Source organism: Hippichthys cyanospilos, chromosome 12 (genome assembly GCF_059441005.1).
Source record: "Hippichthys cyanospilos isolate Australia breed blue-spotted pipefish chromosome 12, RoL_Hcya_1.0, whole genome shotgun sequence".
Lineage (NCBI taxonomy): Eukaryota > Metazoa > Chordata > Actinopteri > Syngnathiformes > Syngnathidae > Hippichthys > Hippichthys cyanospilos.
The window spans coordinates 14087515-14218581 of NC_142380.1; the positions used below are offsets into that span (position 1 = coordinate 14087515).

General features: G+C 39.8%; 2 protein-coding genes across 2 annotated transcripts; one reads left to right on the forward strand and one right to left on the reverse strand.

Annotated features, from left to right (window-relative positions):
- The first annotated feature begins 368 nt into the window (after positions 1-368).
- LOC148415003 (ephrin type-B receptor 3-like) lies at positions 369-70037 on the forward strand. The gene is made up of 15 exons (XM_088428847.1): positions 369-906; positions 14881-14945; positions 19293-19965; positions 27732-27887; positions 32237-32572; positions 34397-34521; positions 36610-36766; positions 36933-37041; positions 38655-38707; positions 41022-41144; positions 43305-43552; positions 50395-50610; positions 55226-55375; positions 59442-59635; positions 67975-70037. Exons 1-15 carry the CDS (start codon positions 849-851, stop codon positions 68084-68086), a joined length of 2775 nt encoding a protein of 924 aa, XP_088284973.1. The 5' UTR covers positions 369-848; the 3' UTR covers positions 68087-70037.
- Positions 70038-111304: 41267 nt separating this feature from the next.
- On the reverse strand, positions 111305-127226 carry LOC148415004 (major facilitator superfamily domain-containing protein 8-like). Its single transcript, XM_088429929.1, has 11 exons — positions 127149-127226; positions 126683-126868; positions 124827-124889; positions 124609-124728; positions 122269-122348; positions 121126-121417; positions 117899-117972; positions 116492-116705; positions 113571-113693; positions 113261-113391; positions 111305-112002 (listed from the first exon to the last, which is right to left on the reverse strand). The coding sequence occupies exons 1-11, from the start codon at positions 127222-127224 to the stop codon at positions 111922-111924; spliced, it is 1440 nt and encodes a 479-aa protein (XP_088286055.1). The 5' UTR covers positions 127225-127226; the 3' UTR covers positions 111305-111921.
- Positions 127227-131067: the final 3841 nt, after the last annotated feature.

Consider the following 131067-nt stretch of genomic DNA (forward strand, 5'->3'; position numbering starts at 1 on the left):
TCAAATAATTGAATATAGTTAGGTGACACTTGTATAAAGAAAATATGCATATTACCAAATACTTTCACTTTTGTTTTATATTTTCGTCAACCTATTTCACATGATTTTTTTTTGTAAATCCATTTATTATTGCAAAGAATGCAGGGTGGATAGAACTTGGTGACATCAATGACAAATGTGTTTTTTATTTCCTATTCTTTAACATTGTTTAAATGCCTATGATTTTATTATGAAAGTCTTCACCGGATGCAGCTGGTCCATGAGCAGCGTTTGAACCACTGCCCCCCCCCCCCACCCCCCCACCCCCGAGCCCCCTCAGTCTGTCTGTCCCAGTGTTGCCATTCCGACGCACAGCCCCCGACGGAGGCGCAACAGCTAAGTGGAGTTGTCCAAGTGCACTTCCACAGAATCTCCAGTCCAGTTCCCACGTCTTCGGATGCGGGTTCCTCCCACCTCCCAACCCGATTCTACGCGCGCGAGGTGGGAGGACGGCAACCCCAGAGAGAGAGAGGGGAGAGAGAGAGCGAGAGAGAGAGATGCGCCTGTGGTCAGATGCTGGTGAAGTCAAACCACGGGAATGAGACGGCGCGCAATCACCGGAATAACGGGACGTGACTGAGTACCAGGGGCGGGGGTGTTTCAAAGCCACAACAGCAAAAGACACTTGGATGATGCCGGAATGGGGCGGCAGGAGCCCTCCGTGGTGTGAGTGAGGAACACAAAGCTCCGCAGCGGTGATCACTGTGTGAGCCCACCATCCATCCATCCTTCCACCCATCCATCCAGCCCGCCAGCCAAAAGCCCTCCCGAGGGTCTCTATTCATGTTACAAAAGCCTGGCTCCTGACAATGGATTACTTGCTGTGGGTGTGCAGCCTCCTCGTGCCAATGGTGTTGGCTGTTGAAGGTATGCTTGATTTTATTCTGCTGCTTTTTTGCCACTTTTGTCTCCCGCGCGAGAACAATAGCTATATTGGGTTCTATGACATCCCGAGAGATGAAAAGTAGATTGCGCGTTTCACTGCAGTCGCCCTCCGGCTGCAAAAATCAAAGGCAGTTAATATGGGATTCTATGGGTTTGCTACAGTAGGTGAGATGATGCCCATGCATTGCGGCTCAAGGGCTGCCCTGTTGCTATTGTCCCTGTTGTTGTCACACCCACTAGCACAGCGGTTCACAAACCGGGCTCTGGGGATACCCGAGGGTTGACCGACTGGAAGTTGGGGGTCCACAAAAATGATTTGATATACATATACAAGTGCATGATATCAACAGACTGTGAGGGGACCAGCTATGCCAATTACGGTACTTCTCCGAACCAATAGAAAGCTTTGATTTGATTGAAAAAAAAATATGCACATAAAACTGACATCCTTGCATGCATAATAGTTAATTTGCTGGTTTCGTACCCCACACTTGAAGGAAGATCATCTTGCCTTGCTTCCTATACGGTCGACCCCCCCCCTTCCCACACACACGCAACACACATTTGTGAATCTTCTGATTCGCATATGATTTTCCCCTCAATGTTTTTACCCTCTCCACAAATTCAAGACATATTGGATTATTGTCCTTTTTTCTCAAGAATGTGTGTGTGTGTGGGGTGGGTTATTTTATTATTATTTTTTTTTAATCCTCTTGATGCATTTCAATGACGTCTATTATAGCCTATGTGAATTTTGGCCATTTGCAGGCCTGCCTAGAACCTTTGAAAAGCTGTGGCATCTTGCTGATAAAAGGCAGAATATTGTGGGGGTAATGGTTCAATTTTGAAAAACTGACTTGAAAAAAATGGCTTTGGTCTTTTGAAAAGTTTTTACTCTTGAATAAATGCAAATTTAGTTCCAAAAACATGACTTTTAACCAGAAGCTCTTCTTTAAAAATTCAAGTCACTTCACGCCTCATTCCTCTTTTAGACTTTTTTGACACTTTCACTGTTTTTGTTCCTTTTAAAATTCAAAATTATTTTTCTTGAAAAAGCAAACTTTATTCTTTCTGCATCTTATTCTCAAAAAGTTTAAAATTCTTCTCAAATTATGACTTTTTTCATTAAAAATATACATTTAGTATCCTAACATCACAACTTTGGCATTATGGTACTGTTATCACTGAGTGAAAAACATTTCCAAAAATTGGTCTTAAAAATAAGGAAAAAAAAGCAAGCGCGAATCCATGCCATCCATGTCCGCAAAAATGAAGCGTGCTTTGGAGGATTAAACTACTGACCAGTCTGGATCAATGGATATCACCCCCCAATTCCTCCCTCACTATAACCGCCTCAAAGCCGGAGGGACATGCATGCGAAACATGATAGGTGACAATAGTGAATTAAAGGTCAGCGGTTTAACAAGTACGCCGCAGCCCCTTGAGCCATCTTCAGCACCCGGGTAGTGTTGCTGTGCTCCAGGGAGAGTCAAGTCCGCCCTCGCCGTTGCCGCCCGAGCTCCTCCTCTTCTGGGCTTGGGCTCCTGGCCGCTCTGCCTCCGCTGGAGCGCGGCCAGCGTGATTCCTCATCAATTCTGGTGTCAGCGAGTAAATCAATGCAGCGGGCACGCCGGCCTTCTCAAGTCCCAGTGGGCTTTTGTACCAAGATGATCGGCCCATTTTCTCCCAAGCCGACTGCGGATTTTTACTCAAGGCTCAGGGGTTAACTAGTGTTTGTCCTCTGAGTTTAAACATGGAGGGCAGCTCATCAGAGGGGGTTTAAGAGAGAGCAAGGCCTTTTTCTGCGATGCTGATATTTAGTTGGGCCTCGGTAGAATTTAATGTCGGCCCTTCAAAAATAAATGAGAGGGGTAACAAACGAAAATGAAGGAGTAGTCAAAACTTTGATACTTTTTAAATGTATATAATCTTCTTTATAATGTTCTTCCACTCATTGCAATGATAATCTAATAACCTTTGATGGGCAGTCAAAACAGCTCAACACCAATATAATAAATGAATAGCTCTTCTTTTGCGGTGATATCAATAAACAAAGTGTAAAATGGCCCAGGTAGGGAAGACACATTTACCTAACAGTAGCTTGAAGGGATGGAATGACAACTGTTTTTTTTTTTTTTACTTGTTGGGTCAGAAGTGCATTGACATACATAGGAGAATGTACTTCCTGTCAAACTACTGCATTAAAGTAGAACAGCCAAACGTTGTGTCTAGGCCAACCAATACTTCAAAATAAATTGTACCATAACAACTAAGACCGGATCGGCCTTGGTAGCTTTTATTTTGAAGTTCTTCTGGAAGCATGATTGCTGACAACAGTGTTTTTTTTTTTCTTTTTTTTTTCATCTGACATTCTTTTTTCGGCTTACTTTTTTTCCCCCCATGTACTGCGATATCATCGCGGCTGACCGAGCGACCATGGAGGTACTTGTTGGTCGACCGTTCAATCGCAGTTGACCATAACGGACATACTGTATCTATTTAGATAATGACAGACAGTAAGACACACAACTATTTTAATGACTACAGCCTATCGCCACCAGAATTGTTCATACTAATACTAATTCGGAATAAAGCCTACTAAATAATAGCTGGACATGAACGCCCTCGTTAGAATTTCATTTCTGCAGTTACAGTACATTGACAGCACGATACCATAAAGCAAAGTATATCATTGTGGCGGCTGATTTGACTTTGACAAAAAGTCTGACCTCAGTTTCATGAACTGGACATGGGAGGAACCTAAGGTCTAGTCACTAATGTGATGTATTAAAATGATATTTATTACACCAAAAATGGCTTGCATTAAAAACTAATTCATCTGTTTCACATATTGGTTAAAAATGTATAAAATGACATATTTGACACTTTGTAATTTGGTATCGATTGATACCAAGTAAATACTGATACGAGTGTCACCAATTCTGATACCAACTACTTTTATTCTCTTAAAATATTGTTTTTTTTTCAAATAATTTGTCCTATTGGCAACCTTTTTTTCGTTTCTTAATCATGCCATTTATTAAAGGTCTACAATTAACTTGAATAAGAATAAATACATACATACATACATACATTCATACATACATACATACATACATACATACATACATACATACATACATACATACATACATACATACATACATACATACATACATACATACATACATACACACACACATACATTTGGGGAGGCAGGCATGAATATTGGAATCAAAGCAGGACTTTTTAGGTAGACCTCAAAATGCAATTAAAAACATGTAAAAATTAGATGTAAAAAAATCCATAGTCTGACACATTTGTGTCTCCTGCCAATCCATTCTTTTTTTTTTTTAAATCAACCCTAGCCTAATCAAATGTTATACCAGGCAAAAGCACGACTTCTGGTGGGTGATAGCGTCCAACATAGCGGCCGCTACAAAGTGATGAATTACTTAGTTTCCTCGTTATTCCATGACGGCAGTGTAAACCAGAATACGATGTGTAATCTTGCTATGAAAGAATTCTGAGAGTTCCACTTCAACTGTGCCCACAAAATACTAATTTGTGGCCATGAAATGCTTAGCTGTGGCCAGCAAGTAGCTATCATTACATTGTGTATACTAACGCGCTTGTTGCTCCGACGGTAATAGTTACAATGTGTGCACAGCGTTCTAATTTGTGACAGGTAAGAAGCTGTATCAGTCCTCTGGACAGTTGGGTGAACAAATGGAATGCCAGGGGTTTTCAAATGTTTTGGAGTCAGCCATACTGAAATTTACAAAATTAAAATTGCAAAATGCATGCATCCTCATAACACACAGTTTCCCCCAAGCAGGTTGCCACCAAACATTTAATGGCTAAATAATCAAGATCTTTGATGATGATGTGGATTATGTGGGTCTAGTTGAGGAATTTCAAACTTATTACATTTAAAACAATATATTAAAATTGATTGCTTTATTCAAGAGTCGTGAATACATTTACAATTTCACTTATTCGCATTTTTTAGAGTCCAAGCGTTCAATCCCAGATAATTAACTTTCGATTTAATGCTTAAGTATTTAGAAATCAATGTCTTTGATGTACTTAAGTATCGATTTAATACCTAAATATCTGGTATTTCATGTCCAAATTTTACATTTTGTTTGTGCGTTATATCCGTTTTTGCATCATAAATGAGTATTTTATGTATATATTATGTCTACATTGTGGCCGGGATTTTTTTTAGGTCTCATTTTTGTGGTGCTTAGAGTTTAGCACTTTCTTGATATTTTTTTTCTAAACTTGGCAAGCTTCAACTTGATGATGCTCGTGTGACCACATCTCTGCAGTTCGCACCAACAGACTGCAATAAAATTTGGCATTTTTATGTTGCATTCCTCTCATTTTGCACTAAGCGTTTACTGTATAGTTGTTTAAAAACTCATCAAGTGAAAAGACGGCCGCTTCTGAGTTTTTCCGCAAAATAATCATTACCCATTAAGGATGTAATTTCTCCGGACGCAAGATGATTCGCAGCGATATCCTCGGTAATAATTTGCTGACCTGCAAATGAATGCACAATCAGCTGCGTAGAGAAATGAAATCAGGTCGACTTTAGTGGTGGAATAGCTCCTCATCAAGTGTCAAACCGGTCCCATCGGAGGGAATCTCATGTAGAGATGAAGCGGAGCTGTGCAGAAACTCAGGCGTCAGATCTCCGCAGTAGACTGATTTAAAAAAAAATATGTGCAGTATACCTTTTTAATGGCTGTATAGCTGATCATCCTCTTATCACTGATGCTAATATTTGCTGGTTAATATTTCATATGTTTGCTTGTTGGCAAGCGAGCCGGCGTTGTAAGATGAGGCCTCGCTTTCATGATGCTCTCGCTTTTTCTCAAAGTGAATAAAACATGTGTGAGCTCCCAAAGAACTCATGTATGTGTGGCATTTTGGCGCTAGCGATCATAGCTAAAAAAAAAAAAAGAAAAGGACAGTAAATGCCACTGGTGGAGATGCTCTCAAGTTCTCACTGCAGTATTGTTTTTTTTTTTTCCCTACCCCAGAGCTACTCCACTGCTGCTGTAGTTTTATGGGCTGGGTCTGGTGGGTGTGTGTTTGTGTGTGTGTGTGTCGGGGGAGGGGGGGGGGTGGCATGAGTAATAGTGGCGGTTATCTCAAAGGTGTAGTAAATTTAACAAGGGAGTTTGGAGGCTTTCTGGAACAAACGGGATCTTTTACGATCTGAAGCAGTTTCTGGAACAAATGAAGGAAATGTGTAAGGAGTGAATATAGGAGTAAACCTCTGTGGTAGACATGAAAACAAACACTGTTTTTTGCACCAACATTTTTATATAATGCTGGTGACTGACTGCATGTCTAAAAAAATCTGCACTAGAGACTTTCTTGCAGTTTTTTTAGGCTCACACTAATGCTTTCAACATTTAATGTTGGGGCATTTTCTGCTTTTTAATTACATTTGAATATAAAAATGAATATGTTGCCAACAAACTTAATGTAATATAAGAAAAAAAATATTAATCAAAATTAATTCAGAATAAACGTTATCTCACGACATTTACTACAAAAACTAAAGCTCTTTTGACTTTTGACACTTTTTAAACAGGTATTTGAACTTTAAATATGAGGAACACAACACTGAAATTAGAATAATATTTAGACGCGCATATTAGAGTATTTTTTTATATTCTTGCCAGCAGTCAAACAACTACCATCTGTACAAAATGCCATAGGAATGTCCATTTAAAGAAAAGTCATAAAGTGATGGCAAAAATGAACATTTTCTCAAAGTAATGTAATAAAAAACCATAATCTTTGAGACTAGATAGATTTATCATATCAGGGATTTAAATTGACCAAAGAGAAGTTTTTGTAAGTTTGTTTTATTTGCACACCGAGTCATGCGTGACACTGCATACACAACACAAACCAACTGAACTTTTTCAGTTAATCATTTTACCCCATAAGTTGTGTCAGTCAATTTTTCACCCAACTTTTTGACCCAGCTGTTTATGAGTGCCATTATTTTTTTAACTAACATTTTCTATACTCCAAAACACATTGCGTCAAAAATAACCTATAATGGGTCAAAGAAAACCTAACCGTTAGGTCAGTCCATTTTTGAACCAAATCTAGGTATTTTTGAAACATCTGTCTTTGAAGTGTATTCATTTATTGGCAATTATTTTGTGGGCCCCAAGTTAAAGCGATCTCAGTGTGAGACCTTCGGCTCCAGCTACCTCTGAGCGCCAGGGCCCTGAGAGGGTGAAATGAATCGGACTCCTGAGGGGCCAAGCGTGATCCGCGGCTCAGCCAGCTGTGTGCGCTGCCCAAGGCCCAAGAGTAGTCAAACAAACACAGCTGTGATTGGGTGCTCCCCCCAATCCTTTCTCTCTGACTAATGATAAAAACAAAGGTGTTCATTCTCATGTGCGCTTGAACTGAGGGGCTGCCATTGACACACACAAAAAACTTGACCGCACTGCAAAAACTGAGTTTGCAAAACATGATAAAATTAATGAAATTTGGCATATATTATAATCTGGGAGCAGTAATCTCACCAAAACAATAAGAATTCATCAAAAAGGAGTTTTTGAATCTTCCAGTTAAAGTTTACCTTCAAACTAAACATGAAACAAAGAGAATGACACCTTTTGTATTTAAAACAAGTTTATTTAAAACATTGTGGCTGTGTTCACATTGTTTACGCAAAATGTATATGAACACTCAACAGTGATGCAACACACATAGACTGATAACATAAAAAGGCTAACTAGCATATGGGCTTTATCATCTGTGAAGAATTCAGAATTTTAGTGTGGTTTACTTGGGAATGAGGAATGCCCTTTTCCGTAAGTCCCTCATATTACTAAAACTCCACCTGATGGAGTAGCACGTCCGTTGAATTGAATCAAAAACTGACAAAAATGCTTTATTGCTGGTGGCTCGGTGGAACAGTGGTTAGCATGTCCGCCTCGAAGTATGCGTTCAAATCCACCTCGTTCTGGCCTTCCTGTGTGAAGTTTGCATTTTCTCCCCAGGCCCCCGGGCACTCAGGCTTCCTCCCACACTCCTGGCAGTTGTATTGGACATACTAAATTGTCCTTAAGTGTGATTGGGTGTGTGAGTGATTGTTCGTTTCTGTGTGCCCTGTGATTGGCTGGCAACCAATCCAGGGAGTCCCCCGCCGACTGCCCAAAGTCAGCCAGAATACAAGCCTGCGACCCTTGTGACGATAAGCGGCTCAAAAAATGGGTGGTTTGTTTCTTTACCCTTTATTTAACTTATTCATAGTACAATATTTCTGTGTTATTGTTCTAATTTAAAAACACATTTGATCTTGGTTTGATTAGATTTTTTTTTGAGTGAGCTCAAAACATGTCTCTTTTTGTATTTGCTCCCTTAGCTGACCGATTCAACTATTCAACTTGAGGAAGATTCTTGATATTTAAATGCATGCCCTTTCCAGAATTCCTGTTGTGAACCATGAAAAAATAATGGAGTTTACGGAAAATAGTCCCAGCAATATAAATCATCTATTAAGGTTTGCTGAAAAATGTATGTGGCAACCAAATCAAAGGGAATAGAAGTACAGTACTTGGGAAGAGCTTAGATACGCTTGGGAAAATCTTCATAGAGCCATGTGTCCTCATGATATTTTCACAGAAGCCTGTAATGTCTAAGTGTTAAATCACCTTCAAAGTAGATATTTCCTCTAAGTATTAATCACAAACTTGCTCATTATTTAAAAAACAAAACATGTCTTTTGATTTTAACTGAAAAATCTATTCAATGTTTTGGTGCTGAGGCCAAAGCAATAACATTTTATATATATTTTTAAATTGCTTTGGCACCATCTAGTTTGATTTTGGTACCAAGAAAGCGAGTTCAAATAGTTGAAAAGTCCTTCTGAGCTGCCATCTTTGGGTGTCTATTGGCCATCACAAAACATATTGGTTCACCAATTATTACTCCAGTATTTTTAAAAGAAACCTAACACCTTTAATGTCTGTTGCTTTATATATTTTCTAATGCCATCTCGAAAATCTGCTTCAAGCAGTCTCACTTACTGGTAGGTATTTCAGAGCATCTTTGGACTGACCTTTCAAGACCCACGAAATATTGTGTTTCCTGACTATAGAAGCACGGAAGGTTTTACGACCATTAGAAGTCAGCTGAAGAATGCTGATTAGCTTAACCAAATGTGCTGGTTTCTGATCAAAAAGCAGAGAAAACAGGTAGAACACTGACAGTAATATATTTCGCTTTTCTGAAGCTTAATCTATAAAACAAAAACAAAGCTGAAAAGGGTTTAAAATTTAAAAATGTATTTTCTAACAAACATAAGACGACACTGTCGCTATCTCATCTTTTTAAAATGGATTATCCTATCGATCGTGACAGCCAGTAATCCTCTTGCCCCTCCCACCCCTTGAAAAAAAAACAAACATTTATACAATGTTATTATGTTTTAATGATCTATTAAAGTTGAACTACTCATTATTTAGTATCTTCTTTCAAACTGTGCCGACGCTAACCTGTTAGCATTCACAAATATCATTAGCGATGACCATTTAAGGGCAACAAACACTATCATCGTATGTATATATATATATATATATATACATATATATATACATATATATATATATATATATATATATATATATATATATATATATATATATATATATATATATATATATATATATATATATATATATATATATATATATATATATGTGTGTGTGTGTCCTTAAAATTAGTCATAGACAATGCTTCAACAATATTCCGTGAGTAATCTTTCTTGACAAGCAGACTGGGTGTGTTTTGTGCTTGATTGCCCCCTACTGGTTAAAATGTTAACACCTTAACCAATCCATTATACAGTAAATTGTTTTTCATGACAGGTTATATTCTGAGATAACACAGCCCTCATGCTTGTTAGGAGGCTCACAGCTTTCTTCGCTTTATTTAGGGTACCTTCATGTATTAATCTTGTCTTTGATGAAAGCCCACCAATAGACAGTAAGTGCTTTTAAGCATGTAAATAATATCAAAACATTAAGGGTATTAATAATATTTGACACCTAAGTGGTGCACCAATACAAGAAATGAAGCTGTTATGTCAAGACGGTTTTTACATACGTATAAGCGCTGCAACATTGTCAGTGTACAGTTTCACTTTGAAAATATTGACCATTACACTATTTAAGTTTTTTGGAAATCTTCAATTTTTTGGGAAGAGTGTTTTGCCTTTGGCGTCATTGCAACACTGTCTGCAAGAATGGTCCATATAAAAAATGGTGGTGCAACAGTGGTTCAGGCGGAGCTTCATGACTTTTGTTTGCAGACTTCATGATCATGGCACATATTCAAAATGAGGTGCCTACATGTTTACGACTTCCAATGTTTTTAGGATTTTGCCTCATCATTATCATCTTACAGTATATGCAGTTTAATACCTGGATCGTTATCTTATCTTATCTTCTACTCAAAAACTGTGCTGTTTGAAATCAAAAGAGATGCATATTCATGTGCAGGAAAACGTCAAACATAAAATTCGCAGAGAAGCGTGATGAATCCTTCCTTCACATTAAAAAACATGCTTTACGAATATACTACACTGTATGCCGGTGGCGATAAACGATCGGATTATTAACACCCATGGCCGGAAAAAAATGGAGGTAGAATTCTGAACGAAGAGACGGTCCACTTTCGAGGTTTTGCTGCAAGGTGATCCCCAAAACGCCTTATTACCGTGCATTACGTATGAGAAAAGGCTCAGTAGAGTCTATAAATTAAGCTGTTAGATCAAGATCATCTTGGATGTTCCTGCACGTCTCAGTGGTAATTGATTCAAGCGGAGTTAAGTAAGAGAACCAAGAATTCGTGGTGGATCCGCATTCATTCTTTGCAAATTGTGCTGGATTTATTCACTACTTGAGCTTCTCTTGGTTTTTTAACATTGTATCTGTGTAGCTGGAACACCAGTTGTCAGGCCTCATCTCCATTTACACACACACACATGCACACAAATGCACAAAAAAGAAAAACTCATTTGCATTGCAACAAGGTCTTACAACTGCTTTTTTCCTGCTCCTCGTTTGCTCCCAGCATCCAACTGTAGTATATGCTAAAATGAGAAGACAAGCGTGTCTCGTTTTTAACACAGTTTGTCTTTTCAAGGAATGAATACACTGTGGACAGTCGTGCCGTGAATAGCAAAACAAGGAAGTAATTGTAACTACCTACTGTATAGTCATGGTTCAAGCTGTAACAAGACCACAGTCTATTTTCCAAAACAGTTTGATATTCTTTCAAACACATTTTACAAAATGTCCGTTTGAATTGTGATTTAACGTTTTATAGCTGCAATAATGATTCCCATGGCTACGATTTTGTCCTCTAATTACCTGTTTTTCAACAGAAATGGTGGTTTTCTTCGGGTTTGTATGTTTTGCCAACCATAACAACTTTGGTTTTGATGCAGTATAATAACATTTTTATCCGCGCTATGAGGTTGCTTTAAAGAAAAATAATCTGAAATAGGGGAGAAATTAAGTTTCGAGTAATAGTGGTTAAAACCTCCAATCAATAATCTTGTGGTGTAAAAAAATATTTGCACACAAATCGATTACTGAATTATTTGACAACTGTTTTAACCCTGGATCCATTGTTAAACTTCAAATATCCAAATCTTCAACAGCAATCCTTCAAATCTGATTTTACTGAATCAGTTTCAAAAATCTAAAAAATTCAAACACATCTTGTGTGATATTAATTGTCCGATACTTGTTTTATAATGTAAAACTAATGTAAAAATATCAAATCAACAAAAAATTTATTTTTTATTGTTGTTATTTAGTATTAACAATTGTTTGATAGTGGCAGCTCTAGAATAGTTCATGAAAGTTGAAAACAGATGCACTGGCATCTTACTTTCTGAATCGTCTATCATTCCTCGAACCTCGATTCCCAGGATGTTTTTGTGGGAGGCTGAGCAGCCAACTGATGATATATACTATACAGAATGCCAAATATGGAACGAATCCTATATTCATCTGAAAGAGGGAACCTAAAGAGGGAACCTATGCTCATATTGTCTCAACATTGTATTAGGCAAAGTGCTATGCACAACAATAGACTGTCCCCTATATGTCAAACTGGGAATTTATATTATATATATTCATCTGAAAGAGGGAACCCATGCTCGCATTGTTTCTCTATGTTGTTGATCGTGATCGATTACCGGCCGGTCTGGAGTGTTTCTCTTTGAATATGTGAATTCACAGAGCGCAAAGAGCAAACATGCATTCCGGAGAAGAGAGGCCATTGTGGGTGTATTAATGAAGGCTCAGCCCAGACTGTAAACAGTGCACACGCTTTAACTCAGCAGCTACAGATGGGCCGACCATTTCTTCAGGCAAGCTAGGACGCGCAGTGTGCTTTCGCGGCATTGCCTTCGTTCTTTGAAGCACAACAGTATGGTACCAGATCAGGAAGACTTTGGCTCGTCTTTTGAGCTCCACACAGGGCGCGTGTGCGTTCTTGTGTTTGCCTGCACCATCTCACTCTCCTTGGGCAGCCCTGTCAACAACTTGTGAGCAAATGGCGCACAGCAGGCGCCGTGCCATTGAGTCTCTGGGAAGAAAGTGTAATTGTTTCAGTAATTATGCGCTAACAACAACATCTCTTTGGGAGGCCTCTCAGCCATAGTGGCAATTGGGAGAGGTGGAACACGCCCGCTGGAGCGGGTGAGGACTGATTGACACCCAGACAACAGTGCCTATTGATCTGCTGTTTATTCCCTCTGTCTACATTCCACTCTCACCTCTATGCAAAGTTGTAAAAAGTGTTATCCGCTGATAACCCTGTTTGACAAATCTCAGTTGAGAGGACCACCATTGTCTACTTGTATATGAGCCTTAAGAATTGGTGTGGTGTCGTGAGGGTGGCTTTGTTCTTATGGTACAAAAGTTTCAAACAAAATACTTCAAATGTCTTTGTGCCAGGCAGTCTTTGAGTAATTCACTTGCTTCAAGAATTGTTTCCCTTTTTAGTAAAAAGAATACATATATGTGTGGACTAGATGAAGTCATTTCCGAAGAAATTATGTGGAAAGCGTAGGAAATGTTGTAGAATGCTTGTAGAAATATTTTGAATTATATAGAATGATATGTAAATTGTCTGTAAGTGTGTTTGTGTGATTGGCTATTTTTTTTCCACCGCTATTGGCTGGTAAATAGTTCAGGGTTTACACCGCCAACTGCCCGGACAGGTGGGATAGGCTACAGGACGCCCATGACCCTCGTGAGGATAAACCATTACAATCATGGATGAATATAATGCAATGTGGAACTATATTAAAAGAAAATGAAAAACAAAATGGAATTATGGAAAATCTTGATTATTTTTGCTGTTATAGAAAAGTTGGGGAAAACTATTTTAGTAGGAATAAACCAAACAGTTTAAAGATGAAACTTGGAATCAGACTGAAAATGTAGAAGTTAGAGGAAAAATAAATGTAGAGTTTATAAATACATTAGTCAAAATGAGCTAAACAGTTTGAATTTTACCTGACACTTGAGTAAATGTGATGTCATTTTCAGTTGATAGCATGTCACAAAATGGTCACCTAAAGAGATGGGTGAAAATGGGTAGATTTTACTGCTTGGTTTGAATTCCACAAATGCAATATACAGTAATTCTTCAAAATATAAGACACTGTTTTTTTCCCACAAAATGAAGGCCAAAAGTATGGTTGCATCCTATAAATGGTAACTTAAAGATTTTTTTTTTTGACACCATTTGAGGAAGATTGATCTGTTGGCAACAGAAGTCCAGTTTTGATGCACAGATGCACATTTTTACATCAGCAGTATTCTTACCTAGAATAATTAGCGTAACAGGTTAAGCTAGAGGGCGGAAGTCAGTTGGCCGTTTGCAGCCAGTGCCTATTGCAGCTTCCAGCAGCTAGTGTTAGCTGAGGTTGTTACGACATTATTACAGACTACGTTAGACTAAACCAACATCCAAGTCCAACCTTGTTCACACACAGGAATATTAATAAAACGGAGAGGATCATACAAAGGTTATGATGTCCACAGCTCATTCAATTAAGAGTGGGAACTGGAGCTGTGTGCACCGGACAACATGGAAATGTATTCCATTTGACTCGTTTATTAATTGTGGTCTTAAGCATATACATACAATAATAAATCTTGATGGAACACAGCTTGTGCGCAACTATTCAACGTACCACTTGTGTAGCGTTCACTGACTGCTAAAAATGTGGGAAATCTAAAACACAATCAACCCGCAACAAATATATAACTTATGGATATGAAGACAAGAAAATATGAAGAATTTACAAGGATGAGATTTCTTCTATTTTGCTATAGTTTTTACATTGTTGCCAAATTGTCGGTGCATTCTTGAAAATATCAGAAGTTTACGCAAAAATTAAGGGTGTGTCCTATACACAGGTGCGTCCTATATTTGCAGAATTGTGAAACATGGTGAAACATAAATCTTAGTTTTTGAATTACCAAACAACTATTATACTATACCTATTAATATTTTTTTTAAAAAAAGGAAAATCTGTTTATGAAATTAATGGTTGAAGCGGTTTGAAGCAAAATGTCCAACCAGCAGAAATGCCGTTGATTTAGTCTCAACTTACGTGATTTAAAGAAGAACATGACAGCCTAAGTCTAGCTGAGCAACTACAAAAATCCCTCTGCAAAACTGCTGCTTACTTTGACACTATAATCCAAAAAGGAGGAATGTAAAAAAATCTTTCATCACATCAAACTGAGGTCCTCAATCTTTTGTTTAATTACATGACACAGACTTCAATGCAAATTGAGAGTGAATTCAATTTTGTACTTTATTCAACAATTTTTTGTGATGTGCGCATGAGCTAATTGTCTTTTCCTGACTTTGCAGAAACCCTTATGGACAGTCGGTGGGCTACAACAGAGCTGGCCTGGACTACGTTCCCAGAGAGTGGGGTGAGCATATGTTTGCCTTTTTTGTGGCCCCACCCACTCCGTTTAGTCCTACTTTAACAACATTTGTTCCATTTGCTCGTTAATAGAGCCCCAAGTGTCTTGAGCAGCACACCTCCTACTGTTTTATTGCTTTGTTTTTGCAGCGTGTGTTTGTTTTTCTGGGATACTAAAAACGCAAATCAGAAACACGCTGCGTGACAATGTGAAGGAAGCGACTACAGAGTTTTAGTATTAAAAAAAAAAACGAAAGCTTGATGAACCACACGCAATCTGGCCATCATGTTCTCTAAACAAACCAATGTGCATCATGCATATAAACCAGAGCAAATCCCCACTGTGTGGAAGGACTGCTAGGAAGAGTTGAACAAATAAAAAATGTTTCCAAAAACTCTCCTCATAATCTTAATGCAAATCAAACAAAGTTGTAATGAGCAATGTTGGCTATTTTCAATAAGAAAAATAAAAATCAAACATTATAACAGCAACTCTGATTTTCCTGTAAAAATCTGGTGTATGGTTGTGAAAATAAAGTCAGGTTGTTGGAAAATAAAAATGGCAGAACCTTTACGTAAAATCCCTTGTTCTTAGAGAATGGAATCCGGACATATTTGACTGGGATAACGAGCTGGAATAAAGATGTATTTTGTTGAGACTTAAATGTTGCAATCTTACAAAATTTAAGTCTTAATATCTTCAAATGTCTAACCTTTACAAAACTAGCAACGTTAAGTCATGATCTTTTAAGTCAAAGTTTAAAGAGGAAGATTAGAAAATGGAAAATGTCATCAATCAAAACATTAGGACTATCCCGCAAAATACTACATACAAAAGTAATATTCTACTATAGCAAAAAGCCATTGCAGTCATAAAATAAATTGAAAAAACTCAGTCGAAAAAAAAAAAAGCAAAAAAGTATTACAGTGGCATAAGGTACTTTTCAAGTGGCACCTCTGTTTTAGCACAGCTCTTCTGGTTATTTTCCAGTCTAATGATCCAAACGCCTTTTCACACTGCACTTAGCAATGCGCAGCACACCGTTAACAAACCCAATGATTGACCGGGAGGCTGACACGGTGACGTCAGAAGGCACATTCTAGAACAGTGTCGCTGGGTTGTGATTTGAGAGTGCAGTTTTGGCCCACTTGTACAATAAATGACATGGGGAAATTGGAAGTCACCAGGTGTCCCAACAATAGAGACGTATATGTAACTTCTCATCCAAATCAGTAAGAAAAGTCTCCTTGCTGCTTTGCTAGCACTTCCAAATATGGGCAAGCTTTCACTGAGTCACTGTAATTCAATCCACTGGGCAACACTCATTGGCAACATCTCACCTTATCGTTAGTCTCTACTCACCGTGCATACCACCTCCCACAGTCTCTATTCCAGTAGGTTTTTGAAACTTCTTGTTCCCTAAATCTGCATATCAGTCGTTTTGGGTGATCTTTCGTCCTTCAAACGACTGGACGTTTGTATAACAATTTAATACAACAAATAAAACAAGGACAATGCAAGGACAATGCAAGGACAAACCTGCATACAAAATTCAAACAAAAAGTACAAACTCAGAATATAAGTCTCGGGAGGAAAAAGAATGTGACTTATGAAGAGTACGGGATGGGGACTCCGACAGCAACAACAAACAACAACAACAATGAATAAGAATTGAAAAGAAACAAGAAAATAAATACATTCAAACTGACGACAAAACGGTGGTGCTGGTTGGCTGACACAAGCAAACTGGCTGACGAGGACAGTCGGACACAATTAAAGTAACAAGATACACGGGACAAGAAAAACATGAACTAAGAACAAAACAAATTTGAACCCAGAACATGAAAGAAAAAACAAAACCAACACAAACCCGAGATATGAAAAAAAGAAACCAACACTGTCGCCACCCAAACAATATGATGTGATGGACTGGCGACCAATCCCAGGCGTGCCACACTTCAAAATGTTCAATGATAGACCGAGCTTACCCGTGAGCATAAGCTGTCTGGGAAATGTTTTATTGCCAGTCATTTTGCAGGTATGCGTTTTTTAAAATACTACAATACAAGAATTTATCGCCAATTATTGTGTGGTTCCCCAAGCTATAACCAGGAACTCAAATTTGAATGCCACTGCTCCAAACAAGCCAAAGTGCAAACATACAGATAAACCAAAGCAAATCCCCACAGCGTTTGAGAACTGCTAGAAACATGGAGTGCCTGATAATTGAAATTGGAGAGCGCATTAGAGTTCAAAATGAAGGTGTTCTGTTGATATGCCCTGTATGAGTGCTGGGAAAATGAAGCAACATGAATTTGACCCAAGGGCTAACAGTCTGACGGACCTCCCCCCACTCCTGGCCAGTGTCATTTGTCTTCGCTACGTGAGCGCAAAGTCAGTCAATGGAAATGCTGGGTTTCCATGGAAACGATCCTGGGCAGCACAGGCTCCCTCCTTTTTGCTAAAAAAGGGCAGAGTTTGAGCATACTGGTAGCCATGAAGTCAGCCTCCCACCCCCGTCCACTTAGCCGCCAAGACCATACGTTCAGGGACCTGCAATTATCATATTTGTCAGGTAGTGCATCAACGTGTTGCTGGTGATTTATGATGCCTAAAGCCGACTCCTGGGCTCATCACGTGGGAATAAATTGCACAGTAGCTCAAAGACGTGAGATGACTTATGCAGTATTTTCTTGCTGTGGAAATAATCAACTTCTGCACGCTCATTTGTTATGGAAACGAAGCATTTGGTCCAACAGGGAATTGGGGTGTTAAAAAAAAGAAAAAAAGAAAAACAGATTGACTGCCACAAGGTGGTTGCTTAATGGACTATACATTTATTGACTAACTGGGCCATTAATCAGACTCTACTGTTAGTTACCATATATTAATATGCAGAAGACCAACATATGTATGAAGCCATTCATCTTCCAATTCCAATGATATTGACAGTCCCAATCATAAAGTATTAAACACACATAAATACTTCACCTTGTAACGCCGATTCATAAATAATAAGCAGATGATTGATGCGAATGTCTGTAAAATCAGCACAGGGCAGTGCAGAAAAAATGTTCTGGGTGAGGCCATAGATCACAGGAGGGCTGCATTAGCCCATCAAATTTATATCAAATACGTATATAATGTATATAACGTATAACGTATATAACTATAACTATATATATATATATATATATAATCAGCTCAATGCTAACAAACATTAGGAAACTCCATGGACAAGCAAACAAACTGTATCCGTGTTGGTATAGCCCTTTCAGTAACAAATATGTGAACACATACGATGTAGCGGCACATCTAAACAGACATCATAACAATACTCTGCCAAGTATGACAAATATTACCGCAGCTTGCTGTGGACCTGTCGGTGTCTCCATGGCTGTCCATGTCTATATTATACTGCCCCAGGTGGCCATGGTGCAAACAGCATTGTGTTAAAAACTAATTCTACTAATTGTGTCTAATTCTTAACATTTCTTTTGATTAGGACATTATGATATGCTTTTATGAAATACAATGTTATAGAGGGATATTTTAATTTTAGAAACACATTACATTTAATGTTTAATTTATTACATTTAAATAATGGCCTTTGCATTCAGTTCAAATGAGACAGGTTTTGAGATCAAAACATTTGAGTCATGGAACAAATTAAATTCACATCTCTAGGCCCCACAATAATATATATGACACAAACTAAAAGGTACTCTCTAGTTTATTATTATTTGCTCTTTTTAAACATATGTACAAAGCATTACTGTTTATTTTTTTGGAGGGAAAGAATTAACCAATGTTCTTACTTGTAAATACTGTGTAACACACAAATATTCCAACAAATCCTACATCACATTTGCGTTATTAATACCAAACAACCTCGTTTTTACCAATGATCAGTCCCAGACGTATTTGTTGAATAGCCAACATGCGTGGTAATGTGTTTTAATGAGAAAATGTGTTTTCTATGAATAGTCTGCATGTAATGAATAGAATTTGCAGACTGATTCTTGCAACTCACATCTTTTTCCGCTGCAAATTATTCCTCACAGTCCGTACCCGACACAATGTGGGACGTGCCTTTTAATATCAGATGTCATTTCTCACTTTTGAATGCGCTCATGCTTCACCGCTTTGTATTAGGCAGCTCTATGTTTAATACAACACTGTATTAATTAAAACATAACAGATAAGCGCCTATCTGCTGTGGCTCGGTTGTTGCCAAACGAGAAATGCGCCCATTGTCCAATTAAAAAGAAAAGTCTATTAAGCGTTCGCCGTGTCATCATCAGACGTCTCCCTGCCTTCCTTTGTCACACTGTGTGTTTTTTAATCCCGCAGTGGGAGGAAGTGAGCGGCTATGATGACTCCATGAGCCCCATCAGAACCTACCAGGTGTGTAATGTCCGACAGCCCAACCAGAACAATTGGCTCAGGACGGACTATATCCCCCGGAGGGGTGTGCTTCGTGTCTACGTGGAGCTCAAATTCTCCGTGCGCGATTGTGCCAGCATTCCCAACATCCCTGGCTCCTGTAAAGAGACCTTTAATCTGTTTTACTATGAATCGGACGGGGACACGGCCACGGACACCAGCCCCCTGTGGAGGGAGAACCCTTATGTGAAAGTGGATACCATTGCCCCCGATGAGAGTTTCTCTCTTCTGGAAGCTGGCAGGATCAACACCAAAGTGCGCAGCTTTGGCCCCCTGTCCAAGTCTGGCTTTTTCTTGGCCTTCCAGGACCTCGGAGCTTGCATGTCACTGATCTCGGTCCGGGTCTTCTTCAAAAAGTGCTCCACCACCATTGCTAATTTCGCCGTCTTCCCTGAGACCGCGACAGGGGCGGAAGCCACTTCTTTAGTCATCGCTCCGGGGGCTTGTGTGACAAACGCCATGGAGATGTCTGTGCCGCTGAAGCTCTACTGCAACGGTGATGGAGAATGGATGGTTCCAGTGGGTGCGTGCACCTGCGTTGCTGGTTATGAACCTTCGGCAGATCGCACCCAATGCCAAGGTAATTAGATTTAACACCTAAATATGTTGGATCAGTTTAACGTGACAGCAATAAAAACACATTAAACAATCTCATTACGTTAACAAGAAAACAGCCCTGAATGCTTCATTTGCTTTATCTATCTATCTATCTATCTATCTATCTATCTATCTATCTATCTATCTATCTATCTATCTATCTATCTATCTATCTATCTATCTATCTATCTATCTATCTATCTATCTATCTATCTATCTATCTATCTATCTATCTATTTGTTTGTCTGTCTGTCTGTCTGTCAGTTGCTGTAACTTGTCTTCCTACCTACCTACCGTCTCATGAATGTTGAATGTTTACATATTTACAGCAGAAAATCTCAATAAGTAAGCAGGTCTGTACATTCTACTCCTATCTGTCACGATATGTTACGTAGATAGATTTCCATGAAAAAGTAAGTGATTGACAGATGCCTTTCCTTACCGATCACAAAAAAAAAAAAAAAAATCAACCATCCGCTCGTGCTTTGCAGCCAACTAGAAACCAGTGAGTAGAGCAGCATCTTTCAGCCTTTTACTTAAGGGTGTAGTTAAGTAGACCAATCCGTCAGAATTCAGGTTGTCAAGACGCTGGTTTTCTGTGTTTGATTAATTAGGAAAAAGCCTTTATTATGTCAGAATCATGGACATACTAAATTGTCCTTGGATGTGATTGGGTGCTTGAATAGTTGTTGGTTGGTTGTCTCTGTGTGCCCTGCTATTGTCAAGCAACCAGTTCAAGGAGTTCCCCGCTTATTGCCTGAAGTCAGCTGGGAAAGCCCTTGTGAGCCTTGTGAGGATGAGCTGCTACAGTATTTTAAATGAATGGATGTAAATGGACAGAAGAGTGAGAGGTTGACTTTGACATTATGATGCGCAAAATATTTTTGATTTTCTTAAGAGTCGACAACATGAAGAAAGCCACACTACGGCAAGACATGGGGCCGCAAGTGGATATACTATGTCGGATTTCTCTCTGTGTTGCACAATACTGTCAACAGCATGAAGACTTGCTTAGTGTACATAGTAAAAATAGGTAGAAAATCCATTCCTCGTCATTTTTTGAGTCCTTTTTTGCTGGGAAGTACGGCTGGGAAGTCCTCACCACGAGACATGATCTTTCAAGTGGGACTTTTCAGTGTGGTGTGCTGGACGGTACAGCTGATGCCACAGGGTTTAGCTAGATTGGTGGATTCATTATATATAAAAATATGATATGATATTCTGTGGATTTTATACTATATGGATGTATAATATTTTTTATATGGAAATTATACATATATATGATGTTTTTGGACTATTAGAATAACGGTTAGTTACTAGCTCTAAAATTGAAAAATGTGCGGCTGTTTCATGTAATTGGGATCATAATCACTATGGGACAATGTCACTCATGAATGATCGGTATCAGAAACAACAGTATAAAACCTCAAACCTCAACACCCTTAGTACACTTTATCAAAATGGATAATTTCCCACCATGGCACAGTGGTTGGGAATTGGGCTAAACCAGTTGAGGATTTCAATTGCTTCGAGACACGATTAACCAAAAATTAATTACACAAAATCCAATGGCTCCTTGGTGACCAACTAATTGATGATTATGCACCTTGCTGGTATCCGATGTGACATTTCAACCATTATTGAACCAAAGCTGCTTAATATTTCCGCTGCAAGTCACCCAAGTTTTTGCCCTCTCGGCATGTATTGTGTGGCTCCTGAATGGAGGTGAAGGAGGGTGGAGGAGAGTATGAATTAATGAGGTGTTGCCGAAAGGAGCGGCATACAAATACAGTAAGAGCAGCACAGGAAGGAGGAAAAAGAAAGATAGTGGCGCAGAAAGGGGAGCCAATAGAGGCAAAATACAGATAGCAGCAGAGAAAAGACTTCCGAAGTCCACAGACAAGAGGGAGAGATATTAGCAGACGAGGGAATGCGTGAATTGCTAAACATGGGATGGGAGCAGCAGCCAAGAGTGAACAAATGAAAAAAAAAAGAGGGAGGTGGGGGGTATAAATGCTTTGGGATAGACAAGCATTACCGTCTGTCTCACCTGAGCTGAGGAATGGTGTCGAACACGCGGCGGAGATATTTGTCGTGGCCATTTGGCGGCTCAAGGTTAAAAGCTCGCCGCCACTGCCTGATAAAAAGCTCTCCAGGGTCTCAGCCAGCGGTTGCGAGGAGGAAGTGTAATTTCCTCCGCTGCCTCCTGTTAGTTCATCTACAGGCGGCCACACTCATTAACACCATTCAGAGCAATGTGAACCAACATGGCCACACTAGCATTAATCATTCAGACATCTTTAGTTGTTGCCTCATCGCGGGAGATGTTCTCAAGACAAAAAGCTATAGGAAAGGGGTTTGCAAACTTTTCAGTTTACTGAAAGTTTTCCATGGATCCACTCATGATCCTTGCCACTGAACGTTGGCTTGTATCAAGAAAAAAATTGGATAAGATCACTTTATTGAAGGTATCACAGTATTTTGCTTTAATACGTGTTGGTCGCTCAGACATGAACCATAAATGGATATGAGAAATAATAAGCAGGATTTCCATGTGCCAGTTTAAATAAGAAAGGTAATAACAAAGTTGCCCATTTTCAAAACTTGCCCATTCACGATAATACATTTCTTATGTTTACAGAAGAAAAAGCTATAGTTTGAGAGTAAAATCATTAATCTAAAAAAAAAAAAAATCTGTTTAAATGAAGCATAAAACACTTTTATCCTAAAAAGCAACTACAGTTATCCCTCGCTATTTCTTGCCTCTCCTATTAACCTCAGTGCATTGCGGATATTTTTTAATTAAAAACCCTAACTCCTGCCCTCATTAGTCTATCACCTGTCTTGTGAGAGTACCCGTCTCCTTCATGAAATGCTTACATGCTGTTAGGTGGATATAAAAGAAGAGAAAGAAAGAGCAGTGGTGCATCACTGCATTGTAAATTTCTTACCTAGATTTCTTTTGTAATAAATTGGAATTTCAAGTGAACTCTGATTGTTATCATATTTGGTCAGCTATCGTCTTCACTCTAATTTGTGTGAAAACAGAGAAAATTACAACTAGGAGGCCAGCATGGCTAAACAGTGGAGCTCTTCTCTCAACCTTAAGGTTCTGGTGTCGATCCCCAACCCTGGTGAAGTGTCCTCGAGAAGACACTGAAACTGTCTTTTTTAATAAAAATATACCTCTTTGAAAACATAAAACTCGTCACTGATGTCAAAACATTACAGCAGTGCTTTAGCTGTGTCTTTATAACAATCTGTCACCATCCTTGTTGGCCATCTGCTTTTCTACAAGCAGGCTGTAGGCGGTCTCAAGGTGTATAAAGTTGTAATCAGATTCCCAAAGGGCAGGAGAGAAGAAGAGGAATCCATGAGGGCCAGATTTTTATTACCATTTGTTGCACAGTCTACTTTTTGTGTGAAGCCTCTCCTGGATGAAAGTGAGAAACATGATTGCAATCTCCAGTGATCAGTATGAGGGTGCTGAGATGCTGAAAATGAAATGTCGATTCATCTTGGTTCGATTTGAGTTTTTGCACAGTTCTCCACAAAACGGTTGGAGGGACGGATAATCGAGTGGAGGAAACGTAAGTGCTTCAAAAAATGTTGAGTCATCGTAGCTCTGGAGAGGTTAATGGATTGTAGCGGTATATTGGGGTGGTTCAACAACTTCTCTAAAGAAGCCCCGGAAAATGAAAACAAACAACGAGAACAATAAATCAGATCACATCGCATGGAACCTAAAAGCAGAAATTCTGCACTGTCATCTTATTGACTTTTTTTTTTTTTTCATTGAGCCATTTTCCAGCTTCAACGACAGGCTGTTGGCTGCAAGGATTATTCTAAAAGCCCTATTGTTGAGAATTAGCCTCCAACTTGAGTTCAAACTGAAAAAGGCACTTGAGTCGACCAGTTAATCATTCACTCTCTCACTGGTTGGTTTTATGAGCCCTCATGCTGACAGGACAGATGTTTGCCAGAGATCCCACTTTTACACCACTGCTTTGGAATGTGGCAAATGGGGCTGCTTGATGCTGATCCTGCCAAATCTTTGGCTACTAATCCCCTTTATCTGAATTTTTCTGTAGTCTCTGTTTAAGATGGATTACATTTCAATATTACTGTACTTCTCAGTGTACAAGTCAACCTCGTGTATAAGTTGACCCTCCACAATTTTTTTTTTTTTACTTCAGTTTGGGTGAATTGTACAAAAATGTGAGTAGAAGGCTATCCCTGACTTTAGTGGTTACACATACCATGGCTGTCCTATTAAAACGCATGGTGTGTGTTATTAAAATGATGAATTACGGTACTTTTAGATGCATTTCTTCATGGTATATCAAATAACATACTGTTCCAGGAAGGAGGGGGGATGGGGTGAGTGAAAACTATACAAGTGCAAGGCAATGTGCATGCGCGTAGATGTGAATGGCGAAACTAATGTTGCAACAATAAAATGATCTGAAATTTCACTGCTTTATTTTTTGACACAGTTTAATGTGAATTCATATAAAAGCCCTCAAAAGTCATCATCACTAGCTGACGTGCAAAATAGCACTTCACCTTTAAAATTCCAGACATCCTCTCCTTTCTGCCCATCATATCCTCGTTACTCTTCCATGGATCGTGATCTTCGGACCCGTGAAATTTGTTTGAAATGGAGGTCTTCTGAGATAACTTGCTGGTCATCTTACTTGGTATGTTCTTTACCCAAGTGACGACTGTTGTGAGATCAGAGCGTGAAGGTTGCCCTTCTCCGTTTCTTCCCCCTCCTGCCGACATCCATGCCGGCTTGTACAAGCATACGTCAAAGGGTTGAAGGAGACAAGTCAAGCCATCTTTTCCTTTTCATAATCCGTCAAAGTCCACCGGAAAAATGATCCACACAGCCTAGTTGTTGACAACAAAGAGGCAATAGGCAGTGCTTGACAAAAGTGCATTTGAAAGTGCAAACATGCTGAAACGAATGCAACCTATATCAAGTTAGAGGTATATATAATAATTTTAAGCCTTGTAAATGACATGATATTTCTTATTTCACATTTAAATTTATATATCAAGTTAGAGATATATATAATAATTTTAAGCCTTGTAAATGACATGATATTTCTTATTTCACATTTAAATTTATATTATTCAAACACAGAAAAAATGGTCTGTTTTGAATTATGCGGGGAAAATTCGACTCCCCCAATATGGGGGTTGAAAATGAGAGGTAAAAAACTCCACTTGTACACGGAGGGATACGGAAGCTACATTTAAGATAATATATAAACTAAAAGATTATTTTTCACATAATGTCATATGCACTTCTAGAAGGCAAAAGCCTGCGATAACAACCTGCACATGCCTCCAAACCTCTACACTACTATCTTGCAGTCCACAGTCAATATTTATCAAACAACATGACAATAACATTAAAACATTAAATAATGTATTGAGTATTCACTGCAGATGCTTAATATTTATGGACAAAATTCATCCTCCTTTGCTCCTTCGTGTTACTGCAGATAGAATAGTTGTGTTGGATAACCAGATGTAGCTAGTTGCTGCCATTCTGGAGTCTGTGGGGGATAGGGCCAGGCCCACAGCAAAAATCCTCATAAAAGACACATCCACTTCAATGCATTGCTAAAAAAAAAAAAAAAAAAAAAGAAATAAGATGAATTAAAAAAAATTGCTGATGATGTTACCCCCCAAATATAAAACACATCAAAAACTAGATTCTGAAAACAACACTCATAAACTAGACCTGAATAATGCAGTACACTCAGAAAGCAAACTCGGCATCTAGACCTGGAAAGAAGATTCAGATTCCAGATGTTGAAAACTAGACTCAGAAAGAAAGTAGGAAGACATCCTGACATGACAGTTTAGTAGTTTGACGTTCTAATCATGTGTCATGAGAACCTAGCGCAAACCCCTTTCTAGTTCAGGGAGCACAAGCAAGAATATCTATTCCACAGTAGGATGGACCAGTAAAGTCACTAGATATACCTTAAAATGACTAATTTCAATTATATGTGATGTGATTTTTGTTATATGTGTGCTGGGTCGGTCCTATCCCCCATGAACAGCGGCAGTCAAAAATGAAGTAAAATGAACTAAAAAATAAATAAATACATTCAATGGGAAACAAATATCCAGTGCCATAAAAAGTACCAATCAAAAACTGCGGTGAAAAATGTGACAAACACATGACCCTATAAAAACTGCATAGGAACATATATTACAACATAAAAAAAAAACTAAATTGAAGGCAAAAGATTTAAATGATCATTTTGTCATATTGCGTTTTAACTTACGATTTTCCTTTGGTTGCAAACTCATCATTGCAGGTCACTTAGTTTTGTCAACAAACAATGTAGGTTTCGAAACAACTCTTATCAGCTAATTTGTGTCTTGCTGACATTCCTGATTTATAGGCTAATTATACGGAAGCTCTGTATGCATTTGGAGGCTTGATGGTATCCTGAGGGCTGCGGCCTGATGGATAGGTTTGGGGTGTATCCGTCCCCTCGAAGGCATTTGCCATCTCTGTTTGTCTGAAAACGGCAATGCTGTCAATGGTCCATCGCCATCTTTATCTTTGGTTTCCTCCCCTTCTCCATTAAACTTCACTGTCATCCAGCCTTTGAGAGATTAATGTCACCTGGAACAGAGAGAAAAGGCGAAACCGGATGCAAATACAAAGATAACGTTTGCTTTAAATGTTGCCCATTCCTCACTCGTGTATTGATGTCTCCATAAATACTTCATCAGTGCACTCTTTTCTTCTTCAACTGGAGTGATGACTGCTTGTCCTTTACCGTGACAGCTTTTTTTTTTTTAATCTCCGATGACCTTTTTTTTATTTATTTTAGTTTTTTGATGGTGTTAAAAGTATTCTGTGATTGAAAAATGAAAAAGTGCATTAAAAAGCTCAACACATACTTCTCTACTTAGGTTAAAATAATTAATTTTCAGTTTCTCGCACAGTCTATATTATGCAAAGCATATTTTGATGATTAAATTACTAACTATAGTACAATGAAAAAAAACAGTCTTTGCACATAAATTATTTTCCTCTTTTATTTACTTTTACTACTGGGAAGAAGATAAATCTCACTTTGTTGTTCAACAGCTATTAAGCGTTTGTAAATTTGCCATGGATGTGCAATATCTTGCTCTAAATGCTGCTTTGTTGTCATTCCGCCATGTTGCTGCTATCAGTGTATTTTTCTATGCACAGCTTTTTACCATGTGTCACGATATGTTGCGGTCAAAACACATTAGCAAATTTTGAAAAAGCACTCTAAGTGTAAGCGATCTGGAAAATATACAAAATACAGCGGCACAGTGGAGGGTTGTTTAACATGTCTTCCTCACAGTTCAGAGATTGCGGGTTTTCTTCCGTCCCGGCCTTTCTGCGTAGTTTGTATGTTCACCCCGTGCCTGCATTGCCTACATCGGTTTCCTTGCACATTCTAAAAGCATGCAGGATGAGAACAGTATATTGGAGACTCCAAATTGTCCTTTGGTGTATTTGTGCATATGAATTGCTGTTCGTCTTTATGCACACCGCAATTGGCTTGCAACCAATTCAGGGTGTACCCCCGCCTACTACCCTAAGACAGCTAGGATAGGCTCCAGCTTGCTGTCAGGATTATGCAGATAATGGATGGATGGATGAATACAAAAGTGCATTAACAATGTATTTGTATTTGGTTACTTCCCTACACTGATTCCTTTTCTCCTCCCATCCAGCTTGCATCCCTGGGACTTTCAAATCCACATTCGGCGACGGTTCATGTATTGCCTGCCCATCTAACAGTCGCACTGGTGCCCGAGGAGCTGGTGTTTGTCCCTGCCAAAGTGGGTTCTACCGCGCTGATAGCGACCCACCTGACACTTCCTGCACTAGTAAGTCATCCTAAAATTGACACTGTAATTTTGCTTGAAATTCCGCCACTCAGCAACTCCAGAAGACAGATTGCGTAACATAATCTCTCTCATTTCTGGCTTGTCCGACAGAAAGTGTAATTAAAAGCAAACAAAATAAAGGCATGAAACGTTTAGGAGATGAATCACAATCCGGTCATTTGTTGAGTCATGTTCCAGTTGATTTGCGCTTAATTTGAAAATAAATCTGTACTGTTCCTATCACGGTACCAAAAAAAAAATTCTAATTAGAAACCATGCTAAATTCTCACATAGGCCTACCCCATGAAGGGCCTCCAAGTACCCCACAGGGGTACTCATACCCCTTTTTGAGAAACACTGTTAGAGAGGTTGAACGACAAAAGATTTTTTTTCTCATTCACTTTTTGGTCAAAGTTGAATCAAGTTGAATCTGTTATCATCAGTCACATCAGTGATATACTGCATTTTCTGCACAGTGCATTGGAACCGAATCTTTTTGACGCCACAGATTCATTTAATATAAGCACATATTTTGACAGCCATGAACATAGATAATGTATGAAAAAAACAGTTCCCCGTTAAACTGAATGTAATTGTTTTTATTACTGGATGCCCAGTGCCAAGTTAAGTAAAAAAAAAAAAAAAAAATGGTTTTCCTTGTTTCTACCTCACTTAGCTTTCCACTGTATTTGATGGAAAAACGTTCTTATTTTGTAAGTGAGCATGCGCTTGTCTAATTTTTTGGTAAAATATTCTACACACTGATAAATATTCTATGCTGTTCTCTGACATGTGTCACAAAAGTGACACAATATTGCTGGATGCATTTTGCTTGCTTGCTGCATATCACAAGGTTGCGTTTGGCACATTATTCGATATAATGTAGCATTTTGTGGCACGACTGTTGTTCCCCGCCGCAAGTCCCATAGTCCCTCTTCGCTTGTATAAATAATTTAAGACTAGCTGCAATGATAATAGCTGAAACTAGCAAGGCTAACTGCTATTCTTATCCACAACAAGCACATTTTTCTACTCTCAGACCCATGCAGATATGTTTAGACTCTGTTGCCTTGTTGGCCGGACATCTTGTTTCTCCTCAAACTACGACTGCAGATGGGTTTACTGAAAGACCTCTCTAAATGAGCAAATTAAAAATAACATTTTTTTTTTTTAATAATTCTGGATGACTATGGTTTTAATCAAAGTAATCAACCCAACAATAAAAAATGTCCAAATTCTATGTACAGGTTAAGAAGGTTTGGTCTACTCAAAAAGAAATCATATGCAGCTACCACTACATATGGTTTTAAATTAGTTTTCATGTAAAGTTAAAATTCATTGCTTGCTCAAAAAAATAGCTCCTGAGCCCGTGTACAACTTGTTTAAATCCCGCGATTATGTAGTTGGTAGTTATTGTGAATGTCTTAATGTAAACCACTAATCCAACGTTCTGGTATTTGTGCAATACCTTCATTTAATTTTCAAATAATCCATTCTTAAAATGACAAAATAATCACATTCATTCGATTCATTGCTTAGTCCAGATGGCCTCCAAAATCATGTTTACAGATTAATTGACGTCAAGGAGTAGGATGATCGATTCGTTGACTAATCTCTTTAACGTCTCGGTTCTGCAAAACTGACTGCAAAAGGCTCTCGTTGAAGGGTCTGTGTGAATCCGTATTACTCCTGCATAAAAAGAAAACCTAACATACAGTACACGATTGTCATCAGACACTATGTGACAAATGTGTGCTATGACAGTAGCAAATTGTAAACTTGTTGATACTAATGTCTTGTGATATCGAGTTCATATCAGTTGTGGATGGACAAAGCTCTTTGCCCAGCGATGGCGCTGATAGAGAGTGACATGAGCTGCCTCAACTGTGTAAAATCACTCCCAGGGGGCCTTTCCACACGTTAAATGACACACACGGCCCCGCAACTGTCCTCCCCAGATCCCTGTCGCGGGAACACTCTGCACTCTGACGCTGACCAACACACACACACACGCACACACGCGCAGGCAGGAACTCAGCACCAGCTCCAACTTAACATACATACAAACACACAGGCCTGACACTTCTATCCCTGTGGCCTGGCAGAGCTTGTGTGCCAAGGCAGCCTGTCCTTTGTGTGGTGTCGCACAAGCGAGGTTGAGCCAGTCGGCAGCTTGGGCTCAGCGTGTGTTCTACTCGGGCGTCCAATTAGAAGAGGCTCCACTCTGAACTGTCTCTTTCTAATTAGAAAGGACAGGGCGAGGGAAATGTGGCTGAGGGTGAAGTTAGTGGATGGACAGTTAGGCGAGGATCCTCTTCTCCTTTCCCTCAACTTCTTTGGGTCCTACGGTCACTCTCAATTTAGCCTTAGGACATTAGATGCAACAGAGTTCAGTTATATTTTAGTACAATTGTGTCCTGAGCTGAAAACTTTAAACGACTGTGTAACATTTGTAGGGAGCCTTTGGGTATTATGCCATATTTTCTGTACTTAACGACTACTTCATTTTGTTTGAATGGCAAGCTTTATTTGATGCCTTGGATTTTTTTTTTCTTTACTTTTTGACTTCAGCTTGTGCGGTAAGACGTGACCTCAACAATGTCACCGGGGTTAATCAAAGGAACTTTTAACTCATTTATGCCTTGACTAAAACATACTCAAGGAAGAAAAAAACCCCATTGAATTTCCTGGTTATCTGGAACATAAATAAGAAAAGAAATTTATTTCAAAATGGTAGTATTTATAAACCTAATAACACAAATATTTAATGCTTAATTTTATTTGAATTTTTTTTCTTCAACAAAAAAAATCCAACCTTTGAAAAACTAACTGGGAAAATCTTAAAGATGACTGGTTGTTTTAGAAAATAAAATTCATCTTGTTGGGAGGCATGCTTAAAAAATGCATGATCCTCCTCAACAATTCTTTGTTGTTTTTAATATACTGTATGTAAACCAAGTATAAGAGAACGTTTAATGGGTTGAATTTCACTTCCAAGCAAACGTCTAAAATGTAAACGCTTCTAAGGCAGGGGTGTCAAACTCATTTTAGCTCATCGGTCGCTTGGAGGAAAATCCATTAGCAAGCAGGCAGTACAGGTTAATCTTAAAAACAGTGTCAATTACATTTAAATTTTGGTTATGCACGCAGGCCTAGTCCCAATTCCTCGTGAATAGTGGGATTCAACCGTGAATATATTGTTGAAAAGTAGTCAAAAAAACAGATAAAGAAAAGTAACTTCCTTTCCGGTCCCCTTTGTATACCAATATAATAACTATCCTCAAATTGCATGAAATGAATGGACATTTTCTATGATCTATTTTTTCCATTTGTTCATAAAATACTTATTATCTATTGAATACATGATAAGATCAACTAAAAATGCAGTCAATACAATGAAACGCAAATATCCAGAGGAAGGAAAATGCCCCAATCAAAATCTGTGGTGATACAACTTCTTTGCTAAGAGTGCAGGGAAGTGTGAAGAATTGAACAAAATAAAATGGTGCTGTAGCGTCTCATTTTGGATACCGAATGGCACCTATGAAATGATTTACATGACAGAAAAAGTTGGAAACCCATAAAGAAGTCGTGATGTCACGTTGATTATGGAAGCACTGTGTGCTAATTGCAGAACTGTAAATAATACTGGTAAAAAAAGAAATAAGACAGATCGGGACTACGCACCTCTCAAAAGTTTTATTCTTTTTCATTTATTTTAAAAAAAAAGAAGCGTTCGGACAGAACCGCTACTGGGTGAATCCTTTAACAAAACGTAACAAAAAAGCATTACGATATTATGGACAGTGGACTAACGGTTACGGTTTTGCGGGGTGGATTAAACCTCCTGGCTAGTCGGATTTGGCCCACGGTCCCTAAGTTTGACACACCTGTTCTATGAATGTTGGTGTATGAAATTTGAGTGCATGAATAATGTAGCCATTGTAAAGCGTCACTGAGTGTCCTGAAGAGCGCAGTATAAAAGTGATGCAGTATTCGTATTAAGTTTAGATACTAAATGCATATGGTGGCCCATAAAAGGTTCAATGGTGTCAGGTATTTCCTGAATGTGTTTTAAAATTTGTTTGAATGGTATTGGCTGTTTCTGAACACAGCCTCAGAGACGTTATATTGTGCAACTACACACTCTAAAAACAGGTCACTAAAAAATAACCCAATTTTGGGTTGATAAATCGATTTTTTTTAGACTTTTTGCCCAAAGCAACCCCTCAAAATTGGGCACAAATCACACAACTTTCCACCCTCGTATATACGGTATGCACACACTGCAAAATATGTGTCATGTCATCATTAGGGGACGATTAACCCCTGTTTTGAACCCCTTGCAGCTATCCCATCAGCGCCTCGCAATGTAATCTCCAGTGTGAATGAGACCTCACTGTCCCTGGAATGGGAAGAACCCCGAGACACCGGTGGTAGAAGTGACCTGGTGTATAACGTGGTGTGTAAGAAATGCCTGCGAGACCGCAGCCCGTGCACGCGCTGCGACGACAACGTGGACATCTCCCCTCGAAGGCTGGGGCTGAGGCAGAGGAAGGTGGTTGTGAGGAATCTGCAGGCTCACACCCGCTACAGCTTCGAGGTGCAGGCGGTCAACGGTGTCTCTGGGAAAAACCCCGCCTCCCCGCGTTATTCGACAGTCAACATCACCACCAACCAGGCCGGTTAGTAGACCTGTCAATGATGCTACACGTGTCCACAAACCAAGTTAATTCATAGGGCTCTGCCAATCAATATCACTTAAAAGCACAATGAAAGACACGGTTTATTGGATCCTGCGCCCGGTCAATGTCGATGAGTGTCCTAATGATCTCTTCGCAGAGGTACGGTGACTTCAGGCACATGACATGAATTGAGCCAGGTGGCAATTGTTTGATTTCCTTGATTTTGCCATGGTTGCTTGGGATTTGCTTGAAACTTGAAAAGTTTGGACATGAGACTTACCTACCTTTGACTTGCATAAAAACATGATTTCTGTCCTTCAAAATATTGGCCATCTTAAAAAAATGCACTTCTTTTAATTCCATTTAAAATGCCCCATCTTGAATTACCAAACATTGTATCATTGGTATTATACCTCATATAGCTGTCAAATAAATCCCGCTCAAGCTTTAATTTAATACAGTAATGAATTCTTAATTTACTATGCAGTTATTGATTAATATGCTAGAACATGTTGCCAGTGGACAAAAAAGCCTTTAGTGATTCACAAAATCAAATGACTACAGTTACATCATCTTTACAACTTCTGTTTCTAAGGTCTAGAAGCCATGAGTGATACAATAAACAAAACAACGAGCTGACGATGCAATTTAATAGATAGGCATGAATCTGCAGACTCTGGATTCATTGCACAAAAAAGAAAAAAAAAAAAAGGAAGGGACGGAGTAGGGAGGGAAAGGAGGCTGAGGTGGAGCAGTGCGGAGGAGCTACCGGAGAGCTCGTGACTGAGTAGATGTGAGTGGCTACAGGCTATATTTGATTTTTGTGATTGTTTTCTCAAAATGTTTCAGATGCAGTGAAAACATGTATGCAAGTCAATGTGTGAAAAGTGTTCTGCATGTTCACATTTATTCTAAAGAGATTAAGATGTTATTGAATGTTTTTTTTTTTAACTTTTCCATACTGCTTACACTATTTTATGTAAAAATGTCATCACCTAAATACTTAGAATATGGCATCATAAATTGTGATGTGCCAAAATCTACAACATTTATGTTTTAAAATGAAGAATCATAAAAGCAACAGGTCTGTTTAGTGAACGGTTGGTGAATGAACAGCTCGCTTGAAAGAGTCAAAAGTCCAATCACCACCCTGGATCAGAGAAAAAGAATGGACACATTAGATTGAATGTATTAAACTGATCATATTTGGAAATATGATAAATACAGTGACTAAATGTAATTTAATCCCTTCAGTGTTTTTTTTTTTTTTTTTTTAGTATTTGCCTCAGCAAAGCAAATGCTGTAGAACACAACAAAAATGTGTCCAGGGACAATACATTTATTAAATGTAAAGAAAACCATCTCTCTTTTATTCACCAATGTCACCTTCATACATCTTGCCCATGCAAAAATTTTAGCACCTTTTACACACTGTAATCACTTAAATCAACCCACACTTAATCCACTTTACTGCGGTTAATGGAACGCAGACAATGGCTGCGAGATGAGTCACCTACCCATACAGTGAATGTGAAACACGGAGAATTTCTTCAACCATTACGGATGGACAGTTCAGCCTATTAAATGTATAGTTTGATTCAATTTGTATGATCTTACCGGAAGGTTTGGTATGAAGACAGGTGACCATTAGTGAAATGTTAGTCCTTGGGTGGCAGACAGATAAGGAAGTGTCTTTTCATCTTAGGTGAAACTGAACTGCACTGAACAAACACAACAAATATCACAGAGTAGATGTTTGTGCCATGCATCAAAATAATGACGCTCCCCCCTTAAACAATGTAATTTGGCCGCATTTCTCTTCAGCACCTTCCGCAGTACCAACAGTCCATCTGATGCGTTCCACCGCAGACACCCTGAGTCTATCATGGCTGCCCCCCGAGAAACCTAATGGGGTCATTCTGGACTACGAGATTAAATACCACGAAAGGGTGAGTTGGAGTCTTCATCTTTTCCAGATGCTGGGAAGTACAATATTAAAGTGGTGCGTGTGAGGGAGTCATTTCTATTGATGGAGGGCCTCAGTAGCTCCTGCAATTTTTAATCATTGGTATTGATCAAATTCCCGGCAAGGGCCTGTAAGGTTTAATGCTTTCATTTTATGACCTCCAACGGTCAAACGACCTTCGTATTGCAGAAAATTCTTAGCAGGATTTTACACTTGCATGACATGTCTGTTTAAAGATTGAATACTTTTATTTTCACATTATAACACTACAAGTGGCCACTGCACATTTTCCAGTCCTATGCTAAATCACAATATTCCACAATAGCCTTAGCTATGAGATGGCCATTTTTCATTTTGTGATTTTCTTAACCTTTGTGCACTTCTTGATTTTGTGGTCATTTTCTTCCACATGATTCTCACATTATTTTAGACAATGAGGGCACACCCCTGGTAGTGGGATACCTAAGTGGTCGTGCGATATTGAGATGTTCTCACCTTCTGGGTGAAATTTCAGCTCCCTATTGTCTGCTTTCAGTGCGTCACCTTTGATGTGAAATTCCTTTAATGTGAAGATCAAAGGTTGGACAAAATAACCACAGGGGTTAAGCCATCTTGTCATTTGGATGACTTATTTATGTCAAATCATAACTTTTCAAAAACAATGTTCAGGAAAAGCTGTTGTATGTTTAAACATTAACCCTTTGATGATGGCCTTTGAGAAACATACTTGTAATTCATTGTGACTCCAAATTGCCCTTCGGTGCGATTTTGATTATGAATGGTTATTTGTGCGCCTTGTGTTTGGCTGGCAACCAGTCCGGGGTGTCCCTCGCCTGCGACCCGAGTAAGCGGCTATAGAAGATGAATGGATGTGACTTCTTGCTAAATAAAGATAAAATAACAATAGAGTATAGTGGGAACTAAGGTTGGACAGAATCAATTAATTTGGCATGAACATATTTACAGAAAGGGAAACGTAACACTATAGGGTACAATTGTTCACGACATGTTGATGTAATATTACAAATGGCCAACGTGTGACATAGAAGGGACAGACAAAATATATCTACCAAAAAAGTTAATGCAGGTCCTGTCTGTAAGCTCACGTGCTCATAAATACAGTAACGACACTGAAAGTGGTAAAAAAAAAAAAAAAATGGATTCACCTAGCCACATAAAGTCCAGGATTTTTTTTTTTTTGTAAATCAAGCTTTGATGGACAGCTTCAGACAGCTTCAGATCATCCTAGGCTAGAAATAGCTGAACCAATAAGAGGACGTTGGGATTTGCGAAGGTGAGAAAAGGTGCACCTAAAATTTGAAAGACAGACAGTTTTACTGCTGTTTGTGTGTGTATGTGTGTGTGTGTGTGGGGGGGGGGGGGGGGGGGGGTGCACTGGAGATTTTGAAGGTGGAGGGAAAATAATCTGTGCATGGAAAAACTGAAGCTGAAAACACATACACCAAAAAGAAAAAAACAAACCCATTAACAACTAAAAGTCTGCTGCCAAGACACATGCCATGAAATGAGGACAAAAGACAGTTGGAAAAGAATTATTACCATTTGATGTAAGTTCTAAATGTAGGTCTGTGTTTCTGACAGTGATTGGGCCTGGACAGAAGACCTTGAAGGCCCTGCTGAAACACCATTACATTTTCCAAATAGGAATAGGTGTCAAGGAAGTATGATGAAGTTAAATTTTGACCACAGACAAGCTTTATTTGACTTGATATAGGAAGAGAATCACTTTGGATATTCTGCTGTCAACGCTGTGTGGACACCCCCTCCTGTCGCCTTAAGCGAGGGAACTGTGTTTACTAAAATTACATTTTGACATGAGCCGCAATGTAAATAAAAAAGTAAATCAACAAAATAAAGTAAATAAAAAGTAATAAACATGTTTGAAAAAAGAAACAAAAATAAAGTAGTCTTTATGTCTTTCGACATAGTCTTTACTTGACTTCATCAATTCATTTGCACAGTCCTGTTTATAGACCACACTGGTAACAAGTACGTCCTTATTTGTTACGATGCATGGCGATCTGTAATCATGAAACGTCATGTCTTCCAGGGCCAAGCTATGTCACACACTGTAACATCCCAGCACAGCTCAGCTAAGGTGGAGGGGTTGAGGGCCGCCACGCCCTACGTGGTGCAGGTCAGAGCTCGCACTGTCGCAGGATATGGTCGCTACAGCAACCCCATGGACATCAGCACCAGCCTGCATAGTAAGACCTTTGTTTATCTCTGCGCCGATCTGTTGCTATGGTTTACGGTTTTATAGCTTCACGGTTTTAATGGCTTCTGCTATCCAGGTGGTACACAACGCTGTCTGATCCCTCCAGCCATGCTTTGCCCGCTACTCATTTATGCTTTTAATGTGATTCGGTCCAGGTGATCCTCAGAAGTCTGTGCAGGACCAGCTGCCTCTCATCATAGGTTCCGCCTCTGCAGGGTTGGTGGTCATTGTTGCCATGGTGGTAATCGCTGTTGTCTGCCTCAAGTAAGTGACAATGTAGACTACGTTTTTCATTTAACTAATTGCAGTTTGAACAAAGAGGCTAATTAAAGGTTCCCATGCTTTCAGCGGTGAAAATAATATTTACACTCTGTACTTAAGATACATGTGTGGAAAAAAAAAAGCCTTTGGCAAAGTAGAAGTCCTGATTCAACTTCTGTATTTAAAAGGATAGGATGGCTACGACTGCTATATGAGTGACTGTAACATTAAAAAGGCTCTATTTTCGTGGGAAAGACGTGATAATTTAACATACATACAAGTGCATACTGGTGGATCAGCAAAAGGGAAGGCTGCGCTGCCATGGCAGTAGTGATAGCTGATAGTGATAGCCAATCAATGCTGCTGCTTTCATTTTCATTTTTTGCGGCACGATACTTGTGCTCTAGAGTCTCAAAACGGCCTCGACTTATTGGTGTCTTGAAGTGGAAAACACCCTGACCAACCCTCATCGTTACTATGTTGGGAAATATTAAAACGATCATTTTTACCGTCAATTATATGGAAGACGAGTTTGAATTCATTTATTTTAAATGACAAAAACCGGTCTCAATCTTACATATTGTCACTTTAAGAACTTACTTATGGCAGCTCCACCTTGACAGTATCAAAACAATGTGTTCCCATAGCTTTATTAGCGTTGAAAATAATGAATAACAAAAATGTGAAATGAACTAACTATAACCATAACAGTACCTGTGTGTTTTCTTTCAGATTGATGTATAAACTACCATATTTTCCGCACTATCAGGTGCACATAAAAGCCTTAATTTTTTTAAAAAAGCTGATCGTGCGCCTTATACATGGATCAATATTGAGATTGGGATTCGTAGAAGGGGAATGAACTGATAAAGTAAGCTTTACGTGTTTCTTTTGTGTGTTTACAGTTGAACAAGGTTAGTCATATTGACATTGAGTTATTATGCTATTGAGAGTTTAGAGTTATTATTTGAGTTATTATTGTTATTTCTTTGAGTATTACTATATTGTGATTGAAAAAGTTTTAAAATATGTCATTAATTGAGGGTGTGCCTTATAATTCGGTGCGCCTCAAAAATGGAAAAAGTTTTAGAATATGTCATTAATTGACATTAACCTTATAATCCGGTGCGTCTTATAGTGCGGAAAATACGGTAGATTGCTTTTATGAACATCAGATAGAGGTATTCTTAGGCTGGCAACAAGTCAAAACACAGTTATCACAAATGGATTTTGGAGCCAATAATATTGTCTTAAATAATGTCATAAATGGGCATTATCATGCTGTCTCTGTTTATTCCATTTTATACCAAACCGACATCTCAATCAATTGAAATCTCAACCAATTGTAGATAATTGTTTTCAAATGTAGGGACCAAGAGTAGAACGTGGTCAGAAGGTTTTTTTGTTTTTTAAGTATGTGACAAATCTTCTAGTCTACTACAAAGTTTACATCCATCCAGTAAATGCCTTTATTGACTGAGTGTACGCTTATCCTCCAAAATGGAGCCAGTCTTGAAGCAAATAATAGAGTTGTTGGGTGGATTTATCTGATAGCAATAAAATGCATACCTGGAAAAAGTCAAGCATAATCAATGTTAATGTGACTTTGTTTACAGGAAGCAGCGCAGTGGCTCTGAACTGGAGTACACAGAAAAACTGCAGCAATACAGTAAGTTGATGTGTTCTGCAGCTTTTGATTTATTGGTCATGCCTGTACTGTTAACCACTTGATTCAATAAAGTCACCTGGCCCAGGCAGGAAACAAGTTTTGCCTATGCACAATCCCCTCTATTCAGTCTCAACAATGTTTTGCTGTGCGTTGTTTTTCTTCCGATGTTAACTGAATTTAAATATGCTATTAAGGTGCCCTTTAAACATTTACCAGAAGACAGCAATTTAATTTGGACTCTGGCATGACAGCAGTACAACTTTCATTTTCATTATTGGAGATGGGCTGATGTCTTTAGTAGGTGATATTCATCTGTACAACTCAGGGGTGCTTTCATCCTCAAATCAGCCCTGGTTTGCATCATGGTCATGTGTAAAATGAATAACAATAATGTTAAGTTTTAAAACTAGAGAATGCAATTTTTGAAAGTGAATGTGACTGCTGAAGAGCTGACGCTAAAGTAAAATGCTCTAGATTTAATCAAAATGTGGAATGAAAGACTTTTAGGTATTACATTGGTTTGAATTGATTGATAAAACATGAAAGGAAGATTTAAAAATACAGAAAAATGAGGACATTTTTGCAACGTTAAAAGTAGTTAGGGTTAGGGTCACAATTGAACTCAAGATATTTCAATTGTAATAGTTTGAATCTTATAACAAATCAGAAAAATGTAGAAGAATGCCTTTAATCTGGAAAATGTCTTCATTTATTTCAATGGGATTTTTTTTTCAAGCTAAAGGTGAAATTGGTTTGAATCGGTTGAAAACCGTTGATGAGGAGGTAGCGCTGCAAAATGTCTTTAGGAATATTTGGAACATGAAAGTTAGTTTCCATTCTCGCCAATGAGCTTGAATTGAAGGTTTGAGTCTGAATAGTTTGAATCTGTTGAACAGTTATTCTGGAAAGCTAACATGAATTTGGAAATCACCTCCATACATTGCAATTGCTTTTTTTTGGCATTGTTAGAAAACTAGGAAGGAAGAGGTCCTGTATGAGATGAACATTTTCACTATGGAATGGTGTAAAGTGCTTGACAATTGCAGAAGGACAAAAACTTGAGGAGAAGACAATTATTGATACAATGGAAACTGTCACTGTCAGAGGTCTAATCATTCTTATAATGATCCTTTTGTGATGAATGTCCTGGTAAAGAAATGCCTTGCCTCATTCATCATAGAACATCCGCTGTTGCTAGATAAGTAAAATACGGAAGAGAAACAAAAAGTCCAACTTATAATGAACATATTGTGACATAAATATCTCACTCACAGAGTCATCCAAAACTGAGCATTGTTATCTTTGAAAAGGCACATTTTTTTTGTATCGGATCTCATTTGTATTGTTTGCTGTTTGTATATGTGTCAAATGTGATGCTCATCACATCCTGAATTGTGGAGATACAGCATTAAACGACTTTTCCCTATCTCACTTTTCCTGATTTTTCTGGCATGAGTCACCCATTCCCCACTATAAAAGCCTGAGCATCTTTTCTTTGCATCAGGGGTAATATGGCATTTGCCTACACCACAGAAAATGCAACTTCTCTGAATCATAAACTGCCATGGCCGATATAGAGCGAAGAATTATGAAAACCTCTGACATGTGCACGGGGCTTGGCGTGAGTGTGGTCATTTTAGAACGCCTCGTTGTCACAGCGTGGAAAACCCCTGTGACAACCTGGTAGGATTTGTTCCAGCCACCAGGCCCTTCAAGGGGATATATTTTTGCTCTTCAATAGATATGTAAAGGCATTAGAAAGATATTAGGCATAATAGCTTCCATCTTTCTATTCTAATTCTAATTCTGTTTGGTTGACAGCTGAGTGTTAGACAATAACAGCTTGATTTTTCATGTTGGTGAAGCCTCATTTTACCAGATTTTTGTTATTAATCATTCAAATATGGTTTATTCTTATTAGAGCTATACAATACATATCGACTTCAGTATTGATACCATGCCTGTATATATATATATATATATATATATATATATATATATATATATATATATATATATATATATATATATATATATATATATATATATATATATATATATATATATATATATATATATCTTATTAGAGCTATACAATACATATCGACTTCAGTATTGATACCATGCCTGTATATATATATATATATATATATATATATATATATATATATATATATATATATATATATATATATATATATATATATATATGTGTGTGTGTGTGTGTGTGTGTGTGTGTGTATGGAAATGATCGTGATGTTTAAAATTGAGCTGCTGATTAAATCTTATGTTTTTTCCTACATCTCCATCTCAGTTTCACCAGGTGTAAAAGTATACATTGACCCTTTCACCTATGAAGACCCCAACGACGCCATCCACGAGTTTGCCAAAGAAATCGACATCTCCTGCATAAAGATTGAAGAAGTCATCGGCGCAGGTGAATAGCTCTGCTGCTTTTGTCCGAAAGGGACGGCCAAATGTGTCGCATTCATTAATGATTCATCTGAACAGGAGTGTGCCATCAAGTCCTCGAGTTTGTTCAGTGTGATGGCCTTTAAGGCAAAAAAAGGCCTTTAGATTCTGAGTGTGCATGCGTGAGATATGTGGGTGGGAAGGGACGGATTCAGGTGAATATCTTCTTTCCCTTTCAATCTGTTTTTGTTCCTCTCCGGCAGCATGTTTTATCCTTATTTCACCTCTGAATGACTATGATGGACTATTATCTCTTCCGTTTCTTCTCCTTCTCTATGCTTTTTGTAAATGTTTGGACTCAGGCCCCACATGCAGAGCACCCAAGTTCCTCACCCGTCCACACTGTCCCTACACTACTCCCAGACTGCACACTCGATCACGACCAGCCATCCCTTCGCACCCTGACATCTTTACCCTTTGATCACTTGCCTGAGTAGAATCTCAGGTTTCGCAGTGGCGGTCAATGCAATTGTTGCTTAAGTCTTCAGTGGTCTGACCGACTTAATCCACTTTTTAATACCATCACTATCAAGTCACAACAGAGCAATATAACAGCACAGAACGTTGCCAAGTAAGTCCTCTGAGGCAGTTCAGAAACAGTTTTTTGTCCAATAACTGACAAATCTTGGGGAAAAAATTGTAAATAAAGTAGATTATACATTATACCAGACGTTATCTATGAAATCATTCACTGCCAGCCTATTTCAAAATAGTTCCCCATATTGCCAGCCAGCTTCTTTACACCTTTTTGACTGTTCTTACAAAAGCAAAAAAAATGACCTAATGAAAGACAGACACGCTTCACCAGAAAAACAAAGGTTCCCTTGCTTTTTTTCCCTTTGAAATCCCATTTCTGAGCAAAAGTGGAGTTTTTAGTGAGAGGAAACATCAAGCAAAGCAGTGACTTTGACACTAATATATTTTGTTTTTGTCAGCTCAAAAAGAAAACAACAAACAAGCAAAGAAAACTGAGAAAAGGCTTTTGATGGCAAAATAATCATTTATAGATATGTGAGAGGTTGTCTAACCGCATGGCAGGAGTTGAACGTACGTGTGGTCGACTAAAAATAGGTCGAGTGAAAATAACTGCCCTGAAGCTCCGCCGGAACCATGCTTGCGCCAATGTTTTTTACGCAAAGCTTTCTTGCGGTTGCATGCCGTGTTGCAATGGCTGACCCCCTTAAAAATAAAGAACATCACAAGTTTGCGATCATTTCCAATTTAAAAAAAAAGACAAATATCAAATTCAGGTATTGCAAAATGGATGTATACCATAGCATTATTTCAACTGTTGCCGCACTTAAACACTGACATGTAAAGACTGTCTTGACATCACGCATTCGTTTGCTGTTTTGAGGCACAACCTCGTGGCTGAATGGCTGATATTATGTGTGTGCTTAAAACACAACAATTTCATTAAAGATAGTATTAACAAATGGAGCTTCCTAAAAGAAAGGAAACAGAGTTGTGGGTCTGTGAAGGGGGTTTTCAGGAATTTTTAATGAAATAATCAAGAAGATGATCTGCTTTAAAACGGTTGAATGCTAACAAGCCTGCTTTCATCCGTTTGGCATTTCTCTCCCTCATAATCGGCATGACAGATTCCCTGCCTAATCTTTATTTTCATTTTAAACGCTTCGCTAATTTGAAATCCAAAGCAATGCGACGCCATCTACAGGGATCTGTTCTTAATTACAGTGCTTTACAAATCTGATTTTCATAGTCAAACTGGGTCTGTCTTCCGAGTCTGCACATTGAAAATGATTTCGATGATTATGTTTGTCTGAGGAAGTAAACAGTTGGATTCCATTTGACAAACAAATGCCTACGGCAGTGAATCAGATTTTACGCAAGCTACACACTTGTTTTGCTCGTTGACTGCACAAAACTGTGACCAACAAAAGAACAGTTTTCCATACAGACTGGCCCACCACTGCTATTTTTTGACCCCCACATTTAGCTTAGCTCACTGAAATTAGTCCAAAGTCCCTGTCTCCCCTCACACTGGCTCCAGCGTGTCCTCCTTTTCTTTCCTCAACTCACTTGACCCTTTTCCTCACCTCCTTCACCCCCTCGCTCCGTCCCCCACACCCCTTTTTTGGCCACACCCCTTGCATCACTCCAGGTGAGTTCGGAGAGGTGTGTCGAGGGCGGCTTAAGCAAGCCGGCCGCAGGGAGATGGTGGTGGCCATCAAGACACTGAAAGCGGGCTACACGGAGCGTCAGAGGCGGGACTTCCTGGCCGAGGCCTCCATCATGGGCCAGTTCGACCATCCCAACGTCATCCGCCTGGAGGGCGTGCTGACACGGAGCTGTCCCGTCCTTATCATCACAGAATTCATGGAGAATGGCGCGCTTGATTCTTTTCTGCGGGTAAGTCTGCCATGAAGTGCTCAAACTGAAAGATCATCTTCTTTGTAACAAGCGGAGCTGATTAATGGGGTGTCCTGTAGGCCAAAAATTGCCTCAGTTGCAGGAAATTAAATACAGAAAAACGCTTTTGATTGAGTTATATTTTAGTGAGTGTGAATTTATGAAGTTTATGTTTACGTTTTTACGTGAAAGGTTTGATATGGTGAATGTTTTTTTTTTTGAGTGAGTCAGCCATGTTTTGGTGGTATGAGATTTTTGAGGGTGTTTTACACTTTTTTGTGCATACATTTTTGGGGGGGCGTGAGCTTAAGTGATTTCCTGTGTGACTTTTTCAGGTGCATTTTGTATCTGTAATTCTTTTGCGTTTTAGAGAGGCGCTTGGTCAATGAGAGAATTTTGGGTGTGTTTGAGGCTTTTTTGGGGTGTTTTGGTGGGTTTAAGAAGTCATTTTTTACTATGAGTAGTTTTACTTAATGTGAGACTTTTGGTGAGTGTGACATGTTTTATTTATTTGAGAGTTGTTTGTATGAAAGGCGCATGCGATTTTAAGGGTGTGTGAGCATTTGTGTTTTCTTGTGAGTGCGAGATTATTTTTGGGTGAGATTTTTTTGGATGAATGCCAAATCATTTTTTCATTTTAGCGCTTTTGTGGTATGTTTTTATATTGTGTGTGAGAGTTTTTTCACGTGAGTTTTTCATGAACGTGAAAACTGGTATGCATGAAAGATTTTTTTGTGAGTTTTTTTATTTTGTGAGAGGGTACTGAAGTTTTTTTTTGGTGCAATTAAAACATTATTTATGGGGCGGCATGGCTTAGTGGTAGAGTGGTCGTCTCCCAGCCGAAAGGCCGTGGGTTCGATCCCCCGACCATCAAGACCATGTCTAAGTGTCCTTGAGCAAGACACTGAACCCCCAGTTGCTCCTGATGCTGCGTCATCAGTAGGTAAATGACTAGTTAGTGTAAAGCGCTTTGAGTACCTAAGGTAGAAAAGCGCTATATAAGTGAAAGTCCATTTACCATTATTTAGGAGTGAAATAAATACTTTTTATATGCCACTGATAGGTGCTTTGGTGTGTGTGAGAGTTTTGGGAGTGTGATTGTGAGAGTTTTCTCTGTGAAGGTTTTTATTTCAAATGTGTGAGAATGTTCTCTGTGAGTGGGAGGTGAGGTTTTCTTGGTATGATCGAATGATTTACGGGGTTTGGACTTTCTTTGGTGTGAGAGAGTGTTTTCTCTGTGCACATGAGAGCCTTTTACCTTTTGAACAACATCCATCCACCCATCCATCCATTGTCTATAGCCACTTATCCTCACTAGAGTCGCTGGCATGCTGGTGCCTATCCCAGCTGTCTTCGGGCAGTAGGCAGAGAAGAGCGCGAACTGACCACTAGCCAATTGCAGGGCACACAGAGAACAACCATGCATGCACCTCAGGACAGTGCACCTGTCATGCATGTTTATGGAATGCAGGAGGAAGAACCCACATGGGCATGGGGAGAACATGCAAACCAGACAGGAAGGGCAGAGCGAGCTGGTATTGAACTCAGAGCTCTGAACTGTGAGGCAGATGTGATAACCACTCTTCCACCATTCCTCTTTTGAACAACAGTCACTCAAAACATGCCAAAATGGCACACACACACTGACAGACTCTCACGACACCCTCGGGTTATGGCAATGTTTTACGCTCCATAAAACAGCCCGAGGCGTTGACTTGCTGAGTGATAGAGATTAAATGTGCAATCTAACGTTTGTAGACAGACACAGTGTCTCCGTTTGACGCTCCTAACTGATGCTGACACTCTTTTTTCAACTTGCAAACTCCAGGTGGAAAACTGTTGCCTCTGAGCACACGCTTCAATGTATTCCCGGAGTCTTTGCGCAACTACAGAACACATTAGTGATCAGAGTTTTTCGCTTTGCGCCACCCCCGCCCACGCAAACTGCCGAACAAAGGCAAGATGAGAAATGAGGCGTCGTACAATACATTTACAACTGTGCGGGGGCTATTATGTGTCATTTACATCTCATAAAAACAGGCATGGTTACACTGAGAGAAGGTTAGGCTAAAATGGAGTTCTTAATGTGTTTGGTGAATCAGTTCTCAGACCTTCAATTACCTCCACTAACTGTGTAGTGCTGAGATAATTATGTGGATTATTTTAAACATGAAAACTTTTCTCTCATTCCACATTCCTTCACTGAATCTACCCCGCAACAACTCATTTTCCCAGAATGCATTACTTTCAGCACACAAAAACGTATTCATGTATCGAGTGAAGATATTGAACACAAAGGTCTGTCAGCTTTCCAACTCCAATTTTAAGATCATCTTTTCATCATCATCTTTGTGATATTAATTATGGAATTTTTACAGTGAGATTCCCACATTTTCAAACACAATGTCCCGAGTAAGGATACATATGACACATTTGCTTCCTCCTTTCATAATGAAAAATAGTGAGGAAATTCAGGATGTTTTTAAATTCTGTTTTAGAATTCGCTGGCTCAAACAAGTCTGTAATGCAATACGCCTTCACAATCCGCAGTTCCCCCTTTGCTTTTGGAGCTGCTTATTTCAATATGTATTTGTTGCTGTTTTTGATCCATTTTTATAATTGAATTTCATAATTTATGGCGGCTTTTTCCACAAACGAGAGAACGAATTCTTTGCACTTATGTTTACTGTGGTCTTGGACTTTTCATCAATACATGTTTCCACCAACAGTTCTCCCCATAGAACTTAAATTCAACATTGACATTAGCTAATTGGTATGGGATGAGATACAAATCCCACGAGATGGGATATCACAAGATAGAGTCCACAAGAACGAGGTATGATGAGATTTTTGCAATTTTTTTAAATAAAAAAAAATATATTGCTAGTATAAACTTTCTCATTTCAAAATGATACATTTTTATTGAGCAGGCTGCAATAAACTAAAGTTTTTCCGTATGCTGCTGCAATAACAAATTATTCAGCTGAGCTCTCTCAGAATAGTTGAACCAAATAAAATACTTTCTCTTCACATAATGCTTCAAGAAAAGTTGCAGCTGAAGTCTTTCCTGGTTGAACATGTAACGAAAATAATCATGTTTAAAGTCCCAAATATTAAAGAAAAAATATGAATGCAAATAGTGACATGCTCACTGCCAACTGATATCGAAGGGATGCAAAGGTAAACTTTTGAAATCGCAGCAAGCAAAGAAATAAGTCGCAATGGCAAAGTTGCTTGCATCTTTCATGGCATCAAAGACTTACGCTTTGGTTTTCTTGAGAATTTGAACTACTGTGCGATTAAAGTGATGTCATGACGGGATCTCATACTGCAGTCATGGGTGTCAATTAGCCGCTGAAATCCACTGCCTTCCCCCATCAAAAATGTCTTCAAAGCGAGCACCATGTACATACCATCTTGTGTTGTTTTGGTAGCTCTCACACTTGGTGGGTCCAGTGGTGATGCAAAAGCATTTCTCATTGTAGCTTGCTTGTAGAAGGTGTTTTTGAAGATGTGGCTAGCTTCAGGGTTTGGTGGTAATCTGCCAATCCCTTTGCATACAGTACGTGTTAGATGTGGTGCATGGCATATTCCTTTTTTTGCAAACTGTCTTTGTCAGTCAATGTGTTACCATCCTTTTCCTCGATTGCACAACCAAAATGTTGCCACAAAGATGATTTAAAAGTAATTGGACCATCATGTATTTCTCCTGTGTACTCCATTGAGCGTGTTCTTCTTTTCACTTAATGGCAGATTGCAACCAATAGTTAGATGCATTCAGCCACCTACTGTATGAGTGTAGCACTCAAGCTGGAACGGATTAGGCTATTTTACATGTAAAAGCGCCTCTATTTACGTTACAAAATTATTGCTGAAAAAAATTAATTTTGTAAGTAGTCATACCACTGTAGTACTAGTAGTAGTAGTAGTAATAATAGTAGTAGTAATAATAATAATAATAATAGACAAATGAAACATAGACATCCTAATTATAAATTGGCAATGAAAGCAAACAAAAACGCAACATTCAGCCAATACCAAATAGAAAGGAATAGATATGAGCAACACTCATCTTTCATCCTTGCAACCAATTAAAATGTGTTTTTTATATTTCGTCTTGAATTGGTTTGGTATTAACTCTCCCTTTTATTTAAAAGAAAAACTGGTTTATGGTAGTCAGTTGGTCTTTTTCATTACCTACAGGATACTGTATGTTGATACTGTGCGTCCAATATTGAATAATACGGTATAAGTTGTTTCATCTCTGCAGGAGCAGATTAACTTCATGTTATGACTTTTAAAATCCTGTTTTGGTCTTACTGAACGAGCCACCAGATATTTATTACAGCCACATGCACATCCATCAATTGGCTAGCTGTATAATTAATCAGGCGCTGCACATTAAACGGCATGTAAACATGCGCTTTTAAATGTTCCTGTGGCCATTACTCATTAAAATCACTGATAGAAAGAGTCCAATTATTGTTTTTTAGCATCTGGACAAAATGGCATGTTTGTGTTGCTTCTGTTTGAAATGTGTTCATGTTCAGAAAATGTTTCTGGAGCAGTCAATACAATTAGCAAAGCATGCCTTCGTTTGATAGAAATCATGTTGTTTATAGAAAAATGGATGTCGACTCAGAGTTTGCTCCTCCCTGTGGTTATTGTTCTGAGTGACATGTCCTACCATTAAAAAAAAAAAAAAAAAAAAAAAAACCCTCTGGTTACACTGCCACACTAATTGTGGCTCAAAAGGACTCAGATTTTGAAAGCCACATTTATAAGTGGTATAAGTGGAAACAAAAGCAGAAATTATGTTGATGTTTTATGATTAACATTCAAAAACAGCTGTGTTGCATTCGACTTTAATGAAGACACTACAAATCTAAATGTGCTGTTTCGGCCTTAAAGGAATGCTATTTTTAAACTCAATTCAGTATTGACATACCTCGGGTGTAATTTCGGTTTCATTCATAGACCAAATAGAGTGCTGAGCCCTTGCAAATTTTGAGTTTGTCTCAGTTTGGTTTGAAAAGTTATACTGTATATAAATAGAACAGAAAACAAAGTTGATTTTGTATCAGGCTTTGCCATTTGAAATCTGGGCATTCCTTAGCAACATTCAAGGTGAAATATTTGCATTATAGGGTGGAAGGCAAGATGGAGCCTATCCCAGCTGATTGGGTGGCAGGCAAGCGAACAAGGGACGCTCAGCTGGTCGTAACCCAATTACAGAATACATATAGCCAAAAACATTAACGTTAACATTCACACAAATGGGCAGTTCAAAGGTTTTAAAAAAATCTCCCAGAGTTAGGGGAGATTTTTTAGTGCTCCACAAGTGGACAAATAGACAACATGCAAATTCCACTCTGGAAGATCCAGATTAAAATGTAGAGGCTCAGAACTGTGAGGCAGATAGATATACGAAGCACTAACCCGTGCTGTTGGGATGAAATATTCCTAAGAAATTCATGATGACAACAGTTCTAAAATACTATTTTATAGTTCAGTCCGGTTTTTCATGTGTGGTGCGGTGATATAGTTCCAAACCTCCCATCGTAAAGGTGAAAATGTGTGGTATAGAAAGAACAGTGTTAAAACAAAAACAGTTTAAATGTAATTTGGCTTCTCCCACATGCTGTAAGCACATTTAACCCTTTCACTCCCATTGGGACGATGCGTCTGACAGCTTTTCAAAAAAAAATTGCAGTGGATGTAGGAATGGTAACAATTAGATGAAATGGCATCCCAGCAGTTCATTACACACCCATCTACAGATTCTTGTGGAATTTAGCAACTTTTCCATATACAACAAGCCTGTGCTGGGTCGAGTGTCAACAAGATAGCTTACGTTGTATAACCTCGTGAATTAACCATCTAGTACTCTGTATATATGTATGCTACTAAACATTACACTGTTTAGTATGTATTGTAGGTGTTTGGTGATTCTTTTCACTTTTCTAGCACGTTTTTGGTATCCTGGTAGGGAGAATACAGTCCCAGTGGTATTTCTTGGTGGAAATGGAAGTGGGAATTTTTAAACAGACTTTCCAAGTACCTAGACTTTTAAAAGAATAATATATGCATTACATTTTTTTTTTTTTTTGGGGGGGGGGGGGGGGGGTAGTGTAAGGGTTAAAATGCGCTTCAAATGATTAAATCAACATTAAGGTGTTACTTAGCACCTCTTCAAACATTCCAATTCTACATTTCTCCGAATAAGAGACCCAGAGTGCAAGCTTCAGGCTCTCTGTCACTTCCCATTGACATTTTATTGTAACACCCGCCTGTAAAACAAGAGTATTGAACAACTAATTGAACACCAGAATGTTCAGCCAAACTATACAATTTTTAACAATAGTCTGCTTTCTTAATGCTAACGATATGAGAAAGGCCATAGATGGGATAAGTGGAATTAGCATGGATGTTACAATAATTATAATAATGACGACTATGACTACACTTAGTTTGGGTACTTTCATTGGAACTCAGTGCAAACATGTTGCAACTTAAAATCCCTTGCCGCTGCAGACACTGTATGGTTTAACAAGAGAATGTTGTCATTAATTCAGCCTCCATTTTGTATTATTATTGTGAAGAGCCTGATTCGACATCTAATTGGACAGAATGCACATAAAAGGTCAGCTGTCAGTGACTGTCACGAAGCATTATGACAGCTGTCGTGTCTATGTGGCGTCAGTGACTGACCGGTCGTCTCAAATGTATTCCTCGACCATATTCAGCTATTTTCTTTTTATCGCAGCGTAGCCTAGCATCCCTTTTTTTATTTGTTGTGCTTTCCTCTCCTCTAATCAAGCACCATCCTCTTGTGCCCTCAGCTGAACGACGGCCGCTTCACGGTGACTCAACTGGTGGGGATGCTACGCGGCATCGCTGCAGGAATGAAGTACCTGTCGGACATGAACTACGTCCACAGGGACCTTGCCGCCCGCAATATCCTGGTCAACAGCAACTTGGTGTGCAAGGTCTCAGACTTCGGTCTGTCACGCTTTTTGGATGACACTTCGGCTGACCCCACTTATACAAGCTCACTGGTGAGTCGTTTGTGGCTTACGATTTACTGAGGTTTTGTCAGGAGAAAATTTCCCGATGGTAATGGAATTAGATATGTATTGTTTGGTGAGAAACAAAAAAGTCAAGGTCACTTCAAATATTTTAAAAGCCCATTCAATCAAGACTATTATATTATTCTGAAAGTGTTTAATTAAGATAGTGGTCTGAGACAAGGTGGAAAATAAGCTTCAGAAAATGATGGCCAATGCATTTTAAAGAGAGATGCAAAAAGAGAAATGTAAAATGTGAAATGTAAAGTTAGTTTACCAGTAATACACTAAGACTGATGTTTTAAAGGAATGCATTTTTCAGCTACTTAATATTTCTTGAATGTCAGTAAAATGAGTTTTATATTATTACATTTCAGCAAACTTTAATACAGAAATTGGACCTGGGAGGCTTTGTGAAAACATATAAACTGTCACGGGGGAGTACGGCGGTTGAGGAGGCCGGCATGGTTGCAGAGGAGGAGGACCCAAAAGCAGGGGAGCGTCGGGACAGGGGGTTGATTAAATCCATTTATTTATAAACGAACGGGAACAAAAGCGAGAAAAACAGGACGGCAAAAAACTCGAACTAAGGGCGCAGGCAGGCTGGCAAAACAGAAAGCAAAACACTATGGACAGGCTGGCAGGAAAACACGGAGCTGAGGGACTCGGGGCAAGACGGGACTACGAGACAATACGATAGAGACAATATGACATGACGTGACAGAGACAATGATCCGACACGGGCTGTAACAGACCCTAGGCTTAAATACATTCACAAACTAATCAAACTAACACATGGCAGCTGGGCAGGGACAACAGGCAAAGGGAGCAGATTGGAGGACACGAGGCGCAGGTAACAGACAGGTGGACTAAATCAAAACTAACGCAGGCAGACGCGACAGGGGCAGAAACCGGAACTATAAACGTAAACAGAAACAGAACCCCTCAAAATAAACCCACAACCCAACAAACCATGACAGAACCCCCCTCTCAAGGGACGGATCCCAGACGTCCCAAAACAAACCGACAAGCAAACAAAACCGAGGCAGGGTGGGCGGAAGGGGGACCGGAGGAGGGCACAGGAGAAAAACAAAAACAGTCCAAAGGCACCCCTGGTGCCAAACGGGATGCACCCGAGGGGGAAAGTCCAGAGGACGACCCGGTCGCCAGAGCGAGTCAGGCGGGCGACCCGGTCGCCAGACGAAAGGTGCCCTGCGGGGCGAATCAGGTGGGCGGCCCGGACGCCAGACAAGAGGCGCCCGGCGAGGCGAATCAGGCGGGCGGCCAGGACGCCAGAGCAGATGTGCCCGGCGGGCCGAGTCAGGTGGGCGGCCCGGACGCCAGACAAGAGGCGCCCGGCGAGACGAATCAGGCGGGCGGCCAGGACGCCAGAGCAGATGTGCCCGGCGGGCCGAGTCAGGCGGGCGACCTGGGCGCCCGATGGCGAACAGCAAGCCACCCCAGGTAGGCTTGTATCCCGGTTGCCCCTGAAGATCGGCAGGCGGGGCGTCAGGCGAGAGCGGAGACGTCAGCAGGGCGGCGTCAGGCGAGAGCGGAGACGTCGGCTGGACGCCGTCAGGCGAGAGCGGAGGCGTCGGCTGGACGCAGTCAGGCCAGAGCGGAGGCGTCGGCTGGACGCAGTCAGGCCAGAGCGGAGGCGTCGGCTGGACGCAGTCAGGCCAGAGCGGAGGCGTCGGCTGGACGCAGTCAGGCCAGAGCGGAGGCGTCGGCTGGACGCAGTCAGGCCAGAGCGGAGGCGTCGGCTGGACGCAGTCAGGCCCGAGCGGAGGCGTCGGCTGGACGCCGTCAGGCCGGTGCGGAGGCGTCGGCTGGACGCCGTCAGGCCGGTGCGGAGGCGTCGGCTGGACGCCGTCAGGCCGGTGCGGAGGCGTCGGCTGGACGCCGTCAGGCAGGTGCGGAGGCGTCGGCTGGACGCCGTCAGGGAACAGCCACTGGGTGCAGACCACAGACACGAGTGAGAGCACAAGACTGACCTGGGACAGGGGCGACCACGGGGAACCGTCTGGCATCTCTGTCGTCTGCGGCAATGGTGGCATGGCTGACAGCTCAGGCGACTGCGGCTGCCGCGCCGAGGCTGGCGGCTCAGGAGGCTGTGGCAGCGGCGCAGAGGCTGGCGGCTCAGGAGGCTGAGGCGCCGTGGCTGGTGGCTCAACAGGCTGAGGCTGCGGCGCCGTGGCTGGTGGCTCAGGAGGCTGAGGCAGCGGCGCAGAGGCTGGCGGCTCAGGAGGCTGAGGCGCCGTGGCTCGTGGCTCAACAGGCTGAGGCTGCGGCACCGTGGCTGGCAGCACTGGGAACGGCAGGCTGGACAGAGACGGCCACTGGGGGCCAATCAGAAACGGCGGGGATGCCAGGAGACTGACTTGGGATGACTGAGGCAGACGGGCGACTGGCTTTGGAGTCAGACGGGCGACTGGCTTTGGAGGCAGACGGGCGACTGGCTTGGGAGGCAGACGGGCGACTGGCTTGGGAGGCAGACGGGCGACTGGCTTGGGAGGCAGACGGGCGACTGGCTTGGGAGGCAGACGGGCGACTGGCTTGGGAGGCAGACGGGCAGGGTTCACAGAGCCTGGGGTCCGGCTCGCAGGGTGCACAGAGGCCTGGGTCCGGCTCGCAGGGTGCACAGAGGCCGGGGTCCGGCTCGCAGGGTGCACAGAGGCCGGGGTCCGGCTCGCAGGGTGCACAGAGGCCGGGGTCCGGCTCGCAGGGTGCACAGAGGCCGGGGTCCGGCTCGCAGGGTGCACAGAGGCCGGGGTCCGGCTCGCAGGGTGCACAGAGGCCGGGGTCCGGCTCGCAGGGGTCACAGAGGCCGGGGTCCGGCTCGCAGGGGTCACAGAGGCCGGGGTCCGGCTCGCAGGGGTCACAGAGGCCGGGGTCCGGCTCGCAGGGGTCACAGAGGCCGGGGTCTGGCTCGCAGGGGTCACAGAGGCCGGGGTCCGGCTCGCAGGGGTCACAGAGGCCGGGGTCCGGCTCGCAGGGGTCACAGAGGCCGGGGTCCGGCTCGCAGGGGTCACAGAGGCCGGGGTCCGGCTCGCAGGGGTCACAGAGGCCGGGGTCCGGCTCGCAGGGGTCACAGAGGCCGGGGTCCGGCTCGCAGGGGTCACAGAGGCCGGGGTCCGGCTCGCAGGGGTCACAGAGGCCGGGGTCCGGCTCGCAGGGGTCACAGAGGCCGGGGTCCGGCTCGCAGGGGTCACAGAGGCCGGGGTCCGGCTCGCAGGGGTCACAGAGGCCGGGGTCCGGCTCGCAGGGGTCACAGAGGCCGGGGTCCGGCTCGCAGGGGTCACAGAGGCCGGGGTCCGGCTCGCAGGGGTCACAGAGGCCGGGGTCCGGCTCGCAGGGGTCACAGAGGCCGGGGTCCGGCTCGCAGGGGTCACAGAGGCCGGGGACCGGCTCGCAGGGGTCACAGAGGCCGGGGACCGGCTCGCAGGGGTCACAGAGGCCGGGCGCCGGCTCGCAGGGGTCACAGAGGCCGGGCGCCGGCTCGCAGGGGTCACAGAGGCCGGGCGCCGGCTCGCAGGGTTCACAGAGGCCGGGGACCGGCTCGCAGGGTTCGCAGAGGCCGGGGACCGGCTCGCAGGGTTCGCAGAGACCGGGGACCGGCTCGCAGGGTTCGCAGAGGCCGGGCGCCGGCTCGCTGGGACAGGGGCGGTCTGCCGCCTTGGCGCTGGGACAGGGGCGGGTAGCCGCCTTGGCGCAGGGACAGGTAGCCGCCTTGGCGCAGGGACAGGTAGCCGCCTTGGCGCAGGGACAGGTACGGGTAGCCGCCTTGGCGCTGGGACAGGTACGGGGGTGCACGGCGGGTGTGAACGCCGGCGTGGTTGCGGAGGAGGAGGACCCAAAAGCAGGGGAGCGTCGGGACAGGGGGTTGATTAAATCCATTTATTTATAAACGAACGGGAACAAAAGCGAGAAAAACAGGACGGCAAAAAACTCGAACTAAGGGCGCAGGCAGGCTGGCAAAACAGAAAGCAAAACACTATGGACAGGCTGGCAGGAAAACACGGAGCTGAGGGACTCGGGGCAAGACGGGACTACGAGACAATACGATAGAGACAATATGACATGACGTGACAGAGACAATGATCCGACACGGGCTGTAACAGACCCTAGGCTTAAATACATTCACAAACTAATCAAACTAACACATGGCAGCTGGGCAGGGACAACAGGCAAAGGGAGCAGATTGGAGGACACGAGGCGCAGGTAACAGACAGGTGGACTAAATCAAAACTAACGCAGGCAGACGCGACAGGGGCAGAAACCGGAACTATAAACGTAAACAGAAACAGAACCCCTCAAAATAAACCCACAACCCAACAAACCATGACAATAAACATCTTGCCTAAATGGTTTCAAAATGTGTTCTTAAAATATAGATCTTAATGTCAATGAAATAAAATCTTCAATAGGCTCATTTACCTTGCTCGTGTAGAGATTTTTGTTCATAGTGTATGTGCTAATATTTGCATTATTGTGCCATTATTGTGTTTCTTTATGTATGCTGACTGGCTGCTGCTACATCCTTATTAGTATTTGTAGGGTTGTGACCTTTCACCCTCTTTGTTTGTTTTTGTGCGTGTGTGAGCAGGGAGGAAAAATTCCCATCCGGTGGACGGCGCCAGAGGCCATCGCCTTCAGGAAGTTCACCTCTGCGAGTGACGTGTGGAGTTATGGCATCGTTATGTGGGAGGTGGTGTCATATGGAGAAAGGCCATACTGGGACATGAGCAACCAAGACGTGAGTCGAAACCCGTGTCGTACCGACAAACATGCTGCAAGCTTTTATGCTGAGCTACATTGCGGTCTGAGTTAAATGGGCAGCATCTTTCTGTCTCAGAGTTGGCAAAAAGTAATAATCCCATTTCGTACTTTATGAGAAATACAAATTTGGTGGTGGTCATGGTTGCCCTGAAGTGCAAATGACAACAACTCTTATATTGTGTTTTTGTATGCGTTTCATCTTTGGTAATATTTTTGTTCGTTTTCAATTATCAATATTTTTGTTTGCTTAGTTTTTTTGTTTTTGTGATGTGCACTTCATTAGTTATTGGTGGCATAGGGTGGTAAAATTTGTGAGTGAGCCATTTTGCAGGATTTTCTCCATGCTAAATGTCATTTGTACTTTTTTTTTTGTCTCTGTTTGCAAGTACATATTTCGAGTCGGCATGAAATATCTGCATTATAACGAAGCAAATCTGCGAAGAAGATACCAAGTGATTCAAACAGTAGAAGTTTACTGTGAAACTAAACATAAAACACACACATAGGCAATGTGCATTGGATGAAACCATGGAATCATGATGCACGCGCTTTTTAATAATTTACATTGTCCATAATAATAATATTACAGTATTTTTTTTTTTAAATAAAACACTTGAGAGTACTATTTCTATTGTTGAAAAAAAAATGGTCACAACACATTTTATTGGTGTTTGGAGGTGCTGAAATGTATGTATTTTTTAAATTGGCATTCACTTCAGTTGATTTGTCATACAAATGTTTTGATTTACCCAAAAAATTAAACTCACCGCTGATTTGTGTGGAAAAGATTTTGTTCCAATAAAGTGTCAAATGCAATACACACAGATTTCACAACCCAAGCAGTAAAACTCACATCAAAGTGAGTCCCTCCATGACACTTACTGAAGCTGCATTGAGATTCTCAGTGGAATGTCTGCTTGCCTCTGCGATTCAAAGTCACACTTGTAATGCCGTTAAGAACTGAGCAAAAAAAAAGGAGAAAATTCCCACCAACAAAAGTTGCGTGTGGTGATGAAAGTGTCAAAGTCAAGGGCCTCTACCATATATAACATTACATATTTAAACAACAAACATGTTCAACTTAGCCTTATGTTTTTTTCTAACAAATGTCTGCTAGCTCAATGCTAATATTATGTGGAATTTCATAGAATGGCTAACGGTTATTAGGATAGCCATTTGTCTATTATTGAAATTTAGGTGCTGATACTTTTTTTTCTAATGCAAGTCTGCTAGTTCAATGCTAACATACAGTATGATGTGAGACTTAATAGATGAGCTAACAGAAAGTGGCATCAATCAATCATTTTACAATCAAATAACAATAGCAACAAGAACAACATCAATCAATCAACCAGTCAAACAATTTAAATTCAAATAACCCATCAAGAATTATTCATGTTTAGTGTAAGACTTTTTTTTACGTCTTCTGCGGGCATTCTGGTCTCCTCCCACATTCCAAAAACATTCATGGCAGGTGTATTGGACACTCCAAATTGTCCTTTGGTGTGATTGTCAGTGTTTGTCTCTGTGTGCCCTGTGATTGGCTGGCAGCCAGTCCAGGGTGTACCTGATCTACTGCCCAAAGACAGTTGGGATAGGCACCAGCAAGCCAGTGACCCTAGTGAGGATGAGCGGATATAGAAAATGGGCGGATGGATAAATGTTTTCAAATGAGAGTCTGCTAGCTTAATGCTAACAAATAGAATAATCTAAAACGGGCTAACAGAAATACAATGAATCAAGCAATCATTTAATCGGATAATAAACTATTACTGACGTTTAGTTATTGACTTAAGCCTCTTTTTCTTGCTCTTAATTGTAGCGCATCTTTTCCTGTGCGTCTTCTCTTTTCTGTTGTGGCACAACATGGTAAAACACAATCACTTAAAAAGACGCGATAAGTGGCGTAACAACAAAGAACATTTGTAAAAAAATAAAACGTGCATGAATAGTGTGCCAAAGAAAGAGTAGATAGACTTAAAAAAATCTACAAACATAGAATTGGGGATGCAAAGCACGCAAGGCTTTACATTTCTGGTATCGGCTGTCTGACTAGGCTGCACTCTTTATCTCCTCACTGCAGCAGTGTGTCTGTGTTCTGCTTTATTTCTTCCCATTTACAACTTTCGTCTGCTCGCCCTCCAACCTTCCCAGTTATGCAGAAAGCAAAGCTCCCCCATGACACAAACACACACACACACACACACACATACACACATGTGAGCTGTTGTTAGCCCCAGGCTATCTGCAACACACAGACGTCGCAACTCCGGCAGTGAGCTCACAGAAAAGTGCGTCCCTCCATCACACTCGCTGAAGCTGCATTGAGATTCTCAGTGGAATATCTGCTCGCCGCCGCGATTCAAAGTCAGACTTGTAATTCCGATAAGAACGGAGCGGAGAAAAAAAAAAGAGACCCGATGAAAATTGCCACCAACAAAAGCTGCGTGCGGTAATGAAAGTATCAAAGTCAAGGGCCTCCATTGTTCCCACTCGCCTTTGTGCCACAGTCTTTGCTCAATAAGCAACAGTCAACAAAACAGAAGATGTGGAGAGAGGTTCTCATCTGCACCAAGCCCAATATAAAAATGAAAATCCACGCACAAAGAGAGGAGGAGGGCGGCGGAAAAAGACAATGCTTTTACTCCCCGTTGGCAATTTTTTATTGTTGTGGAGTTTCAAATCCGTATGGAGAGAAATATGTTGAACCTTGTGCAAATGCAGAGAGTGAACATGTGCAGTCTCCACTTATTGTCTCAGCTCTCCATCATTGGAGAATACGGTTTGCGTCATATCTGAAAGATCCTGAACTGAAGCTGGCAATATGCGATAGCGAGCTTTATTGTTGCACATAAAAATAAGCATCTATAGATTATTTTCACACTACACTAACAAAGAATCAATCACCGAGCCTTAGTGAGTGAACGTGAAGAATCCTAATAGGCAAAAGAAATAAAGTTTCAACCAGATCCTGAATTTCTTCTGGGTCCCAGGGAATAAAATGTAATAAGATTCTTTACAAGCACAGCAAATTACAACCTTATCTGACAAGATTGGTAAGCTTCTGAACATGTTCAATTGGATTTCTCTGTTAAATTTGAATCGCTCCCAAATGTCTGGAGGAAACTGAGTTTGACTTTGCACTCTGCATACACATGGAAGAAAAAGAAAAATTAGTATTGTTTTATCAGAGACTGACACCAAATTACTAATTTGATAGTCATATAATTATAAACCACAGGGGGGTGTTTTTAATTAAAAAAATAATACTTTATTGACACCCATTCCAGTTCCAGTAATGTTCACTAGGTTTGTGATTTTTCACAAGTAAAGCAAAACTCACCCAGACAAACAGCTCATACCTATAAAATACAGCTAGGAATGGCAACCAAAACACTAGAGAAGTCCACGTTCTTCTATCAGTGCTGTTGGGAGGGGCCTACATGTCTAGTTTATTTATTTTGTTTATAAAACATGCAGTTCCTAACCAGATGAAAGACCAAAAGTTCTATTTTAAATTTAAACAAAACGTTTTGTCAGTAAAGGCACAAAACTGTTCCAAACAACATTAAGTGCAGGAAATTGTTTTGTGCATTTTCTTCACAAATAAGGTTGTCATATCTTTAATATTGGCAAACTACTATGCTTCTTCTGCATATCATTCCAAAGCAACAACAATAAGAAAAGATTCAAGCGTTTATTGTCATATGCATAGTAATACCACACAATGAAATTCTTATTGTGTTCACATCCTTGAGCAGACTACATTCCATAATCGAGCAAATAATAAGGTAGGCAATAAAACAAACAAACAAACATATATATATATATATATATATATATATATATATATATATATATATATATATATATATATATATATATATATATATATATATATATACACACACACACACACACACACACACACAAAACCTTTGTATTTATGCATGCACGTTTGCATTTGTGTTGAAATGTTGCAAACATCAGTTCTTGAAATTACTCCAACGTGATCAACGTACTTTTCCGAATCCATACTTCAGGTGATGACTGCGGTTGAGCAGGACTACCGACTTCCCCCACCCATGGATTGCCCCATGGTGCTGCACCAGCTCATGCTGGAGTGCTGGATGAAGGAACGCAACCTGAGGCCCAAATTCTCGCGCATCGTCAACACGTTGGACAAACTGCTACGCAATGCCGGCAGCCTCAAGGTGGTGACAAGCACGTACTCAGGGTAAGTGCACAAGAGCTCTTGTTTTTTTTTCACAAATCCATAATGAGTCCCCACATGTTGTATAATTTTTCTATTCGAAATGATCGACCAATCTTTTCTGATGCTATGAAGAGATTTGACTGTTCCACCAGCTGTGTTTATACACTTTTTTTTTCACTGATCTGTCTACAAATGAACAAATCATTATGCGGCCTCATTGGGTCTTCAACTGCAGGCAGACCTCAAGAGACAAACATTATAGATTTATTGACGTACAAGTTGTGTAAGTTGATGTTTTCAAATAGAGACAAATTACACATTTAGGCTTGTTTGATAGATACACTCAGTGTTTCCCAACTTTTACTGAACCAAGACACAAATGACTGTTGTCTTCATTTTTTTTTTTTTTTTTTTACATATATGTGCACACAATTTGACCTCTGCATTTGACCCATTAATAAAACACAATAGTGTACACTTGTGCAGCTGTTGACTTAAGCTCCCAGGGGTTGATTTCCAAACGGGTCTTTATGGTGCTAGGCGACAATCAAAACCACTTGGTTATTGCTGCCCATCAGAGAAATCTCACAGCACACCACTAAACAAAAATGTTGTGAAAGATTTAGATTAAAATGAAAAAAAATGTAGTACTCTTCTTTCAATTTACTCACAAATGAATGTATTCAGTGTCGCAATAAGTGGAGTGTGTCATGAAAGTTCACAAGTTGTGCCACAGGGAAGTTATCCAATTTCTTTTCTTTTTTTTTTTTTTACAAACCCCTGACGCACTTGACAATAAGCTGATTGAAGTACGCAAACTTTAGACCTGGTGAAATTAGATGCAACATGTAATTAGTGGATCTGATCGACAGAATCTCTGCAGACGTGTGTGGTAGATGGTGCTGGGTTATTGCAGCTTGAATATGTATCGCTATATATTCCGATACAGCAAAGGCGTATTGGAATATATTGGACAATTTAATTTTTTTTACTGTATTCACAATGACTGAAGAAACCCTAGAAAATGACCTGAAAGGACCGTACTCCAGATGTGCTTGCTCCCATGTCCCGAGGGGGAGATAATATTTGCTTAGTCCTTGAATGGACAGCTGTTTCAACGCGTCACTTAGAGACTAGAAAACAAGCCCAAAACTATACAAGCTATCTTTACGATGAATTAATTAACATAGCACGATTCAACTACTGTAACTGAGTATTATTTCTTTAATTATGAAAATTTAGGAAGCGCCTCATAAAGAGCAAGAATGGCATAGGAACATGTAACGCCTTACTTTGCGTTGCACTGTCAATAAGCTCGAGTCATATCTGGTCTCACATCAGCTTTTAAGCTACAGCATCTGTGTTCACAAATGACAAGCGAGCGCGGGGCAACAGATGTCCTTGCTAGCGATCCTCAGCCACATCAAAAGCGAGAATGCTAACATAAAATATGACAGCAATGTACAAAAAATTCCCTGACACAACCATACCATCATATCTGTTGTGCACAAGGTGCCAAAAATAAAGTCAGAAGAATGCAAGTATATATATATATATATATATATATATATATATATATATATATATATATATATATATATATATATATATATATATATAGTACTTATTGTGCACTCATAAGCATACTGTAACCTGTTACACAACCTTTTTGCATGTAGCATGACATCGCCATGCAAGCACACAGCACGCAGCACGCACACCAGCTCACGTCACAAATATATTATTCATCCTAATAAGAGAAGTGGCGCTGGCGAAATTAATCGCATACCTGTTAGATGCGTGCCTCTGGAGTTAGCTTTTAACCCTTTTGTTTGATCTCGATGGACGCTTAAAGCACATTGCTGTCATCATAATTTTTGTTTCTGGCGTTTCAAAAATGTTGACAAGTGGAAAGGCGCCTCTCACTTTTCTAATTTGCACCTGCCCTTCAGCCATCACAATTCATCTCAAGTTTGATAAATAACATTTCGCATGCTAAATTCAGCTTGCATATCCTCTTCTTAAAATATGTAAAATGAACTACTCTGCATTTTGCCAGTTGTGATTCTGGATGCACTCGGTTAGTAGATCAACTTCCATGTTTGCATGAACAATCAAATGCGCGTGTTTTTGCCAGCCAAACATGAAGTAAATCAGGCCTTGCATGAGTAAATTTGTGTATAAAATTGAGACGAGCTCGTCATTACTTCAGTATATACATAGGCTATTCTTCTTCTAATGTCTTTTTTTCCCGACATTGTTGTACTAAAGGGAAGGGATTCTGTGAGCACACATCTTTGAGCCAGCTGCCTGCTGTGCGCCAACTCAGTGGGGGTGACTGCAGAGTGAAGGCAGCCTTTTTTTTGCTCGTAGATGAGTGCGAAATCTGACTGTGTGTATTTGTCATGTGACTGCCCACCCAAGTCAAAGATTCCCGTTTTATAGTCTGATGACAAGCAATTTCATACTTTGGCCGTGTTTATGTAGCAGTTGTCTTGTAATCGTCTTTAGTAATAATGAACGGTGGTGGCAAAAGTACTTTTTTCTTAGATGTACGGATACTTGGGTTTAAATCAAAAAAAAGAAAATGTCTAGAAAAAGCAGATGTACTGAAACTATTTTAAAAACTTCAAATTTGTAAATTTTACTATGATACAAACAGAAAAAATATATATACCTGAGTTGGTACATAAAAACATCGACGTGTACAAAATTGTTTCCTTATTTTTATTCATGTTTAGTGTAAAACTGAGTTAAAAAAAAATAGCTATTGATGACACCAAAAGTAAACCTTCCTAATGTTTTTTCACACGACTAAAATGTAAATCCTCTGTGAAAGGCGTTGAGACATTGCAAACGCATAAAGGTTCGCAAAATTAATAGGTTTTGAGCACACACGTGTCCTGTTTATATGATGTGATTGATAAGAGTAGAAAATCAACCTTCTTTTCCCCATTTACCACCTTTTCATTATGCCTTAGTGTTACACATGTTAACTACTTCCATCTTACAACATCTACACCTAAAGTCCCATTTTAAAAAAATAGTTTACATTTAAAATTTGGGGCAATAATACTAATGACATCAAGATGAATGCACTAATATCATGGCAGTCCAAAACAGCTATAATCCAAACAAGATTTTTTTTAAATCTTTCTGGGGCAAACCATCCATCCATCCATGCATTAGCTGCTGCTTTGTCCGGGGTCGGATCACACGGGCAGCAACTTGATCAGGGAAGCCCAGACTTCTTTCTACGCAACTACTTCATCAGGCTCCTCCGGGAGGATCCCCAGGCGTACGCTGGCCATTTGAGAGATAGTTTCTCCAGAGTGTCCTCCTCCCGGTGGGACATGCCCGAACACCTCCGGGAAGCATCGTAACCAGATGGCCGAGCCACCTCAACTGGCTCCTCTCAACGGGAAAGAGCGGCGGCTCGACACTGAGTTTCACCCGGATGACCGAGCCTCTCACCCTGTCTCTAAGGGAGAGCCCAGGCACCCTGCAGAGTAAACTCATATCGGCCGCTTGTATTCAGGATCTCGTTATTTTAGACTTATCGGTCCTGCCCTACTGCTTGTGTTCAAGCTCACAAATCTTTGCCAAATGTTTGCTAAACATTTGCCAACAGTTTCGATGTTTGGTCTATTCGCAAGGGGTAGGAATATATTCAAAAGCAGTAAAGGCAAACGTCTGGTCCAAGTTTGGTTCTTTGCAACCTTGAACGAACACCGACGAGGTCAAACGAGCCGCTACCTTCGCTGACAAACATTTGTCGATAAATGTTTACCCCTCAGTGGAATAGGAGCTTTGCGCATTTGTGACTTGCACACATAGGACTTACCCCCTTTAAAATATACTCACACTTCACAGATTGCTCACAAATCAACATTGAAGCTAGTGGCGTGCGTCTCTCCAATAAGAGATGATTAGATACATATTTCCATACACAGGCTGCAGTACAATGCAAGGATTGTTATTCGATCCCATATAAAGTCAGCTTAATCTGGAGGGGTATATACTTATATCAGTGGCTTATTTGTTATTATTTTTACATACATTTAAACAAACTTGTCAGTCCTGTAAATGCGGAATTTTCTTCAAAGCTATATCCTGCAACTAAAAGACAATTCCAGACAAGCATATTTTGATAAATTTTTAAAGTGGAGTGTTTCAAATTGGTTTGATTTGACGCACTCACTCACTTTTTGTAAAAGATCTTAAAGATCTTCGGCCCCAACTTCCCACCATTGATAATAAATGTGTCATGCCCCCCCACCCCGCCACACAAAACAAAAGGATGATGCAATATGTGCTCTTTCACCCCATGTGAAATTGTTCCCTCTATCGTGTGTGACAGCTGGGAGGCAGAGGTTGAAGCCTACTTCAGGTAGAGCGATGTCTCTGCCCCCGGGTTTGTTGGAATAAGATGTCTTGGTAAAGACAAATACTGCAACCTTACAGAAGCAAATGAGATTCCTTCTTGTTGGGTCTCAGCTTGTTTTGAGACGCCCTTGCTTTTTCAGAGGTAGGAGGCTTTTGTTTGCCAGACAGCTGTGCGCCTCTGCCACTGATACTTGTCTGTGAAGCTAACTTATTCATAGGCGCTGGTGCGCCCGGTGATCATTCGTTCTTCCAGCGTTGAGCGCAGCGAATGCGACTGAACTGTGTTTCTACAGAAACTGTTGGGCTGGCTCCAGCCGTCTGGGTACTCTCTGCTGGTGCAGATGTGGAATCCTCGCCTCTCCCGATCGCGTTCCCCCTTCTATAATGCGGTTCATCACCATTGCATATTGCGTTGCAGACTGATTTGTGGAACATTATCTGTTTGTCAACATATCCCTGTATACCTTATAGTACCACTGTAAATTTACATTGTCTTTGAAAAAAATGTTCATTTGTTAAAATGTGTTCAAAGGGTGCATTTCATCTATTTCATTATTTAAAATGATATTACTAATGTATAAATCAATGAATGGTTTATAACTGATGTATAAATCAATGAATGGTTTATACATTAAGAAATGTCAATTCAATATGAAGCCACGATGAAGTACCATCAACAGTTATGCTGCAATTGATCATCATAACAGATGATCAATTAACTGTTTTGAGACAGTTTTAAAAAGTTTTCATTTCATCAGTAATTATTATCTGGTTTCTTTAGTACCCCATGCAAGCAGCATCACAGGTGTGAAATCAGAGCAAAACATTTGCTTTGACTTTTTACCAACAATTTGTCCCTTTTTTTTCTGAAGATTTTAAGTCGAGAGTGTCCCCCTCCCTCTGTCCGAAGATGGTTTCGATACCCACCAGTAAGCCAGTTAGCGTAGTGAGGATAAGAGGACAAGGGATGGATGAGCAAAAAGAAATTGGATGAACTTTTAAATCCTATTGTTCAATATATCGACAAACCAATCAAGAAATCAAAGATTATTTAAATAAACGTCAAATAAACGACAGCCATAAAGTGAAGCACGCTGTATATGAAATACGCCATATAAAGAAAAGCTGCCTTGCCGTGCCCTCCAGCTTTTGTGTGAAACATATTACAGTGTAAAAAAATCAAGCGCATGTCATATGTCTCTGTAATGCCGTCCCTCTTCAGATGGGCACAAAAGGTAAAAATGACACATCACGAATCCAGGTTGTGCGCCAGCTCCTTGGCTCGCAGCTTCACTGGAGCACCGGAGTCCCCGAGCGCAAGCGATATGCCAAGATTTGGGCTCAGTGAAGCTAATTGTGTGTGGAAGTGTAATGGCTGACCTCTGTTTAATTCCCCCAATACTTGGTGAGGTGCTGGAATGTCGGTGATAGGACAGACAGCAGCCAGGGCTGCTGATGTGGAAAAGCAGGCGGTGATGAAGTGTGAGTAATAAGGGAGATTGAGGAGAAGCTAAAAGAGAGGAATGTGTTTAATTAGCTTGCTAATGAGCTTTTTAATGCATCTGGGAGAGTGCGCGCCCAGTGCCGTCTTGGGGCAACAGGAGAGAAGTGTGTGTGAGACGAGCGTGTACGCATGTTATGCTACGTGTCACTGTGTGCTGATGACATGCCAATGATTAATTTATGGCCTCATCTGTATGCAACAGCGAGAGATAGCGCAAAGAAGATGAGGAGAAGGCATTGTGTTGTCGGAGCTGTGATTGTAACGATGGTCGGCAAGATAGCGTCCTGAGGGAGAGGATATGGAAAGCGAAGCTATCTGGAAGGCGTCTCCGAGCCCAGTGTTCTCAAACGGTGGTCCCCAGCTGTAGCTGTACCGGAGCGCGCCGCAAAATAAATTTGCAATAATTTATGTTGTATTTGTTTTTAAAAAGTCCATATTTTCATCTGTTGGGCAAAACAGATGCAAGCAACAAAAGCATCCCCTGACAAAAATACTGTGAGAATGTTGTTGAAGAAAATGACCCCCAAACTGTCAAAATACAGTACAAGGGTTAATATTGCTACCCTGCTGCTTTACACACCAACATTATCACACCAGCTCAAAAAGATGTTCAATCACTAATCTAATACATTTTAAAAATGCACATTGTCAGAATAATGTTGAAAATGACCCAAAAACTGTCAAAATACAGTACAAGGGTTAATATTGCTACCCTGCACTATTACACAACAACATTATCACACCAGCTCAAAATCATGTTCAATCACTAATGTAATACTTTTAAAACATGCACATTTATTACACTGTCATTCATTTCATTTTTAAGATATATCACCAGCACAATTCAAACTCTAATATTTCATATCCAAGGCTGCACTAATGCTCCCTGACCAGATAAAAAGTCTTTAATATTTCACAAATACAAATGACCGATAAGAAACCATAAAATGTCATAGATGTGCGGGTGATGCAAAAAATTAAACATCAAGCAGTGTAATCGGTGAAATTTTGTATGCTAATACATTCTTGGCTGACTACCAAGGAGGACAAAGCATTAGAGCAATCTTTTTTTTCTTTTTTTTTAACAACTTACTGTATTTTCCGCACTATAAGGCGCACCAGGCCTTCAATTTTCTCAAAAGCTGACAGTGCGAGTTTTAATTTTTGCGGAGCGAAAAATAAAGAAAAAACCTAATCACCATGTAAGTACTTTAATTTTTACCTTGCATTTCAGTTATAAATCTATTTGCTACAATTACAATTTTGAAATGTCTATATGCTACAAATGTGAAGCTAATTATATGTGGACAAGGCGCAAAAAACGCAGGTTTTTGTATAAGAAAACATGATTTTTCAGAATAAATCCTGAACAAAAGCTGTTTTTAATTCAAAAAAACAATATATTTGAAGGTTTTTGTTTGCAATTTGATTTAAAAAAAAAAGCGTTATATTTAACTGAATCATTAATTGTCTTTTAAACTCTTAATTTGCCTTGGCATTGATCTAATCAGTCTTTTAATGTAATCAAGAAGTATTTTTCCCCCGTTCTTCAATACTTTCCACAAATCATCTTGATTCTTAATTTCTGACTGTCTATTAATAAAGGTTAAATAACTTATCTGATTATTTTGTTGGCATTCCTTTTAGCGCAGCTTCATCTAGTGAATACATCACACAAACCCAGCCATTAGTGTAGCTTCTATGATATGTGCCTCACAATGCAGTGCGCATTGCAATGCAACCGGTCTTTAATCCGGTGTGCCTTATAGTGCGGAAAATACGGCAAATTCTCTACTCATTGTCTATATAAAGCAACCAAACTTTCAATCTTGAGGCAGCATAATACTGCACAGCTCCCGCAGAGTAAAGGAAGACATCTAACAGACTTAAAACACTTGTTCAATTTAACACCTGTATTATTTAATAATAGGGGTCAGTTACCATCCAAGTTAAAATTCTTTTTTAATTGTTTTAATCTACCTTTGTTCAAGGTAGACTTATATGCATTCTTTGTAAGAAGACCACAGAAGCATCTCAGGTTTACCCTATCGCATAAATGCAAAGCACCCAGCTGAGACTGCCACCACAGCTAATGATAGCAACAAAGAAACCAAACAAGGGAGCCATAGCAAAGCTCTTTGACAAACTAAACTCAAGCAGTCTGCGGGACAAGGTTCAAATACAGCAAAAGTTAAAGTGACAGGCGGAATGATGAATAACTCTTCCTCAACCACCACACATCATTTTGGATATACTTTTAAGGTGCAGTGAGATATTTCTCATCTAAAATATGTGCCTCGGCTCAACTTTCACGAATTGTATCATACCCCGGTGAGCAGGTGCTGAAAATTAGAATGACGTGGGTCAAATAATTTGGGACATTCACAGACGAAAAGCCTACTGAACTCTACCACATGGTGGAAATGTGGCATTTGAGTCACTGCTTACTTTGTGTGACTTTTACCCACAGGGACCTGCTGAGGCTCGGAGGAACGCTGCCGGGACACAACAGGAAAAGTCCGGACAGCAGTGAGGAAATCGTGCGGCAACAAATGAGCCAAACGCTCCCCATCAGAGTGTGAGCTGCTGCGCAAGCAACCTCCCGGAGACAAAATGCTCAAAATAAACTACCTAGAAAACTCTGATCTGAAGAGCTTCGTGTAAAATAAAGAAGATAAAAAGAGGGAATCTCCCGCAGCACGGGAAGGACCTCTCAGATGACTTTGTGCGAGAGCTCGGAGACTTTGTGTCAAAAGAGAACGTTCCGTTGCGATCTTTGTGTGTATGCGTGCGTGTGTGTTCTTCATTTGTGCTTTTGTGACTGTTGACATGAAGCCAAACATCTTATGGGCCCTCTCAGGTTGTGTTTGCATGTCTGCATGTGTTTTCTGATGGTTGAGAGCCAGTAGGGCTTTTACCTTCGAGAGGGAAGCGCACACAAACTAGAACGAGGGTCTCCGAGGATCCGACAGTGCCAAGATTTAAAGACAGCAGTAGTAGATGTCTTTTTTTTTTTCTTCCCAATATCAATTGGCAGTTGAAAATAAACCATGAAACTCATTATTTTGTGACAAAACTGGCCATCGCTGGAGAGGAAAACGCACAGTTTGTAGTTTCAGTATGAAATATGACTTTTGTGACGCCAGTCCAGGAACTTTTCTTTTTGTGTCATACAGTAGAATCCATAATACAATAGAAAGTAAGTATACAGTTTAACCCATTTTACTTGAATATGATAGCTTACAAGCTAGCATATCTTCATGAACTATCATTCCAAAACATCAGGGTAACAGGCAAATATTGAAAGAAAGCTCTGCCCGGTTGCATTATTTCAGTTTCATTCTTTTTATTTCATCTCAGGCTAAATTATAGTGATGAAAAAAGAGTATTTTTGAGTTGGATCAAAAAACAAAATAATGAGCGAGTAGTTTTTGTTCAATTGCCAGATGAAAACAAAATGAATGAATGGTAGGTTGTTGTTTTTTGAACCTAACCTATCCTATTCTCTCTCTTCCTGTTATATTTTTTCTTTTTTTTGAGGGGGAACACTTTACAGGTAAATCCAATTCCTCCTTTACTCTGTCTTCCACACATGTACTGGGAGAATTCCATGTTCTAATTATGTACAAAGCATCCAAGTCTTCACGTGGTCTCTCCTCGCGTAGGAAGACTGCAAATGACACTGTGCTGGACACGTCCGTCACGTGCATGCCAAAGTGGAATCTTCCACGTTATATGTTGCTTTGGTGGCATTTGCTATGGACTTTAATGTCCGTGTTTTCTTATTTGAAACATATACGCATTGTTTTGAATGCTAATTTAAGACTGATGATGTGTATTTGTGCTTTTTTTACTGGGGGCTCAACGTTTTTTATCACAATGCTTGTGTGCCTGTGTTTCTTTCTTCCAGTTGACCAGAATGAATGAGTAAACCCTTGAAGGGACAAATTGGAGACATTTCTTGCTATTCATCTTTCTATTTTTGTTTTGTTGCATTTTAATGAACGACGCCTGTGAATTGTAGACCTTACTTTGGCAATGATGTCACAGTTTGCGATAAAAAGGTCACAAAAACAGATGAGAGCGTTATGACCTTAATATTGAACTGACCTACAAACATGGATTGAAAGTCGACTGCTTATTGGTCCATCCCTCCTGAACATTGCCCAGTGCAGTCTCCATTTAAATAAATGACTGCCTGTATATACATACGGTAACTCTTTAGATCAATCAGCATTTTACTGCTTTCTGACCTGACTTTGGCCTCTGTGTGACCTTTGTTTACATGCTTGTTTGTTTGTTGTTGAGAAGCAAACAATGGCAAAAATTGAAGTGTAATGGTCATTACATATCTGAAACTATATGTCACAATGAAAGAAAACATGCGTCTGTTAGGCAGACTTTTTCCTGTGCAATTCAAAGTGTAGTAGATACTGTATATCAAAAAAAAAAAAGCCAGAAAATTAGAAGAAAATCTGCATTTCTCCTTCAATATTTTTACGATAATCATATGCAAATAAATTATTAAACAGGTCTCTGGTATTCTCTTTGATTTCCCAGCATGTTCACCAGACTGGTGTTCCAGGTCTTATCCGGACAAGGGATGAAAAGAAGGAATAGCAAATATGTTTTACCTCCACAGAATATTACAGCAGCTTGGTATGGACTCATTAGGTTTTTAGGATGATTTAAAATGAAAGGTGCAATCTGTGCCGCTCGCCAATTAATGACATCACGTGACTGAACTGCAAGTTTTGTTTTTTTTTTATTTCCTTATTTTGTTTTAGGATTCGGTGCCGAAGAAGCTTTCAGGAGACAAAGTTAATATGGCTGTCGTTGTTGTTCTACTTTAATTTGTCAGCCAGGACACAAAGCTCAGAGCAGGTGAGCCAAGCTGTCACCTCTGGTTATTATCGACTGGGAAGAGGCTCATCTGTCAGTGTGTATGTGTGTATTTAGTGGAGATGTGCACTGGGGGTGAAAGGGTGGGTCGTGCCTAATTATCTTCACTCACTGCTCATGCAACAGCCTCCTTTTAATCAGCCCGCAAATAGGGGACAGTCATGTTTGCCTCCTGTTGGCTCGATAATCGTACTGCTCTCACAAGACGCGTGCACTACGCAACAATCAAGATGGCTCACTATATTTGTTCATATGGTTGTTGTTGTTGTTGTTGTATGGGGGAGTAAAACACCTATTGCTTGGATTTTTTTTGTTTTTGTTTGTTTAGTTATGTAGCCCATAATCACAGAAGCGTCTCAAAGCAGTTCACAAGCGTTAGAGTCACAGAGAACCTCACAATTCCACAATGGCATCACCTGAACCAAGCTCTCAAAACAGCAAGGAAAAAATCAAATCCCCATCTGGGGAAAATTAAGAAACCCTGAGAAGAGGCCGCAGATGGGAGGAGAGTCCCTTCCATGCACAACAAATTGCAGTCGATGCCAAGTGCTAAGATAACACACAGTGCTGCAATGGACAATGCAGACTAAAACGATACAAGCAGTACTACACATTTTTCTAAAAGCCTATTGCGAGTGTTTTTTTTTATGTATGCCTTATTTTTTTGGGCTTGGTTTTAATGTCTTACTTTATATGAAAGAAACGATTTACTATAAATGGCACAATTGCTTGGAATGGGATTGAACACACAACCTCTGTATTAGTATGTAACCACTAGTACTGAACCACCATATAAGCGCATTTGTATATATACTGTATACATAAAAAAAAAAAAAAAATATATATATATATATATATATATATATATATATATATATATATATATATATATATGATAGTCACTTTACTGTGCACTCTTATTGTATTAGACAATGTAATTAAGAAAATGCTTGATGAAACCTAAAACATGTATACAGTATTAAGAAATTGTTTAAATAAAACCATTATACAAGAGTTTTTTTTTTTCAGGAAAATACCATGTGTAGTGAGGTTTAAAAAAAACAACAACAACTATCATTACTGTATAATGTAGGGAATTAACAAAAGCTGTATTGATGTGTATTGAAAAAAAATGACTATGTATGTAGAGTAAGGTGTATTATGACCACTTGTGGTAGGTTTTTTTTCAAACCTATTAATAGTAAGTAATTAAAAGAAGCAATGCATATTTAGGCGTTCATGATCTTGTATAGTATTGCCTTTTCAAACACTGTAAGGCATAAAAAAAAAACCAACCACAATTAGCAAAAAGTTTAGAAAAAAAATCATGACAATACTTCATTAGTCTTGGATGTGATTTTTGCCTTTGTTTTCATATATGTTTAAAGAATTAAAAAAAACACAATTAACATCCATCCATTTTTTTGGGACACTTATCCTCACAAGGGTCGTGGGTTTGCTGGTGCCTATCCCAGCTGGCTTTGGGCAGTAGGCAGGGGACACCCTGAACTTGTTGCCAGCCAATTGCTAACACAGAGAGGAACAGCTATTCATTTACTTAATCACACCAAAGGACAATTTAGAATGTCCAATACACTTGCCATGCATGTGTTTGGAGTGCGGGAGGAAGCCAGAGTGCCCGGAGAGAACCCACACGGACTCGGGGAGAACATGCAAACTCCACACAGGAAGGGCGGAGCCAGCTGGATTTGATCTTGTGTCCCTGAACTGTGAGACAGACATGTTAACCACTGCGCCACCTGCAAAATTAACATGAAAAAGAAAAACACAATTCCACTGGATTTTGAACCTTCTCACATTCATCTACAGAAGACACATTTGTGCTTGTGACAACATCACTCTAAAATGTTCAAATTAAATGAAACTGTTGCAGTACAATGCAGATGTTCGACAGCACTAATAATCAACAATTTTTCAAAGACTTACGAGGTTAATACCTTTGGCTTTTACATTTACAAGAGGTGCTCAAAGTGGCGGCCATTAGATTCCAGACATTTATTTGGACAGTGAGCTACGGGTAACGTCGACTAAAGTGTTCAATGTGAGCGCTGCGCATGAATTTTCAATTTGATGACCCCGATAGGTACCCTACAGAAGGCGCATTGCAAGACGCCGTCAACAACGGTGGCCCTTAGATCAGAAATATCAAAGCGTTTGACTGACAAGCCCAGTCTAAAACAATGGTGTGTTTGCTCGGTATTTCCCATTCGGTCTGAGATCTGTCACCAGCATTAAACATTAAAGTTATGTGTCCTGTCTACCATTAAACATTTGAAGTGTCTGGCTCACTGCTCGCCAGAGAAAACATTCCCTCCGTCTCAGCAGAAATGTCTTTGTAATATTTCTCGCCGCCACATCCGAGAGATGATGCAAAACGGCTGCAAAAAGGAAACGTCTCATTAAGGTTGTGCCGATCGCACAGATTTTAATGAGCGCGCCGGGAGGACGGAAAACTTGAGAGGATGACGGGATGGAGGCGCGGCCGACACTTTCAGAGTTGAGTGACCCGCCACTTTGTAGTTCATTGCCAAAAGCCTATGTCACCGCCGAGACCCCAGAGATTAAAGTTGGATTAACAGCAGCAGCTCAGTCGCCGACAAACCAAAGCCCAGACAAAATAGGAAGGCGGGCTGCGAATGCATGTCGGGATGTACACAATACACACATTTGTGTTGCCCGCACTAACTCACACAAATCTGTTGGTAGCGATTTGTCAGATTTAGCTTGAGCTACTTGTGTACGAGCTCCCTGAAAGCAGCAGTCAGTTCTCATCCCAGCTCAAAACACTCGTTGGCTCCCCTGTCCAAAGCAAGTTTAATGCCTCCAATTACAAGGGGTCTGCAAGCAGGCAGATTTGGAGCAAGGAGGGGCTTGGCAGGAGTGTTTGTAATGCATCAGGGTCTTTTAACCAAGTAGTGATTTGCCGCTGCCTGCGCTAAAGCCGCCTCTGCCATCTCATCAATGGAAAAGTACCCTCTTTTAGGATGAAGCGCGTGCAACGCTATGCCAAAAAGTGTGAGGAGAGACATAAATATCAAGCTTTGAACCATCCGGTGCACTGGCTCTTTTTGTGGAGGAATTTCTGCATCTCCAAATGGCAAGAACAAATGTAAATCAAACCCTTTTCAGCAACAATTTATATGTAAAACTGCTGGGAAGGTGGCAAATAGAGCAAATAGGGCATACGGAGAAAAAAAAGCCACTGAATGATGAGACTGAACATGTGAGGGTGATGAAAATATATGAAAGCCTTTTTTTTTTATCAGAATCTTTCATGCTTTGACCTTGAATGCGGTGCAGTTTCCATTGGTTTCTTTTGAGTATTGACTACAGTCTCCAATTGATTCCTATTCTACTTTAGTCTCGGTTGGTTTTTGTTCGCCCTGGGTTTATGAGATTGAGTTTTCAAGACCTTGTCTCGTTTGAATTTTGTCTCAGTTTTTGTACATCCTTCATATATATATATATATATATATATATGGTACCTTTTCACCAAGGTGCCATATGTAAAAAAAATCAATGATTGCACTGCTGTAAAAACAAAAAAATTCTGTTCTATGTATTGCGATTTTTTTTTCAGCAATCGGAGCAGAGCTACCAATTTCATGGTATACCAGTTAACCAATGACAATAAAGGTATTCTATTCAACCATATTCTATTCTATTTAGAAGCCAACACATCCACTGGTTAACAGAGTGACCAGAATGAACAAAAATACACAAGGAGATTATATTGCATGCTGAGTCTGAGCTAAGCATCATGCACTCTCCTGCCATTTCCGGTCAAACGAATCAAAGCAGGTGAGTTTTGCTGCTTAATTCACATTCCACAAATGCAACATTATTCAGAATACAGTACAGTACTGTGTTTTGACTGGTGAAAGCCCATAGAACACATTGTTGTAAATTGTTGTAAAGTTTTAAAATTCACTTTGCCTTTTAATGCATTCTAAAGCATGAAATTGATATATACATAAGAATGAATATACACAAGAATGAAATCTTGTGCAGAGTATGGTGACTCTACATTGTGGATTTTCAGCTACAGCAGGTGGATTTGGAAAGTAATTACTCCAGCAATGAACAGGGTCATGCAATGGTGTTCTTGATTCAGATCAGCAGGGATGGGTATTGATTAAATTCCGTCATCCTACGTGCCCCCTGATCTGCTTCTGAAAATCTTGTTATTCTTATTGGGTGACAGAATAAGTTTGTTTGCTGCAACACTTGAATATCTTCAGCTTTAGATATGACACATCCATGATGCACTCATATTATGTGATGTATCCTTTGGGGGAAATACAAGAACTCTGTAACTTTTTGGTCCAAAGAAAATAAATTATTTGGGTTTTTACGGTAAACCCAACTGATGAAACAATTTTCAGTTCTGCGAGAGGGAAGCCAAAGGAGTCCTTCAAACTTTCATGATTCTCTTTTAATCATTCTCGTGTTCACATTTTTTCACTGAATATGGAACTTTCCCAGGAAACGACTCTTTTGCAGCTAACATTTTGCAGTATAATAGAACTACAATAAATTAACATTTTACTTGCCGATTGTTGATTTTGTTTTTTATTATTTGATAAATCTGATTAAAGAATAATTCTTAAATTTCAAAATGCATCATGATTCACCCATTGGTTTTATCCATTTTGTTTTTTAAATAAACAAATGTGTTGATTGGTGTTTTTCAATGGAAAACCTATTTTATAAAAGTCTTTTTTGAATTAAACACAAGAGGATTACAGAAAACAGAAAGCATTTACTGTTCTGAGTCAGACAATTTTGACAATTTCAAGACAAATAAGGTCCATAAATTATTTATCAATTAATCAAAATAAACGATTATCAAACCAACAATTGGTTAATAGTCGAGCAGTCATTACCACAATTTGTTTCACACCTAAAATATTTACACCGCTCCTTGATGGAAATTAATTCGGACATATAACAAACAGACTGTGAACATATTTGAGCAGTTTTTGTCAATACTTTCTGCCTGAGTATTGAAACTCACTTTTTACAAACTGCCACTCCCAGGGAGCGTCTGGGGAGTCTAGCCAGAGGCATCACCAAAAGACCATTAGCGTCACTTCTTTTTGATTCCCATCCTTACTCAATGCACACTAAGAAAAATCTGTTAACTTCCTACTAAAATCTAATTTTATGAACAATTTTGCCTTTTCACCCACGTTAATTGACTACATTTGCCATTTTTTCATACCATTTTATGATAATCTTGCTTAAAATAATCCACAACTATGCAGCTTTGGTCTCCCAAGTATTTGATCCCACCCAACCCCCCATCTCCTCACAGACCGGTTCCCTTTTTAATTAAAACGTCTCAGAAAGGAAAACACGCTCTTTTACCTACATGTCTCCCAATTTGTTCTTGCTGGCTTTTTTCCCCACGAGAGCCTTTAGTGTCTCAGTGGCTGCCGATTAGCGTGACAGCGCGCTTTGTGCTCGCTCGCTTCCCAGTCTGCCATTTATATGCTGCTGCTGCTGATGAGGCTGATGATGCTTCGCAGCTTTGTTTCATGAATTTCAAACGCGTCTGAGGCGATGGCCATCGATTTAAAGGTGTCACTAACACGGTGGGTATGAAGGGCACCGTGCGCCCACATTAGTAGAAGAACTGCAGCCATCCCTCATTCTGCTGCCAGGGCTGCTGAGCTCACGGCCAAACACGCACATACACGAACGTCAGCACACATGCGCGGACAAAACCATAAACAGTCAGGCAGGCCTTCAAAAGCTGTCATGGGAAATAGATGCAAGGATGGAGGATTGCATATGAAACACCCTTTGTTTAACTGTGTAATGAGATGCTTAAGCTACTGTTTTTCACATTTTGCTTGGAGTGTTTTTTTTTCTTTTTTTTTTTTTTTGCTTTATATCTGTTACATCAGGGGTGTTATGGAAGACGTCAGGAATGTATTTCATTGCTCTTCTGGCCCATCCCTTTTAGCTACTTCCCAGTAAATATGTCCGATATTTACTCTTTGTTTGGCGATATCAATTAGATATCAATTAGAAAAAAAAAAAAAACGTTATTATTTTTTATATCATCTTTATTGGCTGCCAAAGAAAGGTTATCATTGGTTATTTTAACCCCCTCCCCACCCTGGGAAAAGTAGCTCTCGGAGCAAAAAGATTTGGGCAACCCTGCGTTACACAATTTGGTAAGGTAGGGGACACATGGTGTTATTTCACACAGGCTTGATGCTAAGTCTCCAAGTGTAGTCTGACCAGTGTTCAATGTTCAATGTTTCTCTACAACACATCTGAACCAAATGATGAGCTCATTAGCGAGCTCTGCAAAAAATTGAAAATCATTTGATTCAGGTGTGTTTTAGAGAGAAACGTGAAAACATGCAGACACTCGAGGGCTGGAGTTTGACATCTATGGTCTAAATCCGAGGTTTCCAACCACCGTCTCATGGCCCGGTGCCAGTGGATCAATTGTTACCAGGCTGCACCCGAAATGATTATTTACTTTTTATTTATTATCTGAGTCTGAAAGATATTTTATTTTGAACAATCTTTTATTTTGAAAATTGACCAGATTTTCCCAAATTTTATCCACAGATTATAGCCAAAAGAGCAAGGGGTCTTTGGCAAATTTCTTTGGGAAGGGGAAAAGTTTACACCCCCTCTTCCCCCCAGTCGCGATAAAAATGTCACGCGCTGACCGGTCCGTGGTGATACAAAGGTTGGGGACCAATGGTCTAATCAACCGTCAGTCAATCAATATGGTGCTATCTCGCATTCAAGACAGTTAATAACTATATTCCTGAAATTGTTGAAGGTTTCCTCTCTCTAGTGCCAAAATCAAAAAACACTGACAAACAAAAGAAACAAAAAAAAAATCTGAAAGGCATCTGAGACACATGACAGCCTGAGTGAATTTGAAAGGAGCAGTGCAATAGGCTCCTGAAGAAAAGACAAGGATCGTTTGCATGCATTTGAAAAGCTTGGTTAAGAAAGAAAAAGAAGATTATGCATTAGTATGTTTGCTGATGAGATTGAAGGGTTTAGACCTCCTTCATCCTAGTTTGAATCACAAATCCCTACTAGGGAGGGCGAGAGGCTGTAGACGGGGGTGGAAGGGTGAAGGGAGGGGCGGGCAGGAAGACGGAGACTTTAGGCTCTTCAGTAAACACGGTGGGTGCGGGTGTGCGATGCCACGGTTTTCGGAACAGATGTCCCAGATCAGAAAAGAAAAAAGACGAAGACCAAAGAGACTGGCGCATCCCAGCTTAACTCCCCGTCCTTGTAAATTGTGCAAAGTACCAGCGAGAGGCATTGAGGCAGATCTCGCTGCCCAGACTGCCACTCAAACTTTTAAGGGGGACTCTTTTGTTGCGGCCCGTGGGGCGTGTTTACGACAAGGCCTTCTGGCTTTCGGGGGCTCGGCTCGGCATGCTGCGGGGCTTTTTACAGTTGAAAATGATTAAGAGCGACAAGGAACAATAACACTTTCTCGCCGCACGGACCGACCAGCCCGTACGCCGCAGTGTCTCGTGGCGAGGTCATCGGAAACAAAAGCAATCTGTGTCACCGCCGCTTCATAATTAAATACCGACTGCTTGACTGAGATGCTGCTTTTGTCTGCAAAAAAAAGAAAACAAACACACCCAGGCAGACAGATTGGTATCGCCTGAAAGTACCTGTGTATTGGAAATAAATGGCCTGCCAAGCGTTTGATGGCTTTCTAGAAATCTCGAATGCTTGTAATGCCTCAGCTGCTTCCAAGTAATCATCCCCATGGTAACACCTGACACCGGCTATTCATCATGCAGACCATATAAACTCCAGCATATTCACAACAGCAAGTCACATACTCAACCTTTTGGCCTGCCGTTGACAAACACGCAACACGTCTGGGTATGGTGATGCATCTAAAACCCTTAGTTGTTGTGTGCTGTGTCATCATGCAGGTTCCTCTGCAATTATTGGTGGTCCTTATCGTTAATTGTTCAACGGAGAAGGAGTCTGTTAAGGAATGGCTAATGAGTGTATATTGCTCTTATCAGTTGACCGGGGGCACTGTACATAAGGAGAACTACAGATACTTTGGTATACGTTGGAGTACCTATTCCACTTCTTTCCTTAGTAAGAGTTGGAAAGCACACAGATGGATCTTTATCGGACTTCTGCTGAGCTTGCTAATGAGCTGATCATTTGAATCAGGAGTGTTGGCGGACGAAAACATTGAAAACATGCAGGGAAGGACCGTGTTTGGACACCCTTGATGTAGTGTTTTCTTGCTACATTGCGGTTTGGTTATTGCAACTTTGCAGATTTTCTATTGCAGGTTTATTGCCATTTTTCTCAGAAATGTTTCTTCTTTTAATGTCAGCCCAGTCAAAAATAAAAATGTTACTTTAAATCATATTATTTGAGCGAAAGGTAAATCTAATCTCCCATGGAAGACACCTTTTACTTTGTCAAATATGAAGGGCTTCCATGTTTTCGTGTAAGATGAGTTACAGAACTAGGGAGCAAATCCTCTCTAGAGCCGTTTTGGACAGAAATGTATGATACTATAAAGCGGCAGTATCTACTCATATTTTATAGATCAGTGCTGTTGGGCGGAATTCCTCCTACCTAAAAAATACAACCCTTCAGGACATTTAAAATAGAAAAAAAGAAACAAAACACCACCACCTTCTTGCTTGAATTTTTAACCATCACTTCGTCTAGATGGTTAAAGGTGAAGGCATGTGCTGGGAAAAAGAAGAACACAGCAACTCGGCAATGGTTTGCAGATTGGAGACAATGGCTCAGAAGGGAGCTATGACCACTCCCGCAGTGCTGCTGACCTCCCTGTTGCACATCTACCAGCCGGCATTCATCTGGAAATTACCAACACTGAATCCAACCCGCCTCTGCGCGGGATTTACGGTACTGACAACAATAAAGCCCTACTTATATTAAATGCTAAGTTTGTCATCACAGCATGCACATTACAAAGTAAAATGTTGAAGGTACAGATACCTGTTTCCAAATTAAACATCAGAAAAAGATACCCAAGTACTGATATTTAGTACCTGGTTACTTCTCACCACTGTCAGTGGACGGATGAGTCTTATTCAGCCTCATTTAGTATGAACACTACAATAATGTGTCATAAACCGATGTGCGCATATAGAGCACCAGCACACTTTTGTTCCCTGTTATTTATTTCTACTCACTAAGTCTCCAACTTATGTCAGCGATATTGATGCTTCTCCCAGAGGGCCACAGGGCATAGGGAGGAAAGAATGGAAGAAGGAAATAGTCGTAGAATGGGTTCATACATCTTTTTTCATCATTTTTTCAACAGCCCTATGAGATGTTTTGTCAACCTTCTGAAAGCATAGATGAGTTTTAAAAGGCTGACTGGTACAGCATTGGCTGGATGTGATTCACATCCATTTTTTAGCCTCATATAATTGAGCCCTGACAGTAAGCCTCTCTTGCAAAGTTAGCCAGGATAGGGTCCACCAGTTGACCATGTTAACTGGCACATGATGATGGGAGTAAGATTTTTACCCAAATAACAATCAACTTCCATCACCATTCTGAGACAATATAAACTTTGAATAGCCAATTCTTTCATTAAGCCTTTACATATTATACTATTTTTTCATCTATGAAGAGCAGGTCAACTATGTTAACTGCCTATTCATGTTCCTGGTAGTAAAAACAGACTCTTATAAATTAAAGTGATTAAAACTGATACTGAAAAACGTTTTTTTTTACCCGCAATATACAGCACATAACCCATAACATTAACCAATTGAATTAATGGCGCTCAAACTAAAGTGAAGCCTGTAGCTGACCAAACACGATAACAAGCAGTTTACACTTGAAATTGTAATTTACTACAAAAGGTAACAGGATCCCAAAGCTTTCTTTCCTCCTCGCCGCTCTCTTTCAGCCGCAATTGCATGTGAACTTCAGTGAGGGTGGAAGACAGAGTACTGTTCTCAACTGACTGGCAAGGCAATCCGTCAATCAGCTTACGGGTGTTCCTACAAGACACCCACACTCCGAGAAGACACATGATTGGTTCCTCGGTGCGGCCATCAAAATCTCTCATTGCTCACTCGCGATACCACTCCCTCTCTCGCTCAAATTGGGTGCTCAGTTTTGTGCCCTCAGCTTGGCACACACGTTACGAATGTGCCACAAAGTCAGCCAACCAGAGCTAGAAAAAGTACACTGATTGACAGTTTAGTCCCCAATTAGATTGCTTGTTACCTCCACCTGGAAGAAGAAAACGAGATTGAGGCACACGGACTTGGGCGGAGAAGGTGTCTGCCCTTCACTGTTTTTTTTTTTTGCGTCGTACGAGCAGACTTGACATTCCAGAACGGGATGCGTGGTGACATCATTGACAGCACGCCTCCAATGTAGTACAGATGCGGATGGCAAAAAAAAATTAAAAATACAGAACCGCCTAATAATATCGATATTGTGACGTTTTAAATTGTAAAATTTGAATCCCGATTCTTATGTGAATCCATTTTTTGGCACACCCTAATATATGGTCATGATGTGTTGAAGTAGAATCCAGAATCAACTTCCGTCACATAGTTAATTCCTATTATTTGTTAACAAAAAGAAAGCAGGACTTGCGTGCAAACAAACAGACTCATCAGTCGTGTTTAGGAGAGTACTTATTATAATCTGACAAGATTTCACAGAAGGCATTCAATATACTGAGCAAAATAAATAGCTTTATGACAAATTGTAACCTACATTCCAAAATGGTGAAACTGGGTTATAAGGTGCATTACATGAAGAAACATGTACAGTAAATGAGACAAACATTATTCATCTTCCATTTATCATTCTTACATGAGGCCCACCTGAATACAGGGCACTTTGTGGAATTTTGAGAAAATCATAGGATTTTAAATGCACTTTATAGTCTGAAAAATATTATCTTTGTTTTTTGTTTTTAACTCATTTTTGCTAGATTGAGAAATTGAGTTGCAAAATGTTCTAACACATTAGCAAGATGAGCAAATTGACATTTCTAAAAGAAGACTTCTTTCAAACCTATTATTCAGTTATCGTCTATTGCAGTTTTTGAGCAATATGAACAACATCCTTATTGCTACTTTATTGTAAAATGTTTTGGGGATCTTGTTTTCTGCCTTCCTTGTGTTCTTCTTGTTCTTGTTTCTGTCAGTCCAGTTATAGGAAGATCAGCGCCATTAAACCTCGCTACGAACCCTGCAGCCAATGACCAAACACTGTTTACACTCCCGCTCCTCCATTCTTCAGTGTAGCTTTAAGTGGCTTTAACGTTCAGTCAGAGTGATTTGGACATTTGCACTCACCCGTCCCGCTTCGGTAAGTTCTTGAGTTTGAAGGAGATTATGTCACCATGATGATTTTAGCACAACTGTCTTATAAAAGCAGCATTTTTAAGTAATCTAGCACAAAAGAGCTGCTTCACCGCGCCGGAATTTTACATTTCATTGTTTGGCTCCAAGCTTCAAAGAAAGCTGAGCTTCAGCGCAGCGTATTGTAGATAATGAGGCCGTATCTGGAGGAGAGCAGCCCAGACGGAGCGTGAATCCGCAGAGGAGAGTGGACGCCTCACTCGGTCGAACAGTAGCATGAAGCTTTGTGAGCTTCGGCGCCAATTCTTCCAGGTTGTCCCCCATCTGAAAGAAGATGAAAAGGGAGGGATTAGCGCAACACAACAGAGGTAAGAGTGTAGAGGAGTCTTCGCTAAACTCCAGAGCGCTTTTGATACCGTTCATCCCCAGCCTGCCAAGCTGTCGCCATGGCAACAGCGGCGAGTGCAGTGTGCAGCCGTGATAAGAGTGCGACAGGGGATGAAGGAGTTGACAGATCATTTTGGAGAAGGCTGACCCTTCTGCGGGAGGACCGTGGTAGTGTCTGGGAAATTAATGCCGTACGCAGATGGTGCGTCGAGATTGACAGTGTTTGACCGGATTCTCTCTGTGGGAGCAATTTAACACATATCAAACTACAAAGTGTTAACTTCAGACACTAGCCCAGAGTATTTCACACTGTAAATGTCCGTGACTGTAGCTCTCTTCTTCCCCAAGTCTTTAAGGGCTTTATCAGCTGGGCGAAGCTTCACTTGCGCAAAACTTTATAGTTGCACTTTAGCGAGCTTTCCTTCATTTGTTGATGTGCCAGGCACCATGTAGGGAAAACATTTCGTTAAAGACCAGTGGTTCTCTGTGCCAAATTATAGCTTTGGAGCTAAATTCCATGCACAATCCCTGCAGCAGGTGATATTAATTTGCTCACTTTTGTATTCTTTGAAGGGTAAAATGGTTACAAAGAAATAGGAGCACAGCAGTAAATGGGACCCACATAAATAGCATTACTCATGCATTGAGTACCATTTAATTCACAGTTTTTTCAGTATTTAAAAATTACAAGAATTTACATCGATGGAATTGTTTGGTAAACAAAATATGTTAATTAAAACAGTAGGAATCTTTTGCACACTGTATATAAACACGTAAAGTGCATTAGTTTTCATAACATACTGTATATAGATCGCATTTTTGCATCAGTTTTTTTATGTACAAATGTACAATCGCTAGAACTGTACTAGCAATTGGGCACAATGGACACACTCCAAAAGAAAAACTGCCACTGTGTTGGGAGTTTGAGACTCTACGTACAAAAAAGGTGTTTTATAAGTCTGTGTCACTTTACATTACCGTAAGGCATCAAATCTCAATGAAAATTTGCTGAAAGATATACGCCGAAAATTTTCACCAATGTTCTATGGGAGCCATTGGTATGCATACAAACTGAATTCCATTTGATATCATATGAAAAATCTCTCAGAAATATGCATTGAACACATCCATGACACTATCAAGCACTGAGACTTTCTTAAATAGCAATAAAATCAGTACAAGCCACTGTCGTTTTCGAGGTTACGCATAAAGAAAAAAAAATCACTGATGGTGATATAACAACAATCTGATAAGACCACCACTGCAGGAAATGTGAAAATGTCACCAAGCAAAATGAATTTCACCCTTGTTACCGGTGTCACCCTTGCCAGTTCCTAGAATTTTAAAAAAGTGGCATAGACTTACAACCTCTACATTAATGTGCATAGATTTTTTTTCTCAAAAGTTCATAAGATCTGAGTCTTAGTAGCATGACATAGACTTATGGAACACCCTGCACTATATTCAATCAATCAATCAATCAAATTTTATTTATATAGCCCTAAATCACCGAAGTCTCAAAGGGCTTCACAGAATGAAAAGAGGTCGTACAGAGACATCTTTTCAGTATAGGGTACACAACAGCATCCCCTGTCAAAGCTCCCAGAAGGGGAAGGAAAAACTCAAAAACCCCAAATTAGGGGAAAATCAGAAACCTCCAGAAGGGACCACAGGTGGGAGGAGCCCCCTTCCAGGCCCACAGGTTGAAGTGGATGCTGCATGTACCAGACACAGAAACAACATAAATTACAGAAAACATAATGTGCTATATAGTGCAGTGATGTCTTGACAGCAGGCAAGGCCATTGGGCAGGAACCATCCCACATTCCAGCCAGGTGGACTGCAGACGGCCGAACTCCTAACCCATGATGGTCGACCAACGCAGGACCCAATGGAGGCGGTCAAGTCAACCCTCACCATCTAGCTAGCCCCCTCCCCCAGCCGGAAGAGGGGGGCAGGAAAATAGAAAAAGGAAGAAGGCTACAGACAGGCTAAATTAACTAAATGCTTTTGAATATAAATGTGTTTTTAGTCGGGATTTAAAGATTTCTACTGAGGTGGCTGCGCGAACTTCCATAGGTAGGGCATTCCATAGTACTGGCGCGCGAATGGAAAATGCCCTTGATCCCGCAGACTTCTTTTTAGCCCGTGGGGTCGATAGCAAACCGGCATTTTGCGATCGAAGTTGTCGGGGCGGAACATAAGGTGATACTAAGTCGACGAGATAGGAAGGAGCTAAACCGTGTAGAATTTTATAAGTAATTAACAGCACCTTAAAATCACATCTCACGTGTATTGGAAGCCAATGCAGGTCAGCTAGAATCGGAGTAATATGATCAAACTTTCTCGTCCTTGTCAATAGTCTCGCTGCTGCATTCTGTACACACTGCAGGCTTTTAATGTAGGACATGGGAAGTCCAGAAAACAAAATGTTGCAATAGTCTAGGCGCGACGTAACAAATGCATGAATTAATGTTTCTGCATCGCTAAGAGAAAGAATAGGGCGAATTTTAGCTATATTGCGGAGGTGAAAAAACGCCGTTCTTGTCATGTTATTAATATGTGTTCGAAAGGAGAGAGTGGAGTCAAATATCACGCCGAGATTTTTTGCAGAACTACTTTGGGAAATAATACAGTTTTCTAGGTTCAGCGTGGTATTCTTAAGCAAGTGCTGATGATGAGCAGGGCCAATAACTAACATCTCAGTTTTATTAGGGTTGAGAAGCAGAAAATTGGAAGACATCCATTGTTTAATCTCGGCAAGGCAAGCCTCCAGTTTACTGCACTTGCACGGATCCGTTATTTCTAGGGGCATATAGAGTTGGGTATCATCAGCATAGCAATGAAAACTAATAGCATGTTTGCGTATAATATCGCCGAGAGGAATCATGTAGATGTTGAACAGTAAGGGACCAAGTACTGACCCCTGCGGGACACCACATGAGACGGAGAAAGACTCAGAGATCGCATCACCATAAGAAACACTATGCGTCCTTCCCAGGATGTAAGATCTGAACCAAGAAAGTGCTGATCCCGAGATACCAACACATGATCGAAGACGTTCTATAAGAATATGATGATCAAAAGTGTCAAATGCGGCACTAAGATCAAGGAGTAATAGTACTGATGAGACGTTGGAATCCAAGGCTAATAGAAGATCATTCGTCACTTTTACTAGGGCTGTCTCAATTGAGTGGTTGGCCCTAAAACCTGACTGAAGGAGTTCAAATCTATTGTTGTCTATCATAAAATCGCTAAGCTGTCGTGCTACAACTTTCTCAAGAATTTTGACGATAAACGGAAGGTGTGACACTGGCCTATAGTTAGCGAGATCTTCAGGATCTAGGTGAGGTTTCTTAAGTAATGGTTGAATGACAGCCATCTTAAAAGTCTCAGGTACAATGCCAGAGGAGAGTGACAGGTTGATAATATTCAACTATGTTTTATTTTTTACTGAATAATTACAAGGATATGAGTATAGCAAGTAACGTGACATAGACTCATGGAACACCCTGTCATATGCATCATCGATCACCCTTATTGGACTTAGCCTGACCATTTTGGTGACAGAGACAGGAATAGCGGTCAGTCCCTGCAAGTCTCCTTGCTCTAAAATGCACTTTTTTTGCAAAAGGTCTTCTGTTTGTTTGTTTTTTGTTGGTTTGGGGTTTTTTTTGTGTTTTTGTCATTTGTAATGTTGTTACAGTAAAACTTTGAACTACAACAAAATCAATTGCTGATAGTAAGCCACTGGTGAAAACTCAAGCTAATTGAACCAGAAACTGTACTGGTCCATTCACACTTGAGAAACACATCAACACTTGTTTTGGTCTGCAAGCAGGATTTTTTTTTTTTTTAACCCCCATCTTAGCATGCCTAATTTTACTTCTTTTGCCTCCGAACACACAGAGAGAAGAAGAGGAAGCGCAATGTACAGAAGGAGGGCCTGTGGGCTGCCTCGGGGGCAGCAAAGCCACAGAAAGCGTATGATTCGACAAACAACATTGGTTTTTGCACCACTGATTCAGGCAGAATGTGTGCTTAATTAGTAAAAATGGACACTAATTGAGCCCCAGCTGTATGATGGTGGGTAAAAAAAAAAAAAGAAAGAAAGAAAGTGGAAGCGGACCAACCCAAAAGCTCCAAGTCTCTTTGATCTTGGTCTCCTCCCCCTAAGCTTCGTCTGCTGGCTCGGTAAGTGTCGTGGCTTGTTAGCACGCGGGGAATTTTGTAAGGATAATGAAAAGTCAGGAGAGGATGTGAGATCCACCATGAAGAAAGGCAACCGCTACAGGGCTCATTCTGGGCTGGACATAACAAGAAAAGTCTTGTGAATTTCCTCCCTTTTACATGCCTCGTAATACAAGATCATGTTTTTAATGTTGTGTTAAAGTACAGCACAGCATAGTAAACCACTGGAAATGCCCCCAACTCACTTACCCTTTCATTTTTCTAACATAAATAAGATTGCTGGATTGAACTGCCGGCCAAATCCTTATGAGAAAAGAAAAAAAAAAATCCACAGTTAGAGCTGGAAAAAAGGCCCAATTTGTTAAAACATTTTTTGCACATCTTTGTTCTTATGCAGAAAATTGCAAGAGCATCTGATCAATGGACTTAATTGGATGACTTTATGAGATGCGCGTTTGCATCATTGCTATCATTTCCCTGCTATCACCCAGTCAAGTTTTTTTTTTGTCTATATTGCCAGATTTTTAATGACAATGTTCAGGTTAAAAGAGAATGGATTGCCTTTTTTATGCTGATTACTTCCACTTCACTTTACTACACCACTGATGGTCTATTTTTTTTTTTTTTTTATATTTACAGCTGCGCCTAGTGCTATGAGTATTCAAAACACTTGTACCTTAAATCATTTTTACCCACTGAAATATACAGTGCTGCCGTCAATCTCTTGCACCCTCACCTCAGTAAAATCAAATTCTGTTGGGTTTTTATAAAAGGAAAAATAGCACTATCATAAAAGCATTGAGTCGTACTATAAATACAGTGAAACGATTGAATGCTATGCTATTGTAATGTCCATTCCGGTGTGCCCACCTTGGCCACCAGAAAAAATAATGCAGTCATGCAAATTAACTTTTTGTATACCGGTTAAGATTACAATAAAAAATGTGACACACGGATTCGCAAAAAGCATGATGTTGAATGATGTGCACAAAAAAAAAGTCAAGCCACACAATGTTTACAGAAATGCACTTGGTCTCGCATGGAGGGGCTGTGCCCATCTTTTCAGAGGGTATTAAGTGTCGTTTTCACAATTGTGATACTCAATTTTGGTCCGTAGTCGCAAGGAAAATATTCAAAGCCACACATTTTTGATTCATACAGTAGTGACAATAAAAATGTTTCCTGACCAAACAGTTTAGAGTCTTGCTCACGAGAAAAAATTCACACTCACACAATTTGGACTCATTCTCACAAGCTATAACCATGACGGATACGAATGGTTAAACACGCATATGTCTTTTTGACAGTGATCTTACTCTATACTCAAGCTCCTCATTTCATGGAGGTCTACTAAGCTGACATCGCGTCATTGCTATGCGAAATAATAAGTGAGCCATCTGTGTGGATGAAATATTGCCATCATCGCAAATGTCAACTTTCTGCTTCATGTTTCAAATGTGATTAAATTAAAGTCAACAATCCAACACTAAACAAATTTGCAGATTCTGAGACGATTGTCAAGAATACTCGTCCAAGCGCGGAGACTTTTGATAATGTTCAGTCGGATGTGTGCGGATGAGCGCTCATACCGCGGAAGCATCTCACACATATCCAATTTATATGTACATACAAAGGAGGAACAGGTTGTGTTTGAAAACGAAAGGAATTGTAGTTAACATAATGAAAAAAATCTGACGTGTTGAAAATGGATTAAAAAAAAAAACAAACTCGGACAACCAAGATGTAACAAATATGTTAGCACTGGATGATTGTTTTAAATAGGCTACATCCGGTGCAATTATCTTTGTTTTGTGTTTAGCTTGATCATTTTAAAGCCTTAAACAAACTGTTGCTTTTTGTGAACCAAGTTGAATTGAATTCACCATACTTGTATGTCAAGTCAAAAGTCAAAGGAAATAGTCGGCCAAATGGCAGCTTGTATTTTGAAAATCTTGGATTGGGTCACATCTCAAAGCACCTCTATTAAAATCAGTCATAAGTTCTGCTGTTTTCTTAGTGAAATATTCCATGTGGGCAAACATTTGGCAAGTTGTTCATCAGTTAAAAAAATATGCATGATCCAAACAAATGCCACAAGCGGAGCAGCAGCAGACGCTCTATGTCTGTCAGAGCCCACTGCCCCAGCTAGAAAACCTCGAGTACCCACTGAAGAAAAAGGTGAGCACCTGTGTGGATGGATGGTTGGGTTTAAAATGTTTAAAAAACAATCAGCTGGCTGGAAATATAATGTTTGTAGAATTTTACATAAGTGGCTAGAGTATTTTTTTTTAATTAAAAATTAAAAGACGCTTGAAATATCCGTGGGAGTGAAAGGTTTGTAAGATTTCTTTTTAAGGGGCCAAAATTCCCTGGATAACACAATTTGGAGTACTTCAGATTCAATATTTATTTAATAATAAGACAAAAAAGAAAAAGTTAAAACATTTCAAGAAGAGGAGATACTCACCAAGGATCAGAATCATTTCTCCAACCACGACCTACCCGAGGGCAGAAAATTGTTGACCATGCATCCAGGGCCATCTTTGCCCTGTTACAACAAATTTGAAATCTAATAAATTCACAAATTAACATTCTATGGCAACTAAAATTCAAGTTAAGGTGTTGAGCATATTTGATTGAGATTGCAACTGACAGGAAAAAAAAAAGCCTAGCAAAAAAATGTGCTAGAGACGTTGTAACCAAGAGAAATGCATTGATATGAGAAGAATAGACTGTTGGGAATAAATTAATACAATTTCATGGAACAACCATTTGAATTTAGGTTATAAATATAGGTCAGTGCTTAAAAGTGTGGAGGCATTTGTGTCTAATGGCAAAGCTGAGTGCAGAAAGACTCCTTTTCACGCAAGGACTAACTCAATGAAAACTGCTGCAATGGTTGGAGATTTCCAATTGAGGCTTGAAGCTGTGAGTGCTTAAAGTTTGACCTTATTTTTTTGCATGTAAATGAGTATGCAAAACAGCTCATGGACACAGGTCAACACATTCATAAAATGCCCTTTGATAACCATTTCAACATGATGCATCTCATACTCATGCACCGCATGAACATGCTCCTGTTTGTTCTCTGTCTCGGGAGGTGAGAGTGAAAATAACAACAAAAAAGATGTAGCAATTAGCTCTTTTGTAAGTGATTAAAAGGGAAGTATCGAAATTTACCTACAGACGTCCCCAACAGTTGTAGTCTATAATTTACCCTAAAAGAAGAGTAAACACATGTCAACAGCATCAAATACGTCTCCCTTTAATCGTCAAAAGCATGGCAACAAAACGTACGACGTACAATACAACAAAATGTATGTCTTGGGTTCATCATGGGTCGCCGTAGCAATGTTAGAATCACAGGTTTCTTTATAGTTGTTAAACCTTGTAGTTTAGTAGCTATTGGACATCTTGCTGTCGCAAAAATGTGTCCAATTGTAATCTGTTTTTCGTTTCTACAGGAAATAACTTAGCAGCTTCAGTTACCCAATACTAACAAACATTAACTGTGTCCTTTCAGCATTTAACTTCTTTAAATAAATTTCTTATATTTTCTTGAGTTTATATCTGCAAATTATATATTTGTTGCTGATTGAGTTCATAGTATTTCAGATTTCCCACATTGTGAGCAGTCAGTCAATGCTGTGTCAATGAATGCTCTGAAATCATTTTCTTTTCTTTCCATCATGACGTGACTAGAGTTAATTTTGCCATAGATATCTGAAATTGCACACCATCCGTGTTCCACCTTGATTATGATTGCGTGTATATGCCAAAAGACACAATTAATAAATGAGTCAAATGGAAAACCTTTACGTGTTCTCTAACCAGTGCACATTTCAATATCTTGCCATTCTTAAATGAATCAGCTGGAGATGTCATTACCTTTACATAATCCTCTCCATTTTAGTAATTTTCCTGTGTGTGAACAAGAATGAAAAAAAGAACTCAGACGATGGTTCCGTTTGCTCACTTCTTTGATTGAAAATAATGCAGTAACAACCAGAGCTAACATGAGCTGCTGTTAGCTTCAACAGGTCCAGGCTGCTAACAGCCAACTCGCGTCCGCCCTTCAGCTCGTCCCTTTATTACGGTAATTATTGTAAGTAAGAATACGGCTGATATAAAAATGCACACCTGTGTGGGCTTATGTGGCTGACAAATCAGTCTTCAATGGTGTCAAAATAAAAAAAAAAATACAAATCTTATATTTACCATTTTGTAATGCAGCCATACTTTTGGCCTCAATTTTGGGGGGAAAAAAAATTCGGGATTCATTTTGGGGCTTTTTCATGGTGGCATGATAGTGCAATATACATGTTCAGTTGAACCTATGCACAAGTTCAAATTTAGTTTGGATTTTTTCCAGTTGGCAATTGCTACGAATGACAACAGGCTATTTAGTTGGCGCTAAAGGTGCTGGAATGTCGTTTGACTTGTCCTATTAACTTCTCATTATGGGATCAGGATTGACTGAAGCTGGTAATTTCACATTGGTATATATGATTGTTGGATAAAATTTTCAAAAGTATGTAAAAAAAAAAAAACAAAGTAAAAAGTAATTTGAAAAAAAAAAAATAATGTACGGCAAAATCTATTTATGTAGAGAAACCACTGGCAAACTGTCGCCCCTCAGATGAAAGCACGTTGATTAGGATGTTCAAAAACAAGCCAGGAACCAGCGAGGCTCAAGTCTGTCATAAAATGGAAACCGCCAAGAACCAAGAAAAAGGAATCCCTGCTCCAAAAATCTGACACCCTCAAGCTCCACAGAAATTTGCAGCTGCCTGCATGGACAAGCCAAACAGCTTCTGGAATCCCCCCCCCCCCCAAATCCGCCTTGAGACCTGACAGCCAAAAGTTTAATGACAAACTTGAGAACTTGGGAGACATTTCCTTGCCTCGAATAAGTGAGGAGTCATCAAGAGTAGACCCGATAAAATCAAAACAGACTTAGTCACATGAAGTCCATTTCTGATTAAATGAACAATTGCACAACTCATTTATAGTCCATTTGTCTTCCTACAACTTTGATTCATCTTTTTTCCCCGATGCACAGTCACTATTAAAAGTGTGCTGATTGCAAGCACAATGGCAGAGCCTCTGCTCATTTATACACATCAACATATTCTGTTGCCACAAACTGGATGAGCTGATGATGAAAGTGACTTGATTGGGAAAAGGCACATGAGAATGTGGCTTGAAATAGAACCACAAATTAATAGGGAAAGCCTTCAGGCTTTGATTGCACGACTTATTCAAAACACCTTTAATGGTATTACTCACTTCATAATTCAGGTGATTGGGATGTGTAAATGCTATGCGTTCCTTTGAATTTCTTCATCAAATAAATGAAGAGGATACTAAAATGCATGAATGAATGAAATTCAGACCCACGTCAGTACTTTTCCAATTTGGTCTTTTCCAATCGGGCGGATTCATCCGTTCTGACTGACCTAAAAGAGTCTAGTCATTTTGCCTGTCCGTCGACATCAAGGTGCGAGTCCAGACATGAGAGGATGTCATTACTGCAAAATCTGATTACGTTAACTGGCAATATGAAATGAGAATTCCTACAGAGAGTGGCGCCGGCTTTGTATTTCCATTCAGCACTTCTAATTATTGCTGCAATTAACTTCTGATATGTGTGTCCAAATGGGGGCTTTAGTCTAATTAAGAAAACATTCATTCAATCAGTTGGGAACTTTTCACTTCACAAATGTTATTTACCCAGGAGTAAATAACACATTTTGCTTTATAATTATTTTGCAGCTGCCAATTTCAGATTGAACCGACCATGCGCTTAATTCACATGGCTGGACCAACATAACACTATATCAGTGCTTCCCTACCACTGTGATGTGAGGAATTATCCAATTTCACTTCATCACTCGGCTTTTACCACACAACTAAGTGTGTTTTTTCACCAAGCTATTCCAGTGACAAGTAAAAAAAAAACGAATTGACTGTTACCATTCATACATGTAAACATATACCGTATTTTCCGCACTATAAGGCACACCTAAAAGCCTTAATTTTTTTAAAAAGCTGGTGGTGCGCCTTATATATGGATCTATATTGAGATTGGGATTCGTAGATGGGGAATGAAGTGATAAAGTAAGCTTTACCTGTTTCTTTTGTGTGTTTACAGTTGAACAAGTTTGGTCATATTGACATTGAGTTATTATGCTATTGAGAGTTTAGAGTTATTATTTGAGTTATTATTGTTATTACTTTGAGTATTACTATATTGTGATTGAAAAAGTTTTAAAAATTTTCATTAATTGAGGGTGCGTCTTATAATCCAGTGTGCCTTATATATTGAGAAGTTTTAAAATATGTCATTAATTGGGGGTGCGCCTTATAGTGCAGAAAATATGGTACTCAACAACACAACAACTCAAAATGGACTCTTTTTTTTTTTTCTCCCAAGATGGACAAAAACTCAACATTAAAATACATTACAGTTTACAATACTGTATGTAGTTGAACTGTACTGTATTGGCGTTATTTTAGTATTTTAGTATTGTGTTCATATACTGTACATGTTCTGAATAATGCAGTTTTTGTTTAATAAAACGGGTTTTGGACAATTTTATTGTATTTTATTGCCTGTCTTGTTACACATATACTATATTTTCTTAATGTACATGCACAATTGCATAGGACATGTCCCGTCATTTCCCACATAAGGAAATTCTGTTAAAAAGAAGAACTGGACAATGCACATATGATTCCTTATGAGAGAATACTTACGGTATATCATTTCCTCTGGTTGACTTTGACATTGGAGCAGCGTTACAAAATTTCATCTTGGCAAGAAGATTTTCTGTCCCCCAGCACTACTTCTTTTTGGATGTTACACTGCTCCCCCATGTCGTACAATTTATCCGATTTGTGGCAATTTCCTGGCAACCCGATCTGTCCCACGCCGACTCCAGCTTTATCACTGTCCGTGGTATCTGCTGAATCGAATTTTAGTTGATGAATACAGCGCAGTCCTGCGATTGGACATTCTCTGTCTCAGTGCAAATGCTTGCTCTTGGAGTTCAGTGGTCTTATCAGGGCTCGTAGTTGCAGGCCTTCTGCAGCATGGTTTGCCAAGATCCTGCTTTGAGAAATGTGTCGTACATTGTGTAAATAGGGCAAGACGCTAAAGAAGTGTGACAGCCTTAAAGCTTCTCAGGCTACCGCTGAACTGCAGGCAGGGACAGAAAAACATGTCAGGTGGCAAATTTGCAACGCTGGTCCAACATAGATTGGCCAGTCATGGGCAAGGGAATGATATGCTTAAAAAACTGCAAAGTCTAAGCTGTCAAATGCTGATTGGCTCACGTCTGCCAGAATGATACCTGGAATGAAATAGAATAAAAGAAGTGTATGGTGAGGTTTAGCAAGGTTTACGCTGATGATGATGAAATCTGCTCTCGCTCGAGTTTTTCCACTTTAGCACCATCAGCCCGCTGCCTAATGGCTTCCTCAGTTCCTGACGCTCTTTATTTGACATAATGAGAGTCTTCAAGCTGTGAAAAAGGTATGTGCATGACACGATACAAGGGCTGAAAATGAGCTATGCTTCCAGGCTCACTCCAAACACGACTAAAATTTGCTGCTCAGGAAGCAATCCCTGGTTTGAAACAAGACATCTGCTTTTGGGGTCCTCACGGGGCCAAAAAGCAAGCAGACTCTTTCGGACTCTTTGCCAACTTATTTATATGCGAGGATTCACTGACCGGGCAGCAGCCACCGACTCAATCCAATGGTATGACCGTCTGTCAGCTCATCTCAACATTGGCAGTCGAAGCCTCTGACAGTAGGAGAGCAGGAGAGAGAAAAACAAATCACAATGGAATCACACTTTCGGTTAAGATTTATCGCCTACAGAGGTGGCAACAGTACTCACTCTCTGTGTTTAAGTACAAACACATGTGGAGAAAAAAGTAAAGGTAGTTTGGAGTGGGGAGGCGGAGTTTAGGCAGAGCTTACAGAACATCAGGGGTGTGCAAGTCCGGTCCTCGAGAGCCCCTATCTAGCCTGTTTTACATGTAACCCTGCTCCAAGACACCTGACTTAAAAGATCGGGATTGTAATCAGGCTTCCAAAGCTTGCTGTTTATCTGCTCATTTGAATCAGGTGTTGTTAGAGGCTAACATCGAAAACAGGCAGGATAGGGACTCTCAAGGAGTTGGGCACCCCTGGCTTACATATATTAAAGCGACAGTTCTGTTGCTGTAATGCAAAAGTCCCATTTAGGGAACGACAAGAGTTAAATACTCCTAACTATAAAAGTATTGATACATACCCCACAACAGTGCCCCTCACTGTTAACACAGTCAAGTGCCCACAGGTTTATTGCCTGTTCATCTGCAAGCAATCCAAAGAGCACCTTTACTCCCTAAGGAAGCTTTAGAAAGCTCTTAAGTGCTTGACTTTCCTGTCTTTTTATGTGCAAGGGAGCAATTGGCCATGTTTTAGTTTTTCAGCTGCACGAGCAAAGATGCAAAGAGATGATATGAGGCTGGAAATCAGGATCAGCGCACAAGCTGTTATCTGCCCGAGCCATCTCGGCCACAGCACTCAACCTTCTCAGGCTTAGAAGTTCGTCCAGATTCAGTTTATCATCAAACTCGGCAATTAAGCCATTACCTTGAAATCTGACTTCCCTTTGATAGACAATGACATCAGAGCGGGCATCAACAATAAAACCCCTGAAACGAGGGTTGGAAAATTCAAAAGCTCTTATAGTTGCCTACAGCCTCTGTCATGGAGCCCCAGTTTATCTTTTAATTAGCATCTCATGCACCAGAACAAACACACCATCAATAATGCAGCAGTAGCATTCTACAATATTAATGGCAGATGAAATGCTGTAATTAGACAGGGAAACTATTTCAAGATCTACAAGTATGTGGGAGAAAAATATACACGATCAAGATTTGCATTGGGCTGAATCGAACAGTGTTTTCCAACTTTAATTCTGAAATGTCACATCTCCTTTTAAGACGTTACATTAGAGAATGTCAGGAAAAGTGAATACAAAGTTCAGTTATGTATCCTCTGCCACCTAATAAAACAGGTACATTATTTGAATTCCAGATGGTCCGCAAAACACGAACACGTTGGCTGTTCGTACATTGAATTGTTTTTCATAATTGTGAGTCGTATAGAAAGTTGGTGTCACGCTGCAGCAACATAATGGCTTTTCTGCTGCTCATTCTGGTGTGTTTGCCTTGGCCAACTGAGAGCAGTATAAAAGAGACAGATGTATTTTTTATTGAAGCAACTTGACTTTTCTTAGCTTGTCAGTATGCCACTGATAATAATTGTTCTTGACAGAGAAAAAAGAGCCCGATACAGCACTGTTATAATGTCTGTCTATATGTGCTGTGTTCCATTGCTTAAAGATTCATCGCACTGTAAATATTAAATATTGTTGCCTTTTAGCGTAGGGCAGAGGTCGGCAACTTGCGGCTCCTGAGCCGCATGTGGCTCTTTTATCCTTATGTTGCAGCTCTCCATGGTTTGGGAAAATAAATAATGCTTGGTTCAGATCAACTACGTGGACGGCGTAACAAGCGAGGTATTTAAATTGCAGTCGATGCTGTTTGTTTGGTTGAGTGATAGGGCGACATCTATAGGGCATGTTTGGTGCGACTGGGCATGAAACGTGATGCAAGACAGCCAATCGGTTCTGGGAAGGTAAAAACAGGAAACGTAATACATAGCGCGGCCTTCCAGATTAAAAGAACAACTGTCAGCTGTATATGAAAATCTGGTGGCATGCTGTTGATCAATTGGAGGAAGTGGCATCTATACAGTGAAACCTCAAGATACGGTTGCACCTGAACAGGTTTTTTTTTTCTTCATAGTACGAAAATGACTTCGCATATAAAAGACAAACAAAACAAAATAAAACAAAACAAAACTTTGTAATCATGAGATTCTCCTCTTTGTTAATATGGCTGATGAGGAGGAGGCGTCCGATTTTATCGCGCTTATCGGCAACACATACAGGAGCCTACAATTACTACAGAAGACTTGAACACTGTAAGGAAGCTCGAGACTACAACGGGATAACAAAGGAAATGCTATCAAATCAACTTTTAACATCTAACTATTACCTACTTTCTTACAGTGTTTTTACAACTTACAGGTTACCATTTTTTTAGCCCTGTATTATAAAACATAAGAAAAAAGATCAAGTGGATCAAAGTACCTGAAATAAAAAAAAGACTTGCTTATTTTAGTGCAATTACACTTCTCATGTCAAAAACAAAGCCTTTTCCCAAGGGTCACCCCCCCCTCGATCCCAGATCGTCTGGCTTCCCTCCGAGGGTGCTTGCGATAAACCAATTAAAAGGAATATAAACTGTTTGCTTTCATTGTCCCGCCAGTCAGAACTACTTTCTGCTTTCATGTCAAAAAAATACCTGGTGCAAATCTTTGGAACTGTCTTGGTAAAGATATCAAAGCTGCTATCAACTTGGTGTACTTAAAGAAGCTTTATAAAAATTACCTCTTGCATATTGTTGGATTGGACACTTCAAAATCCTTTGTTTAGCTTTGCATATTAATAGAAAAGAAGTTGCTTGTGTTTTTTTAATACTTTTTTGGTGAACGCGGAAAATGACACAAGGCTGGAAACCAACTTGGCCTTGGCGAACCGACTTGGCGAGATGGGAAATTTGATCGTCAGGACCACCCCCCCGGATGACTTGACAAGATTGAATGATCATCAAAATTATGGGCTGTTGTTGAGATGTATGGCTTTTCTACTCTGCTCAAAGAGAAAGGACCAGATCTGTCTGCATTTTATTGAACTTTAGAGGTTTAAAACTTGCAATTGAGCGTCAGTGTCTTTTAATGCTGATTAAACGAGCACGCAGTATTTTGGTGGAACAACAGGATATAGGGACTCACCCCTATTTTTCTTTAACACGATACGATATTTACTAAAAAGAAGTTATGATGCCATGTCAAATACAGAAGCGCTATGTATTAAATGTTGAACTGTTTAAGTGAATTTAAAAAGAAATACAAGACTGGTAGTTGATAATCCAACACAGAGCAAAGCCAAATATTGACACAAGTGTGGCAATTGGTCATTTCCACTTGTAAATTGCAGTGCTCATCTTTACATTGCATGTCAAAGTAAAATTTTGGCTAGGTTCACAGCACAGCCTGAAGTGGCACAATTCCAATATTTTCGTTACTATGCGACCTGTATCTGATATTTTGATGGCAGTGTGAATGACACAGATCAGATTTTTTTCAACTGAAACCACTTGGGTATGTGGTATGTGGTAATTCTGATATGCATCCGATGTTTTGACAAGCAACCAGTCTGAATGGACAGGCTGCATTCTTCCTACTCGGACATGACAAACATGCAACAAACATCACAATTCTGTGCTCAAAAAGGTGCAAGCAGGTTAGGAAACCCAAAACAAAAATTGCAGACAAAGTGAAAACAACTCAATGAAGGGAGAGACGGATGTATTATGTCTGTGTGTGAGTGTGTATCGCTCTCTCACTTTTACTCAGTGAGCTCTCGCTGGGTGCGAGTGAGCTGATCTCTCTGAGCGAGAGAGACGTACAAAGTGGCATGACAAAAAAACCTCAGGCTTCCTTTTTTTAATTTACCAGAGTGAAAATATTCTGGTTCCAGGTGCTTCCGTAAACATTTTAACAATGTCCTCAATGTGCATGCGGGAAAGTTTTGAGCCATTTGGCGTTCACACACAGGTCACATAGAGGTCGCATTTATTTGGAAATGTGAACAACCTCACGAAAAAATCGGATTACTCAAAAAATTCGTAAGTGAGCATTAAGCCCTGCAGGGTGGCTCCATCTTAAATCTATTAAGTATCAACAGTGCAGTAGTGGGTTTGGTCCTGTTCATTTTTTTAAATGTTTCACAAAATCAACGTGCAGGCCAGATTAAACCTCTTTACGTGTCTGTGAGCATCTTGCAGCTAATACATAGAAACATTTCTTATTTAGTTGACACCAGGATCAAGCAAAAACGGTTGGCTCAAGGTGACTTGTTCACAGGTGAAATGCCATCTAAAGTAGCATAGCTATACTGTAGATAGTGTTTAGTATTAGCTGAAATATTAACACAGCCATCAAATACCAGATTTATTAGTGAATTTGTTGTAAACAAATCCTGCTGAGAATATATTGCATATTTAATTTTCAGCACATTAACCGTGTTCCTGTTTTTATTTTTGTAAATTTGGTCACAAATTTTGTCTAAGTTAGCCATCAGGTTGAACCCAAGCTACATGGCCCTTTTAAATACACAAGGTATAATTGTCAAAGTTTAACAGGAAACTTCTATTGTCGAGGGAGTTGAGTTTGCAAGCGAAGCAAAAAGATGGTCTGAAGAGCGATTTATCTGAAAAAACATCTCTGTATCTGTATCGAAGGCATCAGCTGTAGCTATACTTGTGACCAAAGAATTGAAACCAGAGACATAATTCCCGCTACACACCTGATGATCTCTCACTCCACACAGGTTGCGAATCACTGAAAAATAACCGCAAGAGGAGGAGAGCAGCTGATCCCATGACGTGCGTTTGTGGTTGACAGGCAGGGGACCCGGGGCCAATATTTCGTTTGTCACAGGAGACAAATGGTGACAAACGATGGCAAATTGGACTGAAGACTCCCCGCTGAGGTATGGTCTGCCCGCCGGAGTCCCAGAAGAGCAAGATGATGGAGGCACATACACATGTATGAAGGTATCCAAACGTAATAAAGTTCAATGAAAGAAACACAATCATAAAAGCGCAGACAAAGAGACGACACACAAAAGATTCCTCTCTATTTGATCCAATGTTTCACATGAAAGAAGTGAGGACTAAAACAGCACTCGGCCTAATCCTATAAAAGTATGTGCTTGAGACAGATGGGATGTAAGTTCTGTGGGTCGCCGGGAAAGAAAAAGTTCCGGCTTCATCCAGCGCTAGTAGAAATAACCGCAACGTAGTCGTAAATAGACTCGATGGTCCACCGCCATGCACAAAATTTTATTTCATTTAATTGGCTGGATAAGACAAAGATTTTTTAATTTCCCTGGGGAATTTGCACAGCAGAGAAAGCGCTGCAGTGCCAGGAATACACAATTTTCTCTTTTCCACAGGCAAGGCTGTGGTCCCCCCCCTACTCTGTCCCTCCACTCAAGAGCTCCACAAATATTGGACTAATTAGCCATGCAGGTGTTTAAATATCAAAAACACTAAAATACTCTTACAGTCTGTGAGCCCACTTTGTTAGTGCCATGACACATCACGGCATATTCCAGTCTGCGCCCCGCACTCCATACCCTTGGCCCAACCCCCTCTGTGCTAGCACACAGACGCTCCATTGTGTGCTGGCACAGATGAGATTTGCATGCATGTTAGACTGGATTACACATACAGGCTCTGGGAAGCTGGAACCCTGTGGCGCGTCCCTTCGCCAAAATTATCGCCGTACTTCTTTCAGACAATGACTTCAAACACATCTCACAGCTTAATCGTCCAAAGACATTAGAATCAAAGGTCAAACTTTGTGATTTTGAAAGAGAAAAAGTTCCCTTAAAAGTTGCCTTTAAATCATCCGCGGGCATTTCCACCTGCATAGGCCGCATAGAGAAAAAGGCGAGATGAAAGGGTTATTTGGAATTCCATTCAGAGCCAAAACCGGAGCCATTACTTTAGATCATCGATGTGATATGTTCGCAAATTGGACTTTAACAGAGCAGAAAGTGAAGGAACCTATTTTCTGAAACAGATTTAACTTTAGTTACCATTATCAGCAAAACGGTGTTCCTACTTTAGTCGGAAATAGTGAGTGTCACTAGAGAGTCACTAAAAGTCACTATTTGAATTCCTTTCTTTAATTTCATCTCAGGTATCATTCCAACAGATGTGGAGCCAAGATTATTTGACACTGGAGTATTGGCGAGACGTTTTTCTATTCCCATGTGCGGTTCAGCACCAGTTTAAGATGTTTTATTGCCGTCCCAATGCTCCAATGCACAGAACACTTTTACATTATCCATGGCATGTCTCTCAGCATACCACACAATCCAAGATCTGCTCTTACGACTACTGATAAAACTTCTAGGATTAGTGCACAAAGCCAGAAAAGTCCCACTAGAAAACTAGCAATTGAATTTAACAAAAAATCTCAATTCAACAGAGAGATGAAGCTTTACCATCATCACGTTCTTTACAGGCTTCATGTGGAATATTAGAATAACGTAGATGTCTTGAAGCTTCATCACTCTTGAAAGAATCCATAGAATCGAGCTTTGGTTGATGCTATGTGTATTTCAGAGCAGCTGTGGACTTTACCTTGCCTGCTCTAAGATTTCAATGTATTCATGGATCATGGTAATAGATTTGTCTTATTAGGATGCCTCGCAGACACCTCCCTGGTGAGGTGTTTTGAGCGTGTCCTACCGTGAGAAGGCCCCTTGGATGACCCGGGACACGCCAGAGAGACTCTGTCTCTTAGCTGGCCAGGGAATACCTGAGCATCCTCCCGGAGGAGATGGAAATAGTAGCTGCTGCCACTGCGCCTCGACTTCGGATAAAGTGGTAGAAAACGGACAGACATATTGTCCTGACAAACTTTGCCATGGAAATCATTTGTGTAACACATTGTATGAGCAGAGCGGCCATGAAGCTTCTCTGACTCAAAAAGAATTGCAATTTTTTTTTACAAAGCTCCAGTGTCATTTTTCAAGTAATTGGCAATGATACAAAAACTATAAATTCTCTTTTCTCATTTTTTTGGGACACACATTTCCACATTCTACTCGCAGCCAAGGGATGCACACTCCTGGAAGTGTGATAACTAAATAGTCATGCCATCTCTGTGAAATTTCAGCTCCCTAGTGGTTTCTTTCAATTCTTTGATGTAGTGCATCTTTGATGTAAAGATCAGAGGATTGAATAAAATACTACATTGCACAAGGGTAAGATTGGGAAGGAAGTCGACCAAATCGGGTATGTAAACATTAAAAATAGGTAAACTAAAAATATCTGCCTTCAGGCTCTGCCAAAACTATCTTTTCACCACTTTTTCCTTCATGTGGCGTTCTTGTAGACGCATGGTGTTGCAATTGAGGCACTGTAGATAGACTCCCCCAAAAAACCAAGAATGTCAGATTCCAATCTGTAGTGGCTTGGTTTTAGGTGTTCAAGCCATGACTGGTGCCCAGTCTGTTCACCAAGAAGAGGAAAAAGCACAGTATGTTATTGACCTCATAGTGGCATGGAATATCATTGAAGCATCATCTGAAAGTGACTTTCAAGACACTATTACATGTGTAAATTCTATATGTATGTGTGATGCCATTTAGTTTGTTTGTTTAGTCTAAATAGTAAATGCTACCATGATAAAGCTAATCGCTATTGCCTAACAGTTAGAAAATGCAAATTTTGATGGAAGAAAATACATAATTCTTTATAGTATTTATAGTCACTCACAATAACATAGAATGAGTAGTTATATCCACACACTTCAACTCACGTTCAAACCTTAGTAGATATAAACATAAATAAAGTAATATATATATATATATATATATATATATATATATATATATATATATATATATATATATATATATATATATATATATATATATATATTGTATATGTATTTTTTGAGGGAAGGGGGGGGATTATTATTCGATGGAATAATTGATTTTTATAAAACATTCGATAGTGACAGCCCAATAGTGACCTTCGAGGCATCCTTTAGTTTTAAGTAATAAAAGGAGTATAAAATGTATTAATATTAGTTGTGGAGACACACAGTTTTTTCTAATAATGTTGCAGACCATGTCAAATGTCACCCCAGTTTTAGGCATGAAAACAGTCATCAGCTTTCTAAATTGAAGTGTGAGAAAGGGTTAAATAGATGTGTAACAAGATCTGAAGTCGGCGTTTGTTAAGAGGATGAAAGATGAAAGATAGCGACATCCAAATCCTCGTAAAAATAGCCGGCACGCAAATATTTATGGAGTTGATTTTAAATTCAGATGGCGGCTATGGCGTTCCTTGATCATATTTGAGTTCTTTGGCCAAGCTTTTCCATCATTCATCAGGTGTATTTATAGTGCGTTTGTTGCCTGCGGGCAGACAGCAAAAGCGCTATCTCAGACCACGTGTTCTTTATTACATTTATTCACATGAGCATTAAAGTAAATTGTTAAACGTCGCCATCTCTAAGCAGCTAAGCCCTACCGAGCTTCTCTGCCCCGCAGGATTATGACTAAGACAGGATTTGATATTGATCCGCTGCCGCCCCCCGGTAACATTTTCATCATTTGATATTATTCGTCACACTTAGTGTTAATGAGCTTGGCTGTGCCCCACAGGGCCCGACGAACCTCGACCTTACTCAGGTAACGAGCGAACCGTGTGTGTCACTTTGCTGTTTTTATAACGTTACGTGAGCAGAACCTTTTGTTTACTGCTCATGTTCAAGTCCCCCCCCCCCCTTTTTTTTTTTCGTTTGAGCCATGAAAATGAAATTGAGCTCTGTGGTGTTACTCTACCTTCACATGGGCCAGACCGTGAAAATTGTGGATAATTTTACTCCACACTGGAACTAAACTGGCAGATTCACTGTCAGCTCAGAGACTCTTGTCTTCTAACGAAATGTCAGAGGCTGAGAGAAATGCAATGTTCATACAAAAACATAAACATTGAAATAGAAGGGTTCAAAATCCTGCAATTTTGAACTGAGCAAAATGTGTTCTGGAAAAATATGTAAATGCATGGCAAAAAAAAAATCTAATGAAGATTAAGTTTTACGTGAATCTCAAATTAAGAAAAAATATGTTTTTTCTTTGTTAGCCAATTTTTTTCTCAATACAGTTTTAACACCTTTTCACTTGCTTTGTTTTCATTATGAAAATCTTAGCAAGATTTTGTAATATAAGGATTTTTTTTCTACTTTTGATAACGTTTATCTTAAAATGAGAAGTAGTGTACCATGATTTATGCAATAGGACCTTGAATTAATTCCTGAACCTCAAACCTCACTGATTGAAATTGAATTGAAAAAAACTTGCTTTTTAACCTGATTTGACAAAGCGAATGAGCACTGTGTTACGTTAAAAAGATGAAAAATAAAAACAATTATCTGGTTTTATGAAATATAATGCTGCACATTTGTCAAACCACAAACAACAGAGGGTATTTCGTGCTATTGATCCTTACTTAAGTTTTCTGCTTTTTTTTTTCCTTTTTTCTTTTTATTGCTTACTTCCCATTGTCACTTGTTTTTCAATGTTGTCTGATACAGTGATTCATTCATTATCTTTTGTTTCTTACCCTTATCTGTTAATATCAGCTATAGGTGCTTAAAATACTCTAATCTCCTTGCATGTGCTAAAATGAAGGCTAAATGTTGTCAAACTATGGATTGACGCAATGGCAAAGACACATTTATGATGACTTCAATTGCTTCATTCAACAGCAGAGCTTGGACTTGAACTCTAAATTCCAAATTACTGTCTACGTTGATGGCAGTGAATGACTTCTGCATGCATTCCAGTGTGCTATTTCTTACAATTTCTGGGAAAAAATAAAAATAAAAAAATACGTACCCTAGTCTCACAATTGAAAAATCCAATTGATGAAAATAGTGTGCTCTGATATGATAATATTTAATCTCCACCAAACACCCAAAGCACTCAACAAAGCTTCACAGTCACTTTTTTGAAAACTGGCTTTTGAACCTGAGCTTATAGGTTGGTGTATTTTAGTTGCCGCTTCAACTTTGGAAAAAAAAAATCATTTTACTTTAAAATGGCTTCGGCCAAGATCCCTTGCTGTGATGTGGCCAAAGGTGCAACTCCGTTTGGTTTCTGAATCACCACTTTCTTGCACAGCCCTCTTAAACACCAAACAGGCTAACAGCCAATTATGACAAGCACCTGAGCAGCACCTCACTTGAGCATTTCGTCATTTAATAATGCAATATCGTTTTTTATCCAATTAATCAAACATATCCATTATAATCATCATCAATTCTAAAATGATTAGCTGTAGCCCTGATCCAAAGAGGAAAAAGACCTAAAAAGACAAATCCTCATCCCCACATTCTTTTAAGCAGCTTTATCAATTTGGACTCAGCTTAAATTCCTCTCTCATACTGTTCTATACTTTCACTACTTTGCCATCATAATGAGCTGTAAGCAAGCGCGCCTTGCGATTTATGCGTGAGCCCACGAGGCATTAATCTCACCGAGACTCCCTCATGAGAGTGCGGGTGGATGCTTGGAGTGGGTGGAGGAAATTGATTCAAAGCATGCGAGGCGATGCCAGTGTGCAGAACACAAACGCACGCGCAGATAAGAACTGCAGAGGGAGGCTACCTGAGCGGCTGCAACTGCAGATTCTGCCTACCTACATGCACACTGCTGGGCGCTGGGCAGCCGTCACGTGTGATAAATCAAATGACTTTGCCTTGCCGCCCGCTCATCTCGTTGTTGCTTCCCGAGCCGGAGACATGAGGGAAAAAAGTGATTTGTATTCATCGATACCGAACCACGAGCTGTCCCTTCTTCCGCCTTCTCTTTTTGTCAGCTCATTAGTAGCTCATCTACATTTGAAGCTCTAGATTGAGCCTCGCTTCCAATTACACTTTCTCCGTCATATAATACTGTCAATTAGAAGAAAAAAAAGCACACATCTAATTGGTTACAGAAGTGCGCACACACATGCGCTGTTGGACTGAGGTAACACCCTGGCAAAGACACCCACTCCTTAAATCAGCAGCGAACATGGCGATGCTGTAAATCTTTTGACCAATCTGAGCGGTAAGCAGCCACTGACATCTATTTAAGAAGATCCCTTAAATAAATGGTCTCAACCACGGCAGCAGAATGACACACTTGGATAAATATATTCGCCAAAGATTAAATCTTCCACTTAGATGATTTGTGGCCATGAGCCTGGATAGCAGCGGGAAATTATGGATTGAATATAGCTGGCAGGATTTCAAGTCCCTTTGTATTTTTCAGCAGTGGAACTCATCTATCTTGTGGGAGCCATTAACAGCCATCCTCGGTCCAGCTAATAGCATCAGCAAGAAGAGATCCTGACGTTGCTAAGCATAATTGTTAGACTTCAAAAGGCTGTTTCACACATCGTGACCAATTATCCTTATCTTTCAGATATGTTAATGTGCAGTGAAATGCGGTCTATTGCAAAGATACGGTCCTCACTCCAACCTGTAACAGCTGAAATGCTTTAGTGACTCTGCATTTATATACTGTATATGTATATAAAAGGAGATATCGTCGTATGGCGGGCAATAGACACCAATGTTAATAAGCTAATGTGTGTAAAACCCCAGGTAAAAGCATCAAAATTGTATATACTGTACATGAAAAAAATGTGAAATGTCAACTACTGGTGGTTGTTTCCATGACATTTACAGTGGAGCAGAATCAGATTCTACCCCATCCCTGTTTGAAAAAAAATAAAAAAATTAACAAATGTCCATGTCAATGGAAGTGAATGAGTTAGTAAAATAATAAAATAATAATAATTAATGAAATCGATTACTTTAGTGCAGTAATCTCTCATTTTTCACGGTTAAAGGAAACCAAAACCACACCTTGATAAGTAAAAATCGTGAAGTACCGTCACCCTCCCCCGACAGAATTTTCATGCATGTGTATGTGGGTACCTGCATTTTTTTTAATGTGAAAAGTATTTATACTTTACATATTTAAGACAAATATTACTGTAGTACACATATTTACGGTACTTAAAAGTACTCAAAAGATTAAACCTTGTATATTAATCGTACTGTTATTCCTTCTCGTTTTCATGTCTTGCTATACATAGTCGGGATCACGGTGAGCCACAGATGCCATTTTTTTTAGATAAGAGGATATTTAGTAAAGATAAAGCTCTCAGGTATGGAGTAAGGCAGACTTGGCATGACGAAAGCCTGAGAGGAGTAAATGTAATTACTGCATGGTTCAGTTCATTGTACAGCAACAGTGACCCCAAAAAACTACTTAACACTGAATAATGGCTGAGGCTATTTCTAGACTAAAAAAAAAAAAAAAAAAAAAAACGCTTTCAGTTGACTTATTATTCTTGAGCACGGGTCACTTCATGTTGCAGAGCAGAAGAACGGAACCATTTGCAGCCCGGCATGAGTACAAAATGCAAATATTTCAACTACACCTGAACTTGTCCTGCACCCACCTCTCAAATTGCATAATCTCATCGGATCTTTAGCTCTTACTTATAGCCTACAACACCCAATCTCCATGGCAACAAACATCTCACTCATAGAGAGTAGAGTTGGCCGCCGCATCAAATGGCTCTTCTGTGCGCAGTATGTTTAAATTTTCATACAGTGCGCTTCTGTGCGTACCTTTGGGGCATTTAACATAAAAGCCCCACGGCCTCTGACTTATCTATTTATGTCCTTTGGGGGGGATTGTGTGGTGTCTTAATGGGCTGTGTGGGCTAGCAACTAACCAGAATATTTAGGATCATACCTTCCATGTTGTTGTTGAGGCAAGCGCGATCACATTCAAAACATTCTCCCATCGTCCAAATGCACTCAGTAAAGCTAATGCATTCTTGACAAATAACACTGAGAAGCAAATCTTTTGATTCACAATGTTACATTTCTAAATGCGAAAATACACTATATTCATGAAGAATGATATGAAGGCTCTTTGCCAGGGCCCGAGGTGGAGGTTTCGAATTAAGCATGCGAATCCACTAACATCTCATTCATCATTTTTTTCAGTTTTAGACTAACCTGTAACATGTTTTAACACTGTAAAAATGTAGTTAACAGTTGTTGAAAATTGATTTGTAATGCTTTTTTAAAAAGGATACAGGTTTGAGTGTACTTATGCAAGTTTTATTGATAATCTTATTTAAAGTTGGCACGGTTATCTCACAAAAGGTTATCTCTTTCCGAGGAGGTCTTTGCAAAAAATTATTGCAAAGTACTTTTATAAACAGAGGTGCACCAAAAAAGAAGAAAAAAATCATTTTTAATCATAAAATCTGAATCAAATCATGAGAAAGTCAAAGATTATCTCCCCGAGTCACAGGGGTACATCATAAAATTTGACCCCTGGGGAACAAAAAGGGACCTTTTACATTTGTCTTTTTTATGTATCATGCTTTACATTTACGCTTGCTTGTCAGCAGGACAAGTCAACCTGAAATGCAAACTGTTTTGCAATAATAATTAGTTGGGAGTTGATTATGATCGCTGCTTAAAGTGCTTCAGGATGTTGAGGTGCGGTGTCTTAATTACATCCATTAAGGATCATTAATCAACTTCCTTGGATTCTGTGTTTTTTATTGTGTGCGCGTGTGTGTTTTTAAATACAATTTAATATACATCCACTATTTTATCAGGGACCACAAATGTGTACACCTACTATATATATATATATATATATATATATATATATATATATATATATATATATATATATATATATATATATATATATATATATATATATTTTTTTTTTTTTTTAAATATATAAGTATACAATATATAAGTATACATACTTATACTTATATAAGTATACATAGGCCTGTTAAATGAATGTTTTATATGGGTTTCAATCACACGGTTTTAATCAAAGAACTTGAATTAATGCATAATTCTTTGGAGATTAATTTAAGCAACATTCAGTAGCAATCCTACCACTCAAACTAGCTCAGGTTATTACTCAGAACTACGTGAACGTACAGTTCCTTGCTCACCCAGTAAAGTGTTTACCTCATGTTAACATGCAAATTTTGTTAGCGTACTATTCCTTCTAGCTGCTTTCAAGTTGTGGCCAAACATGTTTTTGAGGAACTCAATTGGTTGCGGCGATTTAGACAGCTGTTACAGTAAGCAGCAGGAGTCGTGCTGAAAAAGAGAGCTGGTTCAAAGAGTATAAAATCAGCTTTGACCTGATTCTATACACTTTCTTATCTCCCTTAAATGTCAAGTAGCTGAATATGCTGATCATGGCATGAAAGTACTTATGAATACTGCGTCCTTGAGCCCCCGAGATTAGATTTTCCATTTCAGGTGAAAAGGCTCCAGAAAGCCAAACAACGGACGCTGATTGTTGAAAAATGGAAAGGTTAGCGGGCCTTATCTGTAAATTATGCAAAACACAGAGATTGTCCAAGGCAGTGATCAGGCCTACAAAAGGAATTGACTGCCTTCATGTTGCTTGCAGCCATCTCCTGTCAAACACAGATGTGCAGCACGCAGCTCATCTTGGGGGACAATACAACCTGGAAGTGGCTGACTGTGCACAGCTAACAACTTGACAAGTGCTGAATTACAAATAAGCAAAATGAAGCTGTAAATGCACTTTCTCCATTGTGAAAGAATAAATATCAACTGACAAGTATGATTTGGGCCATGGCGGTATATTTTCAGATATGCTCTTTGTGGCTAGTCAAGGCTTTGTGTTTTGATTGAGCCATAAAAATTCTCTCTTTTTTTCTAATAAATATTAAGCAATGTGCAATGCATCACTATTTTTGAACATGCGCTCCTGTCAGCTCACTGTCATGAAACTGATAAGACGTTGACAGCTCCACTTTTACACTCAGCGTGTCAACTGTTTCATTTCAAGTGTTTTTTTTTTTCTTTTTCTCATAACGGGAAAGAAAAAGACAGAAGGCAAGATTTGAGAAGTTGGGTCGCATGGAAAAACCTCTTCTCTTATCTTTCCATCAACACATGGGAGTATAAATAGTTTAGTTGAAAAGAATCACTTTCTTCCTCAATTAAGCACCCATGCATCATCTACATGAGAGCAACAGTGCCCCCTTGTGTGTAAAATAAAGGCCAGGAGTGAATACATGGAAACCTCTGCTCTACATGAATAGCGAACTCTACCCGTCTGGCAAGCCGTTAAAAGAGTCCAAAAGTAGACATACTATTAAAACTGTTTGATTAAAAGGGTGAGTTTGCAACGATTTGAATCGTGTGTCCGTGTATTATTGTCCTGTTGTGGATTAGTGGGCGGGGGTGCTCATACTACCGAGTAGCCAGCATGTGATGCCGATCACAGCCTCCCAGGAGGATGATGAGGGGGTGACCACCAACACAGCCGACTCAGCAGTAACGAGACCCGAATTAACGCCATCACCAGCTCCACAGTCGACAGGAGACCAGGCAGAATTTGCTCAGGCTGAAGAGGCTGGTTCCCAGTTTGGGCCACTATGTTCGACCCCACCGAAATCGACGGTAGATCAGGTAGATTTCACTTGCCAAGGAATGAAAAGCACGCCGCAAGACCTGGTTGCTGGATCTACATGGTTCTTGTGCGTCAGTTCGAGTGCATACTCGACAAGCGAAGTGAATACTGGTAGGTCCCCCTCACTGCTGAGTTAAGACCCAAGACATCATTCTGGACAACCCGAGGACACTGGCAGCTCAAGGCCATGAATTTTGGGCAATGCAATGCTCCAGGGACAATATAATGGGCAAAATAGTATAGTATAGTATAGTATAGTATAGTATAGTATAGTATAGTATAGTATAGTATAGTATAGTATAGTATAGTATAGGGCAGTACGTATGTCTGTGTATTGTTGTCCTGGATTAGAGGGCGAAGCAGCCCAGGTTGGAAGGAGGTGATGTCGAAGACCAGGGACAAGCGAGAAGACTGAAGGAGGACACTTAGTTCGTTGGCGATTGAGTGTGAGCTGTGGCTTACAGCAGCACGTTTTCAACGTGTTTGTTGCCGCATTAAGTGTTGGTAAGATAAATAAATGAATACGCAGCAGGCAATAAAACAGATTAATGAGGATTCAAACTAGCAGGCTCCGCCACTACCATTTCAAAGGCTACCATCAAAACAAAAACATACTATGGATGTGGTGTTACAACGACCCCCATGTATTGTTTGGTGTGTCTATTTTGAAGTTGGCTTTCACAACACGCTGTTGGCATGTGATGTATTGTTGTTTGCCTTCTATGGAAGTTCCAGTAAAAAGTGGAAGCTCCGGCAGTGTTCTTTTCTCATCCCATGGAAAAGCTTTATAGTTGTTGCCTACCAAGCGACACCATTCTCCTCGTGTGCGCTCATGTCAAATTCACAAATGTTTACTGGTTTTTTGCATCATCACGGCATCAGATTTGAACATAATGTTTCAGTTGTATAGTTGTTAGAAAAGGCTTTTTGTGCATTTTTTTTCTGAAAAAAAAAAAACATCTCTATTTTGTAATGAAATATTAGTATACCACAGTAGGTTTTTCTCCTGAACTTTTAGCAAAAGTTTATTCGCAAAAGTACAGTAGGTGCTTTTTAATCCTCCCAGCTGCAAGTGTTACCGCCACCTCTAAAAGGTAGTTCTTATTCTCATTTTTGTTTTGTCTTGCGATATCTACCATTCCTTATTTTGTTGCACAGTAGTTCTCCTTTTGTTTGCTAAAAAAATAAAAATGGGCATTTTTATTATTTTCAAGAGGTGGCTATCGTTCCATAATTCCATGGATCTTTATCAATATCCTGCAGAAGTATACTCATGAGCTGGTCATTTGAAATCAGGTGTGTTAGAGAAACATCAAACCATGCAAGATATTAGCCATCAATGACTAGAGTTTGATTCCTATGCTTTAGGGGTCCACAAAAACTATATTTCAAGCGATACTAAACGTATTCAGCCCATTGTCAGCATTAAAATGTTAGTATTTTGTCTATATGCAATTTGATCATTGTTTTTCATACTAAAACATAATTTTGTCACTTGAGGCCAACCGAAAATGAAGCCAAGTACTCAGGTAACAACCAATCACAGTTCAACTTACGAATGTCACACGACCAGACTCAGGAAACGTGAGCAATGATTGGTCATTACCTGAGCCCTGAGAAAATGTAATAGTAGAGTCAAGTTGAGTAAACAAGTGAAAAAAAATGTTTTTTAAAAGGTATTATCTAATTGGACATGAAAAAATTATCAATTTATTAGACAAAGTGTTGACGCGTTACTGCTGAAAATAGCTAAATAGGTTGAGTATCAGTTACATACAACACCTGTTTTGATAACTTTGATAACAAAAATGGGTGGAAAATATCAACACACACAGCATACTTTCCAGAAAAAAAAATACATCACTTGATACAATTAGATACAGACCAACCAGGACTAAACTAAATGAGGTCCTGCATGAGCAAAGCCGAGCAACAGAAAATGTTCAAGTAGTTGATTGTTTTCTTTCTTGAGATTAGACTGAGAATGTTTTTTTTTCGGGGGGGAGAGGCAAATGATTTTTGGGCTTTAGTGCTTTGAAAAACATATTTTGACATTTCAAAAGCAAGAAGTAGAAGCAAAAAGTCATCAGAAAAAACGTGACTGCAAGTCAAAGAGAGATAACTGAAAAATCCACCCAAGTACAGTACCAAAGTCTTTGTTACTTCCCACTACTGATGACTGTATGCTTTCTTTTCTAAGTCTCCGCTTTTCCTCTGCAGTCTGCCTGCATTGATCCTCTCGGAGATGAAGGGCCTTCCCTCTGCGTGGAGCCTCTCTGGCTCTTTGTGTCTATCCTCCGCTGTCAGAACTTTGTGCACGCTGCATAGCTCTGGGCTGAGTCAGACGGCCGTACGACAACGCCGTCATAACCTGGAACATATATAGCATTCTGTACCCTCTTCAGAAAATAGAACAGATATCAAAGGCATGCTTGGTTAAAGTGCTTACATCCAAGTGTATCCCAAACCAGTGGGGTTTTTTTTGTTTTTGTTTTTAAGTTTGTTTTTCACTTAAAAAATACTGGTAAAAATTCACTTAGAAAAAATGAAAACAAGTCATTGCCTTGCTGCCGTGCAGTGTAAACAGCAATTCTCAATCACATTTTGGGTGTTCAATTGACCAAACATTTTTGCATGTAAAAAAAGCAGTTTCCAAGCAATAATAAAATCTCAGTTACGAGTTAGCATGAGTTTTAAGTCACTCAGTACGACAAAATTATTCACATGCTGAGTACTTTCTGAAACAACACTTAACATTAGCTATTCCTTTCAGACATTAATTACCACTTTTCCATTATCCCGGATTTTGGCGCCATCGTATGGCACATTAGGTCATTTCAGAAATAGCATGAGAAAATAAATACTGTACAGTGGTACTTTTACTTAACAAAATAATTTGTTCTGGAAGTCCTTATTAAATGCATTTTTTTCTTAAATATTTACACATATACGGCCTAATTCATCTGTTCCAAGCCCAAAAAGCTCCTACTGCCTGAAGCCAGCTGGGATAGACACCAGCAGCCTGCAACCCATGGTGGATGGATGGATAAAAATGAAAATGAAAATTAAATTAACTGTAGCATTCATCAATATGAATGCAGTTCATCAATTTGCCTTATGAGGGCGCTGGTGAGCTGGTGGTGCGTGCAGAGAACTCTAAGTTGTTTTATTTATACATTTTTATTTTACATTTCCAGCGATCAAGCCATCATTTACCTGTCCGCAGGAGCAATAATATTTATTTTTAGTATAATTTGAGCATGTATAGTTTGCATAAGTTTATTTTGAGGTCCTGCAAAGTACTTCCTGCTATGTCACCATGTTAATAAACTTTAAAATTGCATCATTGCGGGTTGTGATGCCATATTACATTATAGTTTTGTTCCAAGCAAGTACTGGTGTTTTGTGTTCCACTGTTATAAAACACCAACAATTTTGGCCTTTTGTATCCTGAATTTTCCTTCGTAAAAAGAGATGATATTTTTACAATCTGCGTTTTCCGTGACGAGATGTTCGTAAGTAGAGATACGACTGTAGATAGGCTGCACAGATAGAAGTGAATAGGTGAATTACAAATAACAAGGTATTTGGTATAACACTAAACAATAACAATAAAAAGTGACACTTACTGTTACCATCAGGAGCAGACCCATCATCATGCCGATCATTATGTGTAAATGATTGGTCAATCCTCCAGCCCACAAAGGGCCCATGATGGTGGCAAGTCCCCCGACTGATCGTCTTATACCTTGGCTGAATCCTTCAAATGAAAGAGTTCAATTTTTTTTTGACTGGAGTCAACTATGTAGACCACTGCATAAAAATTCTTATGTATCAATAAAGGAAATACTCTATCATGCTCCCGAAGTGCAATTCAATGATTATAAAATATAATAATAATAAATTGTGGTTGAGCTTGATAGGTTTGGCCAAGGTCACCTTGTGTTTTCTCCGCTGTCACTTTAGAGAAGAGAGACACCTGAGACACGGCCACAAACGGGAGCCCCAACAGCTGCAGGAACACGCCAATAATGAAGGCTGACAGCTTCCACTCGTAGCTACCTAGAAGGCGAATCATGTTTATTTGTATGGCGCTTGTCGACACAAGGAAAATCTGCGGTGGTTGATACAAACAAATAAATGATTTAAAAAAAGATTACACGAAAAGAAAATATCAAATTAAAAAAAAAAAAGCTTGGTGCACCAAACCTCCACATTGACTGGAGGTTTTGAAACATTTGGTTTTGATTTTAAAAATACATTTAACAAAAGCCCAGGCACATATAGCAAATAGGACAAATCAGAGACATTTACCGCCAGTGTGCAAGAACCCCGGCAACGTGTATGCTTTACCTCAAATACAGCAGCAGATAAACGGGAAAAACTACATCTGTTCAACTATATCAAACAAAATAAATGACTGAAGCCATTTTTTGTTGTCTTATATTAATCTTTTGGTTCATCACATTAAGAGCGTATTAGGAAAAAAAATATCACATTTTTCATCAAATATTTTCGGTGCGAATAGTGTTTTTCGCCTTGTCCAATGAGTTCTTTGGCCTTAATTCCACATACCTACAAGAAATAATGGTGGTGCAAGCACCCCGCTTTGGGACTGCGTTTTGTCAGCTGGATCTGAACTAGAAACTCAAAGTGGAGGGAATTTGAACAGTTCCTAAAAGCAGTCAGGGTTGATATTGAAAATAGCTTTGAGTTGATTAAATAATCTGAGTTAAACGGATCATTTGCACAGGGGTAAGTAGACTTATGTCTGAAGCGTCCGATGCAATCGTATTGGTAAATCTCAGTTATTTACTTGCTGGAAGACTCAACTGTGATCTTTTATTCACTGCTTCAGCTCTTCCCGTGTCCACAAATGTTTTGGCAAGAGCACAGAGAGCTCCATCTGAAAATGAAACCACTGCCAAGCTCTCGTTTTTGTTCTGAGCTGCACCGCATCGCGCACATGTTTGTGTGAATCTGTGCCCACTCAAAAAATGTTGGATGTTCCACTCTCAAGCAAAAGCCTGTAATCTCATTTTCAAAATGCAATTTGATCAATCAGACATGCTTCTAGATGGTCGGAGGCAAAAATCACGTTTGCAGGTACGTCAACATTGAGATTGGTTTCTTTGTTTTGCTGTTTCAGCCGTAACAAATAGCTTACAAATGTATGATATGCTTTAACAAATAGCATTCTGGTCTAATGAGATTACCGTAATCCCTTTATATGTACTCAGGCAATTTCCCGCCCCGGCACCTGTCGTTTGTCATCACAGTGATAAACGTGACACGCCGGAGCAGACGTACACCAACGTGGAGACACAGGATTCAGTTTGCCACCACGGGCTCCAGATGGCCTTACAAATGCGGAGCGATATCATTTACAGAGCACTTTTACTGCAAAGCAGGCTTTTTGTGCAGAACGTTTTCCAAGGACCCCTTGTAGTCCTAAGGCTAATTAAGTATAACTACCGTGTTGACCGCTAAATGTTGGAAAATTTGTAATGTTGCTGATTTTTAAAAGTTGTGAAAACTTGTAATTTGACAGAAAAAAAAATAATTGTCTTTAGACAACCATTATAAATAATGGATGGAAGCACTGAATTGCCAGAGTAAACATTTTTCAACTGGCAAACCCATATTTAAATGTTCAAACAAATTTGCAAATATATTGGAACGTATTGGTCCAAAGGCAGGCTGAATGCTGTATGCACCAGTCAATGCACCATGGCATTATGAAGGGAAAAAAAAAATATTCGGCCGACAATTTATCAAACATACTTTACAAGTACAGTATATTGATCATTGAATACTGCAAAAAGCCATTCAGAAAACAAAAATTCAATACAGTTGTAAGAATAAAAATAATAATTAAAAAATGAAACATTAATAATTATAAATGAGATTTTTAATAAAAAGAAATAATGTTCAAATGTTAAGAAAAAAAACATTTGCAAGATAAAACAGTGACTATAAATAGTTTACTCACCAGTTTACATGCCAGTATGACAAAAGGACTTTTGTGATCTAAAAAAACTCACATTTTCAAGAGTGTGATCAAATTAAAGAACTAAAATAAGGTAATTGCACAAGTTTACACCCCCTCCTATATTTGTGGGTGTGGGCAGAATTAACCAATCACAGACAAACTCATACGATGATGTTGTTATGGTTATCCATCCATTTCGTGAACCACTTATTCTCATATGGGTCACTGGCTAGCTGGAGTACATCCTGGGGTAGGAGTGAGGGTTTTTTTTTTTTTTTAAGTTTTGTTTAAAAATGTTTTTATTGTGTGATTGCATACAGACCGGATTTCTCTGCGTACAAGTCGATTTTGTACATAAGTCAACCCCCCTTTTTTACTTCAATGTGGATGAATTTTACAAAAGCCAGAGTATAAGTCTACCCCTGACTATAGTGGTTACACTTAAATTGGCTGTCCAATTAAAACACACATTGTGTGTTATTAAAATGGAGAAATTAGGGTACTATTAGATGCATTTCTTCATCGTATATGAATAGCATACTGTTGCGGTTATGGGGGAAGGGAGTGGGACGGAAATGAGACAAGTGGGAGGCTATGCACGTGCGTGTAAATGCTGAAACTAATGTTGCAACAATAACAAGATTTGAAGTTTACATGCTTTATTTTTGTTGACACAGCTGAATATGAATTTGTCGAAAAGCTCTAAAAGTCATCGTATACATGAATAAAAGCAATGAAATTTGAACAGGGGTGTGTAGACTTGAAAAAAAATCTCCTGTAGCCGAGATTTTCATGAAAGACTTTTTCATGAAAAAAATCACACTGACACGAGCGATGAAGCGCAATGCAACGTGAGCCTGTTTAGTACCTCGGAGGTTGCAGAGGAACACGAGGCACCAGATACAGGCGGCGCAACAGATGACCAGGCCCATAGCCAGCACTGCACGGTCAGCCACCTTTCCGCTCAGCCAGCGAACAAAGAGGAAGCCCAGGATCACTTCCACCCCACACAAGCTGTACATCACACTGTTGCCCAACTCGCCAAAGCCAAAGTAGCGCTGCGTCAGTGGAGTCACCATGGTCTGAAATGTATGGTTACAACTTGGATTCATGAAACACTTCACGCATGTTTTCCTGTTGATAGATGATAATTCCGACCAATAACATCTGACCTTTCAGTAAAAGCAGTTAAACGCAATCGGTATCTATATTTGTGTCCGTCATGAATCCTGCTCGGCGTGTGACATATTTCTTCATGGAGGCAGGTTACACACGATGTTGCCAATTTAGCAGCTCTGCGAGAGGAAGGGTTGCGACACTGTGAGCGTGGTCACAGTTGACTGCAATCATGGCCAATTAAAACGGCTGCTTTCATTCCCTTCACATGGAAGTGCCGCACTGGAGTCTCAACATGGCACACGCACATCTGTGCCCTGAAGTGACAGTCTTTCAACAATGACTTTGAATCCCCACCCCCCCCCGCCCCCCCCCCAAAAAAAAAAAAAACCTTCAAAAAGAGACTAAGGTCAAAACTATTGATAATCTTGCTTGTATTGTTGTATTGCATTTCATTTTAGAGTCAGCCAGCTCTTGGTGATTCCTTCTGGATTCAAAACGCTGCCTCTCATTCTCGTTTAACTTGAGCCCACAAGAGGGAGTATGCACCACAAGTCCTAATAGGTCCTCCCTCCATCAGTTCTCTGTGCACTTTAGGTAATTTTGTAACGTCAAGGTAATTTTGACATTTGTATATTTGCCTCTTGTCAGCTGACAGCACCTGAGTGCTATGACCACTTAGTGTTGTATTTTGTTTTTAACCGGTTAGCACATTCGCTTCACACGCAGCGGTTGTGGGTTTGCCTCCAGCTCTGGCCTCCCACTTGGAGTTTGTATGTTCTCCCCATGCCGACGTGGGTTTTCTCCAGGCACTCTGATTTCCTCCCACAATTCAAAAATATGCATTGTAGGTATATTGGTTACTCTTTGGTGTCCTGCATTATTTTGTCTCACGCGAGTATGTGTAATTCTACAAAATACAGAGTATAGTGTAGTAGAATATTTGCCGCTTCTGGTTACGATACAGTAGTACTTTGATATTCTTTCTTCTGATATTCAAAATGTGCTTCACATCAGTTGGATTCTCAGAACGGCTGATCTGTTACTCAAATGGATCTATTTTTCAATGCAGGATGAGGTTAAGACGGTCTAAAACGGCGTGAAATGTAGACTTTGGGGAATTCCGACTGATGGGTGCAGGCTGTGTGGCAGTTCTCACCTCCAGCGCAGTCTGATTGAAGAGAGTGATGAACTGAGCCGTGAGAAGAACAATCACCTCTTCCCTCAGGAACTCTAAAGGGGTGAATGACAAAAATGAGAGAGAGCTGAACTGAGTAAGCACAGAGAAAAAAAAAAAACATCATAAAATCAACGAGTGCTACCATTAAATTGAAAGCTTAAACTGACAATCCATGCCAAAAGAATTGAAGCTCAAAGAGGAAAAAATAAATAAATAAATAATTTGATGAGTTACGATTGAAGAGGCAGACTGTGTTCATCTTGGCCTCTCACTGCTTTTCGTGGGAGAGAAATGGCTTGCTTGTTTTTCTTGTGTCCAAAATGCAATAAAGACGAGAACAAAGTGTATTCTAATCAATTCCAAATTTTCATCCTATCTCCTCCAGAAGGAATTGTTGAGAATGGACTTGGAAAAGGAGTGATAACTGAGCTACTGCTGCTAAATTTGGAAGTGGCTTGGCCAGATGGCTGAAGGGAACTGCTTGGTAATGCAGTGCTGGATGCACACATGCTCTTTCTGTAAATGTATAGTTTGATCTGAATTTGTTTGTCAACAACTAAAGGAAAATGTACACTCACCCATCACATCAAGGCAACATCAACACAGAGAATATAGAATATAACTAGGGTTATTTAAACCCACATCTTTTCTAAAGAAGTGTTCTGAATCTGGCAAATTTAAACTTGGTGAGAAATTGCCAGCCGCTATACAGTACTTGTATTTCAATTTTTTGCCTACAAATTAAAGTAGAAAAAAAAAGAAAGACATTGTACCTCAAGGCACCACCATATTGAAATAATATTAGTCATTATTAGAGTGTGACTGAATCAATGGCGTGGTTCAGATTGTCTGCCTCACGGTTTTTAGATTTGGAGTTCAAATTTCCTGCAGGTATGTTATCTTATGTTTAGTTTGCATTGTAAGCCACAATAAAATGATGTGCAGTTTAACATTGAAATATGCTTACTTCTTGGAAGAATCTCTGCAATGAATAAATCCATTAATATGTACTGAGTACAAACAAACACAAATTGTACTGAAATGAATGTTTAAAAACAAAGGTTCTTAGAGATTAAAAAAATTTAAACTTCAAAGTTAAATACAACTGAACTAGGCTGGACTTCTATCACATTCCACTAGAAAGAGCCTCTAACACTAAATGTATATGCGCCACACTTAGAATCTGTATCTAATGGGTTACAATTAGAAACTGCGTGGTGATAGGTTGGAACTAAATTAAGGGCGACAAGGTGGACGAGTGGTCGGCACGTCCACCTCCCAGTTAAGAATCCTGAATTCAATTCCATCTCGCTCCGGCCGTCCTGTATGGAGTTTGCATGTTTTCCCCGTGCCTGCCTGGTTGTGTGTCTCTGTGTGCCCTGCATTTGGCTGGCAACCAGTTAAGGGTGTCCCCCGCCTACTTCCCGTAGACAACTGAGATAGGCATCAGCAAGCCAGCTAAAATACAAGTTCAAAAGCAAAATAATTGTTAAATTGATGTTTGTTCTCTCAGCGGTTCAACACAACATCTGGAAGGGTGAACTTCATGAACTGAGATTGTTTTTTGAATGTTGCCAACACTCAACTAGGATAGGCTCTAAATCAGGATAAGCAGTATATAAAAAGAATGATATTGTTCAACTTTCTTCTACTTAATCTTGATAAACTTGGATACGCAGAAAAGGCTAGTTATTAGTTTTTTGTTTGTTCCTCCACAGCTGACAGATGAGCACTTTTAATTTGGTTTGGGGCAACAAACTAAACTCTGGCTGCACCCTACTGAGCCAAAACTTTCAGCTGGAGAGTGGTGCAGACTGACATTAGACGGAAAATTACTGCAGAGCCTTCTGCTGCTGTAATGACTGTGTTGAAGATCATCCCCTTTTAAAACAAAAACAACAATGGAGTGTTGAATCTCTGACTAAATGATGGTATCAGATCAATAATTAAGGTTTGTCTTGCTGGTGGTAATGTGGATGTTCTCTTGTGTTGTTGCAGAATATTCTGTGCTGGTGGTAACTTTTCGATACACAAAAAAATCAATGAGAAAAATGTTGAGGCCGCGACTGTTTCTTTCTCCATTTTTGGTCAACATGGAATGCTTTGTCAATAATGTGCTGTCCGTCTAGCTGTTTCTCTGCTACATTTTCACAGAATGAAAGAATCAATATCAGGGTTTGACACATGCACACATACTCTACAATATACGCATACACACAACCTACACTATGGAATGTAGATAATCGATGCGAGCGTTCAATGCCTGTTTATGTGTAAACCAACACTAATCCTGTCAGGCAGTTTTTCCCCAACCTTTATTGAGCCAAGTCAATTATTGTACATTTGAAAATTCTCCACTGACCAGAAACAATCTGGTCACACTTTTCTCACAGATTGACTTATTCAGTCTGAAATCAGGGCTTATTTAATGAACAGAAAAGCTATTACTCAGTCGTAATAGAAAACAAACGTGGTTAAACAGGTGAATCGTTCTGTCTGAAACCATACGTTGCTACAACAGATAACCCTTTGTGTTTGCAACCTTCAAGTTTCTCAAAATAAATAAATAAAGTGTGTATTTTTTTCCCCTTTGTTTGTATTAATGACTCCACCTAATGTATTGGTGACAACCAGGGGTGGAGCTATACGGGCACCCCTTGGCACTATGTGGCCACCTCATTGTGGGGTTGTATCATCGATCCATCCAGCCATCCATTATCTTAACCACTTATCCTAGCAAGGGTGAAGGGCATGCCTGGAGCCTTTCCTAGCTGACTTGAGGTAGTAGACACAAAACTAGGTGCCAGCAAATCGAAAAGAACACAAAGACAAATAACCACTCGTACACATAATCACACCTAAGAAGAATTGAGAGTGTCCAATACACACCTCCCATGCATGTTTTTGGAATGTGGGAGGAAACCAGAGTAAACCCACCAGGAGAACAGGTAAATGACTTGAGTTGAAAGTGGGCTTTTATCTTCGCATTACGGCTAAAAAAAATTCGTCCTAGCTATCACCGGAAAACATAACTGTATTACGAAAAATTGATATGTTTAATATGCAACATAACTAATGATTATTACACACTGGGAATATGAGCACAGATGTATCAATGCGGTGAATCTAAATTGTAGCGATTCCTTTGTGTGCCTGAAATAAAGCTATCACTGGTCCAGACAGGCTTTAAAAAAATGTTGTCTAACCTGCCCTGATGCTGAAGTTATCGAACGCTTCGGCTCCACACGAGGAGGCCTCGTGGAGAGCTTGCATTTCAGATGAGGTGGAGATCTCTATTTGGGTGGAGCTGACAGCTTTGTAAGTGTGCACCTGCACACCATCCGAGCCAATCAGCGGCTCGTCTTCATCCTCCTCGTCTTCCTCCAATTTCAGGTCCATCATCAGGACGGCCCCATCTGTGGTGTCGATGGCCGGTAAATCCCAGTACATTGCCATGACCACAAACTGTAGGAGCAACCACAGCATGCACATGAAGATCTGCGAGGAAGAAGAAGAAAATACCTATTAATACAAAAACATTACAATAACAAATGGCATAAATCACATTTGGATAGTATAATAATTCACGCTGCTTTATTACTGTTTGACAAGTTATTGATTCTGTTTTTTCCTTATAGTTTGTTGTTTGCTTTGTCATTCTATTTCCTTGCTCGCCCCAAACTGAACCGAAAGAAATCTCTAATTAAAAACAAAGTAGTTAAAGGGCTGTAATATATTAGTTTACATACAACTAAACTTTTAGGAATCACATATTCTTATTCTTGTCCCACGAGGACAAATATTGTGTATTTTACTGACAATAATATAGAGTTTTGACTGTCATTGTCTATATTTTCATTAAAAACCTCTACTCTGGTTGGAGAACTGTGTTCCCTCTTCTGAATTTCTAAATGAGGTAAACAAGATTTAGGCTAGGCTTAGGGATCCTACAAAGAAAATGTCAGCTACAGAGTGAATTATGGAAATTCGGACCACTTGTGGATGGCACAATTTGCTTCTGAGCACAGCTGAGTTGCCCTTGAGCAATGCATCAAACCCAATCACTTGAGTGTCATGCTCATGTGTATGCAAATAAAATAAGAATATAAAGCTCTGTTTTCCCTTCAGAGAATAAACTGATTGTTTTTGCTCTTCTAAATTATGCAGTAATACCAAAATGAAGTGTCAATCGATGTGTGTTGTTGAAAGTTTTCGCTCAGCGTTATCTATTTACTCCAAGGGAGTAAAAAGAAGCAGTAGACTTAAAGGGAGCGCTCAATTTCTGCACATTGCTGCTGTGTTGATGAGTTGTTAGTGAAACCTTAGATTATTGATCAGGATGATGTTACCCCAGGAGATGTAAACTTGTTGACAACAAAGGGTCCAAGTTTGAAATTACACAGCCGCAGAAACAGGTTGAATGCCGGCCCTGGAGAGACAGGAGGAAGTTCTTTAAAGATGAGACAGAATAACACAACAGCTCCACCTTGGAGATATATTTTTTTCTGTCTGATATTTCCTCAGAAGGCACATGAGGTGGAGAGACGGGAAAGGATGCCAGCTCGTGTGTGTATGCATGCATGTGTATGTGGGGAAAACACTATCAAAAACTCTGACCAGTTACGTCCATGATTTTGTATTATATTATTGTTTCTCTCCCTCTCTCCCTCTCTCCCTCTCTCCCTCTCTCTCTCTCTCTCTCTCTCTCTCTCTCTCTCTCTCTCTCTCTCTCTCTCTCTCTCTCGCTCTCTCTCTTCATATATATATGCGTCATGTTAATCTACTCTGCCTCAGGCCATCCCAATCAGTAGTGATGGTCCATGTAACTCAAATTATTGTCCGCTGTCAGAAAGTGATTCTGTTCAAATTCAGTCAATTTCAGGTATGTTTCTTAAAAGGTAGGGTCAACACAAATCATTTTCTTTTCAATATGTTCTTTGCAGCGCCACTAGTCTAGACATTGGATTCTTATTAATATCGTGTTTATGGAAAATGAATTATCGCAGTGTCCACTCGTTTGCTAGCCAATGTGTGTGTGTGTGTGCGTGTGGGTGTTTGTGTGTTTATAGCTACTTATGTTCTAAAGTGAATAAGCTATTGAATGTTTATTTTTTTAGACATTCGGATATGTCAAAATGAATCCATTTTTGGCATAATTCCCAGCATTCCTAATATACTGTACTTACTATTTACAACATTTGAGAAGAAGAGAATATTAAATGAGTCTTTCAGTGCCATGGAGGATTCTCATCTTTTAAAATACTTACGTTGTGTGCCAATGATGAGAATTCTGGTCAAATAGGTTTTTTTATGAAAGGGTAGCTCTCATAAAAAATGGCTAGCGCTCATTTTAATACTGTATTAAGCCATTTGAGCACAGTTGTGATGAACTGTGATCATTGGATGGCAGTGTTGCTCACAACAAAGAAAGAAAAGCCATACATACTACATATACATTACATACTTGCAATTCTAAGAAATGAATGGAAATCAATCTTTGAGATTATAACACTCATGTTTGAATAGACATAGCATGCAATATTCCGTCAGCCTTAAAAGATATTGAAAATGTTCAAAATCAGCTGACACTAGGGGGTGACTTTTCTGATAACGCTTGGCACTAGAAGAATTTAAGTGTAGCAATTTATCACTAATTCCAGGGTTTATTTTATGAGTAAAACATCGATGTTTTAAAATGAATTAAAATAGCCTTTTGAACTGTCTCTTTGAACGGTTTGTGAATAAATGGCTCCCTTAAAGAGCCAAAAGTCCCACTACTGGCATTTTCGAATGTCATATGACCAAACGCAGAAGACTTGTGAGCCATGATTGGTTATTACCAGATCCCTGTCCAACTGTGATGTCATTTTCAGTTGCCAAAATGGCAAAATGACCATCTTGTGAGATGGATAGAAACAGATAGATTCTGCTGCTTTATTTACATTCCTCAAAGTCAGTATTAATCAGAATGCTTTCTTTACACTAGTGGTGATGCATAGAACATATAGACAAGAAAATCTTTGACTTGACTACCCCTTAAATAGTATTACCGTATTTTCCGCACTATAAGGTGCACCGGATTATAAGGCGCACCCTCAATTAATGACATATTTTAAAACTTTTTCAATCACAATATAGTAATACTCAAAGTAAAAACAATAATTTCTCAAATAATAACTCTAAACTGTCAATAGCATAACTCAATGTCAATATGACCAACCTTGTTCAACTGTAAACAACTGTAAACTTACTTTATCAGTTCATTCCCCATCTACGAACCCCAATCTCAATATTAATACATATATAAGGTGCACCTGATTATAAGGCGCACCATCAGTTTTTTTTTGTTTTTTTTAAAAAGGCTTTTAGGTGTGCTTTATAGTGCGGAAAATACGGTACTTTTTGCTTTTCTTACCCATGATTGATTCATTTAAAATAGCTAGGTTGGCCAACACAACTGTAGCGATCTTCACAAATGAATATTGTATGTATGTTGTATTTTATTTTCAAAAGTCAAACAAATATCGCCTTGTCAAATTATGAGACAATTAAATATTGTGAACTGTTTCAGATGATGCAGGGAGCAATTGTGTGCCGTTTGCAATTTTGTATAGTTTTGATGGTTTGTGTGTGTCCAACATTATGGTGTTTTGTATTATATGGTTATACAAAGAGGGATTGAAACTAACCCACAAGTAGGCCTGCTTGTCGACAGGCCATGATGGCTGCAAAGATACCGGCCCGTTCCTCTGGCCGGGTGCACTGAGTCAGGAAACTGAAGATGGAGGATCCCGCTCCTGCACCGACACCTGAGAGGACGACAGTATCCCGCTAGAACACGCGCCAAAGTCCTTTCATGCAGATGCGGCACTACGCACGTGTATTTGCATGTGTGAAAGGGTCAAACCTGTCACAAGGCGACTGCCTACTAACAGCCACTTTGAATACCCAATAAAATACATGAAGTTGCCTGGGAAAATAATGAAAACATTTATTAGGACCAAAGGTGTAGCTCCAGAGTGAAACAAACACTGGACTCATTAAGACCGAAGTGAATAAATGCACACAGAGCTCCCGCAGGTATTTCCTGTTTACATTTTTGTCTGAATCTGTGTGTTCTAGCTCACAGGTGTGGCATATCAAGATGCTGATTCGACAGCATGAAAATTGCACACGTTCATCTTTTCTTGTGTTGGAAGGCTCTGAGATGTTTAAAATCCATATCAGTATATGAAGTAAGAAGGCTGTCAAAAAAGACGTATTTAACAATTGAATTAAACATTATGCCTGTGCACAACAACTTTGAGTACAACTTTAAATTGTGCTGAGTTTGTTTTGTTTTCGTATGAGTACAATTCTAAAATGTGTTCAGTTTACAAATTGAAAACTTGCGAGTGCAAGCTATTCTGAATACAAGTCTAGTTTTCATGCATGAATCTCTCCTTTGGATCCGTGGATCTGATCCTTTGCATTTGTGGATCTGGATATGCAAATTACGAAGACGTCACGGCAACTACCATGCCACTACCAAGCAAAGTTAGTCGATCTGTGAGTCAGTCGTGCCGCCATTAGTCATGGATGCATATGTCTTTTTATCAGATAACTCACCCCATACATCAACAGCTGATAGTTAGCAACATGAATGTATACTTTATTCATAAATTATTTAATGAAAATGGACCAGCAGGCTCACGACCCAAGTTTGTCTCTCCAAATCCGTATACTGTTTTGTAAATCATTAATATAAATGATAAATTGGTCTCTCAAGAGATTAACTCCCACATAACCACAACAATAAACAAGTAAGCAATAAATAATATAAAAACCTTTATTTGTGGTTAATTATTTTTTATTTTGTAATAGGATTCCATTTCAGCGTTCGTGTGTGCAATTCAAATGAAAGGGTTTTCCCTCAGATCGACTGACTCTGCTTGGTAGCTATTAAGTAGTACGAACGCAAAGGAGAAATTCGCGTATCCAAAGGAGAGATTCATGCAAAGACATGGAGTCGGGTCTCGCAAGGGTCATGCTCATATGAACAGTGAAACACGCATACGTCTTTTTGACAGCGATCTTACCCCATATGAGTACAGTTTCTTTTATGACCAGGTATTTGACAGACTGGCATGGGAAATGATTTTCCATTCCTCTTCAATAGCTGCTCAAAGTCGCTCATATCGGTAGGAGCATGGACATGTACTGTACATGGAAAGGAGATTGAATTAATAGTGTTCATATCCTCAACGGCGCAAACTACCCTTCGTTTAACTTCACTGACTTGTGCCTTGACTGCAAATTTTGAAAGACCCAGTCGAACTCATAGTCATGCAGTGCACAGGATTTAGTCTTGAAAATAGGACCTATAGTTCCACAATTGAACACTACATACTGTAGTTCTTCAAACAAATACTGTATGTTAGGAAACAGGTTAATTAACACTTTAAGCACCACTGATGCAAAAGGACGTCAACAAGTGCCCTACCAAGGAATGTCATTGATCTCAACAACATCAAAAGATTTGGCCAGCTCTGCTTTGATAATACTTACTTTAATGCTCAAAATTGGCTGGCAAGCTCTCTTTATTTTTAACGGTTGGCATTAAAATAGATAATATGGTTTTTGCTTGATAGAAACCGATCATAAATTCAAATCTTGGATGATCCATTTTGTAGCACCCTGAGACTCGACTCAGGACGCCAGCTGAACTGCAATAACGGAAATCAAAACATCACATGATTATGATCATATGGATTTGCAACTCACCAGCAATCTCAAAAAGATTGGAGAAAAGAATAATGGGCTTGGTGGTTTTGCTGCGGTCTGACCAGCAGCCAAATAGCGGTCCAGTGAGAAGCCCGCTTAGACTGAAAGCAGACAGACCCAGACCCAAGAAATATGGAGGCGCCTCTAGGATCTGGAGATATCGCCATATTGTAGGCAGAATGACAGCTGAAAACAACAGAAGGGGATCGATGAATGACCACAACAACTTCTGAAATATGATAGTAAAATCTGATGCAATCTACTGAATGGGAGACATGAGACCAATAGTCACGCTGTTGTTATTCCTGCTTTAATGCCGTTCTTTTCAATGTCAACAGGAGTACCCTCACTCTGTACTACAAGTAGAAATACTGAGGCCGCTCAACAATGAACCAATCTATTTAATTCGACCAGTAAAGTATTTGTATTTGTTACTTCCTCCTTTTGAACATCAGTATGAACTTACCATACTCTATGCCGCTGAGCATAAATATTAATCCAATGGTAATAAAAGTTAGATTCCTCTTCTGGAGATTATCCATGGTTTTGTGGACTTCTTATACAACGATCTCTGTACATGTGCTGCGGAAACGCGAAGCAGCTGTAAAATCAGATAATAAGAGACACCACATGTCCAATTATAGCCTTACCCGGACCATAAGGGGAATTTGTTGCACCATTTGAAAAAGTCCTTTCGGAGCATGTTGAAAATGGAGATCATGGGTTGAAGCCCCCGCAGGGTGATGAATGAAATGCTGGTCAGAGCACATCAAATCTGTCCGATCTGAAATGACAGCAATACTCCAGTCGGTTTTCCATTTGGCTCTTATGTTAAAGATTCTGTTTGAGCTTGGCATCACGCTGTGAGCCTGATGATCAAGGAAATGTCTTGGGTTACCAGGTGAAGTCAAGTGCACTGAGCTTTATACATTTTTAATTTTGTTGTCTACTGTTTCATCAAACACAGTGAGCAGCTGGAAAAACCGGGGTTGCCAGGGAGGGGTCCATTCCGTATGTAGTTTTTAATAGCGTTTTCTGTTAACTGCTACTTAAGCTCTGGTTTGGACATGACAACACATGAGGAAGAAATGCCAGGTCAGGGTTCTTGTTGTATTTTGCACATTTCCAGTAGGATTTGACTTATAATTGGCCTTTGTAAGCTTTGAAATAATTTGTACGGGCATGGCTGAATCAGAAATTCCCAGTGGCTGGTTCTCTCTCAAGTCCTGCAGTGCTGCTGCTCGCTGTCAATAAAGATCTGTTTGTTCCCCAAGAATGCATCAGCCGAGTCTTCCTTCAGCCTTACCACCTCATCATTTCTTTCCAACGTTACATAGCCAAACCTTAAATGTATTATGGCAGCGTTTCCCAGCCTTAATTGGTACTTATTTTACGGCGAAAAATCTTATACCACTAGTATATATGGTATTGTTGATGTTAGGGACTAACTTTAGACATCCATTAAATGTTGAGTTCATCTTGTTTTTAAACAATGCTAATTAAATTACCTTGAGAAAAAATCTATTAAGAGTCACTAATGCTTGACTTTTCAAAATTCTGTCACTTCCCACACTCTGCGGGATCTGTGCAGCATTTTGTTGCCTCAAGATTGTAAGTTTGAACCAATCATCTTGGTAATGTGTTAAATTAGTTATGTGTGAGCCTTTTAGATCACTTCATTCATTCAATGACATGGCTATAGATGTCAAAGATCCTTTTTTTCCCTAAAAACCACAGAGCACCTTTGGATTAAAAAAAAAAAAAAAGAAGAAGAAGAATGATCCTTAAAGTGTCATGCATCTATGTGTGATTTAATCAACTTTGGAACAACACATGTAAAGGAATCTCTCAGCATATTTTATTCAGCAATGTAAGAAGATAAATCATGCGCTTTATTTTTTGGCTCACATGCCAGAAACCTGCCTCGTTAATGACAATTGGTATCAATCTGTGTAAAACAACTGATGTTCCAACTGATTTGCTTGTAATTTGAAAATAACGCTGTACTGTTCCTGTCTCGGCAAAAGCATTGAATTTGATTTCCTGACACCTGCGGAAACCCCACCCCAACCTGCCCTGTGCCTTCAGGCACCCTCTACAAAATGAGTGGGTGGCTGGATTACATTACTTTAAGTGCATAGTGCCGGATCCTGTAACCGATGAGTGTAGCATGTAATAACAATGGTTCGATATTAAAAGATACAGTGTAGAAACAACGGCAAGATGACAAAGCAGCTGGTGTTCTTGACCGGCGGCCTATAATAAGTTATACAGAGTAATTATTTTAAGGGCCGATTCCTGCCAGTGTTTCTTTTTTACGAAAAAAAATCAAGTGCCCAGGGGTCCACTAAAGGAGTGAGACAGATGGATTGAGTAAGTGTGGCTGTTTTAACTATGCCTGAGAGAGGGAGCTAGAGGCATCTGAAGCCAAAGATTATTCAATTTTGCCCCGGGTTTGTTAGCGGCTATGAAAGAAAGGCTCAACTCAGAATAGTATGAACTGTTGAAAAATTCTGTGGCCACCACAATGTGTGTTGATTGGATTACCTGCTTCGGGGATGTCGTTTTGACACAGGAAACAGCATATAGTAGGACAGGCATACTTATCAGGAGGATGTCAGAAATGCAATGTTTCGCACCTTTAATGAGGTGTGTAACTTTAACTCATCTTTATATTTTTTGAACAATTGAGAGCAAAGATCCCCAATCACTGGTTCACGGACCGTTACCATACTGTTGGGTAAAACATATATGTTGAAATAATGTAGTATTTCCATTTTATGTATCAACTGAGTCTGAAAGCTGTTTTATTTTGAAAAATCGTTATTCTCTTGCATTTGTTTCGGTCACTTGCGCACCGAAATTTCACCCACAAATAAGTTAAATGAGTAAGAAACAGACGCCTTTGGTAGGGGGAAAAGCCCAGTCAAGAGACAGGTGACGAGCCTACAACTTTGAAGAAAAAGAAAGCTTTTAACGGACAACCAACCAGAAATCCTACTTAATATCATGATTTTTCGTGGTAGAGATTTCGAGCGAGACTTCTCAGCCAAAAAGGACCCACATATTGACAAGAAATGGATTGAAGAAGAAGAACTGGATACGGCATGGTGCACTGGATACGGCATGATGTATGAACAAGAATTAAAAGCATCATGAGTGATGGTAACAATACTTTTGTTCATATTTTAAGTCACTGCTGATAAATATCTGCTACTGCTTTGTCTTTAATTTGGAGAATGAGGGGAAGAAAAATGTATAAGTTCTTTGAACTTCAACCTACTTTAGTAACTGTAAGCTTGTTTTGTTTGTTTTTTTAATTCTGTTAATATGATTTAAAAAGAAAAAAACTTTGTAAGACATACTGTACGATGCATTCTAAAAACAATTCAGAATGTACAAATCACCCAAAAATGTAGGGTCAAACAGGCCAAATAGTGGGTCCAATAGATGGATCAACTGTTTTTAGAGTGAAAATCAGCACCTGCTTTGTGCTGATAATGTGCTGTTGAAATGCAATCATTTTTAGATCGATTTGTGTAAAGAAATTGTGTCTGTTTTGTTGAAAACAAAGATATGGTTCTGTTGTATAAACAATATCAATTGGCTGCTTGGATTAAATGTATCTTCTACCATTTAGTGGAAGAGCACTGAATTGTTTTGCTTATCACTTGTTGTCCCTACCGTGGATACATGATTTTTTTCCAAATAAATCAGCATTTTCTGTTCAATGAAATGAAACTGCATCATTTCCAGCGGATGTTAGTCTCCGCAATATTACAAAATTTCGTCGAGGGGTGGCACATGGTCTAAGTGAGCAGTTTATGGCCGTCTGCTGCCTGTGGACATGAGAGGAAATAAATCTCCTGAATCCAATTCCCAGGCGTCTGTCTACCGCTGTTTCCAGGGAAAATAGGAAGGCAATGGAAGTGAGAAACACCAGAGAGGTCGTCAGGATGTGATTGAGCTGCAGTAGAGAAACCCCCTTCCACCGCATCATCATGGTGCGAATAAGGCAACTTTTCAAGGTAGAAAGGCGCTATTACTGGTGGACATTTATATGGACAGTAATGTATTTTTTTACTACCTTTTTGTCGGCTTGCTACATGACAATTTTTTTCTGTCTTCAGATTAAATGCAACAGGCCAGCCAACATGCTGGGCTCAAAACAGCACGAGGCCCCGATAAAACACGGTCAGTAGTCACAAAAGTAAGAGGAAGAAGTCTTGGAGCGTACTTGAGGATGAAACATAAGTAAAATGGAACCAAATCGAATAGGACCTACCCTAAATAATGACCTGTACGAAAACCTGTACAATCTAATGCAGGGATGGGCAACTGGACGCTCATAATATGATAATAATACTAAACATTTTTGCCACATA

Bases quoted from the DNA above. Each gene is read 5' to 3' on its own strand.
- LOC148415003 (XM_088428847.1), top strand. From the start codon at position 849: ATGGATTACTTGCTGTGGGTGTGCAGCCTCCTCGTGCCAATGGTGTTG. The intron at 907-14,880 runs GTATGCTTGATT...CTGACTTTGCAG, and splicing joins AATGGTGTTGGCTGTTGAAG to AAACCCTTATGGACAGTCGG. The intron at 36,767-36,932 runs GTAAGACCTTTG...GATTCGGTCCAG, and splicing joins CATCAGCACCAGCCTGCATA to GTGATCCTCAGAAGTCTGTG.
- LOC148415004 (XM_088429929.1), bottom strand. From the start codon at position 127,224: ATGGATAATCTCCAGAAGAGGAATCTAACTTTTATTACCATTGGATTA. The intron at 113,694-116,491 runs GTACTAAACAGG...TTCGCCTTCTAG, and splicing joins GTTCCTCTGCAACCTCCGAG to GTAGCTACGAGTGGAAGCTG. The intron at 113,392-113,570 runs GTGACCTTGGCC...TTTCATTTGAAG, and splicing joins GACAGCGGAGAAAACACAAG to GATTCAGCCAAGGTATAAGA.